The sequence below is a fragment of the Canis lupus genome, chromosome 8 (assembly GCF_011100685.1).
Source record: "Canis lupus familiaris isolate Mischka breed German Shepherd chromosome 8, alternate assembly UU_Cfam_GSD_1.0, whole genome shotgun sequence".
NCBI classification, from domain to species: domain Eukaryota; kingdom Metazoa; phylum Chordata; class Mammalia; order Carnivora; family Canidae; genus Canis; species Canis lupus.
This window is the reverse complement of record NC_049229.1, coordinates 21609628-21753806: the sequence shown is the minus strand read 5'-3', so window position 1 is coordinate 21753806 and position 144179 is coordinate 21609628.

Below are 144179 nucleotides of genomic sequence, written 5' to 3'. Positions count from 1 at the left end.
AATTCTTTCAATAATTGTGTAATATTTACATTTTCTACATCGTGTCTTCATGTGTTAAATTGTTGAAGTGAATAATAGCTAAGCTTCTTTTAACCATAAAATTCTACATTTATTTGCAAGATAATAAGGGACAATTCCCTCTTAATTATAAATTATACATATTTATGCCATTTTACATAAATTCTGCATCTTGGAGGCACTAACGTTTATAATCATTTTGAAGGGTCCTGAATTCTTTTACACTAAAATATCTTGTCCAATAGTAATATTACTAACCTGATGTTCTTTGTGAATATACATACAGTAATATGTATATGTTGGTAGATAACAGACTCAATACATGTTTGTTGAGTGAACTATGCAGTCCATAAATCTATAAGTAAATCTATATAGTTATATACTTTCTCTGTTTTAGTTATTTGGGATAAAATCACATTAAGTCACATCCATTGACTTACATAACACATTCCCTAGGGTTATAGGACAAAGGTACCTTGCTCTGTCAAATAGGAAAATGTTTGGGCCTTCTCAGGGTGTTACCAAGTGAAGAAATTGCTGGGGAGCAAGAAGCAGTAAGAAACACTTGAAAGATGAGAAGTCATCAAGACTAAAAATAGAGCCCAATATGGATGATGTGTTGTTCTTTCCAGTTTGTTGAAAGATAAATCTGGGATATATACTTTTAAACAAAATTATTAAATGGTAGGAGGTATATTTTTGTTTTTAGAATTTCCAATTTAGAAAGAAGGTGAAAATGGTAATTTCCTTTCTCATCTTTAAAAATTCAAGTGTTTGGTGACATAAAGTCATATTCTGAGTTTTTGTATTCTTGCACCATAAATGTAGTGTTAGGAAGAAACTAAATTCTTTTTACTTGGATATCAATTGAGCTATTAGTTCTGATAGACACACAGTCTGCCTCTTAGGTTTGCTATGTCCTTCTCCAGGAAACATGTCTAATTTAGGTACATTTTAGAAAACTGGACATGGGATGAATAGGATAAGGAATTTGGTTTCAGTGCAAAGCAGATCAAGGAGATTTTATTCAATCTCTGAGAAAATTGAGAAACTTAGGTTATTTGGAAATAAGACAGATAATTAATGCACCTAGGTCTGTTGTAGAGTGAAGTGGAACATCGAAGTTTATCTCTAGGCTAATCCAGGGTATAAGTAAGCCAGACCAGTCTCTCAGGTCCTGATCAGATATACTTTGTTTCTGAGTATTGGGAATCTGGAGCCTTAGGCATTGCCTGAAAGCTAAAAGTCTTGACTAGAACTGTATTTAGGAAATATCATAATCTTTTGGTAATATTTTTCCTTTTCTTTGCTTACATGAAAAATGAAAAAGATACTTTTTTAAAAATGCTCTTTTTATTATTTTCTGTAATAGGATAGGATATTAGAGTTAAGGTAAGAACAAAAGAGGAAAAAAAGCAATCAAAATATATTTACAGGTAAACTCATTTCTGTAGATAAGATATCGTCAGCTAATTGATCTTAAAAGAAATACAAAACCAAAACAAAACACTCACAAATCTTCTAAAAGAGCAATCTGCCTTTATTCCAGAGTCAGTTTGTAGTCAAAAAGTTTGAAATCCAAAGATGAAAGACAGTATCCAGAGGATTGCCACCAAAATGTGAACATTGGGTTTACTAGAATAAAACAAACAGACCCAGGTGATAGTTTCATTTGTCTAAGTACCTAATAATGTATTATGAGAGGATGGTGACTGTTACCATCTCAATAATGAACCAGAAACTAAGTTTCAATTACAGCGCAAATAATTTGTGTTACTCATGACAATTATTTTTTCTGACTTGGATTACAAACCATTGGAAAGATTAAGCAAGGGTAAACTTTGAGATTTCTAGTTCTTTGCTAGAAGAAAGTTTATAATGTATCACATTTGGCTTTAAGGAGAAGTCAGGGCTAGTAAATTTTTTGAGATTTGTAATCTGTAATTATAGCCACATCTATATAAATTATTTTTATGCTTGTTCATGACATCTCAAGACCAAGATTTAGCAAGCGTTCATTTGTTTTAGTGCACTCACTAGTTACAAATAATTTTTAGAGTCTCTTTTATTTTATTCTTCTGTCACATTTCAGGATAAAGTATGCAGAAAGTATAGAAGATGGAATACAGAAGAAAATATATCTGTTCCAGAAAAACTTTTAATGTGTTCCACATTGGCACATGCCTTTAGAGAATAATGTAAATTATTTTCATCTTAAGAAACAAGAGGAGAAAGGCTTAACTTGCAGCAAAAAAAAAAAAAAAAAAAATGCATTAAACATAAAATGCCTTTTAGTTCCTACTCTGCTCTCCAAACATAAACCCATTATAAGGTGTACTCTCTCACCAACGTTCTCACGTAATTTTCTAAATACCCCAGAGAAAATAAAATAAAAATACTTTACACTGTTGAAAATGTGAAACTTAAGTGTATGTGAAAAGAGCCCCCCAAATATACCAAACAAGTTGTGATTTCATTAACTTTTGGTAAACATAGGAACTAAAAACTAAAGAATACAGGTATAATGATTTTAGAAATGGCTCATTAGCTTATGTACTTGCACCACAACTATTTTAGTAATGGTGCACCATACCAAAAGGAAAGGATCGACAGAAATAAGATGTTGGATGATTTTTGAGGCAAGTATTATTTATTCCCTTATTTGGTAAATGTATGTATTGGAGGTGAAAGGGGGAGGCAAAGGTTTGGTAAAGAATTTTCTTGGCCATTTATTTATCATAAGCCTAAGGGAAACCAGGTGGTGTAGGTGTTAGAAACAACACTGTAAATCATTTCTGTTGCCTGTGCCAGAGGAAACCACCAGGTGCTATGTAATAGTCATTGTAGAAGGGATTACATTGAAATGAAAAGTCAAAAACTAGAAAATGGAAAAGTAACAATAGATGGTTCATTATTCACAGTTCCTTTAGACATTTGTGAAAAAGAGGTGGGAAACTCATTGGAAACAAATGAAGAATCAATGAGAAAGGAAGGATAGAGCACTTTTAAACAAATTACCTTATTCTGTCTAAGAAGCAAATAAATACGTGGCTAAGGATATACAGGAGGGAACAGGAAATGTATGTTGCATGTTATGGACTTTGTCTGAAAATGAGTTCTGATCTTTGATGTAGTGAATATCTTGAAAGAGAGTTGGAAAGTAATCCTAGAATGGATGTGAGTTTGCCATGTTCTCTTTACGCAGCTGAAAGAACAATTTTGCCCTAAAGTTTTATGACTTTTATAGTTTTCAGTGAATCTTTGTGCATAAAATATGTGAAAATATAAAAGCAAAATGGGGGTTACAAGAAGGTCATCTTGAAAAGAACGTGTAATGAGACTTTCACTTTTCTTGCAAGTTGACATCACTGCCCTAATGAAGTTTGATTTCAAGTTACTTTATCTTGCCCTTGGATGACCCATTAAGCAGAAAGTCAAGAAAAAAACCCACAGTATTGCAATAGGAACAAATTACATTTCTTTTCCTTTCCTGTAAAAAGGTCATTGTAGTATTTATTTCACTATTAAAAGTAAATTAAACCACTCTGAATTATTAAAGCAATATGAGTTTTAAATATAAAAGTATAAAAATGAGGTTTAGGATTAGCATAAAGCTCTCACCTTAAAAGTACAGCCCTTAGTTTTTTCTCTATTTCCCTCCTTTGTGCTCACAATTGCTTATCTTATCCCAAGAGAAGAAACTCATTGGGTTTAATATACATAAAAGAGTTGTTTGCTACATTCTCAAATGGGTATAAATTTTCAATATGGTTACTCATCCAGCATTTGTGACTTAAAAAAAAATATTTATTTGGCATTGCTATGGAAAACCACTCAGCTGAACTCTCATTATGGATTTACAAGGCAAATAAATCAGGAACTCTAAGTATGTTTAGAAGTAGTAACTATAATTAAAGTATTATTGTGGTAGCCATCATTTGAAGTATACTTTAATTGTTGTTATCCTGAGAAAGCAGCCATTAATTCCCACTACAGAGTTCTGGGAAGGCATAAGAGTAGAGCTGGTGCTGCAGCTGCTTTACAGAAGATGGATTGATCTAGATGGTAGACAAACTAAAGAGTAATCTAACAGAAATCTTATGAGCAAACATTAAGAGGTATAAAAGTCTACAGAATATTTAAATTATACTCAGTTTAAGAAGTATTTACTTGCTTGATCTTGTGCATAAGGAATGATTACAACTCTGAAATTTATAATTCAGAGTGCATTTCAGATTGACATTCAGCCGGTAAACACGGATACAGCATTCTGAGTGTTAAATATTGAAACACTGTGATTCTACTTGATAAATAATCACAGCCCTAGCTCTTCATGTGAAGTATGCTCCTGTGGTCTGTTCAGCCCAGAACGTTGTCTGGGATTCAGTGGACCTCTCCAGGATCTAATAATGAAAGCAAAAACCTGCTTGTTTTTTTTCAGAAGAGATTTCAAAGATCCTGATTCAGACCAAAGCTTCCTAGTATCAATTTTTGTCAGTCAGTGAATTTACCATAGTGGTTATTACATATTTTGAGTTTAACTCTTGGGTTGATAGATTAGAATGAAAGATATATCTAGAAAGAAAGATTGAAAACATAATGTGATGAGCTTTGACTATAATGCTCAGGATTTGTGGGGAATTTATATTTTTGGTTTTTATTTCTTTATGAGAAGTAGGTGACATGATCAAAACTGTAATTATTTTAAAAGTATCTATAAGGGTAAGATAGAATATAGATTTTATATTTGGCATAGGTGTCCAAATTAGCTAAGAGAAAGTTATAATTAAGAAGAGCATGTGAAATCACATAGATTCCATCCAATGTGATTTTTGAAACCTATTCTTGTTCTTTTTATATGTATTCAGGATTGTTTCTAATTTCATTAAATAAAATTTCTTTTCACATTACTCATAAACTTATGTATAGCAAGTGAGATCAAGTGTCCTTTATGGGAAGACAGCTGGGGGAAGTGGTGTAAATGTAACAAATTGCATCACCATGTCTGTGTTCATTTGTACTCTATAGAGTTACAGAAGGACCAAGACAGAAAAGATGAGGAGAGCAAGAGGAGTGTTCCATATTGAATTCCTCCTGTCAATTCCTTTACTAAGATGTCAATGTTCAATATTCAGGATATTTTACTAGTTAAAATTCCAAGTGAAACTGATCCTTTTAGAAGATTCCCACCATTTCCAAGATTTAATGCCTCCTGAAGAATTACTTTTCACAGTTCACAAACTACAGTAGCCTAAGTTAGGACAGCATTAATTTCATTTGATGGCTTCACTTCATATTACTCTACCCTCTATTGCCCACAAGTAAGCTACACTGCTTGAAATTATAATTCACTTTGTGCTTATCCTTCTGCAGATTCAGGTCTTACTCCCTCCTTTCAATAGTCCATCTGGGAATTATTTGCCTATCTTCAGCCACTACCTGCAACTATTAGAGCAGTGATCAGCTTTGCTTTAAGTTGGTGGATTGACAAGCCTTTGGGGAATAACTCCTGCCTAATCTATTTCATACTTATTATATCTTCCAGGTTAGGCTGATTAATTTAAGGAGCTTACTTTGCCATCTGTGAGATGAACAAATCTCAGAGTGGTGTTATGTTGACATTTTGAAAGCAATATGCATGCTAAAAAGGGAGCATTGCCAGGGAAGTTTTGGCTTCCTTGCAGGATTCCCAGATCCTTCACAGAATATTATTATGTCAGTGGATTTAACTAGGTCTGTGGTCTGAAACTCTACCTTATAGGTTTAGGAACATGATTTTATCAGGACACCCACGTGTCAAATACTAAGAAGAATGCTTCATAGTAAGCAAGGCACTAGCTTCTTGAATGATGGTTTTGAGAAGTATTTTGAGCAGGCTAGTAGTTTTTAAGCTGTATTCCATGGCACTTTAGAACTTTCTGGATTCCAATATTCCATAATTTGGGTTCAGTTGTTGGAAAATTGCCTGTTTCTTTTTGTGATACAGTATTACCATGATTTTTCAAGTACTTGATGAAAAGTGCCTCTGCCACCATATTTAAAGTAGCTAACACCTTTCTTATTTAGGCAAGGTTTTGTTTTCTTTGATTCTTAAATTCAACAGGTTGGTAGTTAGGAGCCTTCCTCTTGATTTCCAGAAGATGGAGTAATAGCACAAGTTTTTGGTTTCCCTTAACCAGTGCTGATTCCCTGCCAAAGTTGGGAGTGCTTGAATTATAAACAAACAAACAAACAAATACATACATACATACATACTAAATAAATAAATAAAGGCCGTGGGTGGGAAGTATACTTAGCATTTGGGGCTTTGAGTATACCCATAGAACAGTAGGGGTATCCTTCAAGTGTGTGGGAGGGAATCTCAGAGGTCCTTGGGGAGTCCTCTCCCCTCCCAGGGGAGATGTCCCAGAATGAGACATTTTCCTTAATTCTCTTTGCCTATTTTTCTTTCTTTTCCATCTTTCTGGTCATACCTCTCTTCTCAGAGAAAGCAGCTGGTCCCTACAGCTTCAGCCTGTACCAGTTGATTAGACTCTTCTACTCACTGCCTTCACCCTCTACCTCCTCTGCAAAAAAATCGTGCTGGCTCACTGTCAGACGTGCCACTGTGTTTTCTGGTACTGCTACCTCTACTGCTGTTAGCTCTGCTGACACTTCCCTTGATCCACAGCCTCCCCTGTGAAAGATCCCAGGATCTTTCAGGGATCCTGGTGTGTTGCGCAGAGGTGCCTTTTGTCTGGTACAGGTGTTTGATGCTTGTAATATACATATATATACATATATATATTTTAACATATTATATGTTGTAAATTAATTTCACTTAAACTTTTTACTTTTTAAAAAGATGGCTCCTAGGAAATTTAAAATTATACACATGTAGCTTACAGTATATTTTTACTGGACAGAGTTGTTTTGGAACCTAGGGGTATGTGGAGATGAGGGTTTTCTGTGTTATCCTTCCAATGCCAAACAAACTTCCCTGAAACAAGTTCTGCTTTTCTCTTATACTTTTGTTTTATATGTTGGGCTTCCATGTAAGATTTAATCTCAAGAAAGCACTCTGTTGCTAATAATCATTTTAAAAACCGCATTTTAGATCAGAATGAGTTTTTTTTTAATTTATTTTTTATTGGTGTTCAATTTGCCAACATACAGAATAATACCCAGTGCTCATCTCATCAAGTGTCCCCCTCAGCGTCCCTCACCCAGTCACCCCTACCCCCCACCCACCTCCCTTTCTCCGTTTCTGGGAAACGAACCCCTTGTTCGTTTCCCAGAGTTTTAATACAACAAAACAAGTTAACAAGTACTCTTTGTTTTTGGTTTTCTGCAATTTGAATATGACAAGCAGAGGTATAGATTTTTGGGGTAGTTATCTGGCTTAGAATTTTTGAGCTTCCTGGATATATGATTTAGTGTCCATCACTAACTTTAGAAAAATTTTGGTCATTTTTACTTCAATTATTTATTCAGCTCTGTTATGTTTTCCTTCTCCTTCTGGTATGCCAGCTATGTTTATATTTCACCTTTTATAGTTTTCTCATAGTTCTTGCATGTTCTATTTCATTTTTTTTAATTTTTATTTTTTGTAATTTTATTTTTTATTGGTGTTCAATTTGCCAACATACAGAATAACACCCAGTGCTCATCCTGTCAAGTGCCTCCCTCCGTGCCCATCACCCAGTCACCCCCACCCCCGCCCACCTCCCCTTCCGCCACCCCTAGTTCATTTCCCAGAGTCAGGAGTCTTTCATGTTCTGTCTCCCCTTCTGATATTTCCCACTCATTTTTTCTCCTTTCCCCTTTATTCCCTGTCACTATTTTTTATATTCCCCAAATGAATGAGACCATATAATGTTTGTCCTCCAATTGACTTATTCACTCAGCATAATACCCTCCAGTTACATCCACGTCGAAGTAAATGGTGGGTACTTGTCGTTTCTAATGGCTGAGTAATATTCCATTGTATACATAGAACACATCTTCTTTATCCATTCATCTTTCGATGGACACCTCCTTTCGAGGCTCCTTCCACAGTTTGGCTATTGTGGACATTGCTGCTATAAACATCGGGGTGCAGGTGTCCCAGCTTTCATTGCATCTGTATCTTTGGGGTAAATTGCCAGCAATGCAATTGCTGGGTCGTAGGGCAGATCTATTTTTAACTCTTTGAGGAACCTCCACACAGTTTTCAGAGTGGCTGCACCGGTTCACATTCCCACCAACAGTGCAAGAGGGTTCCCCTTTCTCCACATTCTCTCCAACATTTGCGTTTTCCTGCCTTGTTAATTTTCCCCATTATCACTGGTGTGAGGTGGTATCTCATTGTGGTTTTGATTTGTATTTCCCTGATGGCAAGTGATGCAGAGCATTTTCTCATGTGCTTGTTGGCCATGTCTATGTCTTCCTCTGTGAGATTTCTCTTCATGTCTTTTGCCCATTTCATGATTGGATTGTCTGTTTCTTTGGTGTTGAGTTTAAGAAGTTCTTTATAGATCTTGGAAACTAGCCCTTCATCTGATAGGTCATTTGTAAATATCTTCTCCCATTCTGTAGGTTGTCTTTTGGTTTTGTTGACTATCTTTTGCTGTGAAAAAGCTTCTTATCTTGATGACATCCCAATAGTTCATTTTTGCTTTTGTTTCCCTTGCCTTCATGGATGTATCTTGCAAGATGTTACTGTGGCCAAGTTCAAAAAGGGTGTTGCCTGTCTTCTCCTCTAGGATTTTGATGGTTATTCCATTTTTATTATTGTTTACTATTTGCATTTCATTTTGGGAAGTTACCATTGTCCTATTCACTGATTCTTATTCCTGGTTTGTCCAACCCACTGATGTGCTCATCAAATGTATTCTTCATTTTTGCCCTAGTGTTGCTGATTTCTAGTATTTCCTTTCCATTTTTTTCTTAGCATTTTCATGTTTCTACTTATATTACTCATCAATTCTTACATGTTATCAACTTTTTCCATTAGAAACCTTACTATGTTAATCATAGTTATTCGATCTTTAATATGTTATAATTCCAAAAATCTGTCCCATCTTAGTCTCGTTCTATGACTTACTTTGTCTCTTCAGATTTTTTTTTTTTATGTTGAGTATGTCTTATAATGTTTTGTTGAAAATACACACATGTTGAGTAATGGAAACTGAGCTAAATAGGCCCTTCTTGTGAGAATGCAGGTTAATCTAGTAAGGAGTTGGTTGTATTTAGTGTTTGATGTAGTTATGGGTTCCAAAGTCTTCAGAATCTTCCAGGGTCCTTATTTCAGTCTCCTGATGTCTTTGCACTTCCCTAAAAACGATCTCTTAGTCTACATTTTGCACTTCTTTCTGCTATAATCTGTTGTTATTATACTGGATCCTTGTTGTGACTGTGGAGAGGTACAGGAGAGAGAAAGCATTTTGTACATGTGTGATTAGAAGAGTGCTTAAATAGGTCTGTGTCTCTGACCTTCATGAAAGTTTATTAGCTTTCCTATTGCCACCCTATTAGTTGATAAAGAAGACTGGAAGATGCTGAGGTCTGAGAAATGCCCTTACCTCATGTAGGATAAAGTCTTTCCCACCAGAGGGTAGACTTTTGTGTGATTATATATCATGATGGTTACTCTTCCTCTCCCACTGCCTCATTCACAAGGGGATTTTTGTTGTTGTTGTTGTTCTTTACTAAAGAGAATCTGATGGGATTCCTGAAGATAAAATCAACTTAGGTATTGGGACCCCTTTGATAGTGGCTTCTAGGTTCTCACTTATATGCTAGTCCATAGTGAGTCTCTAGCAATTTGCCAAATTTACTATTTAAGTGTTCCAACTCCATCCAGTTTACTTTTTCCAGAAGTTTCTGCTCTCAGTAAGCAGATCTCAGCTTATATACTGTCTGGATTCTCCTCTCTTTCTGGGTTTTGAATTGGATGTTTGCCTTGTGACTTTAAGTCTCATTTTCCTCATATAATGGAAGTTAAGAAAAGCTAATATTCATACATTTAAGTTTTGAATGAATCATGAATTACTGAAGTTGGTGTTGTTGGAGTTACAAATAAGAGTAAAACAAAAAAAAATCTCCAGGGAAATTTATCATGTATATAAAGACAAATCTCACTGTCTTGAAATAATTTTTTTTAAAAAGATTACTTATTGATGAAATTTGGTGAGTGGAGAATGGCTCTTAAAGCCCCATCAGTGTAAGAAATTATGGACTTTGGAGCCTATGTAAGCATGCAGAACATGAGACCAGGACAAAAAGTGAAGGCGTTTAATTAAATTGTCATATTTCATAAATTTAAGACATTAACAAGAAATACTTTGTAAATAGTTATTGATGTAGCTGAGGATATTTTAAGTTTTCTAAAGGTTTATTATTTTAAACACATGGTTTGGAGTTAAAAAATTAAATTTTCATTGATACACCACCTGCATGTTTCAGATGGTATATCTCAGCTAAAGTAAGCTGAGTAAAAGTAATTTATGAATGTTGTTCAGTACTAAATATTTAAAGATGATTATGATGTTACATGGAAGTGGAGATTACAGCCCCAGAATTCACCAAGCTGATTAACATCATTCTGAAGTATTTGATCCTTGCTCTGGAAATGAACACATTTTCTTATATGTGCACTTCCAAACTATAGCCGTCAGCAAGTAGTAGTTACTAAATGATATTTCCAAAAATGTTTTTAAATTTTATTTATTTATTCATGAGAGACACGGAGGGAGAGAGAGAGAGGCAGAGACACTGGCAGAAGAGAGAAGCAGGCTCCATGCAGGGAGCCTGACCTGGACTCGGTCCCAGGTCCCCAGGATCACATCCTGGGCTGAAGGCGGCGCTAAACCACTGAGCCACCCGGGCTGCCCTCCAACTTTTTTTCTTTGGGAAATTGCAACATTTTCAAATAGCATTTCAATACTAGTTTTGTTTTTTGATTAAAAATAAGTTCAAGATATTTATTTTATTCTATTGTAATAAAATAATAAAATATATAACATTTAAAACCTCAGCACTAATTATCTTTAATATCTTTTTAAATTTAGAAATTCAGGCTGTGATAAAATTCCGATAGTCCCTGGGTCAGGCATGTCTATAAATAAGAGATTTAAATATGGGGATTTTGTTATGTCGTAGTATGAAAAATACAGGTTATCAAACCTTATCTCTTACTACTCACCAATGCAACTTCTGCTCATTTGTACCTCCTGTTCGAAGTCCTTTCCTGGAAAAGGAGCATAAAATGATCATTAAAAATGTAGATTCTGAAGCCTGGGTATATATCTGGTTATATATCTTTTAGCTACTACTGTAGTAAGACCATTTAATATATCTTTGAGCAATCTCCTCTTAGTACAAAGGGGAATACTACCTATATCATAGGGTTTTGAAAGAATTAAAGTAACAAATCCTTTGTAATTTATTTGTAATTACTTATAATTATTTGTAAACTACTCACTATGCACCATACCCTGTCTTAGTTCCTGAATATATACCAATGAAGTAAAAAATAGACATAATCTCTACTTTTATAGCACTGAAATTCTAGTAATAAGAAATAAGTAATGGATAAATACATAGCACTACAGGCGGTAATAAATGTTTTTAAAAAGAATAAAGCAAGATAAAGACATTAAGAGTAAATGGGATCACTATTTTAGATACAGTTATTGTGCAAGACCTCTCTCAAGAGGTGATCTTTGAGTAGAGCCCAAATAATGTGAAAGCAGTCAAGTGGTTATCATATGGAGAAGAGGGTTTTGTCTTTTGGTTTTTGTTTTGTTTTGTTTTTAAGAGAGACCAGCAAATGAGTGCAAAGGCCCAAAGATAGGCATGTGTTTGACATCCTTAAAGAAAGGCAAAAAGGCACATGTGGCTGGATCGGTTGATGATTGGATGAGAGAGATCTTGGGGAAAGTCCCAGACCTCCTGAAGCCATAGTAGGAATTTTTTGGATTTTATTCTGAATCAGGAAGAGAAACCACTAGAGTTTTATGTGGAACAATAAAATGATCCTCCTTGGGATTTTTTTTTTTTATTGTTGTTCAATTTACTAACATACAGAATAACACCCAGTGCCCGTCACCCATTCACTCCCACCCCCCGCCCTCCTCCCCTTCTACCACCCCTAGTTCGTTTCCCAGAGTTAGCAGTCTTTACGTTCTGTCTCCCTTTCTGATATTTCCCACACATTTCTTCCCCCTTCCCTTCTTTTCCCTTTCACTATTATTTATATTCCCCAAATGAATGAGAACATATGTTTGTCCTTCTCCGACTGACTTACTTCACTCAGCATAATACCCTCCAGTTCCATCCACGTTGAAGCAAATGGTGGGTATTTGTCATTTCTAATAGCTGAGTAATATTCCATTGTATACATAAACCACATCTTCTTTATCCATTCATCTTTCGTTGGACACCGAGGCTCCTTCCACAGTTTGGCTATCGTGGCCATTGCTGCTAGAAACATCGGGGTGCAGGTGTCCCGGCGTTTCATTGCATTTGTATCTTTGGGGTAAATCCCCAACAGTGCAATTGCTGGGTCGTAGGGCAGGTATATTTTTAACTCTTTGAGGAACCTCCACACAGTTTTCCAGAGTGGCTGCACCAGTTCACATTCCCACCAACAGTGTAAGAGGGTTCCCTTTTCTCCGCATCCTCTCCAACATTTGTTGTTTCCTGCCTTGTTAATTTTCCCCATTCTCACTGGTGTGAGGTGGTATCTCATTTTAGTTTTGATTTGTATTTCCCTGATGGCAAGTGATGCAGAGCATTTTCTCATATGCATGTTGGCCATGTCTATGTCTTCCTCTGTGAGATTTCTGTTCATGTCTTTTGCCCATTTCATGATTGGATTGTTTGTTTCTTTGGTGTTGAGTTTAATAAGTTCTTTATAGATCTTGGAAACTAGCCCTTTATCTGATATGTCATTTGCAAATATCTTCTCCCATTCTGTAGGTTGTCTTTGAGTTTTGTTGACTGTATCCTTTGCTGTGCAAAAGCTTCTTATCTTGATGAAGTCCCAAGAGTTCATTTTTGCTTTTGTTTCTTTTGCCTTCGTGGATGTATCTTGCAAGAAGTTACTATGGCCGAGTTCAAAAAGGGTGTTGCCTGTGTTCTTCTCTAGGATTTTGATGGAATCTTGTCTCACATTTAGATCTTTCATCCATTTTGAGTTTATCTTTGTGTATGGTGAAAGAGAGTGGTCTAGTTTCATTCTTCTGCATGTGGATGTCCAATTTTCCCAGCACCATTTATTGAAGAGACTGTCTTTCTTCCAATGGATAGTCTTTCCTCCTTTATCGAATATTAGTTGCCCATAAAGTTCAGGGTCCACTTCTGGATTCTCTATTCTGTTCCACTGATCTATGTGTCTGTTTTTGTGCCAGTACCACACTGTCTTGATGACCACAGCTTTGTAATACAACCTGAAATCTGGCATTGTGATGCCCCCAGATATGGTTTTCTTTTTTAAAATTCCCCTGGCTATTCGGGGTCTTTTCTGATTCCACACAAATCTTAAAATAATTTGTTCTAACTCTCTGAAGAAAGTCCATGGTATTTTGATAGGGATTGCATTAAACGTGTATATTGCCCTGGGTAACATTGACATTTTCACAATATTAATTCTGCCAATCCATGAGCATGGAATATTTTTCCATCTCTTTGTGTCTTCCTCAATTTCTTTCAGAAGTGTTCTATAGTTTTGAGGGTATAGATCCTTTACATCTTTGGTGAGGTTTATTCCTAGGTCTCCTTGGGATTTTAAGGAATTGTTACACTTGCTTCTTGTGGAAGAAGAGACTAGGAGAGCAAAGGTAGGTACAGTGAGACCAAAACGAAGGAAGAGTCCAGGAGAAACATGACTGTGGGTTCGATGAGACTATTGGTGGTAGATTTATAGGCTCAGTACATAAGTTGAAGTACAGCAGACAAGATTTGTAGATTGATAGACCCTCAAGTTTTTAGCTGAGCACCTACAAGATTTGAAATTCACTGAGATGAGAAAAGCTGAGACAGAATAGGACTTCAACTGGAGAGAGGAATGGAATGAACATGGCCTAGAGTATGACCTGGTTCCTACAAAGAGTGCAGTAAGTATTAGCTCTGCTTTTCCACCATACCTGCTATTTCTATTCTTGTGTACCTTTTACCTTGCTCTTACTCCTTGTCATCCCAAACTCTTCCTTTCCTTCAAAAGCCAGTTTGAAATTCATTTTTAATCTCACTACAATAATCTTCTTTCCCTTGTATGGAATCTTAAATATGAATAACATATAGATTTCCTCATGTAATTCTATTTGTTTTATATGTTTTCTTTTATTCAAGAGACTATAACATTGTCTATGTTGATTAGTATAAAAAGTTATCGCATGTCTTACCTCTTAAACCTTCAGATGATTTGGTGTCAGATATACTAACAATTGAAGTCTAAAAAATAAGGGAGCTGGAGTCATCGTAAAATATTTATTATAAATTTCTTTCCATTTGAAAACATTTATTGACATTTAGATGTTGGGTATGCCTTTAACTATGGCTCAGATGTTCACCAAATGAGACTCTCAGTTCTTTTTTTAATTTAAATTTTAGTTAACATACAGTGCAATATTGGTTTCTGGAGTAGCATTCAGTGATTTATCACTTATGTACAACACCCAGTGCTCATCACAAGTGCCCTCTTTAATACCCACCACCCATCTAGCCCATTCCCCACCCATGTTCTTCCTCAACCCTCAGTTTGTTCTCTATCATTAAGAGTCTCTTATGGTTTGTTTACCTTTCTTTTCTTTTCATCCTTCCCATATACTCATCTCTTTTCTTTCTTAAATTCCACATATAAGTAAGATCATATGCTATTTGTCTTTCTTGTCTTTCTCTAATTGACTTATTTTGCTTAGTATAATACACTCTAGTTCTATCCATGTCATTACAAATGGCAAGATTTCATTCTTTTTGATGATTGAGTAATACCCCATTGTGTATATATACCACTTCTTCTTTACCCATTCATTTGTAAAAGGACAACTAGGTTCTTTCCATATTTCAACTATTGTTAATAATGCGGCTATAAACATGAGGGTGCATGTATTCCTTTGAATCTTTATTTTTTTGTATCCTTCGGGTAAATACCCACTAGTGCAATTGCTAGGTGGTAGGGTAGTTCTATTTTTAATTTTTTGAGGAACCTCCATACTGTTCTCTAGAGTGGCTGTACTAGTGCGCATTCCCACCAACAGTGCAAAAGGGTTGCCCTTTCTTCACATCCTTTCCAACACCTATTTTTTCTGTGTTGTTAATTTTAGCCATTGTGACAGGTGTGAGGTTGTATCTCATTGTGGTTTTGATTTATATTTACCTAATGATGAATGATGTTGAGCATCTTTTCATCTGTCTGTTATCCATCTGAGTGTCTTCTTTGGAAAAGTGTCTGATCATGTCTTCTGTCCATTTCTCAACTGGATTATTTGTTTTTTGGATGTTGAGTTGGTAAGTTCTTTGTAGATTTTGGATACTAACCCTATATCAGATTTGTCATTTGCAAATCTCTTTTTCACACTCAGGAGGTTGCCTTTTATTTTAGTTTTTTTTTTTATTGTTTCCTTTGCTGTGTAGAAGGTTTTTATCTTGATGAAGTCCCAATAGTTCATTTTTGCTTTTGTTGCCCTTACCTGTGATGATGTGTCTAGGAAGAATTTGCTATGGTCAAGGTCAAAGAGGTTTCAACCTGTGTTCTCCTTTAGGATTTTAATGGTTTTATGTCTTATATTTAGGTTTTTCATCCATTTTGAATTTATTTTTGTGTGTGATGTAAGAAAGTGGTCCAGTTTCATTTTTCTGCATGATGCTGTCCAGTTTTCCCAGCACCATTTGTTGTAGAGACTGTCATTTTTTCCTTTCCTGCTTTGTCTTTCTTTCCTGCTTTGTCAAAGAGTAGTTGACTATATGGTTGTGGGTCCATTTCTGGGTTCTCTGTTCTGTCCCATTGATCTATGTGTCTGTTTTTGTGCCAGCACCATACTGTCTTGATGACTACAGCTTTATAATATACCTTGAAATCTGGGATCATGATAAGGCTCTGAATTCTTTTGAAAAATGGTGATCTTCTTTGTGAAATGTTTCTGATATATATTCCTATGCATTGGTTGCTTAATGCCACTTCCACTATAGGTGTTTTCTTGTTGGAATTCATATGTCATTAAAAATCTTCACATTTGCCCACTTTCATACTTCCATCCATACTTTCTTTTTCCCAAAACTTTTTGCCCACCATCTTCTAACTTTTCTTTTTTCAGGCCCCTAGACAAGTGATCAACCAATTTAAAACTATTAGGACCACTCCTGTAAACAGTTGTCTCAGGATCAGAGACTATGTCTTGAATGCAAGTACCTTCCTGATCAGGAATGGCGGGGGGACAAAAAATGGCAAAAAAAGGAAGAAATGTACTTCAAGAGTACATTTCAAGAGTATGATGAGCTGGTTACCACTGAGAGTAACTAGGGTTCAAATGCCTTTTGAGGAATCATGTAAAATATCCTTCAGCATTATTTGCTTGGGACATGAGGGACTTTTTGTATTGGTTTCATTCAGTTTCCCATTTGTCAAGGGTTGTCCAGGGAGAATAAATACCTCAAACATCCATGTTTGTTTTGCTCATGGGCTAGAGTAGTTAGTTGGGCTATTGCAACCTGTATGGTGGTAGTAGAAATGTCAAGGGCAGAAAAGAAGAGATGTATTCATATTAGCTGAGTCTAGGTGATGTTAGGCTACATTGTGCATAGCTGGATACCACAGCTATGTCTGGAGCAAAGAGTTGAACTTACAGGATGTGACAAGGGGAATAGAAAGATTTTCTACATAGAGAAAGTATACTTTCAATAATAAACATATGATTATTCTATTAAAATAGTTCATTTAGCAATATTAATGGGTCATAATATAGATCTTACATTTTGTTCTGAGTATAAATCATTTCAGTTAATCTCTATCAAGCTTTTTTTAGTTAGTAAAATTAAAGTTGTGTTTCTGTTAGTACTTTAGAGAGGCAGCTGTTCCCCAAGAGACTTTATTTTTTGGTGTTTACTGATTATCTAAATGGCTTGTGAAGGAGTAGATTAAGGGTTTAAAAGTATAATTATAGTTGACTTAGTGTTCTATGTGTTATCCAACTTTCTTTTTGCAGGGATGGTCTATGTCAGCACTTTAAAATCATCAGGCATTCATTTACTCTTAAGGGATAAAACTGGCTTCAGAATTTGGTGATTTTATATTTTTTAAAGATTTATTTATTTATTTATTTATTTATTTATTTATTTATTTATTTTGGTGGGGAGAAGGAGCAGAGGGAGAGAGAGTCACAAGCAGACTTGGTGATGAGTGTGGGCCCTTATGTGGGGCTCAATCTCACAAACCTGAGATCATGACCTGAGGTGAAACCAAGAGTCAGACACTTAACTGACTGTACCACCCAGGTGCTCCCATAGTTCAGTGATTTTAGAGGAAATGAGAAAAGATCCATGACTTTAATCTCTATGCTGGATCCCTCTTCCCAAAAAAGCTTTCTCCACCCTTGCAGGGTCTAAATTCTATAACTGAGTTTCCTTTCTGTGGCCTAGGTAGTTACCCTTTTTTAAAATGCAAATAATACATTCTTCATAACTTAATGTACTTGTGCTAATTAGATTCTCACCTGAAATCATGTTTTGATATTGAGAGTTAAGAATGAGGAGGTGAATGGAAAGACACTAATATTGCCAAGTATTAGTTCGACTTTGATGATGGAAAAATGCCTACTTCTCGATGTTTACTAGAGTTCTCTTTGAAAGAAGAGATTATTATTTAAGTTGAAAAAAAGTTAGAATAAATGGTGCTTAAGAGGATAGAGGGAAATGGGAAAAAGCTATTGACACAATTTAGTAATGAACCTGTAAAAGAGAAGGGTAAGGAGAGAGATGCAATTCTTGCTTTGCTGATTTATTCTATCAAAAGAGTTGAGTGTTTCCTTGAGGAGCGGATTTAAATAGAAAACGAATTTGGGGGATCCCTGGGTGGCTCAGTGGTTTAGCACCTGCCTTTGGCCCAGGGCATGATCCTGGAGTCCCAGGATCGAGTCCCATGTTGGGCTCCCTGCATGGAGCCTGCTTCTCCCTCTGCCTGTGTCTCTGCCTCTCTCTCTCTCTCTCTCTCTCTCTCTCATAAATAAATAAATAAATAAATAAATAAATAAATAAATAAAATATTTTTAAAAAAGAAAACAAATTTGGAACAGAAAGGAGCAACAATGCTATGCATTTGTCAGCTTGGGACTGAATAACACAGGTTCCTTTTTAGACTAAATATCTTACTGAACTAACTCAAGTACACTATCAAGAAAGCACGGCTATTCCTGTTTATGATTTTAAAGGAGCTTAATGGATGGTTTTAATAATAGTGGGTCCTGGCTTTGAAGACCTGTTAAACTGATATTTTGAATGAAGTTGCTAAGGCTTAAAATGAACATTTCTACAGTGACAAATTAGATATATAACTGTTCTTATAAACTTTAGCACTGGATTTGGAGACAACCATTTAAAACCACAGCTTAGCAACTTACTAAGTTGAATATTAGACACAGCTTCCCTGAATCTCATTTTCTTTATCTGTAAAAAAGAATAAAAAGAACTTGCTTTAAGTTAAGTGAATATATATAATGTATTTTAGCAGTTTTTATTACAATTTCATTATCTCAAATTTCATCACAAAAAGGCATTTTATAAAACACTAACATATATTGTGGTGTAGAATGTAAAATTTATAGCTCAATAACAGATTACTGTAGTATAGTTAAGTATTGGGTACTGCAATCTAATACAGTGCTTACATCAGTTAAATCAGAGGAATCAAAATATATTTTGCCAAGTTTATCTAAAATATTCTCTCAAGACGAGAGCACAATCTGAAAATGAAGATAAATATTTCAGATAGTATCTTTTTTCCCTTTAACCTATTAAAAGATTATATCTTAATGTTCTGGGAAAGTTAACATTTTGCAAACACTCTAGAGCTCACAGTTTTATTTTGTTTTGTATGTTAACTTGTAAGAATCTGCCTATACGATTCATTCATTTTCATGGTATTTTTGTGTAGTAGAGAGGCAATTACTGTCTTGGGGGTAATATGGATGACAGGTGTTTCAGGACTCATTCACCTGGATTATTTTAATAGTCTCACCCTGGCCAGTTATCACTTCACTTTAGTCCTTTTTAGACATCTCCATGCATGCTACTTCCTTTGCGTTAATGAATAATGAAAATCTTGTCCTTTCTATAACAGTTTTCTGTAATTCTGCTTGTTTCTTAAGCTCCATAGTCTTTCTTTTCCATGGCACTGTTGTCTGGCAAAGTAGAATTATTCACTTCTTCCTTGAATTCCCAACAATTTACTGATTTTATATGTAGACACTAGTTGTTTTCAAAATTTGAGGAATGTTATTTTTGTTTCTTTTTCTATATCCATCTTTAACATAGGCTCATATAGAATATTGGCTGTCCCTTCTCCACTGTTCTTGCCTCACCAGAGCAAGACTGTCTGTAAAGGAAAGGCTTTTGAAGTTAATCTTTACATTAAATGGGTCTAATGGCTTTAAAAAAAAAAAAGGCTGGTTAATTTGTTAATTAATAAAATAACATTTTAAAATAAGGATGCAAACTATATTTTCTATGGAGATTAATATTTGTACTTGGGAATGTACATATGTTTAATTGAGCAGAAACATAGAGGAAACTGGAATATCTCCTCCTAACATGGGTAGGAAAATAAAAAAGAGATTCTACTAACCAGACGATTCATACTAACCCTCAGGTGGGATTTTAGATTCCCTGATTCATTTGCAGCTTAGGGAACAATAGACATCATTGATGAAACCCAGGGCTTTCTTCAGATAGATCAACTCAAAGCTAGTGAAGGGAAGGGGTTTCAGGGGACATAGAGATTTAAGGTGCAAGATTTCTTCTTGTCAATAGGAAAAGGTATATGTCTAGGAGTGTAGGTGGAGATTTGGATGAAGAAGTTTAAAGAAGGACTACCTGGAGAGATTTAATAAACCTGAGGGAAGAGAATCTACCTGAGCAGGAGAGAAGCACACATTAGAACTCTCAAAATCCCTTTACTTTGAAATCTAGAGTATAGTCCACAGTACTACATTGTACCTTTTATTTGGAATTGTTCCATTTTTCGGTACAACATAGGTTGACTATCTTGGAGGAGACTCAGCAGGCAGAGACTTTCTCACTTGATCTCCTCATTGACTCCAGGAGAGAAATAGTTAAGCATGTATCTGACTTCTATTTGATGACCACATATAAGACTATTGTGTATAGAGATTTTAGGATCAATGGAAAAAGACTATTAGTACTAAGAAGGATTCAGAAATAGATGAACACAAGAAAACCTGTCAAATTTTATTTTCATGCCATATGTCAAAAGATACTTCCCCTGGCCAGGAGGAAAGAAGAGTTGGAAATGTGCATTATGGCTTCTGTACTACAAATGTTTTACTATTTTCCAGCAAAAACCTCTCCCACTATTTCTCATTTTTAACTGACATGGTTTTTTAATCTCAATTATGGCATGTATCCCTTTCTAACTTATATAATAAGTTATATAAACTTATATGCTGCCATATAAATCACAGCATTGGGTTCTGTAATATCTTGATTTACAACCAGGGACCTAGGATTGGATAAGATGACATTTGCATTGATTATATTATATAGTCTTAGTTCATCAGAGCTTAATTTTTAAAATAAATGTAGGATATTTAATAACATCTGTACAGTAAATTGCTGAAGATAGACCATAGATGATAAAAAGAGGATAATAATGAAAAAAGTACTTACTTTATTGATCCATTCATCAATCCATCCATTCATCTGTCCATCTGCTATTTAGATATCTAGCCATCCATCTACCATAAAAATTGTTTTCACCTTCAGAACAACACAGATTATAAGTCCACCCATCATAAAACAAAGGAAAATAAATTTAAAATATAGAATAAAAGTTGCTGTTCTTTAAGCTTAACGCTTTCTTTCGTGCTTCATAGCTTCTCTACATCTTTTCCTGCCCAACTTCTCTCTCTGTTTTATTTGTTTAATTCGTGTTTAAGGAAGGAAGGAGGTGGTTATGACTATAAAAAGTAGGACAAGAGATACTTGTGATGGAACATTTCTGTGTCTTAAATGTTGTGGTGATCACATCAACCTACAAATATAATGAAATTGCATAGGACAAAATACCCACAAGTGAATATAACATTTGTGATGTCTGAATGGGTTTTTCAATGTCAGTTTACTAGTTGTGTATTATATGATAGCTATGCAAGATGTTACCACTAAAGAAAACTGGGTGAGGCATAATTAGATCTCTCTGTATCATTTCTTACAACTGCATGTGAATCTACAGTTATTTCAAAATTAAAAAAAAAACTTTGAAAAATAACTTTCCCAGATGACCATAAATATTTGTATCATTTGTGTGACATTTGCAATGTCTGCTTATTAAAGAAATTGAGGTTTTTCACAGATCTATGAATCAGTTATGGTCAATGGTAATGGATTATTAGTTAAGCTCCTTAATTAGTTTCTACAACTTACTAGATCCAGTGGCCAATTATCTATTCAAACCCTTGGCAACAGAACAAAGATGATCTCCTATTCGAAATACATTTTAAATATAGGATTCCATGGAAAATAGTAAAATAAGTTCTGGTTTTGCTCCAATATGACTCTTACTTTACTTTTTATTCTTCTTTCTTTCATCCCCAGTCCCTCTTGATCTATACATATCAGCTAGTCCAAAATGTCATTCATTTTCTCTTTTTTCTTCTTCATTTACATTTTCAAGAACTAAAAAGTTCTGCTTTGCTAAAGTTTTATAGATGCTAGCAGAAGACTCAAAACTCCTAAGTCAGAGACAATGGTCTTTACTGCTCATGGCATGACAGATAGCATGATGCCTTCATGTTTCCATTATTTTCTCTTTTTTTTTCTCAATGCACTTAGAAAAGATATAAGATGATCCAGTAGGATACTATGGCACACCTCCATCACATTTTCAGGAAAGCCCTGAACTGATCTTTCAAGAGCTACTAGCAAAAATGCTCAGCATTCTTGCTAGATGGAGTCATTCTTTCTGGTACCCTGGTCAGGAAACAAATTTCCCCTCTGCACTAGGTAGGTCTCTATCCATCTCTACCTTTCAAGGCAGACTACTACTGAAATATTCTCAAAAAAAGACAGTCACAAACAAAAAACTGCAGCAATGTCTTGGAGAATTGTTTCCTAATGTTTTCTCTGGCAACTTCATCTACTTCCATGGTTTTCAATATCATCATTATTTGAATGAATATTTATAACTATAACTCTAACCTATCCCCTAAATTTAGACTAACGTCAAACAGGCATGATAGGTCTTTTATGCACTGTAAACTTGGTAATATCAAAACAGAAATCTCGGATTTTCTCCCTGATCCAAAACTTGTTCCTTCTAAATTAATGCCATCTGTAGCCACCCATTTCCTCAGGCCTAAAACCTACATGTTATCCTGAAGTCTTGTTTGCTTCAATTCTCATATACACAACACTAATAAATTTTGTTGAGCCTGACCCTAAAACATATTCTGAGCCCAAATCTATATTGCAGAGATGATTATTACCACTACCATTATTATTTCTTCATTTGTAGCTAGAAATGGACATATAATATGCAAATAGAAGTATTGTGTAGTAACTCCAGAAAAGTTATTTAAGGAAGCTGACCCAACAGAAATAAAGCCCCCCACCCTTGGTTCTCTCTTCTCTTTCCCGGAATACACAGTAGGATGCCAGAAGTTCTAGAAATGTTAAGCCACTTGGAGTGCTAAAGATTGAAGAAAGCTCAAGATCTGATAACCCTGTGTATTAGCCTGGGAAAAGGTAGAAAGTGATTGTCTTCATTCTTATAAACACGAGGAATTGACCAATTTTTTTTTCTTAGATTGTAAGAAAATGGCCGGTGAGAATAGAGCTTAGGAAGATGGATGACAGGATCACATAGAATCTAGACTTTGAGAATCTAAAAAACCCCTGCTCATCAATAGATCACTTTTTCACCTGACACCAAAGAGCTCCTTTTATTTCATTTACTAGTTCTTTATCGGAAAAATGCGTCTGCCTAATTTCTTCTTCCCTGTTGAGTCCCCTATCTCTAAAACTAAGAGGATGAGAAAGGGGCAATAAGGCCTAGTCTATATTTCAATACCAGAAATAAGTCTTTTTAAGAGCCAAGTAAGTACTTATTTTAATTGACTCAGCAAATAAAGATGATTAAGGAAAATTTTACTGAGTGCTAAAAACAGTGAGTTTAATTCACGGAGTGACTACTGGATTAAGGATATTGCACTACAAATACTCAGTTCAAATGCTACTTCCTCTGGGAAGCTTTTCTAGATAAAAAGGTCTCAATTAAATGCACCTTCCTTGTGTTCTAATTAGAGTCAAGTACATGCTACTATTACAGCATTTATCTCCCTGAGTTATAAGTAAGGTTTTAAATTGATTATTATTCAGTACACTGGAAATCTCTTAAGGCAGTGTATACATATTATATTTCTAGATCTTGAGAGCTAGGATGAGGCTAGATGTTATATGCTCAATAAATATGACTGATTGAATGAATGAATGATATAGGAAAAAAGGAACAGGTGAATTACTTTTCATTGTGTAAGGACAGATAGAATAGCACAGGGTACTTGTGAATTGCTTAGGGCTATACAATGATCAACCACAAAAGTAAGATCTTGGTTATTGTTGACTATTAAACCAGAAAGTCTATGCAATTTATGAAGCTTTGCAAAAGCCCTAGAAATGGAGTCAGATAATTTTGTCCCAGAATCCCACCTTTCTACACTGTAAAGTTGGCATTGTTTTATATATATATATATATATACATATATATATATTATAGAATTGTTACTGAAGTAAACAAAACAATAAAGTTTTCAACATATTCTTCAATTTAAAGTAAGTACATAATAAAAATTCATATTTAATTTAAATTTAAAATTTTTAACATTTATATTTTAAAAATCACATTTACTTACCTTAAATGCTCACTGCTCCTAGGGTACATAAAATCAAATAAACATTTGACATAAGTTATTAATGATCCATAGGCTTATGTATAAATGCATTCTCATATCTGTTCTTAGTTGTCAACAGAGAGTAACAAATGCAATGAATAAGTTATATACAAATTTTTTTAGACAGTAGATGCTTTATTCCTTTGCAGAAATTGTGTCAAAAGTTAAAAACTATTTAAATCATCTCTCTATTTCATTTGATTTTCTTCTTTCTATTAAGTGGTGCTAACATATTCAAAGGTCAGATGCATCAAGTATCTAGTGTTAGTATTACATTTTATTGTTTTTTGGGGTAAGTATAGTTCAATTATTTGCTCACATTTGATGGGACTTAATTTTTTAAAACCCTAAGTTATGTATAGTAAAAGATATATTTTAACAACGGGAATTGTAAAAACAAGAAAGAAAGCCATGTTTCCAAATGCATTTTCAAGACTCTTTCAGGTAAGCTTATGTTCTTAGTGTCTTGTGGACCATGAGTAGTTGGGTAGATAGGGTAGAAAGAAAAAAAATGCAGACAAAAAGCTGGTAGTGGAAATGAAACTTTATTGATACCCAGAAGGTTTTGTCTTATTACAATCTTTTCAGTTTTTACAAAAATCCAAGCCAGCCAATTGAAGTGAATTCAAAAATGTTATTTCTGGTGGGTTTCCTTTATTCAGTAAGAATAACAAGTGAGAGCATTTCTCCTAACCTAAGCTATAGAACAATACATTACTTTTTGTTGATACTGTATTTGTGGTTAATGTTGGAAATAAGCATCATCTCATACTTTATGGGATATAGTAGGAAATGTATATGCTGGATGTGAAAGGATAACATACCATCATGTTCATTCAACAAAATATATTGAACATGTATTATGTATAACACTTTATGATTCAGAAGTCTGTGGGGATATGAAACCGTGAAATCATAATCCTCAGCTTCAAGAGCTTACGTTAAATTAGAGGAGACGAGGAACTGTGAAGAAACAATGAGAAGAAGCTATTGATAAAATGTAGAAACAGATTATTTTGTCTGAGGAATCTGTTGATTGATAAAGAAATATATAAATAGATATTAAATATGAAAATACACGTTAATAAATATTTCTCACTTTGCATGTTGGTATAGGATTTTACTGCTTTGAAATATTTTTGATATGTTATTTAAGTCACATAACAACCACACCGACTTAATTGGCATGGTTTCACTTTTGCAGATAAGGAAAATGAAGCTCATTGGAGTAATGTTCACAAATTTAAAAAAAGCATACGTGTTTCTTCATTCCAAATCTAGTATAATAGAACCACTTTCAAATGTAGATCATTGTTTTAATATGCATGTTTAATTACATGTATAGTAGTATGAAAGGTAATACAGCAATGACCTAAATAGCTGGGGCACTAGAATTAGATACAGCCGATATTTAGTTTGATGTTGACACTTATCAGCTATGTGACTTCATTAAGTTCCCTTTTGGACTTTTTTTTAAAAATCTGGATAATGGGAATAACAACAGTAATTGTCTCACAACGTAGTATATTAGATATTTGCAACTACAAATAACAGAATTGCAGCTTAAATAATATAAATACTTTTTTAAACTAAGTATTTTTGAGAGAAATTTAAAATTCATAGCGAAATTGAAGGGAAGTTATAGAAATTTCCCATATACATCTGCCTCAACACATGCCTAGCCTCTCCTATTATCATTGTCTCTACCAGAGTAGTACCTTTGTTACTACAGACGAACCTGATTGACACATCATAATCATGCAAAATACATAATTTACATTATAGTTTACTCTTGATGTTTAACATTCTATGGATTCAGATAAATAATGACATATATTATCATTACAGTATCATGGTATTTTATTTTCATTGTCCCATTAACTGTATTCACTTTTTTGTCTGTCCCTTTCACTATCCTGGCAACCACTGATCCTTTTACTGCCTCCATAGTTTTTGCATTTTCCAGAATAGAATCATACAGTATATAGCGTTTTCTTATTAATTTATTTAATTTAGAACTATGAATGTATGGCTTGAAAGTTCCTTTTTACTTAGTACTAAATAATATTCCATCGTCTGAATGTACCCAAGTTTATTCATTTACCTACTGAATAAATGGCTTCCAAATTTTGCAATTATGAATAAAGCTGCTAGTTTTGTGCAAGTTTTGGTGTGGATATGTTTTCACTACTTTTGGGTAAATACTGAAGAGAATAATTGCTGGAACCTATGGTAAAAGTATATATAGTTTTGTAAGAAACCACAAAACTGTTGTCCAAAGTGGCTCTATTATTCTCACTAGCAATAAATAAAAGTTCCTTATTCCAACTCCACATCATTGCCTGCATTTGATGCTGTCAGTGTTCTGGATTTGTACATTCTAATAGGTGTAATAGTAGTAATTGTTTTAATTTGCATTTCCTAGATGGCATGTGTGGAGTATCTTATGCTTGTGTTTGTCATTCATATATCTTCTTTGATGAGGTGTATTTGTTAAGCTCATAAGCCTACTTTTTATCTAGTTTCTTTCTTATTATTGTTTTAAGAGTTCTTTCTACACTTTGGGTAATATTCCTTTATCAGATAAATCTCTTACCAATATTTTATCCCCGTCTGTTTCTTGTCTTTTTATTGTCCGGACATTGTTTTTTTGCAGAGCAAAAATTTTAATGGCCTAGTTTATCAATTATTCTTTCATTTATCATGCCTTTAGTATTGTATCTAAAGTCGTTGCCATATCCAAGGTCATGTAGGTTTTTTTCAGGCGTTATATTCTAGGAGAACTTTATTATTTTTAATGCAGATAGTTTGAGGTAAGTTGTCTTCACATATGATTCTGTAGCTCAGCATTAACACCAAATTTCCAGGGTTATTTTAATCTCACTATGTCATAATCAGGGTGTTTATAATATCTTTCCTCCTGGTTTGATATTTGTGCGATATTGGTTTCCTTCAGATCTGATGTTTGTATGAAGATGTTTCTATGTGTAAATATGCCCTCCCTGAACTGTGTAGAATGTGATTGTCCTGCATATGTTCCATTTTCCCTTCCATATGCCTTTTTTACCCTTCTCTAGTCATTCTGTGACACAGAGGATTAACAGAAATGGAATTCTTCAGCTAACTCTGATATCTGGTTTGTTTTAGCTAATCATACCAGAAGGTTGAAAGTAGAAAGGAGAGTGATGTTGAAATATTCTTTTCCTTTAGCATCTTCCTTGCCAGGTCTCTGTGGGTTATTTATCTACCACAATAATAGTCCTGTCATCCCAGCTATTCCTACAAAGCAATTATTTACTATGCCAATGACTCAGTACAAATACTGAGTCTACAAATACTGAACTATTAATGATCTATATGTATATTATCTTAGAAGTTATTACATAAACAATTTCTTTCCAAAATGTCATATAATTAAGCAGATTTTTCTAACTTATAAAATATAAAATATTTCCAACTTACAAAAGAAAATTATACCAATAAAAGCAGTAAAAGGCAACTTATGATGTGATTTACAATAAATACATATTGAGTCTTTGTCCCCATTTTTGGCACAGAGCTCCTAAAATCCATGAAATTTCCTAAGTCATGATAGAAATAAAGGTTTTTATTGTTGTTGCTGTAGTTATATTAGTAAGGTGACTTTTGGAAAGACTTCAGGTATAGAGGCTGGCTGCTTGGGGAACCAACAAGGTGATTAGAGGATTGGCACATCCAGTCCCAGCCTCATGAGGGGTAAAGGATTAGAGAAGATTGGGTAAAATGACCAATAGCCAATGATTTAACCAAGCATGACTATGTTATGAAGGCTCAACAGAACCCCAAAATGACAGAGACTGGAGAGCTTCTAGGTTTGCAAACCAAATGCATCTGTGTGCTGGGAGGGTGGCATACCCCAAACTCCATAGGGACAAGAGCTTCTGTGTTTTGGATCCTTCTGGACCTTGTCCCATGTAACTCTTCATCTGGATGCTAATTTGAATCCTTTAATAAAGTGGTAATCTAGTAAGCAAACATTGTCCTGAGGTCTGAGCCACTCTAGCAAATTAATTGACCCCTAGGAGGCATTGGGAACCTCTGATTTGTAACCAGTTGGTCAGAAGGACAGGTTAACAACATGAACTTGTGACTAGCATCTGATACACAGTTAGTGTCTGTTAAGAATTTGAGAATTTCTTGGTGGTGGTAAAAAATACACTGGACAATCTAATTATAGAATCAGTAATAATGCATAACTAACCCTATGATAAATTAATATATGTTGAAAAATATGTTTTAACTCTTGGAATTTGTACTTTTACAATATGAAAGAAACCCAACCAAAAACACAAAATGTGCTTTGTTCCTTTCCACCATAATCTCTGTGATTCACATTTTTAGAACGTAGGCAAATCTAAAATGGCGTTGCCCACTCACTTTTTCTGAAGAGTTGCTTCATGAAGTTAGCTGTTTCTTCCATTCTATTTTCCTTGAATACTGATAGCAACATAATTTCCTGTCCCTGAGATGAACACTACTGTGACCAGGCAAAAACAATTTAGCAATTTGCCCTAAGAAAAGCTTGTTTCTGAAAGATAAGGCTGGGGAAAGAACTAAAATATCTTACTTTACCAAACTATTTGCTATTAAGACTTGCTTCAAGACTAACTTCACCATGTCAATGAAGCTAAAACTATTATGTTGTAAACTTCCTAATCATAATAAGTTTCCTACCTTGCAACATTCACCACAAAATCCTTTAGCCTAGTCCCTACCCCCCACCAAAACCAAGTAAAAAATAAAACTTTGAAACTATTCAGCCCAGTCCCTAAGACACTTCAAGTATACTCCTTGACTTCACCTTTCTGAGACCCTACTAAGAGTCAGTCAAAATAATGTCCTCCTTACTGCGGTAAGTCTAAAAAACAGCTTTGATCAGTAGTGCTTTCCTAGTGGTTTCTAGACAGTTGACATTTGTACCTGTAGCTGTGCTGAGATCCTACTGCACCCAGATGAAGAATCATAGGCAGGGATGCTTGGTGGCTCAGTGGTTGAATGCTTGCCTTCGGCCCAGGGCGTGATCCTGGAGTCCCAGGATTGAGTCCCACATCAGGCTCCCTGCATGGAACCTGCTTCTCTCTCTGCCTATGTTTCTGCTTCTCTCTCTCTGTCTCTGTCTCTCTCTCTCTCTGTTTGTGTCTCTCATGAATAAATAAATAAAATCTTTTTTTTTTTAAAGAATCCTAGAAATAAAGGAACAAGAAGGACTGTGAGAGGATGGATTAATACATTCCATGGTTTTAGCTTTTTTCAATAAAGTGGAGTTGGAAGTGTCAGAAAGAAGAAGGAGGGTAATGATTTTTATTTGAAAGTAGTTTTTGATGTATTAAATTGTTGCAGAGCACCATACCACCAGGAGATGAAGGGTAGAATAAAGATAGAACTCTACTGTATTTTGCTAGAAGGGAGGAATAGGACTAAAATTCTTTTTTTTTAATTTTAATTTATGATAGTCACAGAGAGAGAGAGAGACAGAGACAGAGACACAGGCAGAGGGAGAAGCAGGCTCCATGCACCGGGAGCCCGACGTGGGATTCAATCCCGGGTTGCCAGGATCGCGCCCTGGGCCAATCCAGGTGCTAAACCACTGTGCCATCCCAGGGATCCCAGGACTAAAATTCTTGACCTCACTTGCAGGAGATCTAAGAAAGGTATTCATCTGCTCACAGAGTAGAGAGTAAACAGAGAGATCTGCAATTCCCTCATACTTTTGCCGTACATGTAGATTGAGATTATATAGATACTTGGGGAGAATTAATATAAAGGGGGAAAAATCAAACAGTGGCATGGAAGGAAAATACTTTGTTAACAGAATTGATTAGAATCTCAACACTGAAATCATCTAGGAGGCTTTTACATTGTAAGAAAGCCCCACAGGCCCCAGTAACAGGGATTAGGATTAAACTGATTGGTTTAAATCCTAGTTCCAATATGTAGCTAGAATTGAGAAGTACAGATCTAGAAGAGAGATTGGCAAAGCACAGTTTTTGGGCAAAAATCTGGCCCACTGCCTATTTTTTTGCACAGCTCACAAGCCAAGAATAGTTTTTTTTTTTTTTTTCAATTTTAAAGAGTTGAAATAAAAAACAAGAATATTTGAGGACACATAAAAATTATATGCAGTTTAAATCATAGCGTACACAAAGTTTTATGAGAACATAGCCACCCTCATTTATTTGCATTCTGTCTGTGGTAGCTTTTGTGTTGTACAAATGGAGCTCAGTAGTTGGAACAGAGACTGTATGGCTGGCAAAGCCTAAAATTTTTAATATTTAGCCCTTTACTCCTGACTCTTGATTTGGATGACTCAGAGGAAAATCATATCTCTAACAAGGGTCTGCTGCACAGTTCAAAAAAAGTTAGGAACCTTTTTTGATATATTAATACATTAAACATAACCATTAAAAATGATAATACATAATTATACAGAGAAAACACTTTATCACTATCCAAAGGCATAAGAGGAAATGAAATGAATTCAACAAGGAACAGGTAACTGAGCTGCAAGAGCAATGCTGGACACATTCCTGTCCACATATTTACAATGACAAATCAAAATTTCACTCTTCTTCACTATGGCTCCATTTTACAATAGCAGTATCATAGGATGGACAAATATAAACACCAAAGAAACACATATTCAGTTGGCAAATAAACTCAGATTCTCTGATGCAACTACTTCTATGTAAGGTTCTACTTTCAAGAAATTGAACCCATTGCCTGAACTGAAATCCTTGAGCTATAACTTATTTTATTCAGCTACAGTCATATGCATTCTTCAAGATTTGCATTAAAATATTACTAACTTATATATCATTGCAGTTCTAAGTTGTTACAATAGCAGTGGACATGACCAGTTTTCATCAGCAATTCTATCTGGCCAAACAAACGAAAAATGGCTGTGAATAGAAGTTCATACTATATAGATTAATTATCTTTCCTCTTGACATTTAGCAATGAATTATCAATTTTGATGATAAGCCTGCAAGTGTATGACTAATTAGAGGTGGTGAGAAGCAAGCGACCTTGTGAAGGAACAAAGATCTATTATTTTATAGAAGTGTAACTTTAAGCAAATAATTTTTAAAGGTAAAAAAACAGATTGAAACTGGAAAAAGTAAATAATATATATTTGGGGTTTAAAAAGGAGCATGGAAATTATTAACAAAATTTCAGAATAGCAATTATTTCTAGCCACAGGGAGAGTAATGCTTTTTTGGAGGCAGATACAAAAATTCAAAGATAATGCTATTGTTCACTTGTTTTTAGTGAATGAATGATTGCTTTTTTTTTCTGTATGTAATCTGTACATATTACTTTATACAAAGTATAGTTAAAAAATGGCAATACAAAATATTTGAATGTAACATTAAGTGATTGAACTTTGATGGCAATTTTCAATAGATACAAAAAAAAGTTAAAAATCATGGAATTTTTTACTTGTGTATAATGAAGTTTGTACCAATACATTTCAGAAATATAAATCTTGGGCAGACCCGGTGGTGCAGCAGTTTAGTACCACCTGCAGCCCAGGGTGTGATCCTGGAGTCCTGGGTTCGAGTCCCACATTGGGCGCCCTGCATGGAGCCTGCTTCTCCCTCTGCCTGTGTCTCTGCCTCTCTCTGATAAATAAATTTAAAAAATCTTTACAAAAAAGAAATATAAATCTTCCCTTTTGTCAAAGCCTATCAGAATAATCAAGAAAAATTTTAATAACAACTTGAGAACATACTCAAGTATTTAATATTAAAAATATGGAGAAGGGGCGGGCAAGATGGTGGAGGAGTAGGGTCCCCAAGTCACCTGTCCCCACCAACTTACTTGGATAACTTTCAAATTATCGTGATAACCTACAAATTCGACCTGAGATTTAAAGAGAGAACAGGGGAATGCTACAGAGAGAAGAGTTTGCGCTTCTAACAAGGTAGGAAGACGAAAATAAAATAAAAAAGAATCCAGTGGGGTTGGAGCCCCACGAGAAGCCGGGCTAAGGCCCGTCAGTGAGAGCCTCGGGGACAGGAGAACCCAGACCCGGAGAAGTGGGAACTTTAAAGATCCGCACCAGATTCTTCCCGGATGGAAAGGTGCTTAGCAGGAACTCAGGGAAGAATCACCCAAGGGACAGTGGAGCCCCCAGGTTCCCGGGGTCACTAACAGAGGAAGTGAACCAGGGTGAGAGCAGGGCCTCATATTGCTGGCCCATCTCGGTAAAGGGCTGGAGCGGCCCAGTGGGCCCTCGGGGAGAAGCAGGTCGGTCAGGTGGGGGCTCCGGGCAGAGGGGGCTGCGCCGTGCTGCCTTCCGGAGCGACCCGGGGAGCGGGATTCCAGCAGTGCAGGCCCCTGATCCCAGGGCACTGGGGGGACACAGCCCAGGATCCTGCGCTCCCCCCGGGACAGACAGAGGCATGGAGGGCACAGGACAGCAACGACTCCCCTGCCACTAGGTGCCCCCAAGCTGTGCAGGTGAGCTCCCCCTGCCCCTGGAGCATCCAGGCCAGTGTGGACCGGGACCTGCCATAGTTACTGCGGGAGCTGACTCTAGAGCTGTAGAGCTGGCCGCTGCCAGTGGGGTTGTTCCTCCTGGTGTCACCCTGTCCTGGAGGGGTGGGGCCTCCAGGGGACAGGAGCCTAATAGGATAAACAGCTCCCGCTGAGCCCTGCACGCACCTGAGAATCAGCACAGCAGGCCAGCTAGAAGGACAGAAGACCAGCTAGAAGGACAGGGAGAGAGCAAGTTGTTGGCTGAGCAGAGCTGGAAAATGCCAGGGGAAGTCAAGGGATTTACAGTATATAGAATCAGAGGATACCCCTCCTGCTTATTTTGTTTGTTTCTTTTTCTTTTTCTTTTTTTTTCCTATTTTTTTCCAGTACAACTCATTTTTCAGCCACTCTGCACTGAGCAAAATGATTAGAAAGAACTCACCACAAAAGAAAGAATCAGAAAAAGTATTCTCTGCTACAGAGTTACAGAAGTTGGATTACAATTCAATGTCAGAAAGCCAGTTCAGAAGCACAATTATACAGCTACTGGTGGCTCTGGAGAAAAGCATAAAGGATTCAAGAGACTTCATGACTGCAGAATTTAGATCTAATCAGGCCGAAATTAAAAATCAATTAAATGAGATGTAATCCAAATTGGAGGTCCTAATGACGAGGGTTAATGAGGTAGAAGAAAGAGTGGGTGACATACAAGACAAGTTCATGGCAAGGAAGGAAGCTGAGGAAAAAAGAGAAAATCAATTAAAAGACCATGAGGAAAGGTTAAAGGAAATAAATGACAGCATCAGAAGGAAAAATCTACCTTTAATTGAGGTTCCAGAGGGCGCTGAGAGGGACTGAGGGCCATAAAGCATATTTGAACAAATAATAGCTGAGAACTTCCCTAATTGTGGAAGGGAAACAGGCATTCACATCCAGGAAGTAGAGAGATCCCTCCCTAAAATCAATAAGACTGTTCAACACCTCAACATTTGATAGTGAAACTTGCAAATTCCAAAGATCCTTAAAGCAGCAAGAGACAAGAGATCCCTAACTTACATGGGGAGAACTATTAGATTAACAGCAGACCTCTCTACAGAGACCTTGCAGGCCAGAAAAGGGCTGGCAGGATATATTCAGGTCCTAAATGAGAAGAACATGAAACCAAGAATATGTTATCCAGCAAGACTGTCATTCAGAATAGAAGGAGAGATAAAGAGCTTCCAAGAGAGGCAGAAACTGAAAGAATATGTGACCACCAAATTAGCTCTGCAAGAAACATTAAGGAGGACTCTGTAAAAGAAAGAGGATGTCCAAGAAATAAATCCACAAAAACAGGGAATGAATAGGTATTATGATGACACTAAATTCATATCTTTCAATAGTAACTTTGAGCATGAATGGGCTTAATGATCCCATCAAAAGGCGCAGGATTTCAGACTGGATGAAAAAGCAAAACCCATCTATCTGCTGTCTACAAGAGACTCATTTTAGACCTAGGACACCTACAGCCTGAAAATAAAAGGTAAGAGAACCACTTACCTTTCAAATGGTCCTCGAAAGAAATCAGGGGTAGCCATCCTCATATCAGAAAAATTAAAGTTTATCCCAAAGACTGTAGTAAGAGATGAAGAGGGACACTATATCATACTTAAAGGGTCTATCCAACAAGAAGACCTAACAATCATGAATATTTATACCCCTAATGGGAGCTTCCAAGTATATCAATTAATAACCAAAGTAAAGACATACTTAGATAATAATAAACTAATACTGGAAGACTTCAACATGGCACTTTCTACAAATGACAGATATTCTAAGCACTATATCTACAAAGAAACAAGAACTTTAAATGGTGCACTGGACCAGATGGATTTCACAGATATTTACAGAACTTTATAGCTAAACGCAACTGAATACACATTCTTCTCAAGTGCGCATGGAACTTTCTCCAGAAGAGACCGCATACTGAATCACAAATGACGTCTTAACTGATACCAAAAGATTGGGGCTGTCCCTTGCATATTTTCAGACCATAATGCTTTGAACTTGAATTCAATCACAAGAAGAAATTTGGAAGAAATTAAACATGTGGAAGTTAAAGACCATCCTGCTAAAAGATGAAAGGGTCAACCAGGAAATTAGAGAAGAATTAAAATGATTCATTGAAACTAATGAAAATGAAGATAGAACCGTTCAAAATCTTTGGGATACAGCAAAAGCAGTCCTAAGAGGGAAATACATCGCATACAAGTGTCCCTCAAAAATTGGAAAAACCTCAAATACACAAGCTGACCTTGCACCTAAAGGAACTGGAGAAAGAACAACAAATAAAACCTACACCAAGCAGAAAGCAGAAGAAGAGAGACAATAAAGATTCGAGCAGAACTCAATGAAAGAGAGACCAGAAGAACTGTAGAACAGATCAACAAAACCAGGAGTTGGTTCTTTGAAAGAATTAATAAGTTACATAAACCATTACCCAGCCTTATTAAAAACGAAAGAGAAAAGACTCTAGTTAATAAAATCACGAATGAAAAGAGAGACCACAATCAGTACCAAGGAAATACAAATGATTTTAAAACCATATTATGAGCGGCTATTGCCAATAAATTAGGCAATCTTGAAGAAATGGACATGTTCCTGGAAAACCACAAACTACCAAAACTGGAACAGGAAGAAATAGAAAACCTGAACAGGCTGATAACTAGGGAGGAAATTAAAGCAGTCATCAAAAACTTTCCAAGACACAACAGTCCAGGGCCAGATGGCTTCCCAGAGGAATTCTATCAAACCTTTGAAGAAGAAACCATACCTATTCCACTAAACCTGTTCTGAAAGATAAAAAGGGATGGAATACTTCCAAACTCATTCTATGAGGCCAGCATCACATTAATTCCAAAACCAGACAAAGACCCAGACAAAAGGAGAATTATAGACCAATATCCCTGATGAACACGAATGCAAAAATTCTCATCAGGATACTAGCCAATAGGATCCAGCAGTACATTAAGAAGATTATTCACCATGACAAAGTGGGATTTATCCCCGGGATGCAAGGCTGATTCCACACTCATAAAACAATCAATGTGATAGATCTTATCAACAAGAGAAAAAACAAGAACCATATGATCCTCTCAATAGATGCAGAGAAAGAATTTCACAACATACAGCATCCATTCCTGATCAATACTCTTCAAAGTGTAGGGCTAGAGCGAATATTCCTCAGCATCTTAAAAACCATCTACAAAAAGCCCACAGCAAATATCAGTCTCAATGGGGAAACACTGGGAGCCTGTCCCCTAAGATCAGGAACATGACAGGGATGTCCACTCTCCCCACTGCTATTCAACATGTACTAGAAGTCCTAGCCTCAGCAGTTAGACAACAAAAAGAAATAAAAGGCATTCAAATTGGCAAAGAAGAAGTCAAACTCTCCCTCTTTGCTGATGACAAGGTACTGTACATTGAAAAACCCAAAGATCCCACCCAAAGATTACTAGAACTCATACAGCAATTCAATGTGGGAGGATACAAAATCAATGCCTAGAAATCAGTGGCATGTCTATACACTAACAATGAAACAAAAGAAAGAGAAATTAAAGAATCAAACCCATTTACAATTGCATCCAAAAGCATAAGATACCTAGGAATAAGCCTAACCAAAGAGGTAAAGGATCTATACCCTAAAAACTACAGAACACTTCTGAAAGAAATTGAGGAAGACACAAAAAGATGGAAAAATATTCCATGCTCATGGATTGGAAGAATTAATATTGTGAAAATGTCAATGCTACCTGGGGCAATTTATACATTTAATGCAATCCCTATCAAAATACCATGGACTTTCTTCAGAGAGTGGGAAGAAATAATCTTAAGATTTGTGTGGAATCAGAAAAGACCCTGAATAGCCAGAGAAATATTGAAAAAGAAAACCAGAGCCGGGGACATCACAATGCCGGATTTCAGGTTGTACTACAAAGCTGTGGTCATCAAGATAGTGTGGTACTGGCACAAAAACAGACACATAGATCAATGGAACAGAATAGAGAATCCAGAAATGGGCCCTCAACTCTATGGTCAACTAATATTCAACAAAGCAGGAAAGACTGTCCACTGGCAAAAGACAGTCTCTTCAATAAATGGTGCTGGAAAAATTGGACATCCACATGCAGAAGAATGAAACTAGACCATTTTTTTACACCATACACAAAGATAAACTCAAAGTGGATGAAAGATCTTAATGTGAGACAAGATTCCATCAAAATCCTAGAGGAGAACACAGGCAACACCATTTTTGTACTTGGCAACAGCAACTTCTTGCAAGATACATCTATGAAGGTAAAGGAAGCAAAAGCAAAAGTGAATTATTGGGACCTCATCAAGATAAAAGCTTCTGCAAAGCAAAAGAAACAGTCACCAAAACTAAAAGACAACCTACAGAATGGGAGAAGATATTTGCAAATGACATATCAGATAAAGGGCTAGTATCCAGGATATATAAAGAACTTCTTAAACTCACCTGCAAAGAAACAAACAATCCAATCATGAAATGGGCAAAAGACATGAAGAGAAATCTCACAGAGGAAGACATAGACATGGCCAACAAGCACATGAGAAAATGTTCCGCATCACTTGCCATCAGGGAAATACAAATCAAAACCACAATGAGATACCACCTCACACCAGTGAGAATGGGGAAAATGAACAAGACAGGAAACAACCAATGTTGGAGAGGATGTGGAGAAAGGGGAATCCTCTTTCACAGTTGGTGGGAATGTGAACTGGTACCCTGGAAAATGTGTGGAGGTTCCTCAGAGTTCAAAATAGACCTGCCCTACAACCCTGCAATTGCACTACTGGGTATTTACCCCAAAGATACAGATGCAGTGAAACGGCAGGATACCTGCACCCCGATGTTTATAGCAACAATGTCCACAATAGCCAAACTGTGGAAGGAGCCTCGAAAGGAGGTGTCCATCGAAAGATGAATGGATAAAGAAAATGTGGTCTATATATACAATGGAATATTACTCAGCCATTAGAAATGACAAATACCCACCATTTTCTTCAATGTGGTTGGAACTGGAGGGTATCATGCTGAGTGAAGTATGTCAACCAGAGAAGGACAAACATTATATGGTCTCATTCATATGGGGAATATAAAAATAGTGAAAGGGAATAAAGAGCTAGGAGAGAAAATGAGTGAGAAATATCAGTAAAAATGACAGAAGATGAGAGACTCCTAACTCTGGGAAACGAACAAGGGGTAGTGGAAAGGGAGGTGGGCAGGAGGGATGGGGTGACTGGGTGATGGGCACTGAGGAGGGCACTTGACAGGATGAGCACCGTGTGTTATGCTATTTATTTTATTGGTAAATCGAACTCCAATAAAAATATATATACAAAAATTAAAAAATATAAAAAATATTAAAATGAGAATAGAGAAAAATAAAATTGCTGTTATCTACATATATAAAGACATGAGAAGTTTTGAAGCCTAAGTTTCAAAACTTTGGAAGATAACTTTTTAAATCAAAAACCAAAGCCATGAATATTTTTTCAGGTAAATTTTAATATTTAAACCTGTAAGTATGGAGTGAACTCATATATATATATATATCCAGTTTAAATCATAGCATATATATATTGGGGGGCAGAGAGGCAGATCTTCACATTTTATTTCCAAAAATGATCTTGTAAGGGAGGCATTTGTCTTTCAGTTTTTGCTGGCCTTATTCTTTCCATTTGTGGGAGTTTGAGCATATATACTTCATAATATTTCAAATAATGTCAAATGTGTAAAATATTTAAATACCTAATTTCACACCAGATACAAAAGTGTGTGTGTGTGTGTGTGTGTGTGTGCGTGTATATATATATACTTTTTAAAAGAAGTTTTAGAAATGCTCTAGTGCTAATGTTTCCTGGAATATTTAGTGTTGTATATGTATATAGGAATGGGGCTTTAAATGGGTTATCAGCAATTCTCTTTGATCATGTAAATATACACATTTCATAGTACAATATTAAGTGTTTTGGAAATGAATAACTCCCGAATGCAATCATAATAGCTTTTGTAAAATTAATTTTTATTACATACCCTAAAATATTTCATACATTTTCCATATTTCATGGACTTTAAGTTGCAATCTATAAAACAAGCCATTATTTTATGTACCAACAGGAAATAAAAAAATCACATAATTATCAATGAATCATAAACTATAAGATAACTACCATTTTCAGAGATGTTATAATGTAAAAAAACAAACAAACAAACAAAACCTAGATCTTAAATTCGAGACAATAAAAAATTATTTTATCAATTTTCTAGCCATGATCTACTGGCCCAATTTCTCAACACTTGTTTAGCATCTTCATTTTTAAATTTATTTTCCTTCTTTTCTTTGATTTTCTATTTAGCATTACAAATAGTATGTCTTATACTTCAAAACAAGATCTTACATTTTCTTCAGCTCTAACATAATAGTTTCTTTCAATAAGCACTCTTGTTGAGAGAAAGAAAGGGTTTATCTTTTAGCTATAACTATACTTTGACATACCTGATATATTTTACTGAATAGTAAAGTGATAGCATTTCTAATGATATCCATGATATATAAAAACTAAAGTGTGAATGATTTTGAGATAGACAAGATGATTCTCTTTTTCTAGACTATTAGAACTGAAAGATATTCTGTTAAAAATATATTCTATAAAAAGATATTTTGTGAAAGATTTCTGTACTTTTGAGTCAACCTAAAACTGCTCTAAAAATAAAGTGTGTGTGTGTGTGTGTGTGTGTATGTGTAGGTAGGTAGGTAGGTAGGTAGGTGTTCTGAATGGTGGCTTTAAATATGACTGAAACAGCTGGATAAAGATAAGTTAAATTCTGAGAAGTGGATAGACTAGAGCACAGAGAATATATTTGATCTAGTTTGTAAGTTAAGTAATATCCAAAAGTGATTTAACCATTTCACCAGTAGCATAGTGACTGCATTTCTATATGAGCAATTCATACTCAAAAATCAGATAAACAAATATGGAGAATTTCTGAATATCTTATAGAAAGACACTTAATCAAATATATACTGAGTGTCAGTGACCTATAAAACACTGCATTGGTAAAACTAGGCTTCTCAACATGAGGGAATTTTGTAAAATGGAGATTTTGATAAGATTTTGGGAGAAGGAAATTGAGATTCTCTGGAAAAGAAGATTCATTGCAAAAAAGCAATGTTTTGTCATGTTCTTTTCACTTTACACATCACAGTTCTCATTGAGAAATGTAAACATTCTATTACTGTTATTGTTGTGAAGAACAATTATATCGTTGAATATCGATATATATCTGGATATCTAACTGATATTTCAATAGTCTTCATAATTATAGTATAATTTTAAAGATGCAACTATTATTCAATGATAAACTTATAACAACACAACTTGTGATAAAAAATTAATAGTAAGCATAAGGCAAAATTATGTCTGGTATGGGAGTTAAAATTCTTTGGTACACAAAGTTCAGAAAGCAAGCTCAACACTTATACATTAAACAATCATTAATGGTGAAATGAGATTGAGTAAGTAAAAAGGACTAGCACTTATTAAAAAAAATGCCTGCTTCAATATTATCTCTACTGTCAAAATGGGATTTATAAAAATTTTCAGTTATGGGTAATTAATTAGAAATTATATCCTCTCAATAAAATAGCAAATTTAATTCTCATGAACAAACCAGCATTAGGAACCAAATCCATTTGCATTATTTTAGTCAGATTTGAGTAGTTTATGCATGGCAGCGAACAACCCGTAGACAGTTATAAATTAAAACAATAAGGATGGGTTTCCTGTTCACATTGTATATTCATGTTGGCTTAGATCATGTTCCATTTTACATTGAACTCACTCATGGATGCAGCCTGAGTCTGTATCATGGATATTGTCTGTTGTCATGGCAGTTGGGGAAAGCAAGAATCATGCACTATTTCCTAAAAACTTTTGTCTGGAAATGACACCTGTCAAGTCCACATATATTTCCTGACTCAAATCAGAGCACGGTCAAAAGCACATTTGGATTTCCTGTCCATTCCCCATTGATAGAAAACTACTTGTACTAATATAGGTCCTAGAGTGCAGATGGCTTTCTCTAGGTTTTATGTACATGGACTAGAGATGGCTAGTGCATATTGGTACTTCTTCACAGCACGCTGGGAAGCCCATCAGCACTAAACTCAAATTCCCGCACATCCAACTACTTTAAATGTATCTCATAGAATTAAAAAAAATCATTTGAGAGTCTGCCTGCTTTTCATACCCTGTGAAACTGAACTTGACACCTGCTAGCCCTAGATTAGATAAATTTGGTAGTTATAAAAGACCTCAAACCACTGTTGGCCTTCAGAGCTTCTGACCCTAGAAACAATTCACTTTTCTGTTGAATCACGTTGTCTAGACAGGTAAGCTTCACCTCAGATTTTCCTTTCCTCAGCGACTTTCTTCCTCACTTCTCCAAGGAGTCAGTGGAAGACTGTATAAAAGAGTTGGAAAGCAGGTACAGAGTTGCCTTGTTTCTAGGGTTCCCAGGGATTTTAAACCTTACTACTTAAAGGATTCTTTAAGAATCCAGCTGTTTTCTTACTTACTTTATTGTGACCATCTGTTCCTTTCATGCTCAGCCAAGATGAAACAATCCATATGACCTATCTCTTCACAGAGAGACATGTCACTCTTTGGGTTTGGTTGATCAAATGGGCTTGCTTTCTCAGTTTTCAGGTGGACATCCCCCTCCCCCAAATATGATTTTATAGATTATGCATTTTGTTCTTGTGGTTAGGGTTGTTAGTGACTTTTTCTTGAGGCTTAATACTTCTAACACAGAATCAGAAAATGATACTCGATTTTGAATTTGATTTTATAATTGAAGTGACATGCTTTCTATTGATTTGATGGGCGTGAATTTGTCATTGTCTGAGGATGACTTTTGAATCAGAAGGCATTCTGTAAATGTCTGATACTCAGATATAACTGATACTACATTTGAAAAAAGAAGATGTGAATGTTTGGATCAGTAAACTATTTAAAGCTAACATCTACTGAGTATTTATTTACCTTATGCTTAGAAATAATCATAAGACCAACCTTACATGGTAGGTACCCAATTTTATGGTTGAAGTAACACAGGCCGAAAGATGTGATATAACTTTCTTCAATGTCAGTATCACTGGTAATTGATGTAAATTTGACTCCAAATTAGGGCTCTCAAATTTCAAAGCCTGGGCTCTTATTGCGTATTATCCTGTCTCAAATCGTGATAAAATTATGAAGGCTATTATAATTTTATAATCATTTGCAATGTAGTAGTTAACTAAAATTCAAAATAAAAATGTAATTACCTTTTAAATTACAAAAACTAGAAAGCCAAGTATTCATTAATGATTGATCATTGTAATTCATGACACATATAGTTCAGTCATGAATATATATCTATATGAACTATATCATTATTATATAGATACTTTTAATTTTAATGTTTTAAAATTATATTTCCACAACTATATAAAACTCCAAATTGAATGCATTTTTTAAAAAAATAATAGCTAAATATGACATTGTATTTACATCAGTGACACAGAAGAATTATATTGAGAGATGTGTTAAACTGTTGTGTTTTCACTAGGTTTCACATGGTAGATTTTCACCATATACTTTCATGGCATTCCTGCTAAAGCAATCTCTAGAATTAGAGGTAGTTTAACGTATCACTAAGAAATAGCCATCTGCCTTAAACTCTGGCAATTATTTCTATTTGTGTGATCTTGGTAGACAAGTCAACATTTCCAATCAGGGTGACTATATAGCCATCCAAATTTTATAGTTTCACTGGGAAAGCAGAAATCATTGAGCTTACAGAAGAGAAACTAATTTTTGTAAGATATGACATTAAACAAGAGGACCCAAATTTATCTTTCAGTCAATCTTATAAGATTATTACTTTTAAACATTTGAACAATTATAGAGTTTTAGAGTTCACATATGGGGATTTTTTTTCGTATCTGAAAACAGATGGTGTCTTGCATCATAGTCCTGTTTCAACATTAGAATTATTAAAATGATGAAATCCAGAAATAAAAATCATTTATAGTAATGATTTTTCCTTCATCTATCTAGTCCTTAATAATTATATATGGCTAAATAAAAGTAAAAACATAGATGGAACAGAATCTATGTAGATATACCATACCTTATTGCCTGTATTTTGTTCTTAAAAATGAAAAGACATTCATATAGAAGTTATATGAAATTCTCAGGTCACAGATGCTTGAAGTATTCTCATTTCTTGATTAGCAACCAGATTCCAAAGTTATGGGTAGTTTTGCTTTTTCAAATTAATATAATTTATTTATTTTTAGATGCTTTTATAAGATTAATTGATTTAAACTTAAGCAAATGGATCAGTACAAATATGTTCACATCTAGCTTTATAGACAGAAACATAGCACATACTTAGATATTTTCTAGCTAGTTATTGCTGGCATATGGGAAATTTCTGACTACATTTTATGTAGCTAAAACTTTAATTGATGTTCTTGAGTTTTCTGGCTGTAATGGGAATAATATTTTTGGTAACTCTCATCGCATCTTTCTCTATTTCTCTCTCTCTCTCTTTTTAACAAAGATTTTATTTGTTTATTCGTGAGGGAACAGAGAGGTGGAGACATAGGCAGAGGGATAAGTAGGCTTCCCAGGGGAAGCCCTATGTGGCATACGATCCCAGGACCTTGGGATCATGACCTGAGCCCAAGGTAGATGCTCAACCACTAAGCCACCCAGGCGCCCCTCTTTCTCTATTTCTCAACTTGTTTCTTTGTTTGCTTATCATCTACAATTTGGAAATCTGTGAAAGGATCAGAACAAATTCCATGTGGGCGTTGGGCAGGAGATGTGATATAGGAAAAATCCTATATCCTGCAAGAAGATGAGAGAAGAAGCCTGCTACTCTAAATCTGATGGATATAGAAAATAGATTAGGGATATGGAGGCAAGGAGGACAAATAATTAGATACAGGTGCATGGATCTCCTCTTGAAGTTCGTTTTAATCAATAGGTTGAAGGGAAAACAAAACAAAGCAAAAGAAAAAAAAAACAAAAAACAAAAAAACAAACCAAAAAAACCCCACAAAATATTCTGTCCCAATTCCTTTTTAGAGTTTTAGCGATGTCACCCAGCTGGGGAAATTGAACAGTAGTAGTACAGGGAGATGAGCAACACAGGTTAGACTGAGGTAGAACTTCTGACTTCCTACAGCCTTACTATGCCACATAGAAAATCAAGAAACATCTATATCTCAAGGTAGGGGCAAGAAAGTGCTGAAAGAATTCTAGAACCACTAGAGATCTGCAGTAGAACAAAGAGGTTTCTTTCTTGCCATGGCTGGGAACATGTGTAGCAGGAGTGGATGACAACATATTGACCCTAAAAACATATCAGCACTTTTTCACGGCAGTCCCTAGTCCAGTGATCAGGTCAGACTGCAGCAGGAAACAATATGAACACTCTGTAGATCTATATAGCTCCCATTCTCTCTCTGAGTCATGGGACCATTTAAGCTACCTGCCCCTACAAATACAATCAGGTGTTATCTTGAAGAGTAGCAATCAGGTAAGAGTGAGGGATATATTTGAAAGACTGTGTATGTACCTTGTAGAGACTGAGATATCCAGAGGATACTGTTTAAACTAGAAAACACTTCAATTTCTAAAGTACTCAGGTTGAAAACTTTCTCCTCTGTTACCTAGTGTGGTCCATGCTTACTTAGGAGGCTTGATTTGTTATAAAATATACAAATACTCATTTGAATAGTAGTCAGTAATATTCTCTCAGGAATAATATATCATTTTTCTATAATGATATATAAAATGTAATATATATCACTTTCTATAATGACCCCGTTTGTTCTGATATGTATATAAGTATTTTGATTTACTGTGTATTTTTACTGCTAAAAATTGCTAAACTGAAATAATAAAAGTAGTGTTAGGTTGGTCGTTGCTTTCAGTTGGAAAATTCCGTAACAGGGTAACAAATGTATTTGTCTTCCTTTGTTTCTAAGTAGTGATCTCTCATATCCTTTTAGATATATTTACCTTGTCACTAGCCTGTCAGATGAATTTAGTTCTCTTTGACTATGTCATCATAGGACACTGTACAACACAATATTTAGACATTCTACTATATTATGAATTAGAACTGTTGGCCTGGGCTTTCCATTTGGGCAGTGGCCCTCTGACAGTAAAACTTTGGTTTTCTGTGATCTTTAGCCCACAATTTAATGCTCATTATATGATAGGTATTAAATAAATATTTGTTTGGGATTGAATAAATATAAACTAGAAATACAAAACCAGATACAACTGGATTATATATTTTTTCTTTTTCCAATTTTTTATATAATTTTCAAAGTGTTCCAATGTAGATATCTTATTAAAATCTTTATAACATGCCTCCTACCAATAACAAAATAATTTCATGTTTATTTGCCCAGATATTCTAACTTTAAAATATGAATCCACTTATTCTATGTGCCTAACAAAAGCAACAAATTGATGTTTTGAGGAAATGCATTTGATTCTAAGGTAAAAGTGTTGTCTGAAAATAGACATTATAATTACAGTATCATTATTACATTGTCATTAGAGATTATTTTAAATTATAATTAGCCAGAAAGATGATGCATATAATGCATGAATCATCTTTATATTTGGTGTGTATATAAAAAGGAAATAGAAAGTTAATAAGTACTTTAAGATAATGAGAGTTTTCCTGAATTCCACTGTTTTTTCTCTGATTTAAATTTCAGTTGAATCAGGCATCATATTTTCATTTTGTGGTAATTCTCAGTTTGTGACCTTTCTAAATTAAAAATGAGACAAGAATTTTAGATGATTTAAAGCCATATTTTAAAACATGTTCAATCAATCATCAGTTTCAGTTGCTTAAAAGTAAGAATTGTCACTCTTTTCTGTGGCTTAATATGATGCATAAAACTTATGATACATTAAAGGGATAAGGTTGAATACCCAGAGGTTTTTAAATGAAATAAATCTGTCTTTATTTAAAATTGAAATGTTGAAAAAAATAAATAAATAAATAAATAAAATTGAAATGTTGAATTGAGTTTAGGAACAAGTGAATAAGTAGTAGAATGTAATTTTGAGAGCACAATGGCAAATTCAAGAATTATCTGAGCTACTATAGACTCTAGAAAAAGTGTTGAGAAGACAGACAATACAGAGCTGAGTGACAGTGTATTTATTCTTTCAGGTTCCTCACCTGTAAAGTAAGTAGAATATAATAATATTATACCTATAAATTATTCTGCAGTTTTAAACATCTTAATCTATGGACTCCTACAGTGTGCTAAAGCATAGATTTTGAAAAATAAATGATAATGCCCTAAAAACCCACATTTTCTTTTAAGGAAAAACCCTGTCTTGTTTACTTTCCCTTCTGTTAAAGAAAGTTAATTAATTAACGAATTAGCATGCATGATATATGTAGAATAAGCTATTTAGCCATTAATTTAGAGGGAAAGTCCATTAATAACTTAATGGACTTCAAAATTCAAAATTTGAAGGATGACAAATTCTATTTATAATTTATTATTATTATTATTTTAAGGATTTTATTTATTTATTCATAAGAGACACACAGAGAGAGGCAGAGATATAGGCAGAGGGAGGAGCAGGCTCCCTGGGGAGAGTCTGATGCAGGACTCAATCCCAGGACCCCAGGATCACACTCTCAGCTGCAGGCAGATGCTCAATCACTGAACCATCCAGGTGTCCTCACTATTTATAATTTTAATGGGAGATAAAAATTATCATAGGAATTCATGTCTTTGAAGAGTCAGTGTTTTCTTGTGTTCCATACCCATAAAGACTTAAAAAATAATTCCCTACTCATTTTTCCCTTAGTATAAAGGCAATGCATATTCCTTATAACTAGTCAAAATATTCATGGTTCATAAAGAAAAAAATTAGATTTTTGGGTAAATAGTGTCATGGAATAAACCCTTAATAGTCTCTCTTCCATTTTCTTCTCTGAAATAATATAATGGTAACAAAGAAGTTTAAACATTATGACTCATGCTTTTCTGAGTACCAATGACAATTGGAGCAGAGAGTTTTCCTGAGGAAACAAAGAAGATAGCTGATCTGGTCTAATATCTTTGTAAAGAGTATGGTAAGTGATCCTGGTAAATAGACTATATCTATGATATTTGGTAGGAGTGTCCTCATTTATGCAATGCTTTGATTGGGATGTCCTTAGTTTAGGATTGCTTATGGTATCTGAACACAAGTTCTATGGATTAAGGGGGGACATGATTTCCTGACCAATGTCACATAAGCTGGTTGAACATCTAAATATAAAATAGGCACTTTTTGTATCCTAAATGCTCTCCATTTGTGAGATTACTTGCAAAGTTCATTTAAGATATCATCTACAGGGATCCCTGGGTGGCGCAGCGGTTTAGCGCCTGCCTTTGGCCCAGGGCGCGATCCTGGAGACCCTGGATCGAATCCCACGTCGGGCTCCAGGTGCATGGAGCCTGCTTCTCCCTCTGCCTATGTCTCTGCCTCTCTCTCTCTCTCTGTGACTATCATAAATAAATAAAAATTAAAAAAAAAAAAAAGATATCATCTACAACTCTAAGCCATAGAATGTGATGAGGAAAAGGAGGATTTGTGAAGCCACATGAGTTGTCTTAGACCTCTATTTCATCTGTGCCTCTTGATTTCTTATATTCCTGAACTTATTATAAAGCTTGATACTGTATAAATGTGATCTAATGTTTATGTCACTCACATAAACTAAAGCAAGTTGAGATAAAGTATGTGACTGAGATATCATTCTATGTATATCTCTATGAGGATGGAGATCTAGAGAAGATGAATAGGACTTTGTTTTCTCTGTACCTATTAGGCCAGTGGAAAAGGAAAGAATGTTTTTCTTTATGTCTGGGATGAAGACATGTAATTTCCTGACTATCTGAAAGAGGTTGACATTTGGAAACCTACGGATGCTTTTCAGAGATGGAATACTGCTATTTGTGGTTTTGATTATTGGATGAGTGGCATAATCATGCTAATATTGATGGAACTGGAAGAGTGTATAATGAGCTACAGCTACCAATATATATGATGCATTGCTTCCAATATTTTTGCTTCAGAAACAGGATCATTTGAAATTCCAACCCTAGACCTGGGTAAAAAGGGTCCTTTAACTAGGCTACATACCTCAGATAGCCTTACTATAGACTTTGGTTAACTGAAGCACATTTCAAGGTGAGGATTCTATAGAACCAAAGGGATTATCTATAGGAATTCATACTGCTGCTTCTACCCTGCAAATCAATATTTTTTGCCCAAATGGTCTTCAACCTATTTCAGAAACTGATGGGGGCTGATTCCTGAGTCTGTCTCCCCAAATATGGAATACATAGCTGGTATACAAACCTTGGGCTCAAGAGTTCATGGTACTGGGTATAAGCAATGGACATGCAGTATAAGCTGGGACTCAGCAAATGTAAATCTTCTTAAAATTCACAATGGAACTAGATACAAGACTAAAAAGAGAAGGAGTCAGGTCAGGACCAGGCACTGGTGGTAGAACTATGAGTTACAAAACTCTAAATTTAATATTCCAGCCTATCTATCTTCATTAAAATTAAGAGAATAGAACTATTCCCTCCTTTTTGTTGAAGGTACAGAGATTTCCCATAAACCCTCTGCCCCACACATGCATAGCTTACCAACATCCCCCACCAGAGTGGTACGTTTGTAACAACTGATGAACTGTAAGTGACACATCATTATCACTCTTGGTTCACTCTTGGTGTTGTACATGGTACCTATGGTAATTTTCATTCTACTTTTAGGTTTGTGCATCCAGAAAAAGCAATTGCTTCTTTTTGTTATTGTTGTTCAGTAATACATCATATACTTTTTTTTTCTTTTTGCCTTTTGTCCTCTTTCACCAGTTTCTCCCATACCCTAGCCCCTACTTTGGGCAACTACCAGTCTGTTCTCTGTATCTATAAGCTTTTTTCTTTTTTTTTTTTCTTTTTTGGTTCCTTACATAAGTATAAGTGAGATCATATAGCATTTGTCTATCTCTGTCTGACTAATTTCACTTAGCATAATGCCCTTGACATCCATCCATGTTGTTGCAGATGGCAGGATTTCATTCTTTTTTATGGCTAAATAAAATTCCATTGTATATTTACCACAATTTATCCATTCATTCCTAGTGGACACTTAGATTGTTTCCATATCTTCCCTATTGTAAATAATGCTGAAATGAACATCAGGGTATATATTTCTTTTCTAATTGGTGTTTTTTTTTTTTTTAATTTCTGCAGATAAATACTCAGAAGTGGATTTGCAGGATCATACGGTAGTTGTTTGCTGTTTTTTTTTTTTTTTTTTTTTTAAGAAACTTCCATACCATTTTCCATAGTAGCTCCACTGATTTACATTCCCACCAACAGTATACAAACAAGAATTAAGAGTTCCCTCTTCTCTGAATTCTTACTAACACTTGTTATTTCTTATCTTTTTAATACTAGCCATTCTAACAGGTGTGAGGTGTTATTTAACTGTGGTGTAGATTTGCATTTTCCTGATGATTAGTGATGTTGAGCAATTTTGCATTTGCCTGTTGGCCATCCATATGTCTTCTTTGGGAAAAATGTCTATCTAGATCTTCTGTCCATTTTTTGATAGGATCATTGGCTTTTATACTATTGAATTGTGTGAGTTCTTTATTTTTTTATACTTTGGGTAGTAATCTTTTATCAGATATTTGATTTGCAAATATTTTCTCCTGTTCAGTAGGCTGTCTTTTAATTTTGTTGATGGTTTTCTTTGCTCTTTAGTATGATATAGTAGCATTTACTTGTTTTTGCTTTTGTTGCTTTTGCTTTTAGTGTCAAGAAAATTATCACTAAGATGTATGGCAAGGAACTTATTATTTAAGTTTTCTTCTAGGAGTTTTATGGTTGCAGATATTATTTTCAAGTGTTTAATTCATTTTGATCTTCTTTTATGTATGATTTAAGATAATGCTCCAGTTTCATTCTTTTGCATATGATTGTCCAGTTTCCCAACATCACTTTATTGAAGATACGATCCTTTCCCCATTGTATGTTGTTGGCCCTCTTTTTTTTTTTTTTTTTTTCTTTTGAGAAAAACAATGCATTTATTATACCTTGGATAACATGTCGGACCAGTGCCCCTCTCAGAGCAGCTGCAGAGTATGGCAGCATGGCTGGAAGTTCAGGCATTTTTTGACTTCCCTCCTGATAGAGGTTTGGGTTGTCTCCTGTTTGGCACCATTATAGGTGATGCTACAGTGACACTCTGTTCTTTACCTTTGGGTATTTTCACAGGAAATTCAGTATCAAATACTTTTTCTTTTAATAAATTTATTTTTTATTGGTGTTCAATTTACCAACATACAAAATAACACCCAGTGCTCATCCCGTCAAGTGCCCCACCCAGTGCCCATCACCCATTCACCCCCACCCCCCGCCCTCCTCCCCTTCTACCACCCCTAGTTCGTTTCCCAGAGTTAGGAGTCTTTATGTTCTGTCTCCCTTTCTGATATTTTCCACACATTTCTTCTCCCTTCCCTTACATTCCCTTTCACTATTATTTATATTCCCCAAATGAATGAGAACATATAATATTTGTCCTTCTCCGATTGACTTATTTCATTCAGCATAATACCCTCCAGTTCCATCCACGTTGAAGCAAATGGTGGGTATTTGTCGTTTCTAATGGCTGAGGAATATTCCATTGTATACATAGACCACAGCTTCTTTATCCATTCATCTTTCGATGGACACCAAGGCTCCTTCCACAGTTTGGCTATTGTGGACATTGCTGCTATAAACATCGGGGTGCAGGTGTCCTGGCGTTTCATTGCATCTGTATCTTTGGGGTAAATCCCCAACAGTGCAATTGCTGGGTCATAGGGCAGGTCTATTTTTAACTCTTTGAGGAACCTCCACACAGTTTTCCAGAGTGGCTGCACCAGTTCACATTCCCACCAACAGTGTAAGAGGGTTCCCTTTTCTCCGCATCCTCTCCAACATTTGTGGTTTCCTGCCTTGTTAATTTTCCCCATTCTCACTGGTGTGAGGTGGTATCTCATTGTGGTTTTGATTTGTATTTCCCTGATGGCAAGTGATGCAGAGCATTTTCTCATGTGCATGTTGGCCATGTCTATGTCTTCCTCTGTGAGATTTCTCTTCATGTCTTTTGCCCATTTCATGATTGGATTGTTTGTTTCTTTGCTGTTGAGTTTAAGAAGTTATTTATAGATCTTGGAAACTAGCCCTTTATCTGATACGTCATTTGCAAATACCTTCTCCCATTCTGTAGGTTGTCTTTGAGTTTTGTTGACTGTATCCTTTGCTGTGCAGAAGCTTCTTATCTTGATGAAGTCCCAATAGTTCATTTTTGCTTTTGTTTCTTTTGCCTTCATGGAGGTATCTTGCAAGAAGTTACTGTGGCTGAGTTCAAAAAGGGTGTTGCCTGTGTTCTCCTCTAGGATTTTGTTGGAATCTTGTCTCACATTTAGATCTTTCATCCATTTTGAGTTTATCTTTGCGTATGGTGCAAGAGAGTGGTCTAGTTTCATTCTTCTGCATGTGGATGTCCAATTTTCCCAGCACCATTTATTGAAGAGACTGTCTTTCTTCCAATGGATAGTCTTTCCTCCTTTATCGAATATTAGTTGACCATAAAGTTCAGGGTCCACTTCTGGGTTCTCTATTCCGTTCCATTGATCTATGTGTCTGTTTTTGTGCCAGTACCACACTGTCTTGATGACCACAGCTTTGTAGTACAACCTGAAATCTGGCATTGTGATGCCCCCCCATCCCCCGCTATGGTTTGCTTTTTTAAAATTCCCCTGGCTATTCGGGGTCTTTTCTGATTCTGTTGGTCGGTTCCACAGTTCTTCTGGTCTCGATTTCATTGAGTTCTGCTTGAATCTTTATTAACTCTCTTCTTCTGCTGGGTGTAGGATCTATTTGCTGTTTTTTCTCTAGCTCCTTTATGTGTAAGGTTAGCTTTTGCTGCATCCCAAAGATTTTGAACGGTTGTATCTTCATTCTCATTGGTTTCCATGAATCTTTTTAATTCTTCCTTAATTTCCTGGTTGACCCTTTCATCTTTTAGCAGGATGGTCCTTAACTTCCACGTGTTTGAGGTCCTTCCAAACTTCTTGTTGTGATTTAGTTCTAATTTCAAGGCATTATGGTCTGAGAATATGCAGGGGACGATCCCAATCTTTTGGTATCGTTCAGACCCGATTTGTGACCCAGTATGTGGTCTTCTGGAGAAAGTTCCATGTGCACTTGAGAAGAATGTGTATTCAGTTGAGTTTGGATGTAAAGTTCTGTAGATATCTGTGAAATCCATCTGGTCCAGTGTATCATTTAAAGCTCTCGTTTCTTTGGAGATGTTGTGCTAGAAGAGTTATCAAGTATAGAAAGAGCTAGATTGAAGTCACCAAGTATAAGTGTATTATTACCTAATTATTTCTTCACTTTGGTTATTAATTGATTGATATATTTGGCAGCTCCCACATTCAGGGCATATATATTGAGGATTGCTAAGTCCTCTTGTTGGATAGATCCTTTAAGTATGATATAGTGTCCCTCTTCATCTCTCACTACAGTCTTCGGGGTAAATTTTAGTTTATCTGATATAAGGATGGCTACCCCTGCTTTCTTTTGAGTTTAGTGTCATTATACCTATTCAGTCCCTGTTTGTGGATTGCTCCATTGGACTTCCTTTTTCTTTTACAGAGTCCCCCTTAATATTTCTTGGAGAACCGATTTGGTGATCACATATTCTTTCAGTTTCTGCCTCTCTTGGAAGGTCTTTATCTCTCCTTTTATTCTGAATGAGAGCCTTGAAGGATAAAGTATTCTCAGCTGCATGTTCTTCTCATTTAGGACCCTGAATATATCCTGCCAACCCTTTCTGGCCTGCCAGGTCTCTGTGGAGAGGTCTCTGTGGAGAGCCTTGAAGGATAAAGTATTCTCAGCTCCATGTTCTTCTCATTTAGGACCCTGAATATATCCTGCCAACCCTTTCTGGCCTGCCAGGTCTCTGTGGAGAGGTCTGCCTCCCCATAAAAGTCAGGGATTTCTTGTCTCTTGCTGCTTTAAGGATCTTCTCTTTATCTTTGGAATTTGCAAGCTTCACTATTAAATGTCGAGGTGTTGAACGGCTTTTATTGATTTTAGGGGGGGGATCTCTCTATTTCCTGGATCTGAATGCCTGTTTCCCTTCCCAGATTAGGAAAGTTTTCAGCTATGATTTGTTCAAATACATATTCTGGCCCTTGTCTCTTTCGGCGCCCTCAGGAACCCCAATTAAAGGTAGGTTTTTCTTCCTCAGGCTGTCGTTTATTTTCCCTTAATCTATCTTCATGGTCTTTTAATTGTCTCTTTTTTCCTCAGTTTCCCTCTTTGCCATCAGCTTGTCTTCTATGTCACTCACTCGTTCTTCCACCTCGTTAACCCTCGTCGTTAGGACTTCTGGTTTGGATTGCATCTCATTCAATTGATTTTTAATTTCTGCCTGATTGGATCTAAATTGTGCAGTCATGAAGTCTCTTGAGTCCTTTATGCTTTTTTCTAGAGCCACTAGTAGCTTTATAATAGTTCTCTTGAATTGGCTTTCTGACATTGAATTGTAATCCAGATTTTGTAACTCTGTGGGAGAGAGGACTGTTTCTGATTCTTTCTTTTGAGGTGAGGTTTTCCTTCTAGTCATTTTGCTCAGTGCAGAGTGGCCAAAAACAAGTTGTATTGGGAAAAAGAGAAAAAGAGAGGAGAGAAAGAAGGAAAGAAAAGAGAAAAAGAAAAAAGAAAAAAAAAGGAAGGAAAAAAAGAAAAAAAAAGAGAAGAAAAAGAAAGGAAAAAAGGAGGTGGGGAAGCAAACAAATAAAAAGCCAAAACAAAACAAAACAAAACAAAACACGGGGGAGTATCTTCTGATTCTGTATACTTTAAGTCCCTTGACTTCCCCTGGACCTTGTCCGTCTAGCTGGTCTTCTGGGGGAGGGGCCTGTTGTGCTGATTTTCAGGTGTGAGCACTTGGGGGAGCTGCTCTGCCCCCTGCCTGGTGCAGGGCTCAGTGGGGGTTGTTTACCCCGTGAGGCCCCAGGAGGAACATCCCCAGTGGCGGGGCCAGCTCTGGAGCCCTGGAGTCAGCTCCTGCAGTAGCTCCAGAGCTCTCCTTCTGCAGGGCCTGGAAGCTCCAGGCGGGGGCCGCTGATCTGCTCAGCTGGGGCAGGAGCGTCCTTGCTGTCCTGGGCCCTCCCGGCCTCTGCCTGTCCCGGGGGGAGGCTGGATCCTGGGCTGTGTCCCGGCGCCCTGTGCTCCCGGGACCTGTGCTGTTGGATTCGCACTCCCGCCCCGCAGCCTCCTCCGCGGAGCCGCCCCCGAGCCCCCCCCCGAGCTGCTCCCGCCCCGCAGCCCCCTCCGCGGAGCCGCCCCCGAGCCCCCCGCCCCCAGCTGCTCCGGGTCCCCCCGTGCGCGCTGCAGCCCTTAGGGAGCTCGGCGCACTCTCCTGGGCGCGCAGTTGCTGTTAGTGTCCCCGGGAGCCCGAGGGCATCCCCTCCCTCCTGGGTCCTGCTCCACCTCCCTGCGAGCCCCTTTCCGCCCGGGAAGGTCGGTGCAGCTCCTGCGTCTCCGGGACGGGCCTCTCCTGTCCTGGGGACACTCGCCCCGGCCTCAGCCCGGCTCCTCGCGGGCCCCTCCCCCTTGGAGGCCTTTTGTTTCTTTATTTCTTTTTCCTCGTCTTCCTACCTTGATAGAAGCGCGAACTCTTCTCACTGTAGTGTACCAGCTGTTCTCTCTTTAAATCTCAGGCTGAATTCGTAGATTTTCAGGATGATTTGAAGGTTATCTAGGTAGTTTGGTGGGGACAGGTGATTTGGGGACCCTACTCTTCCACCGTCTTGCCCCTCCTCTTGTTGTTGGCCCTCTTATTTTAATGTAATTGACCATATTTTTGTGGGTTTATTTCTGGGCTCTGTACTCTGTTCTATTGATTTTATTTTTTATTTTTTTAAAGATTTTATTTTATTTATTTTACACACACACACACACACACACACACACAGAGACAGAGACACAGGCCGAGGGAAGAAGCAGGCTCCACGCAGGGAGCCCGATGCGGGACTCAATCCTGGGACTCCAGAATCAGGCTCTAGGCCAAAGGCAGGCACCAAATCACTGAGCCACCCAGGCGTCCATGTCCTATTGATTTATATGTCTGTTTTTATGCCAATGCCATATTATTTTACTGCATCTTTGTAATATAGTTTGAAATCAGAGAGCATGATGTCTTCAGCTTTTTTTCTTCTTTTTCAAGATTGCTTTGCTTACTCAAGGTTTTCTGTAATTCCATAGAAATTTTAAGATTATTCATTTTATTTCTTTAAAAATGCCATTGGAATTTTAAGATATTGCATCAAACCTATAGATTGCTTTGGATTGTATGGAGATTGAATCAGTAATCAAAAACCTCCCAAACAAAAATGTCCATAACCGGATGGTTTCACTATTGTATTCTCCCAAACATTTAAAAAGAACTAAAACCAACCCTTTTCGAATTCTTCCAAAAAAGACAAGAGGAGGGAACACTTTCTAACTCATATCTGAGGCCAGCATTACTCTAATACCGAAACCAGATAAGGATGCCATAGGAAAAAAAAAAAATACCAGCCAACATTCCTGGTAAACATAGATACAAAAATCTTCAACAAAATACCAGTAGACCAAATTCAACAATATATTAAAAGGATCATACATCATGATCAAAATAAGATTTATTTCATGCATGCATGCATGGAGGGTACAACAACTTCAAATCCATGTAATATATCACATAAAAAGAAGGATAAAAATATGATCATCTCAATAGATACAGATAAAAGCATTTAACAATGTATTTCTGTCCCAAAGCATTTAACAATGTATTTCTGTCCCAAAAATAATATATATTTTTATGTGTTTTTCTGTCCTGCTGGTTTGTCACTGCTCTGTAAACTCCTCTTATCTGAGCAATAGATTGCTGATTTCATACAATAATGAATAGGCTCATAGGTATTAAAACACCCTTATGGAAACTGCAAGTATAGTTAATTAATGGAACCCATAATTATTCAAAAATTGAATAACCCTGCACCCAATTGATTAAATCATATATAAATACATGGACTTCTGTTGATACAAAACAGTATTTCACATAATCCAATAGTAATTTCTAATTAAATACAAAGAGAAAAGTTTCATTTTAAAGATTTACTAAATATGGTAATTTTTAATTCAAAAATAAAATATAATACTCGTACTAAATGCTAAAGTAATAAATGAACTTATAGGAGTTATAATTAAGAAAGAGATGTATAAGTACTACTTCTTTTAAAGATTTATTTATTTATTTATTTATTTATTTATTTATTTATTTCAGAGAGAGAGAGTGAGCAGGGGGAAGGACAGAGGGAGAGAGTGAATCCTCAAGCTAACTCCCTGCTGAGCAAGTTGCCCAAGGCAGGGCTCTGAGATCATGACCTAACCTGAAATCAAGAGCCAGACACAACTGACTGAGCCACTCAGGCACCCCTATCAGTTCTATTTTAAAACATTTTTTAGAAGTGGTAACAACTTTAATAAAATTTAAATACAAAATTAGTAATTTTGAAAATTGAACTAAAATTATTTTAGTTATGGTTAAGATAATCAGGTACAAAAAAGACATGTGAAGTAAATATAATTGAAAGTTGAAAGTGCTTAGATAAAAGAAAAAATACAACAATTAATAGCTTCTCTTTATTTTGGCCTAATATTGAATATGTAATAAATATACAATTTGTACAAAATGAAAAAATTAAAATTTTTATCAATAAGTTAGGTTTTGAAAAAAAAATAAGTTAGGTTTTGGCCAATGTTAGTATTAAATTAAACATCTTTTATTACTAGTTTGGTGAATTTTTTTAAAAAATTATGAACGCACATTATATTTTATCAAATATTTCTCGTGCATCTGTGTAGGTGATACTTTTAAACTATTATTTTTATTATTGAATTAGTTTAGTAGATATACTATTATTAGTACTTTCTTAGATTCCTTGGGAAGATCCAGTTTGTCCATTATACTTTTTATATTTACAGTAATTTCATAAATAATATTAATTTTTAATTTTCCTTTTTGGTATATACTATTATACTGGCTTCATTAAATAGGTTGGGAACATTTCCTCTTTCTCTAGTCTATCAAAGAGACTAATGATAAGGTGATTAATTATTTTTCCTTTTGTGCTTGACAGAATTGTTCTATAGAAAAAAATGGAAACTTCTTGTTCTTTTTAATGGGGAGTGGATTTCAAATACTTATTCATTTATTTTATACTTATAGGCCCTTTTGGAATCTCTCCTATTTGAGTCAGTTTTGGAAAGTGGTAGTTTTCTAGAAAATTGTTCAATCATTTTTCATTTTAAGATGTATCAATACTTTTTTTTTTAAGATTTTATTTATTTATTCATGAGAGACACAGAGCGAGAGAGAGAGAGAGAGGGAGGCAGAGACACAGACAGAGTGAGAAGCAAGCTCCATGCAGGGAGCCCAACGGGGACTCGATCTAGGGTCTCCAGGGTCTCCACAACCTGGGCTGAAGGCGGTGCTAAACCGCTGAGCCACCCAGGCTACCCATATTAATACTTTTATATTATTATTTTGTTATCTTATTAATCTTTCCTGTAGCTGTAATTATGTCCTTTCTATTCCAAATGTTGCTTACATCTTAATTTTCTCTTTAAAATTCTGCTAGAGAGGACCCTTGGGTGGCTCAGTGGTTTGGCGCCTGCCTTCAGCCCAGGGCGTGATCCTGGAGTCCCGGGATCGAGTCCCACATCGGGCTCCTTGTGGAGGCTACTTCCCCAATGCCTGTGTCTCTGCCTCTCTCTCTCTCTCTGTCTCTCATGAATAAATAAAATTTTTAAAATTAATAAAATAAAATAAAATAAAATTCTGCTAGAAGTTTAATTTTTTATTTTTATATACTTACTTTCTATTGCAGTATTTTAAAACCTAATATTTATATATAGAAATGTGCATATAATAATTACATAACAATAAGTTTTCATAAACTGGACACATCTAGGTAATACACCTATATGAAGAAACAGAATATTCCCCAGACTCTAAAGACCCTTAATGCAATGGTCATTACATTACACACCACCATCATTACACACCGCCACCTCAACTATGCTCTGTATACTTTTTTTTTCAAATTTTTATTTAAATTCTAGTTAGTTAACATATAGTGTAATATTGGTTTCAGGAGCAGAATTTAGTGATTTGTCACATATAATACCTAGTGCTCATTACAACAAGTGTGCACATCCCCCATTGGCCTTAATACACATCACCCATTGGCCCATCCTCCACCCACCTTCGTCTAGCAACCATTCAGTTTGTTCTCTATCTTTAAGAGTCTCTTACTTGTTTCCCCCACTTCCCCTTCTCATACATTCATCTGTTTTGTTTCTTAAATTCCATATGAATGAAATCATATGCTATTTCTTTCTCTGACTGACTTATTTTGCTTAGCATAATATTTATTATTTTATTCATGTCATTGCAAATAGCAAGATTTCAGTATTTTTTTAAAGATTTTATTTATTTATTTATTTGAAAGAGAGAGAGAGAGTTACATGCAGGGGGAGGGGCAGAGGGGCAAGCAGACTTCCCACTGAGTGCAGAACCCTATGTGGGGCTTGATCCCTGGACCATGAGACTAGGACACTGACAAAATCAGACAACCAGCTGAGCCACCCAGGTGCCCCAAGATTTCATTATTTTTGATGGCTAAGTAGTATTCCATTGTACATATATGTACCATCCTATTCTTTATCCATTCATTAGTAGATGGACATGGCTCTTTCCATAGTTTGACTGTTGTTGAAAATGCTGATATTTTATTTGGGTGCATGTCTCCCTTTGAATCTATATTTTTGTATCCTTTGAGTAAAGTAGTGCAACTGCTAGTAGTGCAATTGCTGAGTTGTAGGGTAGTTCTGCTTTTAACTTCTTCAGGATGTATAGACTTCTAACAGCATAAGTATTGCCATTTTGGGATTTTTTTGTGGATACCTGATTTCTGTTGATTGACATTCATTTTAGGTTTGTGAAATTCATCTATATTATTGCATGTCATTTGCAATTATTTATCCCATTGTTGTGTAGTATTCTGCCATATGAACTTAGAAGTTATTCATTCATTCTATGCTTGATGAGCTTTGGGGTGGTTTCCAGATTGGAGCTACTAACATGTGAGCATTATGAGGATGCATAACTTAATTTTTGTTTTAAACACATCAGTCAGGAGTTTCTAGGGCCTAAGGTATGCATATATTCAGTTTTAGTAGATACTGACAAAAATTGTCTAAAATGTTTGCCAAGTCAAGTACCCCTCACCACCAATAACAATAGTATGTGAAAGTTCCTGTTAATCCAAACACTTTCCATTACTTGGTATTCTCCTTAATTTCTCACTTTATTTTTATGAGTATGTGGTATTATACCATTGTGATTTAATTTAAATATATCTAATGCCTAATGTATATTTACTGTTAAGTTCCTAAGTTATGAACTTAACATTTTTTCTTGTATATTTTTTTCATAAAACTATTCCTTGTAACTTTTGCCAGTTATGTAACCTTTTAAGTTTCTAAAGTGTAAAATAGTAGATCAAATAGAAAGACCTCTAAGTTATATTTAGTTTTAAACATCTTATTCAATCCATATGAAAAATTAATTTCTATAGTATGCCAAAACATAGTGTTACAAACCAAAATGATAGATATTATATATGTAGAATTAATGAAATATTTGGCAGTTAATTTAGGAAAAGAGGCTATTTATACTTCACCTCAGTGAGTTGTTTTTGTTAAGAATTAGAAGGATGACAATTCCATTTACCATTCAAACAGGAAAGAAAAATGTAACAAAGTCCTATGTTTGAAGTCAATATTTTCAATTTAAGTCCATAATGGATTTTAGTATTGAAAGACTTAAAAATAAACATAATTTTCCCCCAATTCTATTTATATATACAATGCAAGATACATTTTTACATAACAATATACTTGAATTTGAAAGGACAATTAAATATAAAAATATATTAAGTAAAAAATACCAATAGAGGAAATAAGGTGTGGAACAGAGTTCTTACTTGACTTCACCCATATTCTTTTTTCCTTTGCTCATTTTTTTTAAATTCAAATTCAGTTTGCCAGCATATAGTCTGACATCCAGTGCTCATCTCATCATGTGCCCTTCTTAAGGCCCGTCACCCAGTTACCCTATCTTCCCACCCACCCCCCCTTCTGAAACCCTTTGTTTGTTGCCAGAGTTAGGAGTCTCTTATGGTTTGTCTTCCCCTCTAATTTTTCCCCACTCAGTTTCCCCCCTTCTTTATGGTACCTTTTACTATTTCTTATATTCCATATATGAGTGAAACCATGATAATTGACTTTCTCAATTGATGATTGACTTATTTCATTATACCCTCAAGTGCCATCCATGTCAATGTAAATTGTAGGTATTCATCCTTTCTGATGGCTGAGTAATATTCCATTGTGTGTGTGTGTGTGTGTGTGTGTGTATACACGTATATATATCACATTTTCTTTATCCATCCATCTGTTGAAGGACATCGTGGTTCCTTCCACAGTTTGGCTATTGTGGACGTTGCTGTTATGAACACTGGGGTGCGGGTGTCCCATTGTTTCATTACATCTGTAAATGTAATGGGGTAAATACCCAGTAGTGAAATTGCTGGGTCATAGGGTGCCTCTATTTTTAACTTTTTGAGGAACCTCCACACTGTTTTCTAGAATGGATGCACCAGCTCAAATTCCAACCAAAGTACAAGAGGGTTCCCCTTTCTCCACATCCTCACCAACATTTGTTGTTTCCTGTCTTGTTATTTTTAGTCATTCTCACTGTGAAAAGTGGTAACTCATTGTGGTTTTGATATATATTTCTGTGATGACAAATGATATGGAACATTTTTTTCACATGCTTGTTGGCTTGTTGGTCTTCTTTGGAGAAATGTCTGTTCATATCTTCTGCCCATTTCTTGACTTGATTGTTTGTTTTTTGGGTGTTGAGTTTGATAAGTTCTTTATAGATCTTAGATACTAGCCCTTTATCTGATGTGTCATTTGCAAATATCTTCTCCCATTCTGTAGGTTGTCTTTTAGCTTTGTTGGCTGTTTCCTTTGCCGTACAAAAGCTTTTTTATCTTGATGAAATCTCAATAGTTCATATTGCTTTGGTTTTCTGTGCCTTTATAGACATGTCTTGCAAGAAGTTGCTGTATCCAACTTCAAAAAGGTTGCTGCCTGTGTTCTCCCCTAGGATTTTGATGGATTCCTGTATCACATTAAGAACTTCCATCCAAAAAAAAAAAAAAAAAAAAAAGAACTTCCATCCATTTTGAGTTTATCTTTGTGTGTAGTGCAAGAGAATGGTCCAGTTTTGTTTTTCTGCATTTGGCTGTCCAATTTTCCCAACACCATTTATTGAAGAGACTGTTTTTTTTCCATTGGATATTCTTTCCTGCTTTGTCAAATGTTAGTTGACCATAGAGTTGAAGGTCAATTTCTGGGTTTTCTATTCTGTTCCATTGATCTATATGTCTTTTTTTTTTTTTTCTGCCAGTACCCTGCTGTCTTGATGATCACAGCCTTGTAATACAGCTTGAAGTCAAACTCTAATTCTTTGCAGATGACATGATACTATATATGGAGAACCCAAAAGACTGCATCTTAAAATTGCTAGAACTGATACAGCAATTCAGCAATGTGGCAGGATACAAAAGTCAATACACAGATATCAGTTGCATTTCTATACATTAACAAAGAGTGAAGAAAGAGAAATTAAGTAATTGATCCCATTTACAATTGCACAATTACAATAATCATAAGATACCTAGGAATAAACCTAATCCTTTGCTCATTTTAATCTGCATTTTTCTGCAATAAATCATAACTGTGAGTAGGACATTTTTTCTTATTCCTGAGTCCTTTTAGTGAACCACCATATTTAAGGTGCTCTTGATAACCCCATCTAACTTATATAACCTACCTATTTTCATCCACCAAAACAGATGAGCCTTAAGTGGAATATTTTAAAATGTTGAATGTTATGTAGATGAGTAAATACATGAAAATTTGGCAGCAAAATTTACATAGCATGTTACAACTAAGCAGAAGTGTATGTCCTTTAGAGTTGGCTTGCAATAATTTAAAAATCATATCACTTAGTGGCCATACACATAAAATTTTTCAAAATGTGATGCTACTCTTACCATGGTTGGTTCTATACCTGTAGTATTACCCTACTTGCTGTCAACTATTTCTACTATTACCAAGGCATCTCTAGGGCTCTAAGAAGCAGATTCTGAAAATGAGTCACTCATGTTAAAGGATGAGAAAACAATATTAAGTCAATAGTTTGGTTTTGGATAGCTGCTGTGATGAGGAGCAATTGCTGCATAAAAATCAATGTGGAATCTGAAGTGAAGGAGATGTCCTGCAGTGCCCAAGAGTTCCTAGCATACATGCCAGTAAATGATAGATATTCCTTAACAATAATATTTGTATTCATCATTTTTTGAAGTGGTTATGGAGTTTTTAGGATATAAGTACTTACTAAGTTGTTTAGCCATTCAATAAACAATTATGTATTTCTTTCAGCTAAAGGTGCTATGAGACAAAACACAGCACAACAGACCACTAAGAGCGCTGAGAACAGAGGAAGTTTTGGAATGTCTTATCTCTGACATTTAATAACATAGAATCTCGGGATTTCTTTACCTTAGAGTTATTGAACCAGGATCTAAATCTCATATAGACCAACCAGAAGTTTGACAAGCATCCTCATCGACTGTGATAATTTACATCTACATTTTCAGAAATATTCTTTGTTACTGCCTATGATTATTTTTGCCTAGTGATTAGAGATTTCATGAAGTTTGGCTTAATGATATTGTTCATATTCGTTATGGTCAATTGGTAGTGTTTTATATTAATGTTGTTGTTTATTATTATTTTCATTATTATATGTATAAGGACATTTTTTTGCAGCAATGCACAAGTTTCAAAGAAGTTGTAATCTTAAGACCTCCCATTGGAACCAATTAGCACTTAAAATGTTTATCATGAAAACTCTAATTGTTCCTTAATACATGCACTCTATGTTAAATTTTAATGAGGTTATTTATTTGGTTCTTCTGACAATGGGCCTTTATATTCTACATGTGCCTTTGATGGTATTAATGAGCTATTATAAAATAGTTCTGTAAAAAGAACTTCCATATGATTCTTTGATCTGTGGAAGTGTTAGAATTTTGTTATTAATTAGCTTACAAATGTTGAGAGCAAAGGGCACCATTAACTCTTGCAGGAAGACTTACCTCTGGCTTAACTGTAGAGAAAGAAAAAGGTTGTAGAAGGATGTTGACTTAAAGTTAGTCATACAGATTAATCAATATGAGAGATGCTGTGAGAAAAAAAATTGTGCAATAAAACCATTTGGAAAAAGCAGGATATAGTGTTATCTTCATAATTCATCATCTCTATTTTCATATTAAGTGTCCTGAGTATGTCTCTACTAAATAATCAAGGTAAACATTGTTAAATTCATTGATTGGCTATGAAAACTTCGTGTTTTTTTTTTTTTTTGAGGTAACACTCAGTAGTAGTCCAAATAATTAGCATTCCTAGCAAGATACTTTGAGAAATGCTGTGCAAGAAATGTATTATGATATTCAACAGCACTCAGTGTTCATTGAATGTCCGTTATATATCAGTCACTGCTAGATGCTGGGCATGCAATGATAGAGATAGGTAGGCATAATCTCTTATCCTCCTGGAAATAGACAGTCAATTCAATAAGTTGCTGAAATAAAATGTAAAATATTTTATCACTATGCTATGAATTGACAACACAACAAAGGTGACCATAAGAGAATTTTTAGAAAAGAGCTAGTGTAAGATCTGAAATATGAGTAGTTGAGTGTTGTATATAGTGTAGTAGGAGACAAATAGAAACACAGGGAGAGACAGAGAGAGAGGCAGGCAGGCTTGGGAGAGGTAGAAAGAGGTAGAGAATATTCCAGCTTTGGAAATAAATTTAGTGACATTGCATTTAGTTCTGCAGACTAAGAGAACATGGTTTCTCATTTAGTATATGTTCTATGTCAAATGAGGAGGCATTTAAAGTTTTCAGTTTTCAAGCAAGAGCATATTAGAAAATCACTGTGACTGCAATGTAGATCATGGTTGTAGGCTATCATGGAGAAGTGGCTGTGGGGGTTTTAGATATATTTGAAAATGTAGATTGACATAATTTTATTTCTAATTGCATAGTAGAATTTGATGACTATGACCCTCAAATTTGAGTTATTGTGGAAAGCTGAAGTGTTCAGTGTTGGGCATGTTGAGTTTGATATTATAAGATATCTTATAAAGACATCCAAGGGGCAGTTCAATAATTTGTCTGCAGCTTGAGGAAAAGGATGACTTATACATATAGAATTGCTCTCATCGAGATTTCTGTGTAACTCCAATCCATGGCAAGATTTTTTAAAAAGAGTAAAGAAGAGAACCTAGAAGACAAACCTAAGGAAGAAAACAATTTAAAGGACTAGAGGAGGCAAAGAGCTTGCAAGGAAATATGTCCAATCATAGGGTGGAAACAGAAGGCAAGGAGACATTTGTGGAAGAATTGGTGGAAGGAAAAATGGGAATATGAAAAATAATTTCAAATTGGACATAGTATATTTCTTGAAAACATAAAGAATGACATTTCCTCCTTCTAAAACTGACACAAAGAGCAAGATGTGGGTGAAGATGGTAAAAAGGTATAAACTTGCAATTATAAGAAAGTAAGTTCTGGAGATGCAGTGTGCAACATGATGACTGTGAGTAATAACAAGGTTTGTATATTTGGAAGTTACTGAGAGCCTAGATCTTAAAAGTTATCACCAGAAGTTCACAGTTACAACTTTGTAACTATATGACTTGATGGGTTGTTAACTAAACTTGTGTCAATCATTTCACAGTATGTCCATATACCAAATCATCACAGTGTACACCTTATACAATGTTACATGTCAATTATGTCTGAATAAAAATGAAAAAAATGATAACCTATATTCAAATACCTATTCTACTTATCAAAATTTAATTTCAAAGTAAAATAAAATGAAACTATGCCAGTATCCATCTTAGCTGCCTATATGTAGAAATCCTTCCAATGTGAGACATTATTTTACTTTTCAGAATGTATCCATCATCAAAAAAATATGTTTATCTTACAACATTGACCCCCTTGCTAAACATAACTTTGTGGGCCCTATGCAAGTACAGGAGTCATGCATTTACAAAGAACATCCTATGTGTATTATACAAAATATTATCAATTATTTAACAACAAAATCTTTCACTATTGCAAAAATACAAAGATGTAAGAAATAGTTCTATTTATACCTATTAGGATGGGAAAGAAGAACATTTAATTAAAATAAATGGTGAGTAAAGCCTTGATCCTAAAACACCTGATCACATAATTAAATTACTTAAGAGATAAAAATGACAGGCTTTATAATAATCGTATGGTGGTTTGAGTATTAAATCTTAAATGTCTCAATATTCAAATGCATTTTATTTTTATTTTATACTTAAGTGATTTATATAGACTCTATTTCAAGGTGCTCTCCTGTGAAATTCAAGTGTATCTTAATTCCCACCTCCAAGATGATGACAGAAAAATACAGAGAAAAATTACCTTATTTCTATTTCAGTTTACAAATGAGATTCTTTATTGTCACTTTTCTCTGGAGGTGAAATGCAAAATATTAATATAGGCAATGAATAGTAATTTGCCATATGAATGGTATAGTAATCAAAAGAAAGGAAATTTTTTAAAGAATTTATTTATTTGTTTGTGTGTTTGTTTATTTATGACACAGAGAGCAAGAGAGAGGCAGAAACATAGGCAGAGGGAGAAGCAGGCTCCATGCAGGAAGCTTGATGTGGGGCTCAATCCTGGGACTCCAGGATCATGCCCTGGGCCAAAGGCAGACACTTAACTGCTGAGCCACCCAAATGTCCCAAAAGAAAGAAAATATTGATGGAACAAAAGAGTATCAAGTAAAAGGGAGGGAGATTTACAGAACAGTAATGATTTTAAGCAGTACAATTATTTCACTGGTCAATCTTTCACTAGGAAAGTTTTTGTAATAGGTACTTATTTTAGTTTAGTTTAATAGAGCAATTTACAGTCTTTTTGTTGTTGTTAAAGATTTTATTTATTTATTCATGAGAGACACAGAGAGTAGAGAGAGAGACAGAGGGAGAGGAAGAAGCAGGCTCCATGCAGGGAGCCTGACGCAGGACTCAATCCCAGGTTTTCAAGATCAGCCCTGGGCTGAAGGAAGCACTAAACTGCTGAGCCACCCAGGCTGTCCGATTTATAGTCTTTTTAATGGTCTTGTTTTTGGATTCTATAAACCATATAAGCTTACAATTTCTTATGTAATAGGATTTATATTAATTATACAGTACTCAGAATAATAGCAAGATTAAGGTTTTTTAATTGAATGAGATCCTTGCATTCATTGTTATTTTTTATATTCAATTATATTACTTTTGCTATTCATAGAGTTGCTTAAAAATTTCGGGTGCCTGGATGTCTTAACCTTCCTGGGATCATGGGAAGCTCTGCTTGCTACAAGCAGGTATGTGATTTTTTTTTTTTTTTTTTTTTTTTTTTGGCATAATGGACTATCCTTGGGACAAATGAGAAGCTTAGTAATACAATTTCCCAGACATTTATATTTATATAAATTTAGGGGAATGACATTAGGTTTGTTTTGAAATAATTTTTATTTCTTAAAAATATTGATTTAATTAAGTGTGAATATTAACTACTTAATAAGAAAAACGCCATGTGTTTTGGGCCCTAAAATTTTATACTTTTTGATATCCCTTTTTATTTTTATATTTTTAAAATATTTATTTATTTATTTTAGAGAAAGAGAGGGAAAAAGTGGGAGTGGGGAGAGAGGCACAGGGGAGAGGGAGAGAGCACCTAAGCAGACTACTGAGATCACAATCTGAGCAAAACCAAGAGTTAAATGCTGAACCGAATGCACCACCCAGGCGTCTCCGATAGTCTCTTCTAAAAACAGGACATAAAATTATAAGAGAGTGGCACCTGAGTGACTCGGTGGTTGAGCATTTGCCTTTGGCTCAGGTCATGATTCTGGGATCCTGGGATTGAGTCCTGCATCAGGCTCCCCACGGGATGGCTGCTTCTCCCTCTGCCTATGTCTCTGCCTCTCTCTCTGTGTCTCTCATGAATAAATAAAATCTTTAAAATAAAATAAAATTATAAGAGAAAAGAAATGACAAAAATATAAATTATAAAATGTTTATTAATACCATAAACATAATAAAATTTAAAAAGTAAGTAATTATTAATATTTTGATATATCCCTATTATTTCCATATTTTGGGCTTGCATATTCATATTTCCCCTTCATATCATCATGATTTTTATAATAAAATTTTCTATAGAAAAATGAAAAGGTAATTTGGAGTTTTCTCTACTGTAGTTCTCAAAATTTGTTTTAATTACTGAGATTTGACTCTCCACATGGACTTGTTCACTCAAGAGTAGCACTGTAGTAACATTCAGATGTGTATTATAACAGTTAGGAATTAGAATTCTGATATTTTCTCTTTTGCATGATTCCCATGAGAAAAGGTAAAAGAAAAATATTGTGCATTCACATTATACAAATACTGCATATATCGCATTATACTACTGCATTATATATTTCTGATAGAATTTGATTAAAATTTAACTAGAATTAAATCTTCCACTTTTACTTTTTCTCATGGAATTTTTGGAAGAATTTGCATGACTTCCTTCTTATTCTGCTCACTTTAAACTTTGTTACCCTTCCACTGTGTGCATACGTCTCATTCAAGGCATTTTGGGCACTTTGTAACATCATTAGTCCTTATCCCCAGAGCCTCTGTCCTGTGATGTTAGGTAAGTTGGCATAGTGGAGCTCCTCTCTACCAGATGGGCACTAATAACCTAACTATGCATTGAATTCACCACAATTCATATAATGACGTTGGTCTATATCTTAAATGTAGCGCAAATCCAACTTCATTCCTGGATCCCCAATGTGTTCAAAATCACTCCAGCAACATATAATTGTCTATAAAGTATGTGGTTTTTACTTGATTTCAGTCAAAATATTACTCTTAAATATCTTTTTTTTTTTTTTTTTTTTTAATGTAGGATCACATGAACACATCGCTGTAGTTTCTCTCAAGGTCCAGGAGGGGCCTATGAAAGTGAATAGCACTGTGTTAAGCTTCATTAGCTTCACATTAATCTACCTCTCTGCTTCCATTCTTAATCACACATTTTTATGGCTACTAAAAACAGCTTCCCAGTAATAAAAATAATACATGGTATATTTCAGTGACTGGCAAGGTGATTAATTACAGGCTAAAATCTGGGTTATTCTTCATGAGAAAATAATTGCTATGATTATCTTTAGACCTGATATGCATTTAAATGAAGAATTTTAAAAGAAATGTTCTAATTGTCTTGACTTTGTAAAATTTCCAAATCTTATTCTTCTTATGGAAATCAGTTCTTGTAATTCTAAGCTCTTAAGATAAATCATTTAATGATGACTAATTAATAGAATGTCAAAGATGATGTTTGTACTTTATATTTTCTACTTATAGTGTTACATTTTCCTAAAAATCAAAATTATTGTGAAATACTGAATCATAAAAATCTAAATAAAAATATCTATGGATTTTATAACAAAATGGAAAATATTAACTTTCATTGTTATAAAGATGGCTATATTTTATGTGAATTAATGAAGCCTCAACTGATCATACACGTATTGTTTATTTTGCTTGAAAATACAGTATCTGACAATTTCATTGCAACTAAAGCAATTTGTCTAGCACCACTTTTTATGCAGTTTCATAAATAAGTAATGGGAAATGAATCCACACACGTTACAAAAGGACTTTTGATAGTCAGCACTAATATGTAAATGGCCTTTTAGCATTGTACCTTGGGCTGTAGCAAACTGAAATAAATCCTTAGTGACTTGGCAAACATTTTCACTTCAGCATTGAATTCAGTCAAGTGTTCTGATAAGCTCTGAGTTTGAGCTTAACTGTTCATTTATTTCTATTCCATAGTGAATATTGAGAGCCATTTCAGGAATCTGATCTGCATCCTCCAAGGAGAAACTTTCTAAACAAACACAAGAAGCCTTTTAAGGGAACCCTGTGCACTCTTAATAACAAGTCATCTAAAAGTAGATACTATTAAACCCAAACTCATTTTTATTGAATATTTTTCTTTGAACCTTTAATGACTTTCTCATTGTGATTTATAGTTTAAATATGTCTGAAAAAGCAGCAAAATATATTACACAGGATAATTCTTTTTTAAATTCAGTAATTGTCCAGACTCTCTACAGAGGAAGGACTGTGGCATTTGGACATGATTTCTCTAGCATGAGGAATTCCTAATAAAATTCCAAAGATAGGCAGTTGCATCTAAGCAGCATATAGATTTAAAGTAGTGAAAATAAAATAAAATAAATTTAAAGTAGTCTACATTCTGGAAAACACACAATAGGTATTAAAATTGATTCACATTTAGAAGTACTTAAAAGGTATAGGAAAACTATTAATAAGAAATGTAAAGCACTGGAGTTGCCTTTAATAATTTATTTATTCTTTTTAGAAGCTAAAGTAGATCTTATGTTAGAAAACTCTTCCACTAAAAGTAATTTATGCCAATGTATTTATTTTATAAGATATTTATGTTTCCGTTAAACGAGAACGTGTTGGCCAAAGATCATCATACACACAATCCAAGTCAAATAGACAAATTTTCATTATCAGAACAACTTTATAAAATACAAAGATGTAGAATGATATATAAAAAATATTTCTTTGTGGTTATAGGACCATATAAACACTATGTACGGAGTAATTTTAGAACACAAAAGTATGTTATTGAGTAAATATACCTTACAATTTTTAACATTAAATAGTTGGATATAGGAAGCTTCCTTAAGTATATGCATGATGGTATGACTGATAAGTAATTTGGTAGCATTTCCTAGAAACTTTGATGAAGCATGTGGACCTCATGCCCAAGAATCTGCTCATATGATTATGAATGTGTAGGACAATCTAAGGTTAAGTGAAAATAGTCAGAATGAGCAGCACTACAAAAACAGATTGTTCAGGCTTTTGGAATTTGGTAGAATCTACCTTTGATTATGGTGGTGAGTATGATTTGCAAATATTTTACAAAAATACAGAGGCAGCACATTTCAATGTCTTTAGTGACCAGGGTAGTAACATGAGTATGTGAAGCCCCCATAAATAAATAAATAAATAAATAAATAAATAAATAAATAAATAAACAAACAAACAAACAAACAAAACAACCCTCCCACAACTCCCACAAATTTCTACTAATAAAAAACTGTGGGCAGTGTGGTAGAGAGAACCTATCTCAACTAAAAACACTTGAACACATTCTTTGTAACGTCATGCTATTCAATCAAGATATCTACAGAATACAGATGGACTGCAGGCCTTGCTTTTGTTATTTCCTGCCATGATGACTTCATTAGGCATGAGGAAAGTAAACGTGTTAGTTTCTCTTTGGTTACTCCAAAGTCTAGGGACCATGTCATATTTATTTTTAAAGAGATTGCAAAATCAGTTTTTAAGGCATAGTTTAAACATAATAAAACGTACTACTAATTTTCAGGTGTTCGGATCAGTGGGTTTGACAGATGTGCAAACACAAGTAACCATCACACTAAAAAAAAGGTATGTCACATTTTCATCATCCCAAAAGGTAAATTCACCCATGCTACATTCAGTAAATCGCTACTCCCAACACCTGGCCTTGGTATCCATCACTGTAGATTAATCTTGCCTTTATATTGTTTCAGATAATGAATCATGCAGTTGGTACTCTTTGTGTTTGACTTGTTCTATTCGACATCTTATTTTTGATATATTATTGAGGTATCAGTAGTTTGTTGTATTTTATTGCTATTAATCCATTAAATAAGCATAACAGTTTTTTTCATTCCTTGTATTGACAGACCCTTAGCCTATTTCCATTTATGGCCTATTGTGAAAAGTTTTTTGGTGGAATGCCTATGAATGTAGTTGTTTTGTCATATGTTAAATGTATGACCAACTTTATACATTTACATTAAATGTAGACCAAGTCTAGGGACCATGTCATATTTATTTTTAAAGAGATTGCCAAACAAATTTCCAAAGTAGTTATATTATTTAACAGAGCATTAGAGTTCTCATTACATCACACACTTGTCCATACTTGATATTTGTGTATATGTTTTCAAAATTTTTGCTATTTCACTTGGTATCTGAAAATTTTTCATTTTGATTTGATTTAGATCTCATGAGCTAATTCCATATATTCAATAACCTTATAATTCTAGGATGGTTCCATATATTCAATCAACCTTATAATCCTAGGATAAATTCCTTTTGGTCATAACATAACTTTATAAATATGTTAGATTTGACATGCTAATATTTTAAATCACTTTTTATCGTAGTATAATTTAAATACATATTTACTATTATTTGGTTAGGGGTTTGTGTTTGTGTGTCTATGGGGGATAGCAGTCTTTAGTTTTTTAGTAATGTTTTTCTCATATTTTCTTTTTTTTAAGATTTTATTTATTTATTCATGAGAGACATGGAGAGAGAAGCAGAGACATAGATTGAGAGAGAAACAGACTTCATGCAAGGAGCCGGATGCAGGAATCGATCCCAAGACTCCAGGATCATGCCCTGGGCAGAAGACAGATGCTCAACCACTGAGCCATACAAGTGTCTGTGTTTTTCTCATATTTTTGTGATAGTGGTTTCCTATATTGAGTTTGAGGGTGTCCCTGCTTCTCTCTTTTTCTGAAAGTTTGTGTTAACATGACCATTATTTCTTCCTTCAAGGTGTCATGGAATTTACTTCAAAAGCCTCTTGGGGATCTCTGGGTGGCTCAGCGGTTAAGCATCTGCCTTTGGCTCAGGGTGTGATTCTGGAGTCCCGGGATTGAGTCCCACATAGGGCTCCCTGCATGGAGCCTTCTCCCTCTGCCTGTGTCTCTGCCTCTCTCTCTCTCTCTCTCTCTCTGTGTGCCTCTCATGAATAAATAAAATCTTTAAATCTTTAAAAAAAAAAAGCCTCTTGAATCTGGAATGTTCAGATGAGAATACTTTTACTTAAAACTCAATTTATTTGACATTGCTATTTAAATAGGACTATTCATATTTTCTATTTCTTCCTAAGGATATTTTATAGTTTGATTTGAAGTTAATAGGTCAGTTTTATCTATGTTATTGTCTACGTTGGCCTACAATACTTTTTTAATATAAAATCATATTTTTAAATATTTATTTAAATTCCAGTTAGTTAACATACCGTGTCATATTAGTTTCAAGTGTACAATATAGTGATTCAGCATTTCCATGCAACACCTGGTGCTCATCACAAGTGTATTCCTTAATCCTGTTTGATATCACCCATCTTTAAAATCAGAAGTGATACTCCATCATTCATTCTGTTGTACCAGGGATTTTTGCTTTCTCTCTTTTTTTAATGGTAAATCTAGAGATTTATCTGTTTTATTAATTTTTTAAGAATCTTTTTGTTTTTATTGGTTTTTCTCTATTACCCATTTAATATTTTGTTCACTTCTACCCTTATCTTTATTATTTTGTTTAATTTGATAATTTCCTAGCTTCACTAGATAGAAATTTAGATCGTTAATTTTAAATGCACCTATTTCTTTTTCTAATGTACTCATTTAAACTTAAGGATTTCCATATATGCAGAGCTTTAAATGCTTCTCCCACATTTGACATGTTTTTATCATCAGTAAGTTCAAATATTTTCCAATTTCCTTTGTCATTTCTTTTTTCACCTGTAGATAATCTAAATTTATACTATTTAATTTTAAAAGGTTTGGCTATTGTCCAGATATATTTTTGATATTTATATCTTATTTAATCTGTAAGTGCTCAGTTACAATTCTCTCTATAATTTCAAATGTTTTACATTTTGGCACTAGCTAATGTCCACTCTCCCCTATTATAGTTTGTCTTGGTGAAAGGTAGATATGTCCTTTCCACCTCCCATACACTTTATTGAGATATACAATTGCCATGCAACATTGTGCAAGTTTGAAAATGTGTTCATAAAAATAATGTATCAACTTCTAGAAACCATGGTGGAAATTTTGATAAGTACAATTGCTTACAAATTATAAATTTCTCTATGATGACAAAGTCTAAAGAAAAGGCAATGTTCAAACTGTATGTGTCACAGATGAGAATTTCATTTCTTTTTAATGAACTCTCATAAAGTTTGGTTGTTTAGTGTGTTTGCTGAGTAGAGGAAAATCAGTTTATATTTTTCATCTTTATTTTTAATTAAGATATAATTGGCATTAACATTATATTAGTTTCAGATGTAAAGCATAATGAGTATCTCTTGCTCTTGTCATTGCATTCCTGAGTACAGCAGACCTGCTTAGATCTCAATTGTTATAGGTCCTTAAGACAAATGTATCCAAGTTCACTTTTCAGTAGTGATTGTAGTAGCAACCTACTTGTTGGTAACTTGAATAACTGAATTGTAGTATATGCAATGACTGTAGGTTGGCTATAATGGAAAGGGAGTGATATTGTTAATTCCTCTAACCAAAGACTTCCAGGAACAAACCTATAATTGAACAATTTAGACTTTTTGCTCTTTCCAATGAGAGACAACATACATCACAGGGAACCAAACGGTGTTGTAGTAAGATATTGTTGAATGAACTTAGTATAGCATTTGGGCTCCTGTTAGATGATTTTGGAGAAGGCTTTGTTCTGAGTTGGATTCTGTCTGAAAGTAAGTGAAAACTTATGATTCATTATCTTAATAAACTAGATCTATTACACAGGAAGAATTAATGACAGCTAAATAGATACAAAGTGAAGAAGCAGCAATCACTTACTTTAACCAAAATAGGAAAACATTTCCTTCATTTTTGTGGTATGGATGACATGTCTTTGTCTATGTTCAGAATGATTCCCTGGTAGTCTTGTTTTTGTCCTGATCTTTTTTTTTTTTTTCTTTTTCCATTTGCTTTTATTTATTTATTTATTTTCTTAAGGTTTTATTTATTTATTTATTTATTTATTTATTTATTTATTTATTTATTGGAGTTCTATTTGTCAACATATAGCATAACATCCAATGCTCATCCTATCAAGTGCCCCCCTCAGTGCCCGTCATAGAGTCAACCCCACCCCCCACCCACCTCCCTTCCCACCACTCCTTGTTCGTTTCCCAGAGTTAGGGGTCTCTCATGCTCTGTCTCCCTTTCTGATATTTCCCACTCATTTTTCTCCTTTCCCCTTTATTCCCTTTCACTATTTTTTATATTCCCTAAATGAATGAGACCATATAATGTTTGTCCTTCTCTATTGTAGTCATGAAGTGGCCTTGCCTGAACACAAAATTAAATAGATTCAACAGGAAAAGAGCAAGTCCTACATTGAAATTAGGTCATGTCCCAGAAGTTAGAGACTACTTTTATCTTCCTCAGAATGAGAGATGGAAGAAAGAGAGAAAAATAATGAACATTTAAAAACACGAAAACAGGGATCCTTGGGTGGCGCAGCAGTTTGGCACCTGCCTCTGGCCCAGGGCACGATCCTGGAGACCCGGGATCGAATCCCACATCGGGCTCCCTGCATGGAGCCCGCTTCTCCCTCTGCCTGTGTCTCTGCCTCTCTCTCTCTCTCTCTCTGTGACTATCATGAATAAATAAATAAAATATTTAAAAAATAAAATAAAATAAAATAAATAAAATAAAATAAAATAAAATAAAATAAAAACACGAAAACAAAAAGGGTCCTTATGCCAGCTGGTGATGTTATGTGCCATGATTATAGGAGTCTGATTAAAATTGTGTGTACTTCAGAGTCATCTCCCCATCCACACACATAATATATTTAAAAAAAAAAGAAATCGAAATTAGACTGTTCAAAAACCAGAAAAACCTAATAAATTGCTACATGAAATATCTAAGTTGTACTTATACTCAAACAGAAGGGAAAAAAAAAAAAAAAAAAACAGAAGGGATCTCAGGAGGTAAAGAGCTTTATACAAAAATCTTACATTTTCCTTGAAGTTTGAGCAATTTCTCCATTGGTTTTAGTATTCATCATTGCTGAAGAAAGAGCTAATGCTAATCTGAATTGTGTTACTATACTACCCTGTTTTATTCTCATGCAGCTAAGTTTTTAAAGATTTATTATTTATTTATTTATTTATTTATTTATTTATTTATTTATTTTTATTTATTTTAGAGAGAGATAATCCACAAGTGAGTTGAGGGAGAGGCAGAGAGAGAGAGGAAGAGAAGCAGACTTTTTGCAGAGGGTGGAGCCCAAAGTGGGGCTCAGCCCCAGAACTCCCGATATCATGACCTGAGCCAAAATCAAGAGTCAGATGTTTGACAGACCTAACCACCCAGGCACCCCTCTCATGTAGCTATACTATAATTGTCTTGTTTCTTTTATGTATAAAGTGCCACACTGATAAATATATTAAGTGACCTCCCATTTCTCCATTAAATTGCTGGAAGGTGACTGTGTGTGACATTCTATTTTTCATCATTCTTATTTTGTCAAGGAGTGACTCAGTGGGTCTATTCAATCTGGAAACACATATTCTTCATTTCTGTGAAATTTTTTCACATCATTTAAAAAACTGTTTCTCTTTTTCATAGTTTTTAATTTCCCTATCTGTAATTTCTATTAGTCTAGATGTTGAGTCCTCTAAATAGATATAGTAGATTTTCCTAACTACTTTCCAATTTTTCTGCATGTTTTTAGATTTTAGCATTTAAATTTTTTATTTTCTGGTCTTTTTATTTTTTCTTTCCACTTTATGAATGAATTGTCTTCTCTTGCCCTGAGGTACCTATGTGGAGGCAATTTTGTGAGGTGGTATGATTTGTGTAAAGATTTATTTGTGGAGGACCTGGGTTGCTCAGTGGTTAAGCATCTGCCTTTGCCTCAGGTTGTGATCCTGGGATCCTGGGATCCAGTCCTACCTCGGGCTCCCCATAGGAAGCCTGCTTCTACTCTGCCTATGTTTCTGCCCCTCTCTCTCTGTGACTCTCATGAATAGGTAGATAAAATCTTTTTTAAAAAATATTTATTTGGGTTTCCTTATTTATATTTGTTTCTTTCCTATAACATGTTTTTGTTTGCTTCTTTTCTTTTCTGTTCCATGTGGGTGTGTTTGTCAATTATATGATGATTCCTGATTGTCCATTTATGTTTAATAATTTAAAAAACCCAAAGCAGAAAGCACAGTTTGGGGCTCTTTGTTTATGTGTGTATTATGAACAAATTCACTGCAGATTAAAATGATATTCTATATTTAACATAGAATATTCTTCTTTTCTCCCTTATTCAACTCCCCTACCCCTATTTTTGGCTTTTTAACCTCCAGTTCTGTCCAAGAGTCCTTAGGAGGTAAAGACTGTTGCATAAATATTTTTATATATGATGCTACTTTAAACCTTATCATTGTGGCCAACCAGTGTACAAATTGGTATTTCTAATTTATAAATTTTTCAGGGATATTTGCTGGGAGATCTACCTTGAGTGGATGTCATATTTACTTATTTCTAGTTTTGAGAATCCATGTATTTTCATTTTTAGTAAGTTGGATTTTTTTATAGCTTCCAGTTTCTCATTGCCTCTTCCTTGCTCCATGATTGATCAAAGATTCTAAACATTTATTATCTAGATCTGTTGATATAAGTTTAAGCCCATTCAGACCAAGAGATTTTAAGTTACTTAGTTATTTTTATGATTCCTCTACTTATTATGGGTTTCTATTAGGTATTGTTGTTCTTGTTGCTATTATTAGTAATATTTAGTTTATACCTTTTACATTGAAAAGAGAAAGCAGGTCTTTGCCATCCATCAGACTTACACTGTAACCTTCTCCTTCATTTATGTTTCTTTTTCTTCTTTTATAACAGTAATATGTTTGCAAGCTTTATGAATTTGAATCTTGAGTCTTCTTATTTTTTAAGATTTTATTTATTTATTCATGAGAGACACAGAGAGAGAGAGAGAGGCAGAGACACATGCAGAGGGAGAAGTAGGCTCCATGCAGGGAACTGGACATGGGACTCCATCCTGGGTCCCCAGGATCACACCCCGGGCCGAAAGTGGCTCTAACCTGCCGAACCACCCAGGCTGCCCAGAATCTTGAGTCTTCACATCATTTCTTCAGTTCCTTGGTATCCATTTTATCAGTCTTTTGCCATGTTTCCTTTTTGTCTATTATATAACTTAAAAGTCTCAAACGATTGAAAAGTTCTCTATGCAAATTAATCAATTTCTCCAGGTATCTCTTCTTTTCCTCAAATACAGCCAGAACTGCTTTTTGGAAACATTTTAGGCTCTCTTGACTAATAATTTAATATTTAATCTAAGATGTACTATAATTTTTGGATTTATCTCCATCTTGGTGAAAAAGGAATATCATAGTGTAATGAAAAGTTTATATAGGCTTGTTTGTTTCAGACAGAACTTAATAAAAATTTCAACTCTACCACTTCCTATAAGTTTACTTCTTTGAGCTTAAATTTTCTCTCCTATAAAAATAAAGATGACAACTCTAGAATTCATAGAGAAATTCCTAGAGAAAATATCTATGAATGAAAATTTCATATGCAGCTTCTGGATAGCAACCAATAAAAGCCACTTAGCATTTCACCTCTATAAACGTAGGGAGATACTTTAATCAGAGTAATGCAGATACAAAGTAAATAGGTAGATTGAGAGGGACCCCTATGTGGCTTAGTCTATTGAGTATCTGAGTCTTGGTTTGGGCTCAGGTCAGATCTCAGACTCCTGAGATTCAGCCTCACATTGGGCTCCACATGGCAGCGAGTCTGCTTAAGGGGCTCTTCCTCTCCCTCTCCCTCTATCCCTCCCCTGTTCTTGCACTCCCTTTTATTCAAATAAATACAATATTTAAAAATTATGTGGATAGAGAGTTACAGTAATGACTATGGGACATGTGACCTATTTAGAGAGATAAAATTTAAGTGAACTATTAATGAATTACTGACAAAGTTAACTATTTGGTCTAGATATAAATTTGTTACTTAATTGGTAAATGTTATAGTACTGTAAGTTATTCTAATGAGAAATCTCAGTGGGAAGACTTTAATGACATAATTATTCTCTCCAATAAAAAAACAATTAGTTTGTCTGGTATTGTACTAATTGTTATTAACATAGGGTATTGAAAATGCTTGAAAGCTAAGTGTTGAGTCACTTCAGAAAAAAAGTCTTATAAAACTACATTACACATACAGAACTGATCTTGTTATGCTGAAAAGAACATTTACTCTAAAATTGTCTAAACTTCCTTTTTAATTAATAGCATTTATTTGTGTACATTTTTAGATTCACAGAAGAACTGAAAAAGATAATATAGAGAGCTTTCATGTGCCTTCTCCACTTGCCTACATACATATTTCCTTGTCTTTTTACATTTTGCATTAGTGTGGTACATTCGTTATAATTAACAAATCAATTTTGATATATTAAAATGGACTAAAGACTGTAGTTTACATTGTTTCACTCTGTATTGTAGTTCTATGGGTTTTGACAAATGCATGTTGAAACATTTCATTCATTATGATATCACACAGAATAGTTTCATCACCCTAAAATTTCCTATATTAAACATATCCCCCTTTCTCTCCCCATGAAATTTTTTCAACTATCATTCTTTTTACTATCTCTATAGTTTTCCAGAATGCCATAGTTATAATAATAATACTCTTCAGATTGTGTTGTAAAAACATTTAACATCATGTGTCATTATATAGGTGAAAATTTTAAAAAATGACAGTATCAAATGCTGATGAAGATGTTGAGCAACAAATTCATTGCTAGTGGAAAATCTAAATGGCCCAGCCACTTTGTAATATAATCTGGCAGCTTCCTATAAAGCTAAATATTTTCTTACTATATAATCCAGCTGTCTTTCTCCAATAGATCTACCCAAATGAGTTGGAAAATTATGTTTAAAAAATCCTGCACCCAAATGTTTATTGAAGTTTTATTCTTAATTTTGAAAAACCGGAAACAACTAAGATGATCTTCAAAAAGTAGATGAATAAACAAAATTGATACACCTATACACATGATGTTAAATGTCTTTTCAAATCATTGTTGGACATCTGCATATCTTCTTTGGTGAGGCATCTATTAGACTATTTTGCCCATATTTCCATTGCATTTTTTCTTTTCTTACTGTTGAGTTTTAACAGTTGGTCATATATTTTGTCTATGTCTTCCATTAGATATATGTTTTACAACTATTTTTCCCAATTATTGGCTTTTAATTTTCTTAAAATTGTCTTTTGCAGAGCACATATCCTTAATATTTTTAGAAGATATTATTTATTTATTCATGAGAGAGAGCAAGGCAGAGACACAGGCAGAGGGAGAAGCAGGCTCCATATGCAGGGAGCCGGACATAGGACTTGATCCTGGGTCTTCAGGTTCACACCCTGGGCTGAAGGCGGCACTTAAACCGAGCCACTGGGGCTGCCCCTTAATTTTAATAAAGTCTACAATAACTTTTGTTTTTATGGATTCCCCTTTAGTGTTGTATCTTAAAACTAGAGATTTCGAGGGCAGGGAGAGACGGTGGAAGAGTAGGCTCCCCAAGTCACCTGTCCCCACCAAATTACCTAGATAACTTTCAAATCATCCTGAACACCTACGAATTCGGCTTGAGATTTAAAGAGAGAACACCTGGAATGCTACAGTGAGAAGAGTTCGTGCTTCTATCAAGGTAGGAAGACGGAAAAAAATAAACAAATAAAAAAGCACCCAAGGGGGAGGGGCCCCACGAGGAGCCAGGCTAAGGCCGGGCGAGTGCCCCCAGTACAGGAAAGCCCCAGGAAAGTCCCGCCCAGGAGAAGCAGGAGCTTCACCAATCTTCCCGGGTGGAAAGGCGCTTGCAGGGAGTTGGAGCAGGATCCCAGGAAGGGCAGGGATGCCCTCAGGGTCCCTGGGACACTAACAGAGCACCTGCGACTTGGGGGAGAGGACGCCACACCCCGCGGCCAAGAGGCCTAAAGGGCTGCAGTGCATCCCCAGCTGGACCCGGGAAAAGTTGGAGGTGGCTTGGGCAGAGGGAGCTGCGCAGAGCAGGAGCGCGATTCCAGCAGCCCAGGCCCAGAGCCCAGGGCGCCGGGGAACAGAGCCCAGGATCCTGCGCTCCCCCCGGGACAGGCAGAGGCAGGGAGGGCACAGGACAGCAAGGACACTCCTGCGGTTGGGCGCCGGAGCAGTACAGATCAGTGCCCCCGCCACTGGAGCGTCCAGGCCCCTGCAGACTGGGAGCTGCGGTAGTGTGTATACACCTATACACATGATGTTAAATGTCTTTTCATTTAGGAGCTGACTCTAGGGCTGACTCTAGGGCTGCAGAGCTGGCCCCGCCACTGTTGTTGTTCCTCCTGGGGCCTCATAGGATAAACAACCCCCACTGAGCTTCACAGTGGCCTCACAGGATAAACAGGTTAAACAACTTTCACTGAGCGGTATACCAGGCAGGGGGCAGAGCCAGCTCCCCCAAGTGCTCACACCTGAGAATCAGCACAGCAGGCCCCTCCCACAGAAGACCAGCTAGAGGGACAGAGGAAAAACAAATTATTGACCAAGAAGCACTGGAAAGTTCCACATGAAGTCGAGGGATTTACAGTATACAAAATCAGAGGATACTCCCCCTTGTTTCTTGTTTTCTGTTTGCTCCCCCCTTTTTCTTCTCTTTGTTTTTTCCTTCTTCGTTTTTTTTTTCTTTCTCTTTTTCGTTTCTTCTTTCTCTTCTCTCATTTTCTCCTTTTCCCAATACAACTTGTTTTTGGCCACTCTGCACTGCAAAATGACTAGAAGGAAAAACTCACCTCAAAAGAAAGAATCAGAAACAGTCCTCTCTCCCACAGAGTTACAAAATTTGGATTACAATTCAATGTCAGAAAGCCGATTAAAAGCACAATGATAAAGCTACTGGTGGCTCTAGAAAAAAGCATAAAGGATTCAAGAGACTTCATGACCGCAGAATTTAGATCTAATCAGGCTGAAATTAAAAATCAATTAAATGAGATGCAATCCAAACTAGAGGTCCTAACGACCAGGCTTAACGAGGTAGAAGAACGAGTGAGTGACATAAAAGACAAGTTGATGGCAAAGAGGGAAACTGAGGAAAAAAGAAAAACAAAAGATCATGAGGATAGATTAAGGGAAATAAGTGACAGCCTAAGGAAGAAAAATCTACATTTAATTGGGTTTCCCGAGGGTGCTGAAAGGGACAGAGGTCCAGAATATGTATTTGAACAAATCCTAGCTGAAAACTTTCCTTAATCTGGGAAGGGAAACAGGCATTCAGATCCAGGAAATAGAGAGATCCCCCCCTAAAATCAATAAAAACCGCTCAACACCTCGACATTTAATAGTGAAGCTTGCAAATTTCAAAGATAAAGAGAAGATCCTTAAAGCAACAAGAGACAAGAAATCTCTAATTTTATGGGGAGAAATATTAGATTAACAGCAGACTTCTCCAAAGAGACCTGGCAGGCCAGAAAGGGCTGGCAGGATATATTCAGGGTCCTAAATGAGAAGAACATGCAGCTGAGAATACTTTATCCTGCAAGGCTCTCATTCAGAATAGAAGGAGAGATAAAGAGCTTCCAATAGACAGAAACTGAAAGAATATGTGATAACCAAGCCAGTTCTCCAAGAAATATTAAGGGGTACTCTGTAAAAGAAAAAGGAAGTCCAATGGAGCAATCCACAAACAGGGACTGAATAGGTATAATGACACTAAACTCAAAGGAAAGCAGGGGTAGCCATCCTTATATCAGATAAACTATAGTTTATCCCGAAGACTGTAGTGAGACAAGAAGAAGGACACTATATCATACTTAAAGGATATATCCAACAAGAGGACCTAACAATCATCAATATATATGCCCTGAATGTGGGAGCTGCCAAGTATATCAATCAATTAATAACCAAAGTTAAGACATGCTTAGATAATAATACAGTTATACTAGGTGACTTCAATGTAGCGCTTTCTACAATCGACAGGTTTCACCTTAATTCCAAAACCAGACAAAGACCCCACCAAAAAGAGAATTATAGACCAATATCCCTGATGAACATGGATGCAAAAATTCTCAACAAGATACTACCCAATAGGATCCAACAATACATTAATATTCACCATGACCAAGTGGGATTTATCCCCAGAATGCAAGGCTGGTTCAATATTCATAAAACAATCAATGTGATAGACTGTATCAACAAGAGGAAAACCAAGAACCATATGATCCTCTCAATAGATGCAGAGAAAGCATTTGACAAAATACAGCATCTATTCCTGATTAAAACTCTTCAGAGTGTAGGGATAGAGGGAACATTCCTCAGCATCTTAAAAGCCATCTACAAAAAGCCCACAGCAAATATCATTCTCAATGGGGAAACACTGGGAGCCTTTCCCCTAAGATCAGGAACAAAACAGGGATGTCCACTCTCACCACTGCTATTCAACATAGTACTAGAAGTCCTAGCCTCAGCAATCAGACAACAAAAAGAAATAAAAGGCATTCAAATTGGCAAAGAAGAAGTCAAACTCTCCCTCTTCGCTGATGACATGATACTCTACATAGAAAACCCAAAAGCCTCCACCCCAAAATTGCTAGAACTCATACAGCAATTTGGCAGTGTGGCAGGATACAAAATCAATGCCCAGAAGTCAGTGGCATTTCTATACACTAACAATGAGACTGAGTAAAGAGAAATTAAGGAGTCAATCCCATTTATAATTGCACCCAAAATCATAAGATACCTAGGAATAAACCTAACCAAAAAAAAGGTAAAGGATCTATACCCTAAAAACTACAGAACACTTCTGAAAGAAATTGAGGAAGACACAAAGAGATGGAAAAACATTCCGTGCTCATGGATTGGAAGAATTAATATTGTGAAAATGTCAATGTTACCCAGGGCAATTTACACGTTTAATGCAATCCCTATCAAAATACCATGGACTTTCTTCAGAGAGTTAGAACAAATTATTTTAAGATTTGTGTGGAATCAGAAAAGACCCCGAATAGCCAGGGGAATATTAAAAAAGAAAACCAGAGCTGGGGGCATCGCAATGCCAGATTTCAGGTTGTACTACAAAGCTGTGGTCATCAAGACAGTGTGGTACTGGAACAAAAACAGACACATAGATCAATGGAACAGCATAGAGAATCCATAAGTGGACCCTCCACTTTATGGTCAACTAATATTTGACAAAGAATATCCACTGGAAAAAGGACAGTATCTTCAATAAATGGTGCTGGGAAAATTGGACAGCCACATGCAGGAGAATGAAACTAGATGATTCTCTTACACCATACACAAAGATACACTCAAAATGGATGAAAGAACTTTTTTTTAATTCATTTTTTATTTTTTTTTAATTTTATTTATTTATTCATGATAGACAAAGAAAGAGAGAGGGGGGGGGCAGAGACACAGGCAGAAGGTGAAGCAGGCTCCATGCCGGGAGCTCGACATGGGACTCGATCCTGGGGCTCCACGATAACACTCTGGGCCTAAGGCAGGCGCTAAACCGCTGAGACACCCAGGGATTCCCCTGGATGAAAGATCTTAATGTGACACAAGATTCCATCAAAATCCTAGAGGAGAACATAAGTAATAACATCCTTTTTGAACTTGGCCACAGTAACTTCTTGTAAGATACATCCATGAAGGCAAGGGAAACAAAAGCAAATATGAACTTTTGGGACTTCATCAAGATAAGAAGCTTTTGCACATCAAAAGAAACAGTCAACAAAACTAAAAGACAACCTACAGAATGGGAGAAGATATTTGCAAATGACCTATCAGATAAAGGGCTAGTATCCAAGATCTATAAAGAACGTATTAAACTCAACAACAAAGAAACAAACAATCCAATCATGAAATGGGCAAAAGACGTGAACAGAAATCTCACAGAGGAAGACATAGACATGGCCAACATGCACATGAGAAAATGCTCCGCATCACTGGCCATCAGGGAAATACAAATCAAAACAACAATGAGATACCGTAACCTCACAACAGTGAGAATGGGGAAAATTAACAAGGCAGGAAACAACCAATGTTGGACAGGATGTGGAGAAGGGGAACCCTCTTTCACAGTTGGTGGGAATGTGAACTGGTGAAGCCACTCTGGAAAACTGTGGAGGTTCCTCAAAGAGTTCAAAATAGATCTGCCCTATGACCCAGCAATTGTACTGTTGGGGATTTACCCCAAAGATACAGATGCAATGAAACGCCGGGACACCTGTACCCTGATGTTTCTAGCAGCAATGTCCACAATAGCCAAACTGTGGAAGGAGCCTCGGTGTCCATCGAAAGATGAATGGATAAAGAAGCTGTGGTCTATGTATACAATGGAATATTACTCAGCCATTAGAAACGACAAATACCCACCATTTGCTTCAACGTGGATGGAACTGGAGGGTATTATGCTGAGTGAAGTAAGTCAATCGGAGAAGGACAAACATTATATGTTCTCATTCATTTGGGGAATATAAAAAATAGTGATAAGGGAATAAAGGGGAAAGGAGAAAAAATGAGTGGGAAATATCAGAAAGGGAGACAGAACATAAAGACTCCTAACTCTGGGAAACGAACAAGGGGTGGTAGAAAGGGAGGTGGGCTGGGGGAGGGGGTGACTGGGTGACAGGCACTTGATGGGATGAGCACTGGGTGTTATTCTATATTTTGGCAAATTGAACACCAATAAAAATAAATTAAAAAAAAAAAAAACTAGAGATTTCGTTACTGCAGAATTGAGATCTAATCAGGCCAAAATTAAAAATAGATTAAATGAGATGCAATCCAAACTGGATGTTCTAACAGCTAGGGTTAATGAGGTGGAAGAGAGCTTGAGTGACATAGAATACAAGTTGCTGGTAAGGAAGGAAGCTGAAGAAAAAAAGAAAAACAATTAAGAGCCCATGAGGAAAGGCTTAGAGAAAATAAATGATAGCTTAAGAAGGAAGAATATATGTATAACTGTGATTACAGGAAGAGGCTGGGAGAGAGAGAGAGAGAGGACCACAAAGCATATTTTGAACAAATTATAGCTGAGAACTTCCCAAATCTGGGGAAGGAAACAAGCATTCAGATCCAAGAGATGGAGAGGATCCCCCCAAATCAATAAAAATCAACACCTCGACCTTTAATAGTGAAACTTGCAAATTTCAAAGGAAAAGAGAAAATTCTTAAAGCAGTGCAAGGCAAGAGATTCTTAGCTTATATGGGAAGAAATATCAGATTAACAGCAGACCTTTCCACAGAGACCTGGTAGACCAGAAAGTCCTGGCATGATATTTTCAGGGTAGTAAATGAGAAGAACATGCAGTCAAGAATACTTTATCCTGCAATGTTGTCATTCAGAATAGAATGAGAGATAAAGAGCTTCCAAGATAGGCAGAAACTGAAAGAATATGTGACCGCTCAACTGACTATGCAAGAAATAATAAGGAGACCCTGTAAAAGAACGAAGGAGCCCAAAGAAACAATCCAGAAAAACAGGGACTGAATAGGTATGACAGTAAATTCATGTCTTTCAATAATTACTCTGAATGTGAATGGGCTAATGGTCTAGTCAAAAGACACAGGGTATCAGACTGGATAAAAAAGCAAGACCCATTTATATGCTGAAAGAGACTCATTTTAGACGTTTGGACATGTTTGCAAAATTTCTCACCAGATACTAGTCAATAGAATCCAACAGTACATTAAGAGCATTATTCACTATGACCAAGTGGAATTTTTCCCTGGGATGCAAGGGTGGTTCAACACTCATAAAACAATTAACGTGATAGATCACATCAACAAGAAAAAAAAAAACAAAAACATATGATCCTCTTAATAGATGCAGAGAAAGCATTTGACAAAATACAGAACCTATTCCTGATCAAAACTCTTCAAAATGTAAGGATAGAGGAACATTCCTCAATATCTTAAATGCCATTTATGGAAAGCCCACAGCAAATATCATTCTCAATGGGGAAAAACTGAGAGCCTTTCTCCTAAGATCAGGAACACAACAGGGATGTCCACTCTCACCACTGCTATTCAACATAGTACTAGAAGTCCTAGCCTCAGCAATCAGACAACAAAAAGAAATAAGAGGCATTCAAATTGGCAAAGAAGAAGTCAAACTCTCCCTTTTTGCAGATGACATGATACTGTGCAGAGAAAACCCAAAAGACTCCACCCCAAGATTGCTAGAACTCATACAGCAATTTGGCAGTGTGGCAGGATACAAAATCAATGCCCAGAAATCAGTGGAATTTCTATACAGTAACAATGAAACTGAAGAAAGAGAAATTAAAGGGTCAATCCCATTTACAATTGCACCCAAAATCATAAGATACCTAAGAATAAACCTAACCAAAGAGGTGAAGGATCAATATCCTAAAAACTATAGAACATTTCTGAAAGAAATTGAGGAAGACACAAAGAGATGGAAAAACATTCCGTGCTCATGGATTGGAAGAATTAATATTGTGAAAATGTCAATGCCACCCAGGGCAATTTACATGTTCAACGCAATCCCTTTCAAAATATCATAGACTTTCTTCATAGAATTGGAACAAATAATCTTAAGATTTGTGTGGAATCAGAAAAGACCCCAAATAGCCAGAGGAATATTGAAAAAGAAAACCAATGCGGGGGCATCACAATGCCAGATCTCAAGCTGTGTTACAAAGCTTTGATCATCAAGACAGTATGGTACTGCACAAAAGCAGACACATAGATCAATGGAATAGAATTGAGAACCCAGAAATGGGCATTTAACTGTATGGTCAACTAACCTTTCACAAAGCAGGAAAGAATATCCACTGGAAAAATGACAGTCTATTCAATAAATTGTATTGGGAAAATTGGACAGAAAAATGAAACTGGACTATTCTCTTGAAGGCAAAGGAAACAAAAGCAAAAATGAACTACTGAGACGTCATCAAGATAAAAAGCTTCTGCACAGCAAAGGAAACAGTCAACAAAACAAAAAGACAACCTACAGAATCTTTGCAAGTGACATATCAGATAAAGGGCTAGTATCCAAGATCTATAAAGAACTTATTAAACTCAACACCCAAGAATCAAAAAATCCAATCATGAAATGGGCAGAAGTCATGAACATAAATGTCACCAAAGAAGAGATACATATGGCCAACAAACACATGAGAACATGCCCTGCATCACTTTCCATCAGGAAAAGACAAATCAAAACCACAATGAGATACCACCTCACACCATTCAGAATGGCGAAAATGAACAAGACAGGAAACAACTGTTGGAGATGATGTGGAGAAGGGGGAACCTTCTTACACTGTTGGTGGGAATGTGAACTGGTACAGCAACTCTGGAAAACTGTGTGGAGGTTCCTCAAAAAGTTAAAAATAGAGTCACCCTATGAACAGCAATTGCACTACTAGGTATGTACCACAAAGATACAGATATAATGAAATGATGGGACACTTCCAGCCCAATGTTCATAGCAGCAATGTCCACAATAGCCAAACTGTGGAAGGAACCATGATGTCCCTTAACAGATGAGTGAATAAAGGAAATGTGATATGTGATGATAGATAGATAGATAGATAGATAGATAGATAGATAGATAGATAGATGATAGATAGATGATATAGATATAGATATGTGATAAACACACACAATGGAATATTACTCAGCCATCAGAAAGGTTGAATACCCACCATTTGCTTCAAGGTGAATGGAACTGGAGGGTATTATGCTGAGTGAAGTAAGTCAATCAGAGAAGGACAATCATCATATAGTTTTACTCATAGGGGGAATATAAGAAATAGTGAAAGGGCTTATAAGGGAAAGGAGGGGAACTGAGTGGACAAAATCAGAGAAGGAGACAAACCATGAGAGACTCCTAACTCTGGGAAACAAAGGGTTGTGGAAGGGGAAGTGGGCAGAGGTTTGGGGTAACTGGGTGACAGGCACTAGGAGGATACTTGATGGGATGAGCACTGGGTGTTATACTATATGTTGGCAAATTGAACTTAAATAAAAACAAATTTAAAAGTTTGAAATTTAGACAAAAGTGTAAAATTGCTAGAAAAAATAAAATTTGACAATTACCTCAAGGAAAAATATAAATATCACCAGATAGAAATATTTTTAAATGCATTTTCAAGGAATTCATGTCCTCAGTCCCCTCTTTTTTTCTAGAGGATAGAAAAAGTATAGTTTTCCTAAAATAATTGCGTGAAGCTATTCAAACTTTAAATTCAAAATATTAAGGAAATTAATAATAGGGCAACTTTTAAATTATAGGCCATAATCCAGTATCATATAAAGAAGATATATCCAAATTAGATTTACCTTTTTGATGCAGGGATAGTACCCTTAAGACAATAAATTTAATATATTACCAGATTAAAAGGGGAAATCCATGGTGTCTCAATAGATGCAGGAAAAAGAAGAATAGAAAAATATCATTACCCATTTATTTATTTTTTTAAATTAGGAAACATAAAAATGAATACCCTTAATTAAAAAGACTAAAAATGGGGCTCAGTCAGTTAACCATCTGCCTTTGGCTCAGGTCGTGATCCCAGAGTCCTGGGATGGAGCCCCACATCAGACTCCGTGCTCAAACAGGAAGTCTGCTTCTACCTCTCTCTCTGCCGCTCCTCCCCACTCATATGCTTTCTCTCACTCTGGTTTCTCTCTCAAATAAATAAATAAAATCTTTTTTTTTTTTAAAGAAAGGCTAAAAATGAAATCTTTCAGCATTCTATATTTTGAACCGTTTAACTCTTAAAATCAGTAACTATATACAAACATGCCAACTATAATACCTTTTAATCAACTTCATTCCATGGATCCTAATCAGTTCAGTAAGGTAAGCTAAAAACATACACAATATAAAGATTAAAAAGAAAGAAACAAAATCTGCATTAATTACAAATATTATATTTATACTGAAATAATATTCAGGAAAACAAAATTTTTTTAAAGAGTAGCAAACTGGATGTATGAAATAAATAGCATTTATTTATTTAAGCACAAACAGTAAGAATTCTATTTATACTTCAGTGCCTTACATCTTTATGCTAGTGTTGTATTTTTCAAGTTAATATTTTAAGAAAAAATATGTAAAACCTCTACAGAGAAAATTTTAAAACCTCATGAAAAACACTGAAGATAATATATATTTGGATAGGAGGGATCAATATTTTAATAATCTCAATTCTCCTCAAATAGATCTTTATATATAATTATTTGAAATAAAATTACCAACAGGGTATTTTCATGAAATATTGGTAAAATATATGTGGATGTGAAACCAAAACCCTGCTTGAAAATTAACAGTGAAAGTGAATCTTCCTACAGATACCTAAACTTATTATCAAGACAGAATGATTCACATAGTGAGCTATTTGTGCTATAAATATGTAGATTTATTTATTTTTATATAAATAAAGATACATATGGATTTAAAAGTCAGGATATATATATATATATATGTTTATATAAATCATTTATTATATAAATCAGGATGAAATATATACACATTTATGTAAGAATATATAAATTGACAAATGGGTTGGAGGGGCAAGTCCATACCATTTATGTGTATATGTGCAATAACGTTCTTTTGTTTACAAACTACTCAATTTATATCAATTTGTTTTAGCAGCCCAAAGTAGGATACTGGGTAACATGAATCATCTCCGCACCTTTGTGACTATATCAATGTATAATTGTGTAACATGGATGATAGTGCTTCTGCACCCTTAAAGCTGCAGTCAAAATTCTGTTTCTGTTGTGTTCATGGTAAAAATACAATTGCATTGCCAAGCACATGGTACAGAAAGATAGACGATGCAGGAAGGGCAAAAGCCGCTCAATTTCTGCTATTCATTGACTTCCAGACATTTATGTTTACTTGGTACTGAGGCTATTAAGAAATAAACTTCTGATCCAATGTCCTGCATCCAATCTTTATTCAGATATATGGACAGTTAGGATTAAGGTCAGATTGGCAAGTATTCTACACATTATAAATAGTGTCTTCCCTATAAAAAAAGCATGAAAAGTTTCTTAGTATATGTCTTATTTTCAGAAAATTCTGTTTCTTTGGTATCCATAACTATGGTACCATTAATTACACTTCCTTGCAGTATTATTTGTATGAAGAAACAGTTAATTACTTTGCTAATGGACTGGTTTCTTTCTCAGGGTTTCTAATTTCTATTTGCCAATCTACTATCTTATTCATGCTCATTGTTTAAAGAATGGTAACAGGGGAAAAACTAAAAACATGAACTTTGTAGGTGATTTGATATAGTGTAATTATCCACACCATGGCCTATAAAATTGTGTGTGTGTGTGTGTGTGTGTGTGTAAGTGTTTTTTCAATCAATCAAGAGTCACCATTAGAATGGTTAATTCTCAAGGTACTCACAGTAAATTCTCATCCAGAGAGCTCTCCTTGTTAATTTTCTAAAGAAACTAAGATGTCTGTGTTGATCACTACTTTACCTTGCCTAGGCTGTTCATTAATGTCAATACAAAAGTTCATGAGCTGTAAAATCCTGAGGTTACAATTAAGCAGCTATTACAAGTGTACCTTCTGGCCTAAAGTAAAAGGCTCATAGAATAAATTACACTCCTGCATATCATTGCTTAGTGGTTCGAGAGTGATTATTTTTTGCTATTTTTACTATTTTATAAGATCACATGAAAACCTCACCACATTTTTTTTATTACCTTCCTTGCAGTAATCTCCAGGGGGGAAAAAAAACACCTTCAGTCTGAATGGAATTTGTTATTTTTCATCCTCTGAAGATTTATACTTCAATTGAATTTTTTCTTTCAGTACAGGGGAAAAGTGCACTTTCCATCTCACAGCATTCTCTTTACTGTTTTTCTAGGCACCATTTTTTCTTGTAGAAATAAAAATAAGATGAGGAATACTTTGTCCTTTTGTTTTTGACTTAATATATTCAGTTGCTTTTTTCTCCTCCTCCTCCTCTTGCTCCTCCTCCTCCTCCTTCTATGTTGTTGGCCAAAGACCAAGATATCACTTCAATATGCAACACAAAGAATGTCAACATAAAACTCACTAAATGTAAAAATGTTTTGAAGATTTCCTCCTAAAAGGATTTCTAAGTCCTTTTATCAATTTAATGTTGTTGTTATTCTCAGTGAACATTTAAATATTTATTTCTTTAAACTTTCCTAGATTTGTGAGTGTAAATCTTCTATTGCTTGATTTGTTGTCTTAAAGAAATGACATAGTCTCAGTTTCTGTCTGTCCTTGAATAATTAATTGCAGCCAGTATCTTCCCACATTTTGTCATTAGAACTTATTGTCCTGTGTAATAGAAATGGGGTTAGTTATACAATAGACCCATTTTCCACATATCCTCAAACCCTAAACTGCTTTGGCTTACTTGTTATAAGTCTCACATGGATGCTGAATTTATTCTAGGTTACAAAGAATAAATTGTAATACTCTACCTGAATATCATGTTATCTGCCATGTAAATGGAATGCTGTTCATCTTACCTGATGCTAACCTAGGCTTATGTTTGGTATGTGCTGCTATTTTTTGGGTTAATTGGAACTCCATTTTTGGTAAATATATCAACTAATTGTAGTAGTTAGGGTAACTGGCAGCTAGAACAATATAGGCCCATACTGCAGAATGCCTCAAACACACTGTATGTTTATTTTTCATTCATATAATAGTTGCAAATAGATGGTAGTGATTTCTGTGTGGATTTTATTGTGATGATTCAAGAACTCAGTCTATTTCTGTAATTTTATCTCACCATGGTTTAGGGCCACACAGTCCTATAGAACTTTCTGCAATGATAGGTATATTTTATAATGGTAGTGGACACCATTTTTGTTGCTTTTAAGCCCCTGGAATGTGACTGACATGACTGAGGAGCTGACTTATAATTGCATTTCATTTTCATTAATTCATATATAAATAGCTATATGTAGCCAGTGGCTATCTTAATCTAGGGTTTTATTGGTGCTATCTCTATCTAGCTGGAAAAAGGAGTCAGAGACTATGGAAGAGACATAGCTACTTTATTAAAGCCTTGATCTGAAAAAGCCACACATAAGTTCTACTCAAAATTCATTGTCTAGGGCTCAGTAACCTGGACATATATAATTAAAAGAAAGTTAAGAAAAAAGAAAGAAAGCTGAGAAATGCCATCTTGCTATGTACTTAGGAGGAAGGTGAGGAAGGTCACATACACTTAAATGAGCAACTAGCATCTCCTTCACTGAACTGAGCAAATAAATTTATTAAGCATCCTAATATAACAATGTAATTTATTTTTTAACTTAGTTAATATTATTATAGAGGAACTAAAATTCCTTTTTGGTTATATCGACCACCTCAGTGTCAAAGAGAGGAGATGTTAACCTTGTTTAATAAAAACATATTTAATGGATAAATCAATAAATGATTCATCTGGATACATATTGTTATTGGTTATACACTAACAGTCCTTATGACCACAGAGAGCAGAAAACAAACTCATTGAATCACGCTTCCTTATTACTAACATGCTTACATGTCTTTTACTATGTTTCTTCTGCTTCCTCTGATTCTCTGGCCCCATTTTCCATGGCATGTATGGCCCAGGTGCCTAATTCTCTCATGCTGCAATATTTTCCCATTTTTATGTTCTTAATTACAAGTGTGGTTGCTCTACCTTTTCCTGGACAGTTTCACAGCTGACTCTTGTCTTTCATGAATGCTGACAGTCATGCTTACCCAGATATTTGCTTTTCTGTCAAGTTACTATTTAATGGCCTAAACTGATCTGAATTGATCTTACTAACTTCATGTATTACTGACTTCCAAACACCCATACAGGAGCTGAGGAGCCTTTTGGGGAATTTCATCTTTTAATCTGACATGACTTAGACTCTTTTTCCTTATTCCTTTTTTTTATAAGCTTTCCAAATACTGCCAGTAAGCACCTGCCAGCACTGATAATAACTAGCAAACTGTATTCTAAAAATACATGACAGGACTAGTGTGTATGTAGATGGGTGTATTTTTCCTAAATTTTCATTTTAATACATTTCTATATATCTTGCATTTTTCCTGGCCTAGCTTCATCTGAATTTCATTAGGGACCTGAGTAGAAGAACTTAAAGATAATAGATCTGTTTTTTTTTTTTTTAAAGTAGTCACAGGAAATGATCAAAGGCAATTTTAAACTTTTCCTTTTGAGATACTTTTCAATTGCCAGTTTTTTTCTTCAGGAGTTTTTGAATTGTCTTTCTTAAATGTACCAATATTATTCATGTATAGAATGAGAGAAAGCTAAATGGCCAAAACAGAACAAGGAGATCCTTGACAGACTCATATACAAAGACCTGTCACTTTCTAACTTTTTACTTTTTAAAATTTTGTATCTACTCATTTAATTTTTTAAAAGGATCTTTGTTTCTTTTAAAACGTTACCAAGGAATTTTTGTTCAGAAGTACCATCTAGATGACAGAAATTTTAAGATGTCTATGTTATAGTTACTATGTATATTGGCATCTCAGAGAAAGCAGACTGTTACATAAGTCTTCTGGTGAGCAAGGAAGAGATAATGAAATTGGCTTATTATGTAAAGTTACATATACACAGTATAGTAGTTTTGAATAATTCACTCACCACTTTTGATATTTATTTTTAGCTTTTATTATAAAAAAGTTATCATCTGTATGACATTAGTTTGGTATTGTATAGACTGTTCATTAGCTTACCCAGGCTTGTAAAAAATTTAAAGCATTACAATGAATCTGATAATGACTTGAAAGATAATAATCTTGCCTCACAAGTTGTAGAGTCCTCTCATAACCCCACACTTCAGCACTATTAAAAATGGTTGAAATACCATAGCAGAAAGAACTATAAAATAAGAAAATGAAGGCGGCCCAGGTGGCTCAGCAGCTTAGCGCTGCCTTCAGCCCAGGGCCTGATCCTGGAGAACCAGGATCGAGTCCCATGTCAGGCTCCCTGCATGGAGCCTGCTTCTCCCTCTGCCTGTGTCTCTGTCTCTGCCTCTCTGTCCCTCTCTCTCTCTCTCTCTGTCTCTGTCTCTCATGAATAAACAAATAAAATATTTTAAAAAATAAGAAAATGATTATTGAGATTAATTATCCATAAAATGATTATTTCAGTGAATTGATTTGTCCATTAAATAGTTATGGATAGTATTTTCCAGCTTACTCTAGATTTGAGAAATAGATATCCAAGTTCCAACACTTATTCTCCATTTCACCTGTGCATGCTTTATCATAGTACTTATCACACTGAGTTTGATTTATTTACGGGTATTTTCTTATACACTAGATGACAAGTTGCCTCAGGTAAGGACAAGACAGGGAAACTGTTGGGCCTGGATTCAAAGGAGTCCAATTCAGAGAATGTGAAAAATTTAGGTTACAACTTTTGTGGAGGAGAGAACCAGTGCTGGAATGATGAGCCTTCTGGGATAAATGAGTAGTTGCTCTCAAGTGAGATAAGAAATTTCCCAAGACCAAGCCAAACGAGTGAACAATAGACCTGAGGAAAATACTGCAACACCCCCATCACACCCATATATTCCTTAAATGTGGTGTATTCAATCATGTAATACCCAGTCTATAATATATATCTGGCTCCCATCTTTTTATGGAAGTAATATTTGTCTTCAAGTTTGCAAAAAAATCTATTAATGGGAGAAAAGTGGTGATGGCATAGGTAATATTTTTGAAGTATTGTCCAATGTTGCTTCCTAGTATTTCCATTTTCTAACACTTTCCCTATTTAATGAGCTACCTTGTTGCCTTGGAAATCGTGTAATAAAATGAAAAAGAGCTTAAGTGGTAGAACATGTCAGAAGACCTAGAATTGAAGCCCTAAGCATTATGATACCAGAGACCACACTATTCAATACAGTCTCTTATCAGAACATGTCAGGCAACCAGATACTGCATATTAGAGCTAACTTTACTAGAAAATAATTTTATATAAGAATATATATATGAGCCATTTCAATATATATTGGTATTTTACTGACAAAGGAGTATTCACCATGGTTCAAAGAAAATATGTAAGTGATCAGGAAAGACAGCATAAAATCAAGAATTTGAGTTGGTCATCAAAATCATTAGAGAAGGAAAATAATTTAGGTGGGTTGAAATATAAGATATACTAAATAAAACTTAAATAGTGGATTGTGGTGGTGCCTAGGTGGCTCAGTCGGTTGAGCTTCTGACTCTTGGTTTCAGACTGGGTCATGATCTCAGGGTTGTGGGATCTAGCCCAACATTCAACTCCACACTCCATGGGGAGTCTGCCTAAGATTCTTTTCTCTCTCTTTCTCTCTCTCTCTTCTCTCTCCCCCACTCAAATAAATAAGTAAATATTTTTAAAAGTAGTATACTGTGGTCAAATTACAGAGGCTTTTGCGCTGGTCATTGAAAGACTTAGAAAAGTATAAGATGGCAGATTGAATATAATTTCATTGGAAGTATGATAGGCATGCAATTTATCTCCCAACTGGATCATTTTGTTTCTTTTCCAAGTTTTAATTAAAATCTAGTTAGTTAACCTACAGTGTAATATTATTTTCAGGTGTAGAATTTAGTAATTCACCACTTCTATACAAGACCCAGAACTCAACATGTGCCCTTCATAACTCAGCACCCATTTAGCCCATCCTCCACCCACCTCGCCTCCAGCAACCCTCAGTTTGTTCTCTATAGTTAAATGTCCATTTCCTAGTTTGTCTCATATTCCCCCCCATGTTCATCTGTTTTGATTCTTAAATTCCACATATGAGTGAAATCCTATGGTATTTGCCTTTCTCTGTCTGACTTATCTCTCTTAGCATAATACTTTCTAGCTCCATTCATGTTGTTTCAAATGGCAAGATTTCATTCTACTTGATGGCTGAGTAATATATATCCATTCATCACTCAATGAGCATTTGTGTTCTTTCCATAATTTGACACTTGTGGATAATGCTGCTATAAACATTGGAGTACATGTATCTCTTTAAATAAGTATTTTTGTATCCTTTGGGTAAATACCTAGTAGTGTAATTGCTGGCTTATAGAGTAGTTCTATTTTTAACTTATTGTGGAGCCTCCATACTGTTTTCCAAAGTGGCTGCCCCAGTTTACATTCCGACCAACAGTGCAAGAAGGTTTCCCTTTCTCATCCTTGCCAACACCTGTTGTTCCTTGTGTTGTTAATTTTAGCCATTCTGACAGGTGTGAGTAGATATCTCATAGTTTGGATTTGTATTTTCCTGATGATGGGTGATGTTGAGCATCTTTTCATGTGTCTCCAGTTGGTCATTTTTTAGACTGAATGGTTCTGCTTTCAATAATTATAGTAGGCAAAACTGAGAATTTCTCAGGCAAATTAGAATGTATCGTTGCCCAAATTATAGACCATGGTGTGCTTTAGGGATGTATATAAGAGGATGGAAGAAAAGAAAGAGAACACAGTTATAATCTAGATATGAAATAGACTACAGTGATATTGGGATAAAATCAAAGAAAACTTTTCAAAGGCACAAATACAGACAAATGGGCAGGATTTGGCATTTGTTTAGGTATGCTTATGGGTAAAAATAGTGCCTATTTTTAGCTGTATGTTTAAGAGAATATATGACCATTAAATATTAGTAAATCCATTCTACTGATTTCAAATTCAACATGTATCAGAGAAAATAAAATCGTATGTATATGATGTCATGAAATTCTAAAGCAAAATACTCTTGAGTTTTACAAAGTAAACTAAAATTCTTCAGTAATCAGTGAAGGTATAGGATTAAGTCATTCCTTTTTTAACCCTCAGAATCTAGTTCATTCTATGGCACATTGTAGGTACTTTATTGATACTACTTTGGTTATCCTTAAAGGCAAATTTCTATTTAAAACTCTTTATATATATATATATATATATATATATATATATATATATATATATATATATATCCCAAAGCTCAATGCCCCTGGTACATCATGGAAGAGCAAATAATGTCAATTTCTAATATATTAAATAAAGACACCTAGTGTCTTTTACTGAATCAGGATAAATGAGAAGCCAATGGGATAGCAGAAATCAGTTAACTAGTTTGATACTATTTTAGCCCACCCAATAATTATAACAAAAATACCATAAAATTAAGAGTATAACTATTGACTTTAACTCATCTAACTTTATTTTGAATGAGAACTCAACAAGAAAAACAATTGGTATATCAAAAAATTGATGCAAAAACATCATGAATTTCCCTTAGATTAATTGGAAAATCCTGATTCTTTGCTTTGAGATTCTTTGATTTGAGATAAAGGATTTATGTGGGAGAATAAACCTGATTTTCATGGCTTAGGTTTATATTATTTTTAGAAGAAGGAAGATCATCTACTAACTTAATAAAACAAAGCCTCTCACTGGCTGAGAAAAATAATTCAAAATTACTGTATATTATAGACATCTCTTGTAATAGCCAGTTATTTTCTTTAAGTAGTATGTTAGCTAATGGCTTATTATAGTTATACAATTTTATTGATATAGGACACATTGAAGGATCAACTTGATTCTTCTTGGAGGAAGAAAAATAAATATTGATATTTATTTATAAATTTATATATATATTGATAAAGTAACCACAGAATGAGAATTCACTTTCACTATGACCATCTTAACCATCGGAATGTACTGAGCCTCTGCCAAGCTTTTCTGCCAACTTCATAACCTCTTACCTTCACCACCTATTTCAGTCATGTTGTAATGGGTTTGTGCAGTCTTTCACAAACTTTACAGAGCTTACCCTGATTACACTTTGCTTTGGCATCCCCTGCACCTTGCACTTCCTGCCCCAGGGCTTCTCTGAAGACAAGATATAGAAAGCCAGCTGAGAAAGCCTGAAGGAACCTCTTGATCCTAATGAACGAGTTACTTGGAAGAGTGGAAGAGTTAATACTCTATAGGCTACATTTTATCCGAGGAGGATAAGAGCCAACAGATATGTTTCCTTGTCCTGAGTGGATACTTCACTCCTTTTCACCAATTCCCTAGCACTACAAAAATAAACAAACAAAAACCTATCAAAAACCTACCTGACTATGGGTCTTGGTCTCAGACTCTGCTTTTGATGAGAGAGTTAATACAGGAAGTAGCTATAGAAAGCATATTCACAGGTTAGTAGTTGAGGACTGTGTTACTAGTCATCTGACAATAGGAGCCCATTATAAGTGCTACCGGATGTCATCATCATGGGAGAATTTACAGAATCCTGATTTATTACCATGGCACCTGCACAATGTAACATTGGAAAAGGGGTCTTAATTTTTAATAAATGAGATTCTATAATATGCATATGACTATGGGATCCACTAGTCCTCCTATATGTCTCATTACTCAGAAACATCTAGACTGATAGAAACATAGATTGAACTCATAAAGTTTCAGATAAAATATCAGCTCAGTGAGTACCACTGAGAGTTGGAATTCTGTCTCCTAGGATGTGGTCTCAATGTTCAACCAATGAATGATATGGTGTGCTGCATCCTAAAAACAAAACAAAACAAACAAAACAAAACAAAACAAAACAAAACAAAACAAAAATACACACTCATCTGGGAACAAGAAGAATGCAAGGTGGCCCCATTCATCCTAACTTCTCTTGGCCTGCACTTGCAGCAGCCAGAGCCTCAAAAAGGCAAGGCAATTGAGGGATTCCTTGAGGGATGATGTTCTGAGCTGTATCAACAGACAAAAACACACTGGACCAGTTGATATGAGAAATGAAAGCTCAGGAAATCTAGAATGCATGGTAGAGGAGGATGAGAGGAATATGGTTAATATCAGTTAAGGCCTCAAGGTAACTTGCAGAATCAGGGACTATAATTAGTTACAATAATCATCTTTCATGAAATCTCACAATATTTGAATCCAGCTGAAAGGGATTATAGGATGGATTGGGGTTAATGGAGAACACACACACATCTGAGTGGCACATGGAGTGGATTGTATAAAATGCCTCTTTAAAACACTTAAAATCATCTTGGCTTCATCTCATATATAGCATAATTGTCACAACTAATTTGGAGTGGGTAAAACCTGACAGTTTCTCATGTCAAGCACATACTCTGCACCTCTTGCTTCTTGCCCTAGTTCTCTGATGCCTTAACATGAGAATTTGTAGGAACCTCCTGTCTCTCATGCATATACAACTTAGAAGTACTAATGTTCCATGAGCAGTGTTTTATTCTATAAGGGGAGAGTGACAAGTAAATGTTTCTTTTTATCATCCTTGGAAGGCTTGGTTCTAAGATACTTTTCATGAGGCTCCTCAACAGGTCCTAGCAGTATTGAGAATGGATCCATACACACAATAGTGCCTAAGTCAGTAATGTAACCATGGGTAAGTATCCCTTCCTTCCCTGTGTCACTCCCTCAGTTCCTCATTTCTGTTCCTACAAGCTTGCTTTGGTCTCAGACATTACTAAGTGGGGACCTTACCTAAGGAAAAAAAGCATTAGTAAAGGAATTACGTGATTGCAATTCCTTTAAGTGCTGAGTGCAGGAGGAGGCACAACTACATCTAGGTGAGATTATAAAGTAGAAAAAAACGCCTTTCATGCTTGTGTGTTTTCCTCTTAAGCATCTTTCTGTATTTATTCTTATTACTGTGCACAGTTTTCATGTTCTGTACATCTCACTTTCTATTCAAAGTAATTTAGTTATAATGAGATGCTGAGTTAAAGGTGAAAAAAATCAGTTAAGTTGTTTAAATATGTAAATTGATAATAATAAAAATATATTAGTTCACCAAGATATATTTTCCCTTTAGTAATGAATAGTTGCTCAATCTAAAATATAAATTTAGTGCTAGATTGTGAAGGGACTCTGACTGGTTGTGAGAAACATAGTTTTGAAGAAAGGATGTCTGGGTGTCTTTTAAATACCTTTGCTATGAAAAAAGTGAGAACAAACCTAGGATGAAATGACAGTAATTGCTCTTTCTTACATACTTGTATTCATATCTATTGTTAACAAATTTCAGGAAAATGACTATGTAGATTCCAACAATAGGGTAAATTTTGGTCAAATTTTCCAACCTGACATAAGGATAGAATTTGAATTATATATTTGTAAATTATCAATATGATATTCTTGACTTAAATTTAATGCAAGGAATGTACATTTTGGAGTGGAACTTTTGGGAGCACTTGAAAATTAATATCTTTATTAAAAATTCTTGTGGACAAAAAAAAAAACCCAAATAGGAAATATTGCACTGATCTTAAATGGTTTTTTTGGCCTGATTTGGTCAAAGCTACTTTATCAAATATTTTAGCAGTATTATTATTAAGAAATATATACTTTAGCTGTTAATATTTTGTAGAAAATAATGGTATAAATTAATCTGAAAGTGACAAAATTTTCATATTTCTTAATCATCCTCTAATACCTACCTAATAACTTAACATTACATAGATTTACAAAATGCATTCATGTGTTTGCCTGAATCCTACAATATAAAGTTTGTCATTGAAATAGAAAATCACATTTGTTTTCTGATTTCTGTATTGCTAATTTTTGTTCTTATTTAGTAAAATTGTAAAAGAACATTTCCTTATTATATCTGAGTGATTTATGTTTACTGTACCTACTACATTACTATTTAGTTCCTCAATCATTAAAAGTACAAGTACAGTGCTGCATAAATACATATGTACAAACATTTTAGTTTTTTCAGTTTGCTGGCACTCTTTACATAGTTAATTTTTTAATAACATGGGATAATTTTCAGGTTAAAAAATAGAAAAAGACTATCCAGGGGCTCCTGAGCGTCTCAGTTGGTTGAGTGTCAGACTGGATTTCAGCTGAAGTCAAGATCTCAGGGTCATGAAATCGAGCCTCTGCATGGGGCTCCATGCTCAGTGGTGAGTCCGCTTGAAGATTATCCCCCTCTACCCCTAATCCCCCATCCCTGCTTGCACATGCACTCACTTTCTCTCTAAATAAATAAATAGGGGCACCTGGGTGGCTCAGTAGGTTAAGCATCTGCCTTCTGTTCAGGTCATGATCTCAGGGTCTGGGGATCAAGCCCCAGGTCAGGCTCTCTGTTCAGCAGGGAGTCTGCTTCTTCTTCTCTCTTTTCCTCTTCACTCTTGTACTCTCTCTCTCTCTCTCTCTCAAATAAATAAAAATAAACTCTTAAAATAAATAAAGCTAAAAAAAGATAGACTATGAAAATAAATAAAGTGCCCTATGGTTGTTCTGCATAAGGGTAACTGATAATGAACATTCTTTGCCATTTGCCTCATTTTTATGATTGCTCATGGCCAAACAGTTATGCTAAAAGTTGTAGATGTAAGTGTCCAAAATATGTAGAAATGGTATTAGTGAAATGATTTGTAATAAAGGACTGAATAGCTCTCACAAAACATAAAAAAGTATAAAGAAGAGGAATGGAGTATAAGTGGTTCATACCTGAGCTTATGTACCACCTATCTTTTTTTTCTCAGTGATCTAAATTGTTTTACATTTTTTGGATCTGTGTTTTTCGAAGCTGTGGGAATTATAAACTAACATTAGTTTAGCTCTTTATATTTTTCAGGTGTCATGAGATATTTTGCATATATTATCTTAGTAATTAAAAATGCACAACAAATGCATGGTAATAATAATGAATGAGGAACAGCTTGGTTATGTGACTCTATCTAAGGACTCAGCTCTTCAATAATTGGATGGAAGGGTCTAACTTAACTTCAGTGTCTTCAGTCCTTTATCTATGTCATTTGCCTCCTTCTTGTTCATGACTAGTGTCATTTAAAATATTATTTCCAAAGCTCATAATTGTTCTTTAATGAAGACAAAAAAAAGGAAGAAGAAAGGTGAGTACATTGTAAAATATCACAGATCTATCTGTATCCTTCTATGCATTTTCTTACTTGGGAAATTCAGGAAACTTAAAATTAGCAAGTTAACATTTCACTAGTCTATAAATTGCTAAATTGATGGGTAAAATAAAGAGAATGACAATTATGATTGAGAGAGGTTGATTCGCTGGTGAGACTAAAATTATCATAGCCTTTTCAAACTACAAAAGCAAACATGAGTTAAAATATCATTATTCATTTATTATATGATCATACTGAAGAAATGTGAAAAGAAAGAAGATATTCATTATTAATGGACATAATGCATGAGATGATTTGATATAACTTGGCACCAAACCAACAATAAGAAGATCAAAAATCAAGACACAAAAAGGCAGGTGATTCTAAAATATTACTACTGGCAAGATGCACTCAGAGACTAAATAATAGCCCTTTATCTTTAACCACTTTATCTTTAACCATGAACCACATTAGCTTCATTCTAATTCTTGGCCAAAATATGTCATCAGTTTTTATTCCTTTCTCTCAGAACCTACATGAAATCCCTTATCTATCCCTGACAGCTCCTACCTTCACAATTTAAGCAGAGTCTCACTATTCTTGGTCTCCACCGTAACTACTCTCATCCGAAACTTCAGCATGACTTGCTTGAATTCTTGCTGCAAGTCTTTAGTTCTTTCCTTCTGCCCTTGCTCCCTATAGTCTATTCTAAATGAAAAAAGCCTGCTAAAATATGTCAGATTGTGTCACTCCAGCTCAAAACCTTCAGATGATTTCATATCTCTGAATAAAAGAAATTCATGAAAATGGGTTGTGAGAGGTCCTGGGAGATGTGACCTGTTGCCTCTCACACATAGGACTATGTTTTGTCTCCTATTTCTCTTCCTTTTTCTCTGCATGCCACCATCCTGTCTTCCTCTCTTTGGGACATAAGAGGTATTCTCTGGCCTCAGGACCTCAGTGTTTGCTGTTCGCCTGTAATCTTTTCTACTCATCTGTAGTATGACTCATTACCCCAACGCCTTTAGGTCTTCATGTAAGAGTCACATTCTCACTAAGATTTTTCCTTTTTAAAAATTGCAAACTCCCTTGGGCAGCCCCGGTGGCGCAGTGGTTTGGCGCCGCCTGAAGCCCGGGGTGTGATCCTGGAGACCCGGGATCGAGTCCCACCTCAGGCTCCCTGCATGGAGCCTGCTTCTCCCTCTGCCTGTGTCTCTGCCTCTCTCTTTCTCTCTAGGTCTCTATGAATAAATAAATAAAATCTTAAAAAAAAAATTGCAAACTCTCTTTCAACCCTGCTTATTCTCCTTCCTTGTTTTCTACACTATCACCAGTTTACATATATGTATTAGTTATCCATCTTCTTTATTCTTCCCTCATTAAAATGAATATAAGAGACATTTGTTTACTATCTGACACACAGGTGCTCAATATATGTATGTCGAATAAAAGAATGAATAACATAAGAAAAAGGGCTTCTGGGTATTCTGAGTGTAGAATCTTTTCCTCATGACTGAGCAATTGGATATTGTGAAGGCCTGATTTGAATTCTCTAATAAAATTATATTCCCCCTTTTGGTGGATGAAGCATCTAAAAAGGAGTCTGTGATGAGATGTTTTATAGGTAAAGCTATTTCATTTTCTTACTCTCTACCATCTTCTTTCTCTTGTTAGTGTAGCGGTGAGCCTTCCTAGTGTCAATGTAAATGCTAAAAAAAGCAAAAAAATGTGAGTTAGCAAAATGATAACGGCAAAGGACTGTTCATGTTTAAGCATAAGTAAAGTGTTCATTAGTTTGGGCTATAATTGAAATAATGAAACCTGCATTTAATCTTGGAACTTCTAATTGTGTAACCTTGGAAAAATCATGAAAATTTTCTTTTTCAAGCAGTGGGATGGGAATGCTACTGGCTCTATTTCATGGGCTCTTTGGAAAGATTAAATAAATGAATAAATAAAACTGTAAAGTTATGACTATTTATAACTGGCTTTTGAGTACAATTTCTGAGTTTTAGAAAAATATGCCAGGATCATACACAAGATTAATGTAAAATATGGTCTCTCTCAAACTACATTATACTTTCATAGCTATAGTAACTCAGTTACCTTTAGCAACCCACCAATAATTTGTGTTATTAAAATATTTTATATATATGAGTATGCTATTTTAGGAATAATGTCTATCTTAATCTGTTCTTACTTGCTTGTCCCACACATATTCAATGAATGGCTTTAATGCTTCCTCTAGTCAATGTCTTCATTTTGATTATCTACCATGCCTTGAAATATTCCTAACATTTCAACCGTTTATTGATCCCAAGGATTTTAAAGCAAGTTTATTACTAGAGAAGCATCCCAGTACTGTTAAACAGAGAAGCATACTCAAATGGAGTTTTGATGATCTTTATATAAACCTTAAGGTACTTAAATACTTCATAAGAAAATTACACCATGAAACTTGGGCACTCTACTATTTATGATAAATTTTCTCTTTAAATCTGCTTTTTTGTTTTTTGTTTTTTTGTTTTGTTTTTTTGTTTTGTTTTGTTTTGTTTTTTTGATCAGGACAAATTGAATTCTATTGTGCTTCCAAGTCTTGGTTTTATTTTAAAGAACATTCTGACAGGTTCTTAATATAGTAGCTCCCAAACAGCATGTAAGTGAATATGAAATAGTGAAGTCAATGTTAATTCATATCACTGAGCAAGTATTGCTTCAGCTTTGATTCTTCCCGAAATTTTTTTTCAGCCCATAAGTTTGTCATGCTTTTGAATGGAAGAGATTTTTCCCTCAAGGCAATTCCTTGAATACCTCTTCAGTGCTGAGTGGAAGTTCTAAATTATTTCTTTTCCTTTGCTGAGGGAATAAACACAAGTATCATTTTCTTTGGAAGTCTTCTCCGTACAGTTTTTCTACTCCTCTTTAATACTGAAGATCTGGCCAGGTATTGAAAACATTGGTATATATATATTTTTATATATATATTTTTTAATTCTAAATCTTGCCATAACCCTAGCTTAGTACAAATCTCATGAGGAAGTTTTATTCAAACAACATCTTCCGGCTATTTCCTAACTATCTTGACTCCACTCCTTGCAAACATCCATGGTGATAGCCTAAATCTTGTTGCCACCTAATAGTATTATAAATCACAAATCTTAAATTTTAGCATTTCACTTTTTTTTTCCCATCCAAATTCTTTATACCACAACATATAGTGCATTCACTCTATGAAATCCTATAAACTTCCACTGTATTGATCAGTGGATCCTAAACTCTTCTCAAGGTCTAAGAGGAGCTTTATTATTTCATGTATTTCTAGATAGCCTAAGACCTTTGATTCATCACCCACAGCATGTTCTCACCATCACTCTGAGATCTATCCAGCATGTCTTGTCTTTTCCCCCCAGCCTTCTACCACTGGCCTATTTCAGCCCTTAACAGATCTCATCTAGATTCTTTTAATAGGCTTTGAAATGGTTTACTTGCCTCCAGAGCGGAAGCTTTATCTATACCATATTGATAACTATACCACTCTTTTGCTTAAAAACCATTAGGTACCTCCTGCACTGCCTTTACAGGTAAAAAAGTGTCTTTTCTACACCTCTGCAATGTTTTTACTGTATCATAGAACTAAGTATAATATATTGCTGTTTTATTTTATAGGATAGCTTATTTCCACTAAATACAACTTCTTTGAGAACTATGATCATGTGTATCTAGTTGTATGCTGCTAACAGTACTTCTAAAAAAATGGTGCTTAGTGAATATATGATAAATAAAATAAGTCATTCAGATTACTAATACCAATTTATGTAGCAAGATATGAAGCAAAATGCTAAGTCACAAAATTCTATTAATATCTATATAAATATAAATCAAAATATTATCCTTTAGTGCTGAGTGCTTAGCCTTATATACTTCCATATGGGTTGATGGTTTCTACAGGTCAGGGGTAAATTTTGCTTTCTTTAATATACAAATAAGTCTAGTCAAAAAGTTCTTAATCTGACCCTGAAAATATTTGTTGCATCAGTTTATATCACTATCAAAAATGTTTACTATTTAAAGAATGTATAGCAGCAGTGTTCACAAATTAAATTTCTGTGTCCAGGTTTTTTTGTTTTCCAGGTAAATAACATATTGGCAATTTTATGGCCACCCACATTATTTACATGTCCTCTGCATGATGCTAGGATCAATCAGTGATTATTGCCTATCTAAACCAAAATTATTATACAATTATAATTTTACCTTTTTAATCAGTAACTCTCAACAATTTTGCCTACTCCTCTACCAGAGAATATGTGACAATGTCTGGAGATATTTGTAGCTGTCGCAACTGTTAGGAGGAAACTGGGAACTACTGGCATCTAGTGGATAAAGGCCAGAGACATCACTTAACATTGTACAATGAATGACAGAGGTTAGCCCACAAAGTCTAAATGATCAGTGAGATCGTTAGGAAACCCCAAAATATCAATAGTTCTGGGGTTGGGAGACCCTAGTTTAGATATTATCTTATGTTGGAAAATACTCCAGTAGAGAAAATTAGATTCATTAATGCATTTATCAAATACTTAAGACTTATACATATTGCAGCACACTGTACTAGACACTGTTGGGAACAAATGGATTCTATAAGAAACCTGCTTTCAAGTATTTTATAATCCAATCTACCACGAGAAGAAACTAAGTATACACATACACACACAGAAAGAAAGAAATATAAATAACTAACAATGGAGATAGACATAGAGGCATTGAGGCAGAAAAATTTGAAATTATATGGGAGTTCAAAGACTTATTTCAATCTGAGTAGAAAGCTAGAAAAACTTTTAAAGAAAGATTTATATTAAAATTAAGGGATTTATAGGTTTTAGACATGGTAAGTCAGGGGTAAAGAATTTCCAAACTCTGTGATAAGAACAGTGAAATCTTCCTCTATTCTATTCTTATTTTCATTTCCCCTTCTATCTTTACATTCTATTTCATTCATGCTTTTTGTACTATTTAATATGGTCCAGGGACAGTCTCCAGTGGAATAAAATTAATTGCAATTATTCAATAACTATTACTTTTCAAAACATGTTGCTAGACCAAGGACATACCACTGAATTTTTTGAGAATGTTTAATTAAATATTTTAATTAAATGTTTAATTAAATATCTATAAGTATATCCATATCCACATGCATATGTGCATGTGCAAATGTCCATGGAAGAGGCAGACATGGATGAGTAATTGATTCATTCCATGGAAGAACATGAGAGACAAATGCCCAGAAACTGTGAAATTTGGGCTGAACACTGTTGAGTGAGTAAGAATTTGAGGAGAGAGGAAAGAGGAAGAAGCACCACAGTATATAAGTAAAATCAAAGGTGTGAATATGCTTTTTTTTTAATTTTTTTTTTTTTTACTTATGATGCTGGATACATATCCTGGAATCAGGGAGTAAATGGACTTATGTGCATATTTAATTCACCTGGGTACTCTGTGCACAAAGGTTTCATTAAATATTTAGTTTAAATAACATCATAACCTAATATTATTGGCATATTATTTTGCTTTCAAATTCAATGCCAGTAAATATCACACGTAGGGCTCCATTTTATGCCTGTGTGTGTGTGGGGGGGGTTTCTTTGTTTTCTTGTGTTTGTATTATTTTAAATATTTAACTCTCTGCATTTATATCTTCTATCCACCTAAGACTTCCCTTTGCAACTGAGACCCTGAGACTCCCCGCCCCCATGCTCCCAAATCACATTTAATAGTCTGTATTTCTTTGTTTGACAATTGGCACCAATCTGAGACACAGTGCTGTGTAATCACAGCAAGAACTAGATTACAGGGAGATGATCAAGGATCTGGCTGCGATAATTAGACAACTTAACTTTTTGAGTGGTAGAAGTTTGCAGTGAGCCTCATTTTATTATTTCCTTTAAAGCTTATTCTCAGAGCATACAGGAGTTTTATGTCCTAGAAAATTAGAAGGTGTCCCAGCCTCCTTGCTCTTATTTACTCCTCAAGTCTAACCTGTCATCACAGGTGGAAGTGCCTGCCTACTTAGCGCCTCTCTAATTCTCTCCTGCCCCTCATTTCTACAACAGGCTCTCTGTTCACGCTTTCACAAGGGCTTCTCCAGCACCTGCTCACCAATGGCCCCGTATTCAGGTTTCATTTCAGGGCTGCAGAGAAGATTTAGAACACAAATTTGCAAATTCTATTGCTTCCTTAACTTAAACTTACCAGTGGCCTTCACCGCCTCTGGGATAAGATCCAAAATCCTGAGACGTGCACAAGCCCTTGAGTCCTGGCTCTGGCCTCCCTCCTGCCGAGCCTCATGCCTTGCTCTGTCCTAACGTGCACATTCTCCGTGCGTACGGAACAGACCGTTGCTGCCTGCACCTGTCAGGCTTAAGGCAGACAGGGAGTCCTCAAAAGCTGAGCTGAGCCAGGCTCTTCTCCGCGTGGCCCCGGGGCCAAAGGCTGAAAAAGACTGTGTCACAGTCCTTGGCCACTTCTGCCTGTTGCAGGACCCTCTAACTAGAAATCTTCGCCCTAGGCTCCCTGTGAGCCTGTCAGAGACCCTGTCAGGCTTGTACTGAAGTTTCAGCTCCCCTGCCTGATCCTGCATCCCTTTCTCTCCTTTCACAGGTCTAACTCTCCAGTTAGCTTTTAGGTCCATCTCAGTTTCCATTTCCAGAGGAACCGAGTAGGATGGATTCGTGCGCTCCATCCTATACAAGCTGTCCCTCAGCTGAGAATGCCTGCTCCCTGTCCGTTTTCCAGGAGTTTTGTCTTGACCCCTCAGACTCCTGGAAACTGAAATCTAATGGATCCCTTCACCTTCATGGTTTCACTGAACTATAATTGTGCATTTACTTGTCTCACTGTCTCCCAGCAGCTGCTCTTCCTGAGGGCATGTCCATACCTTATTTGATTCTATAACTTTAGTGCCTAAAATTATACCTGGTAGATTTACTCACTTATTGATTATACAGAGTTGATTTAGTGTTTATTAAGTGAAAGGCCTTGTTCCAGCTGCTGGAGGTGTAGATATAAATAAGGAAAATCCTTTTTTCTCTTCATTCTGTGTGTGTGTGTGTATCTATGGAAAAACGTAGCACACAATTATTTATTTACTACTATGGTAAGTGCAAGGAAAGACAGAATAATAAGGATATAAAATGCAGGATGGACCCAACATAGAAAGGTTTGAAAAAATATTATATAAGCTGAATTCTGTAAGCTGAGTAGAAATTAATTAGCTGAAGGAGGAGGAAATATGATAAATATTTATTGAATGAATAAAATAATGTAGTTTGTGGTTATAAAACTACGCTCCAGAGACAAAATGCAACAAGTTTTATTAGCCACATCAAATCTTTTTTTCTTTATGTGTGACCAATTACATTTAATATATTTTTTCTTCCAAAAAATGATTTATTTACATTGTAACTACCATCTCCACAAAACTATTTTAGTGTACTTTTCTAGTTGTAAATATGTTTAGTTTAAAATCTCAAGGTATCATCTGCTTATGGTTTGAGAGCCTATGGGAGCCCCATGGAGTCTTAGACCTACTAGTTTCCATGATTTTTCAAATACCATTTATTTTTAACCTCTTCAATAAATCATGAAAACAAGTATTTACCAGCAGAATTGATTCTTACAAATGTTTATAGCAGACAGCCAAGAGTATATTTTTATACATTTTGGCAATGGACTCTTCAATTTTAATGGCACTTCTGTAGAATATATTAAATAAAATGTCCTACCAGTTCTAGGTTCATAGAAGGTACTCAGTTGCAACATGTTTGATGGAAGAGAATTGAATCACTAAAATTCAAAAAAGTCATAATGATTTTGGAAAAAGTTTTTGGACATTTGTGAGTATAGCATTTTGATACCAAATAGCTGGTCCGATTAATTTTTTATTTCATCACTGTCTTGTTGGCCCCATGCAGACACAAATCTATTTCTATTGTTTCCATTTTCACTTCACCCCTTATGCCTCATTAGGCTTGCAATAGAGAAAAGGCTAGCACAAAATAGAGCTTAGATCAATCATTCCCCTATAGTCCAGAGCAAGCAAAATCAATCACTGTACATTCAAGTGGTTCTCAGCTATTGACTTTAAACTTTCCTGATCCAGAGGTTACTGTACTGTTAATTGCACTGAAGTTGAATGTTTGTGCTTCAGCATATTTCTTAACTATCTTTAGAGAATGCACACTACTATATCTCTATGTGAATTGATGAAGGTGGGGATCTTTAAACTACGATTAGAAGCTTGATAATACCCTAAAGCATTATGAATAGCTCTGACATAGAAACTGCTACTAGTTTGCTGAAGAATTTACAGCTCTCAGTTTCAAATCCTACTGTTTACTGATTTTTTAAAGCCCTGTGTATCAACTATTAACATATCTATATAATGGAAAATTGGTCATAAGTCATGAGGATAAAATATTTTTTTAAAAACATGTAAACATATGATTTGTGTTATTTGGCACATTTTTAAAATTTCATTTTTCCTACAATCACTATTTTAAATCTAGTAGTTGGTTATTATTACACTAATATTTATCATATGAATTTATTACTTTGCATATAGTAGGCAATAGGTATCATGACTTTAGAAAGAATGCTTTTGAGCTTGAAAACTTGGTTTTCAAATATGCCTTTTGCTTAAAAACAGAGGCAATTGATGCAAGACTAAATATAGACCTGTATATCTTTATATGGTCTTAAAAGGTTACCAACACCCTGAAACAAAATGATTCAACCTATCAGATGTTTGATAAATTAAAAACTAAATGCACACACACACACACACACACACACACACACACACACACACAAACTAAACCTAAATGCACAGATTGGTCGAATATTGAGTCTGATTTTTTTTGTTGCTGTTGTTGGCATATTGTAGGGGGTCATTTTTATGTGCTATTCATTGTTCCCATGTAGCTATGTCATGGTGAGCTCCAGAAAAATTTGTGAAGTCAGTAATGCTGTCCTTTTTGGGCTTCTTGTCTCTCTTTTTGATTGTTTATATCTTTATTTTACTAGATCTATCACTACCTAACACAAAAGTACTGAATAAACCACATATAAATAAATGAACTATTTATTACATAACTAATATTATAGTTAGTACTAATAAACTATTCACATTTATCGAACACTCTAAGCGCTTTACATACATTATCTCCTATAATCACCCTGCAAACTGTGTATATCCTATCATCATATCCATTAAACAGGTTACAAAAAAGAAAGAAAAGAAAGAAAAAGAAAAACAGTGTAGGAGAAATTGAGTGAATTTACCAGTGTTACAAAGGTAGAGTGTGATCAGAACCAGATTGGCTTCATAGATGTGAATGTCACAGATCTTCACTCTGGAAATAAACCAATAAAATACTCATAGCAGCAAGTAAAGGAGAAAAAACAAGTAGCTGCCCTTACTCCATTAGCAAAAAATATTTGTTTGAAGGAAAAATAATGTATATTAAATTCAGAGAAATGATAATAACTTGTTCCTTAAAAATAACATAAGACAAGAATTTTATTTTGGCACCAAAGATACCCTAAATATTCCAATTAAAATCTGATCCTTAAGATTGAGCTTTAAGGTACAAATCTTGTTATCTTCAATATTTTTATTTCCTTGTTTAAATAATTGAATGGCTAAGCACTTTGAAATAATGAAAAAAAAAAAAAAATGAGGACGCCTGGGTGGCTCAGCGGTTGAGCGTCTGCCTTCAGCTCAGGGTGTGGTCCCGGAGTCTCAGGATCGAGTCCCACATCGGGATTCCTGCAGGGAGCCTGCTTCTCCCTCTGCCTGTGGCTCTGCCTCTCTCTCTAACGTGTCTCATGAATAAATAAATAAAATATTTTTAAAAAAAGAAAAGAAAAAAAATGAATGGCATTCATGTCTAGAAGTCACAGAATGTATGCTTCCAAAAGCCAAATGAGAGGTGTGTCTCAGGTTGCAAAGGAGGAAGAAGAATCTAGAATTAAAGCCAGACAAACAAACAAACAAAAAAAACAATTATAGAGCTGAATTTTCAGCTTCTCATGTTAAAAATCTTTGTCGGTTATATTATTAAATTAAAAACAATGCCTATCTAATTTGGTTTGTAAACAAGGTCATCAAAATATTTTAAAAGATCAAGCTAAAGGTGACACTATAATGTATTGATCTTGTAATTGCCTTTGAGGACACAAGGCACGACTAATAATACGAAGTCTGTATGTAATATGCTGTCATTGAGTATTCTGACATTTTCCTGATTCATGAAGCTCTTGAAATGCTCAGAAAAAGTTATAGATTTCAAAAACAAAAACAATTTAAAAACAACTTAAAAATGTTCTCCAGAAAGTATCGTCTAAATACTCCCCCACAGCTACACAAAAGTAATGTCTGGCTATAGGTGGCACTGAAACTCAACAGCCCATGTCCAATCAAAATCAACACACTAAATGAGGGAGAGCCCCTCCAGGTCTCTGGCCTTACTGCAAACCTATTTCTGCCAAAAAGTGTGTTAAGATTGGAAATACATTTATTGTGTTCCTTCGTGAATGGTAGTTGGAAGTTAAGAAATGTTATAGAGTGAGTGAAATATAACATAGAGTGAAGAAGCACAGAAACTGTGGACATACTTTTAAAATACCAAAAATTGAAGAACATAGAGAAGTGATAAGTGTAGTCATGAAATAGTATAATTATTAATGATTTTTTAAATTTAAAATAAGTAAAAATAAAAAAACAAAAAATAGTGCCACTATATTAAATATAGATTTATGTATGTTTACATATTTAGCCAAACTTTTCCACCAAGGATGTTTTTATCATTTGTGCATTCTTTGTTCCCCTTATTCCTGCTACTCTTGCTTTATTTTTTAAATTGACTCTTATTTATTTAATAAATATATTGATTTAATATTTTATGTTATTCCTAAATGGCCAAGGATTTATGTTTTTTATTATTTTTACTTTATATTTTCAAATAAACAAAATTAAATTTAAAAATAATTATCAGAACACCAAAGATTTCTTAACTATAAGTTGAAATATATGTAAAAGGCAAAAAGAAGAAAAATCCCCTGTTATGCATATCAACCTGTCATAGACACCATTTAGTAATTTTATAATTTTTATTCCACTATTTGAATGTAAATTTCATAAACTGTAGTAAGTTTTTGTAAGTTTTGACATAGTTTGTGGATCCATTACTATTTTTGTTCATACCTATAAATAAAAGTCCCTTAGTTGAAAATCATTGCTTTGTATGTTATATTATGTATATAAATGAAACTTGCATTAGTTGAATTATACTTAGAAGGTTAGATTCTCCTTCATGGAGCTAGAAACACAATTCACACACACAAATGAAAAATTAGAGTGAAACATATTTTAGTGTTTCTCCAAACCAAATGTACTATTTGTATTCTTGATATATTTTATATTATCCTGGTTACCAAATGCTTTCCTTAAACATGTTCTGATATTCCAAAGTAGATTTTCACTATAACTCTCTCTTTCTGACCCCTAAAATAGACAGCTCTTTGCTATTACAGACATACTAAATAATCTTTTAGCGATTACCTTTTCTGTTACTATAAGAAAAATAATTTATGATATTTGAACAAATATAAAAATTAGGAAAATATATGACTTTAAGATACTTCATTTTCTGTATTCTCAAGAAGAATGTATTATTTTGCAGCACCAAAGAGAGCATCTCTTAGTTTTGTATAATGAACACATAAGTAATGGATTTTTATAACTTTGGTGATATTCCTAATTGCTCTTTGATTTTCTCTAAAAGTATGTCTCTAAATATAGAAAACTAAAATTGTTCTTACTCCACTTGACGTGCAAATTCAACAACAGATTTTCAGTTTTATTTTCACTTTATATTTTATATGGTCCTTTTATAGTTCACAAATTTTCTCAAAATCAGTTGATTCATAATTATCATCTTACTCAGGTAAGTTCTAAAATAAGCCTTCTTAATTATAAGCAGCAATTAGTATAGTAAAAACTCCTAGCTTTCTGTAATCAAAATGTTTACTTTTTATGGATATAGAAAAACTTTTCCTGAATGGAGTACAATCAAGATCAAACTGATGAGTTACAAAACATTTCATACAGATATTTTCTCTTTTAGGTTAATTTTAATTTATCATTTACATGAATTAACCATAAATAAAATATATATGAACTCATGAATTTGGTAAACAGCTCTTTGTTAAATAACAATCTCTTCAAAATATGAGTCACATCTATTCATGACCTTTATGTTTTTTCCCTCTTCTTAGTGATAATTCTATTTATGAGAAGATACTTTGATTAGAGAGTGAGGTAGTCACTAGAATTTGTGCACATTTAGAGCTTGTCCAAGTCTGAGGTTTTATTCCCATTTCAGAGCCTGATGAAGACTTTCACATTTCCTACATAGGCAGTAACTTTCAGCAGTTATACACTCTGCTTCCTTTCATTCTAATTTAATGATTGCTCATGTGCTAGAGAGCCACTAATTAAAGTATTTACAGCTTTCAATATATATTTATTTTCCATTGTTATAATGATAGAATTTCAAGTCAATTTTGAAACTGTACCTTAATTTTCTAAGAACTTGAGTGGGAGCCAAAAGATCTTTTTAAGATTTTATTTACTTATTTGAGAGAGAGAGAAAAAAACAAAACAAAACAAAACCACAGAAGTAGAGGGAGCAGCAGAGGGAGAAGGAGAAACAAAGTCTCCACCAAGCATGGAGACCCATGCTGGCTGGATCCCAGGACCCCTACATCCTGATCTCGGCCAAAGTCAGATGCTCAACCAACAGCAGGCTTCCCTGGATCAGAAAATGTAAACTATTTCACAGTATCTTCAACATCTTCCTGGGGCGCTAGCAAGTAGTAATCTTCTCTGTGCCTCTACCATTCCTGGATTGAATTAAACACACATATACAACCTTATCCTAAATAAACTGAGAGAGTAAATATGGGTTTTTGAAAGCTTAGTGTCTTATCAAATGCTTGTTTGTTTTTTGTTGTGTGTGTGCACACATGCACGCGCACGTATTTGCTTTCTTATTGGAGAAATCAGGATTTTGTAACATTGAACAAGGGTCATAACCTCACCTTCTGGATCTTTAAAATGATGATAATAACAACATAACTGTTAGAATTAAATAAGATTTGATATGTACAGCATCAAGTAGATGAATGCCTCCACATAGCTCATACTTAAGAACATTTACTTACCTCAGTAATTGTCATGATAAACTTCATGCAAATACATAGTTAATAAGATAAACTGAGAATATCTAAATTGACATGACTTTTTCAGAAAATTCTTTCCTAGGAAGGTAATATTGTATTAACATTATAATTTTTTCAGAAACTTCCTGAAAATCTGTTTATGCAAATAACTGCTCCATTAGCTTGCCTATTGAGGAAAGTCATTCTCTTAGCAACTGGTTATTCATCAAGATACTTTCAAAACCCTTATCACTCTATCAATTCTCTGTTATTATATCATGAATTTGAGAATGTTGCATTGAAAGATCCACCTTACATCAAAGCCTAATTGTTATAAATGCCAACTAACTAACTGAGACACTACTAAGACTGTCAATGGTGTTGTCCATTACTGCAGTAAGCAACAAACTCATGTTTGCTTGACCAACTGGTTAGTTTGGTGGGCTATTCTGAATGTTAGGAATTGATAAAAATGATGAAAATAACAAGGTTTATGCTTTTGTGTACTCACTTATTTTCAATAGCCATTCTCAGATTTAATAATTGCATCTTTGCCTTGTCATAAACTGGGAGTTTTCTATATTTATTTTATAGACAAGGAAACATTTTTCATGAAATCATTGTAAATAAGTGGCTGAGTTGGACTAGAATCCCTACTTTTTGATTTTATGTCTAGTGTTCCTTTGTGTTTTTTTATTATGTGTCCTCTGTCATAGGTTGTTCCATATTTCTCTTCACTTTTAAAAATTATTTTAAAGAATGAGGTCAAAATAACTGGAGACTACAGGGAGGCATATTATTCTTAGCAACATTATTTGAACCAAGCAATTGTTTGAAGTTATAATTTATTTCTAAGCTGAAATAGCCACAGATATAACTTTAATTTATTTTCTTTATCACTACAACAGATATTTCAAAATTTTGGCAGGGAAAAACGTCAAAAGGACCTCACTCTACCACTCAAAGCTTCACTGGTGACTTCACAAAATGTTCTTTTCACAATTCTTATTAAAATACCATTGTCTTTGTAAAGTACTTGAAAGAAACGTAGCTTATGTAAGTTCATCTTTTCTTTCATAATAAGTGTACCTGAGAAGGATCACTTGCTTATTTTGTGAAGATTTTGTTTACAAAGCATCTAAAATTTCTTATGCAAAATGCAAGTGCATGCAAGGGGATGAGGTTTTCTTTAAAGAACGAGTTGCTTTAAGAATATAAATATAAGAAGGTAATAAAACCTGTGGAGTTCTCTTCAGAAATGTATGGACATTAAGGCTTTGTTAAGTCTGTTCTTATACAACCTTGATTACCACTTATTGACCTCCTAGAAAAGAGCATGCCAAATTTTGTGTCACATAATTTGTATCACAAAACAATGAATATATTTTGCAATGCCTATTTAAAAAAATAGTTTGGCTCTATTTGTTGATTCTTACCATGATTAATTCACTTGTATATTTAACCACCATGATCTTGGTCATGAATCAGCTAAAGTTCTGAACTACTCCATAGCAACCCTTGTAGGAGAATAATGATATTAAAGATCTTTCACATTAATGGTCAAATGTGGGTCCATGTTCAATTCATACTCTGAAGCAAGGGAGTTTTTAATATTTCCTTTTGATGCTACAAGGGGAGAGAACTCAACTATCCAAGAAGAAAATGGAAGATTTTGGTAAAAAGAGAGCAGAAACAATGCTCTTAGATTAGAGCTGCCGATTTGGGTAATCACTTCTGGGCTGTAGTTAATAGGAAGAGTGAAAGAATTCCACAGAGCACTTCGAGCTAGTGCCTGATCAAAGGCAGCGTTTTTTTGTGTGTGTTTTTTTTTAATTGGAGTTCAATTTGCCAACATATAGCATAACACCCAGTGCTCATCCCACTAAGTGCCCTTTCAGTGCCTGCCACTCAGTCACCCCCACCACCCGCCCACCTCCCTTTCTACCACTCCTTGTTCTTTTCCTAGAGTTAGGAGTCTCTCATGTTCTGTCTCCCTTTCTAATATTTTCCCAGTCATTTTTTTCTCCTTTCCCCTTTATTCCCTTTCACTATTTTTTATATTCCCCAAATGAATGAGACCATATAATGTTTGTCCTTCTCCGATTGACTTACTTTACTCAGCATAATACCCTCCAGTTCCATCCACATCGAAGCAAATGGTGGGTATTTGTCGTTTCTAGTGGCTGAGTAATATTCCATTGTATACATAGACCACATCTTCTTTATTCATTCATCTTTCGATGGACCCCGAGGCTCCTTCCACAGTTTGGCTATTGTGGACATTGCTGTTACAAACATCGGGGTGCAGGTGTCCCAGCATTTCACTACATCTGTATCTTTTGGGTAAATCCCCAGCAGTGCAATTGCTGGGTCATAGGGCAGATGTATTTTTAACTCTTTGAGGAACCTCCACACAGTTTTCCAGAGTGGCTGCACCAGTTCACATTCCCACCAATAGTACAAGAAGGTTCCTCTTTCTCCACATCCTCTCCAACATTTGTTGTTTCCTGCCTTGTTAATTTTCCCCATTCTCACTGGTGTGAGGTTACGGTATCTCATTGTTGTTTTGATTTGTATTTCTCTGATGGCCAGTGATGCAGAACATTTTATCATGTGCTTGTTGGCCATGTCTATGTCTTCCTCTGTGAGATTTCTGTTCATGTCTTTTGCCCATTTCATGATTGGATTGTTTGTTTCTTTGCTGTTGAGTTTAAGAAGTTCTTTATAGATCTTGGATACTAGCCCCTTATCTGATAGGTCATTTGCAAATATCTTCTCCCATTCTGTAGGCTGTCTTTTAGTTTTGTTGATGGTTTATTATGCTGTGCAAAAGCTTCTTATCTTGATGAAGTCCCAATAGTTCATTTTTGCTTTTGTTTCTCTTGCCTTCATGGATGTATCTTGCAAGAAGTTACTGTGGCCAAGTTCAAAAAAGGTGTTGCCTGTGTTCTCCTCTAGGACAATGCCAGATTTCAGGTTGTACTACAAAGTTGTGGTCATCAAGACAGTGTCGTACTGGCACAAAAACAGACACATAGATCAATGGAACAGAACAGAGAATCCAGAAGTGGAAGGTAGTGGCTGATCATTCATGTTCTTTGCTTAGTAATCCCACAGAAAGCAGTACAAAGAAGTCAAAGGAAGTCCTCATATGTTAACTCAATGCATACAACTCAATATCCCTTTTATAAGTGGGTGGGTGGGAGACACCTAGGATAAATATATATATACTTTAGCTCTTTGAATTAACTATGGTCATTTTGGAAAGAGGTAACTCATTTTCAATGAGTACAGATACGAGGTACACTGGTATGAAAAGCCACTACCTTCAACAGACTAGGCATCTTCAACAATAATAGATGGAATGCTATTTAATGCACTTAAGATGTTAGAAGCAGCACAACACCCCCTGATTTAGAGTCAGAGTAATCCAATTTAAAGATGGAGAAATTGAGTCCTAGGAAGATGAATTGACAAATTAAATACTACCTCTCAGTTAATGACCCAAGAAGAATTAAATTCCATTTTTTCTCTCCAATATCTACATCTAATACCATGACCCAAAACTTAGAGGTCTCCTTATACTTTTTTCTCCAATCTAATATTCCACTAAGTCACTCTGTAAACCCAGCTTTCCTACATCCAGAGCTTCAGATGGGGATTTTCATACAGGTGATACTTAAAGGGTATTCTATCAGGAAAAACTTGTAGAAAAAAAAAAGAAAATGGGATAAAGATGAATGTATAAAGAAGATGTGGTTTATTTATACAATGGAATATTACTCAGCCATTAGAAACGACAAATACCCACCATTTGCTTCGACGTGGATGGAACTGGAGGGTATTATTATGCTGAGTGAAGTAAGTCAATCAGAGAAGGACAAACATTTTATGGTCTCATTCATTTGGGGAATATAAAAAATAGTGAAAGGGAATAAAGGGGAAAGGAGAAAAAATAAGTGGGAAATATCAGAAAGGGAGACAGAACATGAAAGACTCCTAACTCTGGGAAACGAACTAGGGGTGGTGGAAGGGGAGGTGGGTGGGGGGTGGGGGTGACTGGGTGGTGGGCACTGAAAGGGCACTTGACGGGATGAGCACTGGGTGTTATTCGGTATGTTGACAAATTGAACACCAATAAAAAATAAATTTATTTAAAAAAACACTGGCATATGATGTAAAATAAACAAAATATTCCATTATAAAAAAAAAGAAAGAAAAGGGGATAAACTAGTCTTCTCAGGTTGTCATAACAAAATATCACAGATTGGTGGCTTAAGCAACTGGAAATTCATTTTCTCACAGTTTTGTAATCTAAATGTCCAAGATCAGGGTGCCAGCAAATTCAGTTCCTATTAAGGCCTGCCTTCCTAGCTTCTTGCTATATGTTCACATGGTGTTTTCCACATGTGCAGAAAGAAAATGATCTCTGATATCTTCTTCTTATCAGGACACCAGTCCTATCAGATTATGATGCCACCCTTATAAACTCATTTAACCTTATCTCCCAAATAATAGTAATATTAATTATAATATAGTAATAGTAATAATAGAAGTAGCAATAGTAAAAGAATTAATAACTATCTCCCTAAATGCTCTACCTTCACATACAGTCTTACTGGGCATTAATACTTCAATATACAAATTCGGGAAGGAGAAATAATTAGGTCCATAATGGAAGAGAAAGTCAAGCCATGCAGTTTTAGCTAACGCCTATGCTTAGCCTGACCAAGAAAGAATTACAGATTGCACTATAGAATTAGTTTCATCAGGAGAGCTAGGATTTTGTACCAGTTCTCTCCCCATTTCTAGTCTGAATACTATCATTGGTTAGTCATATTAGTAGACCATGGGATGATATAAATGCCAAGATGGCTCCGTTTATGCAAAAAACACTTCTCTGAAAGAGTTTGCAGGTGGGAGTCACTGGTAACTACACGGATAAGAGTTAGAAAAATAGGCTTACCAACCAGTAAAAGAGATCCCTGGAGATTTGGGCAGGACCGAAGTCACTAAATTCTCTATGTGTTTTACTTATTTGAATGTCATTTTCTTAGTTCAAATCCCGATGTGTGTCATCTGGATACTGTAATAGTCTTTTACCTGATTTTCCTACTTCCAGCATTTTCCTTCTCTATCTCATCCTTCTTCTTGTTGCCAAAATGTATTTAAAACACAAATCTGACCATGTCACATCTTTCTAAATTTGCCAGTATTATACTTAAGGGAAACATAAAACTCTTGATGCTATACCTACAATTCTCCTTGTCTGAATCTTCTCTACTTTTCCATCTAAACCCATTGCAATCCATACGCCATGATTTAACTATACTAAATAAAAAATTATTTTTTTAATCCTCACTCATCTAAGCTTTGGGGACTAATCACATGCTATTTTATTCCCTTGGATTGCTCATTAGCTTTTCTTCCCAATTGAATTTCTTGTACCTACTCTATAAATCTAGCTAAAATGTCAGCTACTCCAGGAAATCATCCGCTCACCTAAATTCAAGCTGTTTTAGTTGCTTGCAGGGCTATTTGAGCAGCATTCATTTATTAGAGTATTTCATATTATAAGTAGTTGGTTTACATATCTAATTGGTAGCACAAAGCACAGGTATTACACTAGTAAAACAATTTCTGTCAAATAAAAACAAGAGGGTCATAGCTATGAGTTGATGCAATCATTTTTAGTTATATTGAAATTAACACAGAGCACTGTATAAGTTTAATGTGTACAAGTGACTTGGTATTTTCTGAAATGATTAACACAATAACTTAACATCATCATCTCAAATATATAGAAAAAAAAGGAAAAATGTTTTTCTTTTCTTTATTATGCGAACTTTTAGGATTTATTCTTTTAGCAACTTTCAAATATACCATAAAGCAGCATTAGCTATAATCACTATATGTTGTACATTACATCTCAGTACTTGCTTAACTTATCACCAGGAGTTTATACCTTTTGAATATCTTCATCCAATTCCCCTACCCCCACCTCTGGTAACCACAAATCAGATCTCTTTTCCTATGATTTTGATTTTTTTGTTTTTTTGTTTTATTTTTTCAAGTTTTTATTCATTTATTCATGAGAGAGAGAGAGAGAGGCAGAGATACAGGAAGAGGGAGAAGCAGGCTCCACACAGGGAGCCTCACGTGGGACTCCATCCCGGGTCTCCAGGATCAGGCCCTGGGCTGAAGGCAGCACTAAACTGCTGAGCCACCCGGGCTGCCCTGATTTTTTTTGGTTTTATTTTGAGTTCATTTGTTTGCTTGTGTTTTAGATTCCACATATAATTGATATCATACAGTATTTGTCTTTCTCTGATTTATTTCACTCAGCATACCTTCAAGGTCTATCCATGTTATTGAAAATTGTAAGATTTCCTTCTTTTGTATGGCTGAATAATATTTCATTTTATATGTTATATATAAATACACATTATATACATGCATATATACATGCGTATACATATCACATTTTATTTATCCATTTTTTCCATAGATGGACATTTAGGTTGTTTCTATGTCCCTAATATTATAAATGATGCTGCAAAGAACATGGTGCTGCATATTCTCTTCAACATAGTGTGTTCATTTCCTTCAGATATATACGCAAAAGTGGAATTTTAGTGTCATATGGGACATCTATTTTAAAATTGTTGAGGAAATTTCATACTTTTTTCTGTGGTGGTCATATAAATTTACAATCCCATCAAGAGTGCACAAGTTTCTGTTTCTCTATATCCTGCCAACATTTGTTATCTCCTGTTCTTTGGTGATTGTTATTCTAACAATTGTGAGGTGATAGCTCATTGTGGTGTTGAGTTGCATTTCCCAGATGATTAGTTATTTTGAGCACGTTTCAGGTACCTGTTGACCACTTATATGTCTTCCTTAGAAAAATGTCTACTCAGGTCCTTTGCCCATTTTTAAAATTGGATTAGCGGTTTATATTTTTTATACATTTTTCCCACTTGTGGACTGTCTCTTCATTTTCTTGTGTTTTTTTTTTAAGATTTTATTTATTTATTCATGAGAGACACACACAGAGAGAGAAAGAGAGAGAGAGAGAGAGAGAGAGAGGCAGAGACACAGGCAGACAGAGAAGCAGGCTCCATTCAGGGAGCCTAATGTGGGACTTAATCCCTGGTATTCAGGATCACGCCCTGGGCTGAAGGTGGTGCTAAACCGCTGAGCCCTGGGGGGCTGCCCCCCGTCTCTTCATATTGTTGGTGATTCCTTTATCTATATGAAAGCTTTTTAGTTTGGTATGGTCCCAAGTTGTTTTATATTTTGTTGGTTATGCCTTGAGTTTTTTTTCCCTATATTTCTTCTTGGAAGTTTTATTGTCTCAGTTCTCAATCTAAGTCTTTAATCCATTTCTAGAAAAACAATTGTAAATGGCATAAAACAAGAGTCTAGTATCATTCTTTGACATGTGAATACCCAATTTTCTTAGTACCATTTATTGAAGGGACTGACTTTTCTCCACTGAGTATTCTTGGCTTTCTTGTCAAATATTAGTTGACTGTGTATGCATGGATTTATTTCTGAGCTTTGATTCTGACCCATTGGACTATGCATCTGTTTTTATGCTGGTACCAAACTGCTTGTATTACTATACTTTGTAATATAGCTTTGATTCAGGAAATGTGGTGCCTCCTCCCACTTTGTTCTTTCTGAGCATCACTTGGGTTATTAAAAAATTCTATTTCTTCCTGATTCAATCAGGGTAAGTTGTATGTTTCTCAGAATACCTATGTTTCTTTTAAGCTGTCCAAATTGTTGGAGTATAATTGTTCTTACTATCCTCTTATGATTTTGTATTTCTTTTTTTTTAAGATTTATTTATTTATTTATGATAGACATAGAGAGAGAGGCAGAGACACAGGAGGAGGGAGAAGCAGGTTCCATGCAGGGAGCCCAATGCAAGGACTCGATCCCGGGACTCCAGGATTGTGCCCTGGGCCAAAGGCAGGCACTAAACCGCTGAGCCACCCAGGGATCCCCAATTTTGTATTTCTATGGTACCAGTTGTAATGTCTCCATTTTATAATTGTATTGATTTAGGTTTTCTTTTTCCCTTGGTTAGTCTAGCTAAAGTTAGTTTTTTTCTTTTCAAGTACTTACTTTTGTTAATGTTTTCTGTCATTTGCCTGTTATTTATTTCATTTGTTTCTGCTCTAATCTTTATTATATCCTTCCTTTTGCTAACTTTAGGCTTAGTTTGTTCTTTTTCAAATCCTTGAGGCACAGTGTTACATTGTTTAAGATATTTCTTGTTTCTTAATGTAGGTGTTTACTGCTATCAACTTCTCTTTTAGGACTGCTTTTGCTGCATCTCCTATGTTTTAGTACGATATGCTTCCATTTTGTTGGTCTCAAATACACTTTATCTTCTCTTTAATATTTTCTTTGATCTATTAGCTGTTCAGGAGAATGCAAATTTTTAAGTATTCATGAGTTTTCCAGTTTTCCTCCTGTTATTAATTTCTAGTTTCATACAATTGTATTCAGAGAAGATACTTGGCATAATTTCAGTCTTCTTTAATTTTGTAAGACTTGTTTTGTGGCCTAACATATGTTCTATCCTAGAAAATGGGCTTGAGAAAATATGTGCTCTGCTTTTGTTGCAGAATGTTCTTTATATGTCTGTCAGGTTGTTTGGTCTGTAGTGTTCAAATCTGCTGTTTTCTTATTAACTCTGTCTGTGTGATCTATCCATTGTTGAGAGTGGGATTTTTTTTAAGATTTTATTTATTTATTCATGAGAGACACAAAGAGAAGCAGAGACAGAGGTAAAGGGAGAAGCAGGCTCCCTGTGAGGAGCCTGATACAGGACTTGATCCCAGGACCCTGGGATCAGGACCTGAGCTGAAGGCAGACACTCAACCACTGGGCCATCTAGGCATCCTGAGAGTGGGATATTAAAGTCCCAAATATTATTGTAATTTGTTTTAGCTCTGTTCATTTTTGTTTTATAGATTTAGGTGCTTTGATGTTGGGTACATGAATATCTACGATTGTTGTATCTTCTTGATATATTCATTTCTTTATCACTATGTGACAACCTTTGTCTCCACTTTACCAATTAAAGCTTAAAGTCTATTTTGTCTAATATAAGTATAGCTACTCTGTTTCTGTTTTGACTACCATTTACTTTAATTTTTTTTTCCTTCCCTTTGCTCTCAGTCTTTAAGGCTAAAACGAGTCTCCTGTAGGCAGCATTATAGTGGGCCTTATTTTTTATCCATTCAGTCATTGATTAGAGAATTTAAACAGTTTACATTTACAATAATTATTTTTCATTTTAAAAAATTAATTCCTTTATTGTTCTTAAATTTAATTTCAGTATAGTCAATATATAGTGTTATATTAATTTCAGGTATACAGTATAGTGATTCAACAATTCCATATATTTCTCTATGTTCATCATGATAAGTGTACAATTCCCATCACCTATTTGCCTCATCTCTCTACTCACCATCCCTCTAGTAACCATCAGTTTGTTTTCTATAGTTAAGAGATTGTTTCTTAGTTTGTCTCTCTCTTTTTTTTCTGTTGCTTGTTTCCTTTCTTAAATTCCACATATAAGTGAAATCATAGGATATTTGTCTTTCTCTGACTTATTTCACTTAGCATTATATTTTCTAGCTCTATCTATGTCCTTGTAAATGGCAAGATTTCATTCCTTTTTATGGATGAATAATATTCCATTGCTGGATACTTGAGCTGATTCCAAAATTTGGCTATTGTAAGTGCTGCAATAAACATAGTGTGCATTTAATCTTTTCAATTAGTGTTTTTATTATTTTGGGGGCAAATATTCAGTACTGAATTGTAGGGTAGTTCTACTTCTAACTTTTTGAGGAATCTCCATACTATTTTTTCACAGTGGCTGCACCAGTTTGCATTCCCACCAACAATGCAGAAGGCTCCTTTTTTCCCCTACATCCCTCTACACTTGTTTTTTCTTGTGTGTGGTTTTTTTCGTGTGTTTGTGTGTATTTTTGTTTTTGTTTTGTTTTTAGTCATTCTGACAAGTGTGAGGTGATATTGCAGTTTGGTTTTCATATCTCTGATGATGAGTGATGTTGAGCATCTTTTCATGTATCTGTTGGCCACCTGTATGTCTTCTTTGGAAAAATGTCTGTTATGTCTTGTGCCTATTTTTTAATTGGGTTATTTGTTTTTTGGGTATTGAGTTGTACCGGTTTTTTATATACTTTAGATATTAACTCATTATTGGATATGCCATTTGCAAGAATCTTCAGTAGGTTGCCTTTTTAGTTTTGTTGTTTCTTTCACTGTGCAGAAACTTTTTATTTTGATATAGTCCCAATAGTTTATTTACTTTTATCTTCTTTTCTTCAGGAGACAGATCTAGACACTGTTACAGCCATAGTCAGAGAAATTACTGCCTGTGCTCTTTTCTAGGACTTTTATGGTTTCAGGTTTCATATATAGGTCTTTAATCCATTTTGCATTTTTGTGTGTGTGTATAGTGTGAGAAGTGATCCAGTTTCATTCTTTTGCATGTAGCTGTCCAGTATTCTCAACACTATTTGTTGAACAGACTTTTTCCCATTGGATATTATTTCCTGCTTTGTCAAAGATTGACCATATAGTTGTAGGTTCATTTCTGGGTTTTCTATTCTGTTCCATTGATCTACATGTTTATTTTTATGCCAGTACCAAAATCCTTTGGTGGCTACAATTTTGTAATATAACCTGAAGTCGAGAATTGTGGTATCTCCAGCTTAGTTTTTCTTTTCAAGACTTCTTTGGCTGTTCAAGGTCTTTTGTGACTCCATGCAAATTTTAGGATTGTTTGGTCTAGTTCAGTGAAGAATGCTGTTGGTATATTGATAAGGATTGCATAAAAATATGGATTGCTATGGATAGTATAGACATATTCATTCTTCCAATCCATAAGCATGGAATATTTTTCCATTTCTTTGTATCATATTCAATTTCTTTCATTAATGTTTCATCGTTTTCAGAGTAAAGGTCGTTCACCTCTTTGGTTATGTTTATTTACAAGAATGTTATTCTCTTTCATGCAATTGTAAATGGAATTGATTTCTTAATATCTTTCTGCTGCTTCATTACTAGAGTATAGAAATGCAACACATTTCTATACATTGATTTTATATCCTATGACTTTACTGAATTCATTTATCAGTTCTGGGAGTTTTTTGGTGGAGACTTTAGGGTTATCTATATATAGTATCATGCTATCTACAAATAGTGAGTTTTACATCTTTGTTACTGATTTGGATGCCTTTTATTTCTTTTTGTTGTCTGATTGCTGTGGATAGAACTTCTAGTACTATAATGAATAACAGTGGTGAGAGTGAACATCCTTGTCTTGCTCCTGATTTTAGGGGAAAAACTTTCATTTTTCACCATTGACTATAATGTCAACTGTGGATTTTTCATATAAGGTCTTCATCATCTAGAAGTAGGTTTCATCTAGACCTACTTTATTGAAAATGTTTATCATGAACAGATCTTATATTTTATTAAGTTCTTTTATCTGCATCGATTAGAATGATTATATTGTTTTTATCTTTTGTCTATTAATGTGACATATCATGTTGATTTGCAAATATTTAACCACATTGTGCATACTGAGAATATTTACCACTTATTATTGGCCTGTATGGCTCTTTTTTGCTGTTGTTGTTAATTTTTTTAATATTTTTAATTTAAATTTTATTTGTCAACATATAGTATAACACCCAGTGCACATCTCATCATGCTCCCTAATGTCTATCACCCAGTTACTCCATTACCCTACTTCCCCACCTATCTCTCCGTCTGAAACCTTTTGCTTGTTTCCAGAGTTAAGAGTCACTTAAGGTTTGTCTCCCTCTCTAATTTTTCCCACTCGGTTTCCGCCCTTTCCCTTATGGTCCCTTTCACATTTCTTATATTCCACATATGAGTGAAACCATATGATAATTGTCTTTCTCCAACTGACTTATTTCAATGTAAATTGTAGGTATTTATCCTTTCTGATGGCTGAGTAATATTCCATTGTGTGTGTGTGTGTGTGTGTATGTGTATGACATCATGACTCCTTCCACAGTTTGGCTATTATGGAAATTGCTTCTATGAACATTGGGGTGCAGGTGTCCCATCATTTTATTACATCTGTATCTTTGGGGCAAATACCTAGTAGTGCAATCGCTGGGTCATAGGGTAGCTCTATTTTTAATTCTTGAGGAAACTCCACGCTGTTTTCCAGAGTGGCTGCACCAGCTCACATTCCAACCAAAAGTATAAGAAGGTTCCTCTTTCTCCACATCCACACCAACATTTGTTGTTTCTTATCTTGTTATTTGTATTTCCCTGATGACAAGTGATATGGAACATTTTTTCACATGCTTGTTGGCTATGTATAGGTCTTCTTTGGAGAAATGTCTATTCATCTCTTCTGCCCATTTCTGATGGGATTATTTGTTTTCTTGGTATTGAGTTTGATAAGTTATTTATAGGTCTTGGATACTAGCCCTTTATTTGATATGTCATTTGAAAATATCTTCTCCCATTCTGTAGGCTGTCTTTTAGTTTTGTTAGTTGTTTCCTTTGCTGTACAGAAGCTTTTTGTCTTGATGAAATCCCAATAGTTCATTATTGCTTTTATTCCCTTGCCTCTGTAGACATGTCTTGTAAGAAGTTACTGTGGCCAAGGTCAAAAAGGTTGTTGACTGTGTTCTCCCCTAAGATTTTGATGGATTCCTGTCTCACATTAAGAATATTCAACCATTTTGGGTTTATCTTTGTGTGTAGTGTAAGATAATGGTCCAGTTTTATTTTTCTGCATGTGGCTGCCCAATTTTCCCAACACCATTTATTGAAGAGACTGTCTTTATTTCCATTGGATATTATTTCCTGTTTTGTCGAAGATGAGTTGACCATAGAGTTGAAGATCCATTTCTGGGTTCTGTATTCTGTTACATTGATCTATGTGTCTGTTTTTGTGCCAGTACCATAATGTCTTGATGATCACAGATTTGTAATACAGTTTGAAGCCAGGCATTATGATGTTCCCAGCTTTCGTTTTCTTTTTCAACATTCCTCTATTTGGGTCTTTTGTGGTTCCATACAAATCTTAAGATTATTCCAAGACTGTGAAGAAAGACTGTAATATTTTGATAGGGATTGCATTGAGTGTAGATTTCTCTGGGTAGCATAGATATTTTCAATATTATTCTTCCAATCCATGTGCATGGAATCTTTTTCCATCTCTTTGCATCTTCCTCAATTTCTTTCAGAAGTGTTCTGTAGTTTTTAGGGTATAGATCCTTCACCTCTTTGGTTAGGTTTATTCCTAGGTATCTTACTATTTTGGGTGCAATTGTAAATGGGATTGATTCCTTAATTTCTCTTTCTTCAGTCTCATTGTTAGTGTATAGAAATGCCACTGATTTATGGGCATTGATTTTGTATCCTGCCACATTGCCGAATTGCTGTATGAGTTCTAGCAATCTTGGGGTGGAGTCTTTTGGGTTTTCTCTATACAGTATCATGTCATCTGCGAAGAGGGAGAGTTTGACTTCTTCTTTGCCAATTTGAATGCTTTTTATTTCCTTTTTGCGTCTGATTGCTAAGGCTAGGATTTTCTAGTACTACGTTGAATAACAGTGGTGAGAGTGGACATCCCTGTCGTGTTCCTGATCTTAGGAGAAAGGCTCCCAGTGTTTACCCATTGAGAATGATATTTGCTGTGGGCTTTCCATAAATGGCTTTTAAGATATTGAGGAATATTCGCTCTATCCTTACACTTTGAAGAGTTTTAATCAAGAAAGAATGATGAATTTTGTCAAATGCTTTCTCTGCATCTATTTAGAGGATCATATGATTCTTTTATTTATGTGATTTATTGTGTTGATTGATTTATGAATGTTGAACCACTCTTGCATACCAAGGATAAATCCCATTTGGTCATGGTGAATAATCTTCTTAATGTACTGTTGGATCCTATTGGCTACTATCTTGGTGAGAATTTTTGCATCCATGTTCATCAGGGATATTGGTCCTGTCTAATTTTGGCCTCATGGAACTAGTTTGGGAGTTTTCTTTCCATTTCTATATTTTGAAACAGCTCTAGTAGAATTGGTATTATTTCTTCTTTAAGTGTTTGGTAGAATTCCCCTGGGAAGCCATGTGGTCCTGGACTTTTTTTTCTTGGGAGGTTTTTGATGACTACTTCTACTTGCTTTCTGGTTATTGGTCTGTTTAGGTCTTCTATTACTTCCTGATTTGGTTTTGGTAACTTATACATTTACAGGAATGCACCCATTTCTTCCAGATTGCCTAATTTTTTGACATATAGTTACTCATAATACATTTAAATCATTTTTATTTTCTTGGTGTTAGTTGTGATCTCTCCTCTTTCATTCATGATTTAATTAATTTGATTATTTTTCTCTTTTTAATATGTCTGGCTAGGGGTTTATCTATTTTTTAAAATATTTTTATTTATTCATGAGAGACACAGAGAGAAAGAGAGGCAGGGACATAGGCAGAGGGAGAAGCAGGCTCCCTTGAGGGAGCCTGATGCGAGACTCAATCCCAGGACCCTGGGATCACGACCTGAGTCCAAAGGTAGATGCTCAACCACTGAGCCACCTATGTGCCCTGGGGTTTATCTATCTTATCACTTCTTTCAATGAACCAGCTCCTAGTTGCATTGATTTGTTCTAGAGCTTCTTCTGGTCTCTATTTCATGAGTTCTGATCTAATTTTTATTTCTTTTCTACTGCTTGGTTTAGGCTTTATTTGCTATTGTTTCTCCAGTTCCTTTAGGTATGTTAGCTTGTGCTGAGTGAAATAAGTCAATCAGAGAAGGACAAACATTATATGTTCTCATTCATTTGGGGAATATAAATAATAGTGAAAGGGAATATAAGGGAAGGGAGAAGAAATGGATGGGAAATATCAGAAAGGGAGACAGAACATAAAGACTCCTAACTCTGGGAAACAAACTAGGGGTGGTGGAAGGGGAGGAGGATGGGGGTGGGGGTGAATGGGTGACAGGCACTGAGGGGGGCACTTGACGGGATGAGCACTGGGTGTTATTCTTTATGTTGGCAAATTGAACACCAATAAAAAATAAATTTATTATAAAAAAAGAAACTTTTCCACTTTTTTGAGAGAGGCTTGTATTGCAATGTACTTCCCTCTTAGGACCACCTTTGCTGTATCCCAAAGATTTTGAACAGTTATGCTTTTATTTCATTAGTTTGCATTAATCTTTTTAATTTTTCTCTAATTTCCTGGTTGACCCATTTATTTTTTAGTAGGATGCTCTTTAGCCTCCAAGTGTTTGTGTTCCTTCCAATTTTTTCTTGTGATTCAGTTCTAGTTTCAAAGCACTGGGGTCTAAAAATATGCAAGGGATATTCCCAATTTTTGGTATCAGTTGAGGCCTGTTTGTGACATAGTATGTGGTCTATACTGGGGAAAGTTCCATGTGCATTGAGAAGAATGTGTATTCGGTTACATTAGTTTGGAATATTCCATCTGTATCCATGAAGTCTATTTGGTCCAGTGTATCATTCAAAGCCCTTGTTTCTTTGGTAATCTTATGCATAGAAGATCTATCCTTGGCTGAGAATGAAGTGAAGTTCTAAGATTAATGTATTATTGTCTATGTGTCTCTTTACTTTGGTTATTAATTGGTTGATATAATTGGGTGCTTCCACATTAGGAGCATAAATATTTATAATTGTTAGGTCTTCTTGTTGGATAAACCCTTTAAGTATGATATAGTGTCCCTCTTCTTCTCTCAATATGGTCTTTGGTTTAAAATCTAATCTATCTGATATGAGGATTGTTACCGCAGCTCTTTTTTTTTTTTTCTTTGAGGTCCATTTGATGGTAAACAGGTTTACACCCCATCATTTTCAGTTTGAAGTTGTCCTTAGGTCAAAAATGAGTCTATTGTAGACAGCATATAGATGGGTCTTGCTTTTTTATCCAGTTTGATACCTTGTGTCTTTTAACTGGAACATTTATCCCATCATGTTCAGAATAACTATTGAATTCTTGGCTGCATGTTTTTCTCATTTAGGACCTTGAATATATCTGCCAGCCCTTTCTGGCCTGCCAGGGTCTCAGTGGAGAGGTCTGCTGTTAATCTGATATCTCTCCCCATATATATTAGGAATCTCTTGTCCTGAGCTGCTTTTAGGTTTTTCTCTTTATCTCTGAAATTTGTAAGTTTCACTATTATATGTTGGGGTGTTAATCAGTTTTTGTTGATTTGGGGAGGGGTCCTCGGATATGAATGCCTGTTTCCTTCCCCTTCCCCAAATCTCACTAGGATTTGTTCAATCATACCTCCTTGTTCTCTCTCTCTCTCTCTCTCTCTCTCTCCATCCTCTGGAATGTCAATAATATGGATATTATTCTTTTTGTAACTATCACTTAATTCACAGAGTCTCTCTTCATGGGTTCTAAATTGTTTTTCTCTCTTTTCCTTAGCTTCCTTTCCTTCCATCATCTTGTCTTCTATGTCACTCTCTCTTCTGACTCATTTACTCTAGCTCTTAGAGCATCCATTTAAGACTGCATCTTAGAGTATTTTTAATTTTGGTCTGATTAGATCTCATGTCTTCAGTAAGAGATTCTCTAGAATCATTTATGCTTTTTTCAAGTCCCACTAGTAATTTTATAAATGTAATTCCTGAATTCTATCTCAGACATTTAACTTAAATCCATATCCATTAGATCTGTGGCAAACAGCATTAATTCTGGTTCTTTCTTTTGTGGTGAACTCTTCTTTCTAGCTGTTTTTTCCAGTGCAGAATGGCTATATGAGTAAGCAGAGTCAAAAATATCAACCACGACTCAAGAAAAATACACACTAGAAAATTCCAAAGAGGTCAGGGACCAGAAAATGAAAAAGAAAAAGACAACAAAAAGGGAAAAAAATTAAAAAAAAAAAAAAAAAGAGTGGGGATAGGGAAATGGTGAGAGAGAGTAAATGTAATCTCACAGAATGAACCAAGATGGTGATCCATTTGTTTCTGAGTGTATTTTGGTCTATATGTTAGAATATACTAAATTCCAAAATCATTAAAAAAAAACAAGCCAACAAAACTCATATATATATATATATATATATATATATACACACACGCACACATATATGTATATATATATATACACATATATATATGTATATATATATATACACAAAAAAATAAGATTGAATATGGTGAAAGCCAAAATTGAAGAATGTATCTATATCATGTAATTGTAAAATATGAAAGTCAAAAAAGAAAAAAAAACTTAAAAATGAAGTGTTGTTAAAATATTATAGTTAAGATGGCAAAAAATATTGGAAAATTTGAACCTGAAAGATAAATGAATCATCAGAAAAAAACCTCAAGTTCTATATACTAGTGTTTTCTCTCAGTCCTGGAGCTTTCCAGGGCTATTTTGGTCAGTAAACTCACTGCTCCCTGTTTTTCTATCTGTTCTTCTCAGGGAGGGGCCTGCTGCACAGATTCTCAGGTGTCTGTGCCTGGTGAAGATGCACTGCCCCTTGCCAGCTGGCCAGTCTCAGTGTAAACTATTTTCCCTACAAGGTCTTTCTTCCCTGGAGGCTGTGTCTCTCCTGAAGGTGAAAGAAAAAAAAAAAAAAAATGACAGTGGCCAGGTTTCCAGCCTGGAGCCAAGGGCTCCTAGTGCATGCCAAACTACAGACTTTTATAGTGCCCACTCCTTCAGGTCCTCCTCAGGGGCAGGTTGGGGGGTGGGTGGGCACTGATTTGCAGAATTTAAAGAGTGCTGGGCTGCAGGAGAGCTTTTGCTCACTTGTGCAGGCACCCATTCCTTCCTTCCCAAAGGAAACGGAGGGTTATCCGTTTCTGTCCATTGCAAGACCCTGGCACAGAGAGTGGTCACCCTAATGGAGTGCACACCACTCTTCCTCCCCTAGATGAAAGTGGATGGTTGCTGTATTCCAGTCCTTTGCAGGGACCCAGCATGGACAGTGGTTGCCCTGATCATTGGCAGTTGGCAGCTTATGGAACATGATGAGCCTTTTCCCAAGTTCACTGACCTGTTTCCAGCTCCAATGCTTAGGAACTTTACCTGTTTAGGTGCCCTTGTTCTTTCTGTGTGTCCAGGAATATTTAAACCTCTCTGTCACTCCTGCAATTCTGCCCTGTTTCACCACTGAACACTTTTCAGACAGGGAAGACTCTTTCAGGAGCAAATCCCTAAAGTCCTGCTTGTGTGCCCCCAGGTTGTATCACTTTCCTGCAGCCAGCTTACAAAGGATCCCCCCCTTCGACTCCCCTCTGGGCCTATCTTCCAATACACCCCCTTCATTTCTCTTCTCAGCTCTCCTACTTTACAAGAAGTGATCACTTTTCCCTTTGTAGTGTTCCAGCTATTCTTTCTTTACACCTCAGGTTGAACTCATAGGTGTTCAGAATGGTTTGAAAGTTATCAGCTAAATTTGGAGAACCAGATGAAACAAGGACCCCTACTCTTCTGACATCTTGCCTCTCCCCCTGTATGTCTCTTTTTTTTGTGATGTCTTCATTTGGCTTTAGTATCAAGGTAATACTAGCCTCATAGAATGAATTTGGAGGTTTTCTTACTCCTATGTTTTGGAATAGTTTGAAAAGAATCGCTATTAACTTTAAATTTTTGTAGAATTTGTGAAGTTGCCTCATCCTGGACTTTTGTTTGGAGATATTATTATTATTATTATTATTATTATTATTGATTAAATTTCATTACTGGTAGTTGGTCTGTTCAAATTTTCTATCTCTTACTGATTTACTTTTGGTAGAATATGTTTCTAGGAATTTATTCACTTGTCTTAGGTTGTCCAATTTGTTGGCATACAATTTTTCATAATATTCTCTTGCAATTTATGTAGTATTGGTTGTTATTTTTCTTCTTTAATTATTGTTTATTTGAATCCACTCTTATTTATTTATTTATTTATTTATTTATTTATTTATTTTTTATTGTGAGTCTGGCTAGAGGCTTAGCAATTTTGATCTTTTCAAAGAACTAGCTCCTGATTTCATTAATATGCTCTATTGTTTTGTTTTGTTTTTAATTTCTATATCATTTGTTTCCTCAGTAATTGGTATTATTTTCTTCCTTCTTCTGTTTTTGGGTTTTCATTATTTTTTCTTTTTCTACGTTTTTTAGGTGGAAGGTTGTTTATTTGAGATTTTTCTTTCTTCTTCTTTTTATTTTTTTAATTTTTTTATTTTTTTATTATTATTTTTTTTTTTCCTTTTTTTTAAATTTTTTTTTATTTTTTTATTTTTTTTTAATTTATTTTTTATTGGTGTTCAATTTACTAACATACAGAATAACACCCAGTGCCCGTCACCCATTCACTCCCACCCCCCGCCCTCCTCCCCTTCTACCACCCCTAGTTCGTTTCCCAGAGTTAGCAGTCTTTACGTTCTGTCTCCCTTTCTGATATTTCCCACACATTTCTTCTCCCTTCCCTTATTTTCCCTTTCACTATTATTTATATTCCCCAAATGAATGAGAACATATAATGTTTGTCCTTCTCCGACTTACTTCACTCAGCATAATACCCTCCAGTTCCATCCACGTTGAAGCAAATGGTGGGTATTTGTCATTTCTAATAGCTGAGTAATATTCCATTGTATACATAAACCACATCTTCTTTATCCATTCATCTTTCGTTGGACACCGAGGCTCCTTCCACAGTTTGGCTATCGTGGCCATTGCTGCTATAAACATCGGGGTGCAGGTGTCCCGGCGTTTCATTGCATTTGTATCTTTGGGGTAAATCCCCAACAGTGCAATTGCTGGGTCGTAGGGCAGGTCTATTTTTAACTCTTTGAGGAACCTCCACACAGTTTTCCAGAGTGGCTGCACCAGTTCACATTCCCACCAACAGTGTAAGAGGGTTCCCTTTTCTCCGCATCCTCTCCAACATTTGTTGTTTCCTGCCTTGTTAATTTTCCCCATTCTCACTGGTGTGAGGTGGTATCTCATTGTAGTTTTCATTTGTATTTCCCTGATGGCAAGTGATGCAGAGCATTTTCTCATATGCATGTTGGCCATGTCTATGTCTTCCTCTGTGAGATTTCTCTTCATGTCTTTTGCCCATTTCATGATTGGATTGTTTGTTTCTTTGGTGTTGAGTTTAATAAGTTCTTTATAGATCTTGGAAACTAGCCCTTTATCTGATATGTCATTTGCAAATATCTTCTCCCATTCTGTAGGTTGTCTTTGAGTTTTGTTGACTGTATCCTTTGCTGTGCAAAAGCTTCTTATCTTGATGAAGTCCCAATAGTTCATTTTTGCTTTTGTTTCTTTTGCCTTCGTGGATGTATCTTGCAAGAAGTTACTATGGCCGAGTTCAAAAAGGGTGTTGCCTTGTTCTTCTCTAGGATTTTGATGGAATCTTGTCTCACATTTAGATATTTCATCCATTTTGAGTTTATCTTTGTGTATGGTGAAAGAGAGTGGTCTAGTTTCATTCTTCTGCATGTGGATGTCCAATTTTCCCAGCACCATTTATTGAAGAGACTGTCTTTTTTCCAATGGATAGTCTTTCCTCCTTTATCGAATATTAGTTGCCCATAAAGTTCAGGGTCCACTTCTGGATTCTCTATTCTGTTCCACTGATCTATGTGTCTGTTTTTGTGCCAGTACCACACTGTCTTGATGACCACAGCTTTGTAGTACAACCTGAAATCTGGCATTGTGATGCCCCCAGATATGGTTTTCTTTTTTAAAATTCCCCTGGCTATTCGGGGTCTTTTCTGATTCCACACAAATCTTAAAATAATTTGTTCCAACTCTCTGAAGAAAGTCCATGGTATTTTGATAGGGATTGCATTAAACGTGTATATTGCCCTGGGTAACATTGACATTTTCACAATATTAATTCTGCCAATCCATGAGCATGGAATATTTTTCCATCTCTTTGTGTCTTCCTCAGTTTCTTTCAGAAGTGTTCTATAGTTTTGAGGGTATAGATCCTTTACATCTTTGGTTAGGTTTATTCCTAGGTATCTTATGCTTTTGGGTGCAATTGTAAATGGGATTGACTCCTTAATTTCTCTTTCTTCAGTCTCATTGTTAGTGTATAGAAATGCCACTGACTTCTGGGCATTGATTTTGTATCCTGCCACGCTACCGAATTGCTGTATGAGTTCTAGCAATCTTGGGGTGGAGACTATTGGGTTTTCTATGTAGAGTATCATGTCATCGGCGAAGAGGGAGAGTTTGACTTCTTCTCTGCCAATTTGAATTCCTTTAATGTCTTTTTGTTCTCTGATTGCTGAGGCTAGGACTTCCAGTACTATGTTGAACAGCAGTGGTGAGAGTGGACATCCCTGTCTTGTTCCTGATCTTAGGGGAAAGGCTCCCAGTGCTTCCCCATTGAGAATGATATTTGCTGTGGGCTTTTCATAGATGGCTTTTAAGATGTCGAGGAATATTCCCTCTATCCCTACACTCTGAAGAGTTTTGATCAGGAATGGATGCTGTATTTTGTCAAATGCTTTCTCTGCATCCAATGAGAGGATCATATGGTTCTTGGTTTTTCTCTTGCTGATATGATGAATCACATTGATTGTTTTATGGGTGTTGAACCAGCCTTGTGTCCCAGGGATAAATCCTACTTGGTCATGGTGAATAATTTTCTTAATGTACTGTTGGATCCTATTGGCCAGTATCTTGTTGAGAATTTTTGCGTCCATGTTCATCAGGGATATTGGTCTGTAATTCTCCTTTTTGGTGGGGTCTTTGTCTGACTTTGGAATTAAGGTGATGCTGGCTTCATAGAACGAATTTGGAAGTACTCCATCTCTTTCTATCTTTCCAAACAGCTTTAGGAGAATAGGTATGATTTCTTCTTTAAACGTTTGATAAAATTCCCCTGGGAAGCCATCTGGCCCTGGACTCTTGTGTCTTGGGAGGTTTTTGATGACTGCTTCAATTTCCTCCCTGGTTATTGGCCTGTTCAGGTTTTCTATTTCTTCCTGTTCCAGTTTTGGTAGTTTGTGGCTTTCCAGGAATACGTCCATTTCTTCTAGATTGCCTAATTTATTGGCGTATAGCTGTTCATAATATGTTTTTAAAATCGTTTGTATTTCCTTGGTGTTGGTAGTGATCTCTCCTTTCTCATTCATGATTTTATTAATTTGAGTCTTCTCTCTCTTCTTTTTAATAAGGCTGGCTAATGGTTTATCTATCTTATTAATTCTTTCAAAGAACCAACTCCTGGTTCTGTTGATCTGTTCCACAGTTCTTCTGGTCTCGATTTCGTTGAGTTCTGCTCGAATCTTTATTAACTCCCTTCTTCTCTTGGGTGTAGGATCTATTTGCTGTTTTTTCTCTAGCTCCTTTATGTGTAAGGTTAGCTTTTGTATTTGAGTTCTTTCCAGTTTTTGAATGGATGCTTGTATTGCGATGTATTTCCCCCTCAGGACTGCTTTTGCTGCATCCCAAAGATTTTGAACGGTTGTATCTTCATTCTCATTAGTTTCCATGAATCTTTTTAATTCTTCCTTAATTTCCTGGTTGACCCTTTTATCTTTTAGCAGGATGGTCCTTAACCTCCACGTGTTTGAGGTCCTTCCAAACTTCTTGTTGTGATTTAGTTCTAATTTCAAGGCATTATGGTCCGAGAATATGCAGGGGACAATCCCAATCTTTTGGTATCGGTTCAGACCCGATTTGTGTCCCAATATGTGGTCTATTCTGGAGAAAGTTCCATGTGCGCTTGAGAAGAATGTGTATTCAGTTGAGTTTGGATGTAAAGTTCTGTAGATATCTGTGAAATCCATCTGGTCCAGTGTATCATTTAAAGCTCTCGTTTCTTTGGAGATGTTGTGCTTAGAAGACCTATCGAGTATAGAAAGAGCTAGATTGAAGTCACCAAGTATAAGTGTATTATTATCTAAGTATTTCTTCACTTTGGTTAATAATTGATTTATATATTTGGCAGCTCCCACATTCGGAGCATATATATTGAGGATTGTTAAGTCCTCTTGTTGAATAGATCCTTTAAGTATGATATAGTGTCCCTCTTCATCTCTCACTAGTCTTTGGGGTAAATTTTAGTTTATCTGATATAAGGATGGCTACCCCTGCTTTCTTTTGAGGACCATTCGAATGGTAAATGGTTCTCCAACCTTTTATTTTCAGGCTGTACGTGTCCTTCTGTCTAAAATGAGTCTCTTGTAGACAGCAAATAGATGGGTCCTACTTTTTTATCCAGTCTGAAACCCTGCGCCTTTTGATGGGGTCATTAAGCCCGTTCACATTCAGAGTTACTATTGAGAGATATGAGTTTAGTGTCATCATGATATCTATTCAGTCTTTGTTTTTGTGGACTGTTCCACTGAACTTCTTCTTAAAGGGGAATTTTAAGAGTCCCCCTTAAAATTTCTTGCAGAGCTGGTTTGGAGGTCACATATTCTTTTAGTTGCTGCCTGTCTTGGAAGCTCTTTATCTCTCCTTCCATTTTGAATGAGAGCCTTGCTGGATAAAGTATTCTTGGTTGCATGTTCTTCTCATTTAGGACCCTGAATATATCCTGCCAGCCCTTTCTGGCCTGCCAGGTCTCTGTGGAGAGGTCTGCTGTTACCCTAATACTCCTCCCCATAAAAGTCAGGGATTTCTTGTCTCTTGCTGCTTTAAGGATCTTCTCCTTCTCTTTGGAATTTGCAAGCTTCACAATTAAATGTCGAGGTGTTGAACGGTTTTTATTGATTTTAGGGGGGGATCTCTCTATTTCCTGGATCTGAATGCCTGTTTCCCTTCCCAGATTAGGAAAGTTGTCAGCTAGAATTTGTTCAAATACATATTCTGGCCCTCTGTCCCTTTCGGCGCCCTCGGGAACCCAAATTAAACGTAGGTTTTTCTTCCTCAGGCTGTCGTTTATTTCCCTTAATCTATCTTCATGGTCTTTTATTTTTATTTATTTTTTTTTTTCTTCATGGTCTTTTAATTGTTTGTCTCTTTTTTCCTCAGTTTCCCTCTTTGCTATCAACTTGTCTTCTATGTCACTCACTCGTTCTTCCACCTCGTTAACCCTTGTCGTTAGGACTTCTAGTTTGGATTGCATCTCATTCAATTGATTTTTAATTTCTGCCTGATTAGCTCTAAATTCTGCAGTCATGAAGTCTCTTGAGTCCTTTATACTTTTTTCTAGAGCCACCAGTAGCTGTATAATAGTGCTTCTGAATTGGCTTTCTGACATTGAATTGTAATCCAGATTTTGTAACTCTGTGGGAGAGAGGACTGTTTCTGATTCTTTCTTTTGAGGTGAGGTTTTCCTTCTAGTCATTTTGCTCAGTGCAGAGTGGCCAAAAGCAAGTTGTATTGGGAAAAAGAGAAAAAGAGAGGAGAGAAAGAAGGAAAGAAAAGAGAAAGAGAAAAAAAAGGGAAGAGAAAAAAAAAACGAAAGAAGAAAAAAAAGAAGAAGAAAAAGAGAAAGAAAAAGAAAGGAGAAAAAAAAGAGGGGGTGGGGGAAGGAAACAAATCAAAAAGCAAAACAAAACAACACAAAACAAAACAAAACAAAACAAAAAACCAAAAAAAAAAAAAAAAAAAAAAAAAAAGAACCACCGGGGAGTATCTTCTGATTCTGTGTACTTTAAGTCCCTTGGCTTCTCCTGGAAGTTGTCCGTCCAGCTGGTCTTCTGGGGGAGGGGCCTGTTGTGCTGATTTTCAGGTGTTAGCAGTTGGGGGAGCTGCTGTGCCCCTGCCTGGTGCAGGGCTCAGTGGGGGTTGTTTACCCCGTGAGGCCGCAGGAGGAACAGCCCCAGTGGTGGGGCCAGCTCTGGAAACCTGGATTCAGCTCCGGCAGGAACTCCGTCTGCAGGGCCTGGAGGCTCCGGGGCGGGCCGCTGATCTGCTCAGCTGGGGCAGGAGCGTCCTCGCTGTCCTGGGCCCTCCCGGCCTCTGCCTGTCCCGGGGGAGGCCGGATCCTGGGCTGTGTCCCGGCGCCCTGTGCTCCGGAGCCTGCGCTGGTGGATTCGCGCTCCCGGGCCGCGCAACCCCCTCCGCGGAGCCGCCGCCCGAGCCCCTCCGAGCTGCTCCTGGAACCGCGCAGCCCCCTCTGCACGGAGCCTCTTCCTCTGCCCGAGCCTCTCTGAGCTGCTCCCGGGGCCGCGCAGCCCCCTCTGCGGAGCCGCCGCCCGAGCCCCCCGAGCTGCTCCGGGTCCCGCCTGCGCGCTGCAGCCCTTAGGGAGCTCGGCGCACTCTCCTGGGCGCGCAGTTGCTGTTACTGTCCCTTGGAGCCCGAGGTCACCCCCGCCCTCCTGGGTCCTGCTCCAACTCCCCGCGAGCCCCTCTCCGCCCGGGAAGGTCGGTGCAGCTCCTGCGTCTCCGGGACGGGGCTCTCCTGTCCTGGGGACACTCGCCCCGGCCTCAGCCCGGCTCCTCGCGGGCCCCTCCCCCTTGGAGGCCTTTGTTTCTTTATTTCTTTTTCCCCGTCTTCCTACCTTGATAGAAGCGCGAACTCTCCTCACTGTTGCATTCCAGCTGGTCTCTCTTTAAATCTAAGGCCGAATTCATAGATTTTCAGGGTAATTTGAAGGTTTTCTAGGTAGTTTGGTGGAGACAGGTGATTTGGAGACCCTACTCTTCTGCCATCTTGCTCCTCCCCCTTCTTTTTATTTTTTTTAATTTTTCTTTCTTCTTAAGGTAGGTCTATATTCTAACTTCCCTCTTAGAACTGCCTTTGTTGCATCCCAAAGATTTGGGGTCATTGTGTTTTCATTTGTTGTCATGTAATTTTTAAAATTTCTACTTTGTTTCTTGGTTCACCATTCATTGTTTAGTAGAATGTTGTTTAACCTCCATGTATTTGTGCTCTTTCAGATTTTCTCTTGTGGTTGATTTCTAGTTTCATTGTTGTGGTCAGCAAAAAATGCATGGTATTTTTGAATTTGTTGAGAGTTGTTTTGTGGTCTAATATGTGATCTATCCTAGATAATGTCCTATGTGCACTGGAAAAGAATGTGTATTTTGCTGTTTTAGGACGGAATATTCTGAATATATCTGTTAAGTTCATCTGGTCCAGTGTGTCATTCAAAGCCACTGTTTCCTTGTTGATTTTGTTTGGACATCTGTCCATTGATGTAAGTGGGGTATTAAAGTCCCTTACTATTATTTTACTATGATTGATTACTTATTAACAGTATTATGCATTTTGGTATCCCATGTTGGATACATAAATATTTACAATATCTTCCTATTGGATTGTTCTATTTATTATTACATAATGTTCTTTTTTCTCTTTTGTTACAGTATTTGTTTTAAAGCCTATATATATATATATATATATATATATATATATATATGTAATGCCACTCAGCTTATTTATTTATTTATTTATTTATTTATTTATTTTGGATTCCATTTGCAGGATAAATGTTTCTCCATCCCTTAATTTCAATCTGCATGTATCTTTAGGTCTGAAATGAGTCTCTTGTAGGTAGCATGTAGATGGATCTTGTTGTTGTTTTAATCCTTTCTGTCACCCTGTGTCTTTTGACTGGAGTTTCAAGTCTATTTACTTTTTTATTGATTATAAATGTATTACCATTTTGTTACTTGTGGTTGCTTTTGTAGTTTTTGTCTGATTTTTTTCCTTTCGTGCTCTCTTTCATGGCTTGTTGCCTTTCTTTAGTAATAAATATACTTGGATTCCTTTGTCTTTATACTTTGCATATCTATTACTGGTTTTTGATTTGTGGTTACCATTTGGTTGCATATAACCTCTTCCACATCTAGCAGTCCATATTAAGTTAATGGTCACTTATGTTTGAACGCATTCTTTACTCCTCTCCCCATCCATCCCCCGCATTTTAGGTATATGTTGTCATATTTTCTTTCCTTTTATTTGTGAATTCCTAGACTGATTTTTATGGATATACTCATTTTTACTGCTTTTGTGCTTCCAGCTTTTTATATTCTCACTTCTGATCTTTCCTTTTCACTCAGTGTTCCTTTTAATATTTCTTGTAGGGCTGGTTTAGTGATATGACCTCCTTTAGTTTTTGTTTGTCTGAGAAGCTCTTTACCTCTCTTTCTATTCTGAATGAGAGCCTTGCTGGATATTCTTGGCTGAAGATTTTTTTCTTTCAGCTGCTCTGAATATATCCTGCCATTCTCTTCTGGCCTACAAAGTTTCTTCTGAAAAATCCACTGATAGTTTATGGATTTTCCCTTGTATATACCTGTCTTCTTTTCTCTTGCTTCTTTTGAAAATTTTTTATCAGTATGTTTTGACATTTTAATTACTATGTGTCTTGGTGTGGACCTCCTTGGGTTGATTTTGTTGGGGGATCTCAGTGCCTCCTGAATCTAGATATCTGTTTGCATTCACAGAGTAGGGAAGTTTTCAGCTATTATATCTCCAAATAAATTGTCTGCCCCTGCTCCTCTCTTTTCTTCTTTTGGGATCCTATAATGTGAATGTTATTATACTTGATGGAGTCACTGAGGTCCCTAAGTCTATTTCTGTTTTGAATAATTCTTTTTGCTCTCATTTGCTCAGCTTGATTATTTTCTATTACTCGGTCTTCCAGGTCACATATGTGCTCTGCTGCTTCCTATAGCCTGCTATTTATCCTATCTAGTGTATTTTTAATTTCATTTATTATGTTATCTCTGATTAGTTCATTTTTAATCTATTTTTAAGGGTCTCAATGATGTCTTCCACACTTCTCAAGTCCAACGAATTATCTTTCTGATCATTACTTAAAACTTATTATGCAGTATCTTACTTATATCCATTTTGTCTAGGTCTCTTGCTTTGGTATTGTCCTGTTCTTTCATTTGAGACACTTTCCTCTATCTCCTCATTTCATCTATCTATCTGTGTTTCTTCTGTGTGTTAACAAAGTCAGTTATGTCTCCTTCTTTTGAAGGTAATGGCTTTATGAAGAAGAGGTACTATAGTGTCCTGCAGGGCAGTCCCCCCCCTATTCCCCAGGCACTGGTACTTCCAGGAGTTTTCATATATATGTTGTATAAGCTCTGCTGTTGAGACCTGGTCACTTTTTCCTTCAATCGAGTTGTCTACAGGGCTCTCTTTGCATGTTGTGGGCAATCTTTGCTATTCAGCTGGGTGGGGTGATTCAACAAGGTGTGTGCTGGTCTACTTGCAGAATGAGACCTGCAGCTGCTGGAATTGAGGTCCTGCAAAACACTCAGGTTGGAAGATAATATGTAGGTGGGGTCTGTGCTGATTTTCTAAGGGAGGGGGCTCCCAGCACAGGGACTGAGGCAAGCATGGCAGATCCTCAAAGCATGGGGGATGGGCTTGGTGAAAGTAAGTTAGGCACTGAGAATCTGCACAAACTGTTTCCTGTGGTTCCTGCAGGTGGCCTTATGTTTATGCTGGGGGGGCGGGGGTAGTGGAGTGAGTGAAATGGTGTTGACCACATCCTTTGTTCCTCGAGTAGTCTCCCTGTGATCCTTGCCTCTGGGCCATGCTCTGAGATGAGTAAATAACTTTCTCTCCTGTCCCCCCACTGGCAGGCATTTTTCAACCTGCTATTTTCATGCTATCTTTCTCTCTCTTCTTTTTAAGATTTTATATATTCATTAGAGAGAGAGAGAGAATGCACATGAGCAGAGAGAGGAACAGAGGGGGAAGGAGAAGCAGACTCCCTGTTGATTGGGGAACTCAATGTGGGGCTCAATCCCCAGGACCCTGGGATCATGGACCTGAGCCAAAGGCAGACGCTTAACCAACTGAGCCACCCAGGTGCCTCAGCCATGCTATATCTCTACTGGCTGTTTGTTGTGCTATGTCTTTAAGGGTGGGGA